The sequence below is a fragment of the Lipophrys pholis genome (genome assembly GCF_963383615.2).
Source record: "Lipophrys pholis genome assembly, chromosome: 4".
Classification (NCBI taxonomy): domain Eukaryota; kingdom Metazoa; phylum Chordata; class Actinopteri; order Blenniiformes; family Blenniidae; genus Lipophrys; species Lipophrys pholis.
The window spans coordinates 14,577,999-14,705,877 of record NC_137637.1 but is presented as its reverse complement, the minus strand read 5'-3'; the positions used below and the strand labels follow the sequence as shown (position 1 = coordinate 14,705,877).

At 43.5% G+C, this 127,879-nt stretch overlaps 11 protein-coding genes across 34 annotated transcripts in view; 6 read left to right on the top strand and 5 right to left on the bottom strand.

Annotated features, from left to right (window-relative positions):
* Window positions 1–8,088: 8,088 nt before the first annotated feature.
* Window positions 8,089–19,189, bottom strand: taf4a (TAF4A RNA polymerase II, TATA box binding protein (TBP)-associated factor; the record flags this gene model as incomplete). 2 transcript variants are annotated; one of them, XM_080460689.1, is made up of 15 exons in its annotated part: window positions 8,089–9,477; window positions 10,050–10,172; window positions 10,274–10,330; window positions 11,048–11,173; window positions 11,422–11,552; window positions 11,632–11,801; window positions 13,024–13,126; window positions 13,231–13,372; window positions 14,974–15,186; window positions 15,305–15,394; window positions 15,573–15,695; window positions 15,882–15,971; window positions 17,039–17,158; window positions 17,344–17,477; window positions 18,033–19,189. In XM_080460689.1, the coding sequence occupies 15 exons, from the start codon at window positions 18,739–18,741 to the stop codon at window positions 9,310–9,312; spliced, it is 2,499 nt and encodes an 832-aa protein (XP_080316815.1). In that variant the 3' UTR covers window positions 8,089–9,309. The 2 variants fall into 2 exon arrangements, with proteins under 2 accessions (XP_080316815.1, XP_080316816.1); XM_080460690.1 differs by having other exon boundaries at window positions 8,089–9,474; window positions 18,033–18,741.
* Window positions 19,190–20,750: 1,561 nt separating this feature from the next.
* Window positions 20,751–23,018, top strand: LOC308108154 (protein LSM14 homolog B-like). The gene is made up of 8 exons (XM_080460908.1): window positions 20,751–20,975; window positions 21,064–21,227; window positions 21,314–21,443; window positions 21,514–21,702; window positions 21,778–21,834; window positions 22,036–22,176; window positions 22,260–22,383; window positions 22,463–23,018. The coding sequence occupies exons 1-8, from the start codon at window positions 20,849–20,851 to the stop codon at window positions 22,617–22,619; spliced, it is 1,089 nt and encodes a 362-aa protein (XP_080317034.1). The 5' UTR covers window positions 20,751–20,848; the 3' UTR covers window positions 22,620–23,018.
* A 104-nt stretch (window positions 23,019–23,122) lies between these two features.
* On the bottom strand, window positions 23,123–29,810 carry cdh27 (cadherin 27; the record flags this gene model as incomplete). Its single annotated transcript, XM_080462325.1, has 12 exons — window positions 23,123–23,320; window positions 24,630–24,823; window positions 24,906–25,130; window positions 25,205–25,347; window positions 25,421–25,728; window positions 25,895–26,077; window positions 26,211–26,342; window positions 27,930–28,093; window positions 28,186–28,327; window positions 28,681–28,830; window positions 29,230–29,352; window positions 29,790–29,810. 12 exons carry the CDS (start codon window positions 29,808–29,810, stop codon window positions 23,123–23,125), a joined length of 1,983 nt encoding a protein of 660 aa, XP_080318451.1.
* Window positions 29,811–44,502: 14,692 nt separating this feature from the next.
* On the top strand, window positions 44,503–53,919 carry LOC308108897 (bone morphogenetic protein 7-like). The gene is made up of 7 exons (XM_080462196.1): window positions 44,503–45,108; window positions 49,329–49,518; window positions 51,766–51,914; window positions 52,050–52,256; window positions 52,353–52,432; window positions 52,512–52,622; window positions 52,708–53,919. Exons 1-7 carry the CDS (start codon window positions 44,709–44,711, stop codon window positions 52,855–52,857), a joined length of 1,287 nt encoding a protein of 428 aa, XP_080318322.1. The 5' UTR covers window positions 44,503–44,708; the 3' UTR covers window positions 52,858–53,919.
* Window positions 53,920–54,742: 823 nt separating this feature from the next.
* On the bottom strand, window positions 54,743–60,679 carry LOC308108122 (uncharacterized protein). 7 transcript variants are annotated; one of them, XM_080460860.1, is made up of 5 exons: window positions 60,279–60,679; window positions 58,670–58,878; window positions 58,450–58,624; window positions 57,551–57,741; window positions 54,743–56,103 (listed from the first exon to the last, which is right to left on the bottom strand). In XM_080460860.1, exons 2-5 carry the CDS (start codon window positions 58,751–58,753, stop codon window positions 55,723–55,725), a joined length of 831 nt encoding a protein of 276 aa, XP_080316986.1. In that variant the 5' UTR covers window positions 58,754–58,878; window positions 60,279–60,679; the 3' UTR covers window positions 54,743–55,722. The 7 variants fall into 7 exon arrangements, with proteins under 7 accessions (XP_080316986.1, XP_080316987.1, XP_080316985.1 ...); XM_080460861.1 differs by having other exon boundaries at window positions 60,283–60,614; XM_080460859.1 differs by having other exon boundaries at window positions 58,450–58,878; window positions 60,279–60,654.
* A 563-nt stretch (window positions 60,680–61,242) lies between these two features.
* LOC308109131 (dysbindin-A) lies at window positions 61,243–75,338 on the top strand. 2 transcript variants are annotated; one of them, XM_080462510.1, is made up of 6 exons: window positions 61,243–61,518; window positions 63,659–63,822; window positions 63,908–63,972; window positions 73,328–73,480; window positions 73,559–73,702; window positions 73,811–75,338. In XM_080462510.1, exons 3-6 carry the CDS (start codon window positions 63,930–63,932, stop codon window positions 74,092–74,094), a joined length of 624 nt encoding a protein of 207 aa, XP_080318636.1. In that variant the 5' UTR covers window positions 61,243–61,518; window positions 63,659–63,822; window positions 63,908–63,929; the 3' UTR covers window positions 74,095–75,338. The 2 variants fall into 2 exon arrangements, with proteins under 2 accessions (XP_080318636.1, XP_080318635.1); XM_080462509.1 differs by having other exon boundaries at window positions 63,659–63,972.
* A 2,135-nt stretch (window positions 75,339–77,473) lies between these two features.
* Window positions 77,474–86,875, top strand: rae1 (ribonucleic acid export 1; the record flags this gene model as incomplete). Of its 2 annotated transcripts, XM_080461245.1 has the most annotated exons (13): window positions 77,474–77,581; window positions 78,028–78,146; window positions 78,253–78,357; window positions 79,953–80,045; window positions 80,140–80,226; window positions 80,309–80,395; window positions 83,316–83,387; window positions 83,495–83,602; window positions 83,783–83,889; window positions 84,030–84,105; window positions 84,591–84,785; window positions 84,913–84,998; window positions 85,514–86,875. In XM_080461245.1, coding segments are annotated over exons 2-13 (1,107 nt in total). In that variant the 5' UTR covers window positions 77,474–77,581; window positions 78,028–78,056. The 2 variants fall into 2 exon arrangements, with proteins under 2 accessions (XP_080317371.1, XP_080317370.1); XM_080461244.1 differs by lacking the exon at window positions 85,514–86,875 and having other exon boundaries at window positions 77,497–77,581; window positions 84,913–85,002.
* A 398-nt stretch (window positions 86,876–87,273) lies between these two features.
* Window positions 87,274–97,182, top strand: LOC308108606 (RNA-binding protein 38-like). Its single transcript, XM_080461695.1, has 4 exons — window positions 87,274–87,765; window positions 90,019–90,142; window positions 90,570–90,624; window positions 94,947–97,182. Exons 1-4 carry the CDS (start codon window positions 87,553–87,555, stop codon window positions 95,281–95,283), a joined length of 729 nt encoding a protein of 242 aa, XP_080317821.1. The 5' UTR covers window positions 87,274–87,552; the 3' UTR covers window positions 95,284–97,182.
* Window positions 97,183–113,724: 16,542 nt separating this feature from the next.
* Window positions 113,725–120,692, bottom strand: tada3l (transcriptional adaptor 3-like). Of its 12 annotated transcripts, none has more exons than XM_080461609.1 (12): window positions 120,568–120,691; window positions 119,986–120,094; window positions 118,442–119,213; window positions 118,213–118,243; window positions 116,710–116,948; window positions 116,376–116,623; window positions 116,161–116,266; window positions 115,914–116,049; window positions 115,725–115,828; window positions 115,504–115,610; window positions 114,369–114,560; window positions 113,725–114,270 (listed from the first exon to the last, which is right to left on the bottom strand). In XM_080461609.1, exons 5-12 carry the CDS (start codon window positions 116,917–116,919, stop codon window positions 114,078–114,080), a joined length of 1,296 nt encoding a protein of 431 aa, XP_080317735.1. In that variant the 5' UTR covers window positions 116,920–116,948; window positions 118,213–118,243; window positions 118,442–119,213; window positions 119,986–120,094; window positions 120,568–120,691; the 3' UTR covers window positions 113,725–114,077. The 12 variants fall into 12 exon arrangements, with proteins under 12 accessions (XP_080317735.1, XP_080317741.1, XP_080317739.1 ...); XM_080461615.1 differs by adding an exon at window positions 117,994–118,127 and having other exon boundaries at window positions 118,213–119,213; window positions 120,568–120,656; XM_080461613.1 differs by having other exon boundaries at window positions 117,994–119,213; window positions 120,568–120,692.
* On the top strand, window positions 117,428–120,566 carry LOC308108560 (actin-related protein 2/3 complex subunit 4-like). The gene is made up of 6 exons (XM_080461621.1): window positions 117,428–117,886; window positions 118,499–118,617; window positions 118,936–119,047; window positions 119,139–119,234; window positions 119,744–119,914; window positions 120,014–120,566. Exons 1-6 carry the CDS (start codon window positions 117,884–117,886, stop codon window positions 120,017–120,019), a joined length of 507 nt encoding a protein of 168 aa, XP_080317747.1. The 5' UTR covers window positions 117,428–117,883; the 3' UTR covers window positions 120,020–120,566.
* Window positions 120,693–120,808: 116 nt separating the features above from the next.
* pfkfb4a (6-phosphofructo-2-kinase/fructose-2,6-biphosphatase 4a) overlaps window positions 120,809–127,879 on the bottom strand; it is a 12,979-nt gene continuing 5,908 nt past the window's right edge. For 2 of the 4 annotated variants that reach the window (XM_080461606.1, XM_080461604.1), the window contains exons 6-14: window positions 127,779–127,835; window positions 127,562–127,683; window positions 126,501–126,708; window positions 126,269–126,415; window positions 126,063–126,167; window positions 125,315–125,444; window positions 124,432–124,494; window positions 124,294–124,358; window positions 120,809–121,724 (exon numbers count right to left, since the gene is read on the bottom strand). In XM_080461606.1, the coding sequence (XP_080317732.1) occupies window positions 121,665–121,724; window positions 124,294–124,358; window positions 124,432–124,494; window positions 125,315–125,444; window positions 126,063–126,167; window positions 126,269–126,415; window positions 126,501–126,708; window positions 127,562–127,683; window positions 127,779–127,835 (957 nt within the window). In that variant the 3' untranslated portion in view covers window positions 120,809–121,664. Of the gene's footprint in view, window positions 121,725–122,322; window positions 123,067–124,293; window positions 124,359–124,431; window positions 124,495–125,314; window positions 125,445–126,062; window positions 126,168–126,268; window positions 126,416–126,500; window positions 126,709–127,561; window positions 127,684–127,778; window positions 127,836–127,879 lie in introns of those variants that run through there. The other 2 variants (XM_080461605.1, XM_080461603.1) reach the window with 1 other exon arrangement.

Below are 127,879 nucleotides of genomic sequence, written 5' to 3'. Positions count from 1 at the left end.
GCAGAATGAATTTGATGTTCCTGCTGTAAGTGGGGGAGAAAAATATCTCACTTTTAACGACCATCCATTCATGATATGGATGACTGATCAGGTGGAGACACTCAACGATCGCAAAGATGTGATTTTCCAAGCAGGCAGACTATCAAGCCTTCAAGTGTGAGCAAACCAAATTTGAAAAGAGCATATCCTACAATAATGGCCTTGCTCTTATTGCTTCAGTAATTTAGAGTGTGTCAGGCCCCGTTCACATGACAGCGGTTCAAGTGAGAACGCATCGTTTCTTACATGTGTGTTCCAGAATAGTTTGCACAAATTTCTCAACATCAATTTAGTATTTGCACTAAACTGGTACCCATGACAAGACGACAATGAGATTCTTCCACCCATCCATCCTCCACGACACTTTAACCAGCGTAGGGTGACGTGGTGTAGGAGCCACTGATGATGCAGAATCACCAAGATATATTTCCACGGCATGTTTTTGGGCTGTGGGAGGAAACCAGAGTACCTGGGAAAACTCATGCATGCACAGGGAGCACATGCAAACCTCTAGTGATGTAATGACTTGATGGCGCTTTAAAGGAGAAGTAGTTTGCTGTGAAGACATAATGTCCTGACAACCTCTGTGCCCCATTTAGCCATTTGTTTGACACCTATTCATCTTCTGTACTGCGTCATTCGGTTCATGGTCATGCAGAACTGGATTTAATTCCCGCTAATTGAGGACGAAGGCGGGGTCCAATCTGGACAGGTCGTCAGTCCATCACAGAGAGACTCATGGACAAGTTAGGGTCACCAGTTATCCTCAGACGAACGCTTCTGGACTGTGGGAGAAAATCCACACATGCAACACGTGCACCCGGGTAAAGGTTGACGGTTTTAGTTTTTGATTTAAATGTTTCTTGACATTTCATAATGGTATGTCCCCCCTCAGGATGAACTGTAAAACATCATGATGAGCTCTGAAAGTCAAATTTATTTAGCCTAATTTCTGTTTTATGTTTGGTCCTAACACATGAAACTAAAATAAAGGACAGGACACATACTGGGTGTGCTGAACATCTTCAGATGAGCGTCATTATTGTGCGGAGGCCCTGACTCGTATAGCCCTCATTTTCTCGCATTGCATATTCCTGAATCCATTTTACCCAATGAATTCACCATGTCTTCACTAACGTGAAGTGGCATTGTGTCAGGAGCAGTTATTACTGCACAGGTGAGCGGGTTTATTTCTGGGAACCTCCGCAAATAACTGAGTTGCTTGCTGGTTAATGTATCAACAATTCATGAAACTCTGAGGGGCAGAGTGGGGGCTTTTATTCAATATGCAATTATGCAACACTGCACTTGGGGGGGACAACTTCTGGGTTGCTCCAGGTGAGACTGTACTAAAGAGTTAACGTTGCTCTGTCTCCAAAATATGTGTCAAAACCAGTTGTAGACAAAACACACAAATGAGTTGCTGTATATTATGGGATGTCCAATGCTTTTGGATTGTGGATCAAGCTCAGGAGCTTGCCTTGTTTTTATTACAGTATGTGGACAAGTCATCTCACTCGTCAATGTGTCTCTAAAATGTCCGTCAGCTGTGGTGCTTTCTGTGTGGAATTGGAACGCCTTCCCTGCGTGTTAGGCTGATTGATGTCTCAAACCCTTTTACCAGAGTGTCTCTGTGCCTAAAGCCTGTGATTTCCTGATCATCTACTCAGGCTGTATCCTGCAATTTCATCAGAAAATATCCAATATAGTTAGGCAGAATGTGCATTGATGAAGTACCTCTCTTAAACCAGAGGATTTGAAACCAACACTGTAAATATTCCATCAGGCCTGATAGAGCTGATTTCATTTCACTTATTGGGACACTATAATCATCACAGTGAATGATGCATCATGGGATTGCCTTTGTGTTGTACAGTATGTTGGCTTCCTCTGTATAAGTACATGGATTTTTATGCTGCTGTCGGCGCCGCAGCAGCTCTGCAGAGACCGAGTTCTCCATGTGATTACATGCCAGAGTGCAGAGGGAAATCTGAGCTGCATCCTCGAGCAGAGCAGCTGTTCTAATCAACTGCATGTAATTCTTCACCTCAGCCACAGGTTAAGTGCCTTCCCCAGGACACCCTCTACCTCTCTAAATGGTAGAAGAGGATTCCCTCGCAGTCAAGTTGGTCTCCGGTGTCCTTTAGTGTACAATCAAGCTTCCAGTCCTATCTGCCCCGCCATTTCCCCCCGTCAGCATCGCTCGAGAAAGACCAGCGCTTAGCATGAATAATGGATGTATAGCGCCATCATTAGTATAAATAAATAATTGATCACCACACGTGTGTGACAAAATTAGTCTTGTAAATGCGATGATGATATTACAGTCCTTCACAACAGGAGGAGCGGCAGCCTATTTGGCCTTGTGCACACAGCATAAGCTGCTTCGTCGGAGTTTCATGGTTATGCTCTTATGCTTGTTTTACGTTGGTCGATCCCTCACGCCATAACCAGCATGATTTACACACGGCACATTAAACCCCTTACGCACAGTCTCTTCTCTTACCAAAATGTGTTTGAACTTGAAGCAGGCATTTCTACGATGTTCAGAGATTATTTCCGGTTCACACTTTTGCTAATAGTCTGCAGATCCTTGTATAACTAATGAACAAGCCCTCTTCTCTGCTATCGAGGATATTTCAGCAACACTATAGTGAAAGCTATAGGCTTGTTTCCACGTGCACTTTTGAAGTAATGCAATATGTGAACGTTTACCTAGACTCCAGAATAACTGGTTGGATCGGGGTGGTAAATATCAAGGTTCTCTAAACAGGTTCAATGTTAAAGATGTGAAAATTCAGATTGAAATGAATGCACAGATTCACACAAATCCACAGAAGGGATACTTGGCTTGTAGTACAAAAGTGGTGCCGTCAGCTCCTTCCTCCTGTTATTGTGAAGATTTACCAAGGATTGGATGTTTACCCACTAATGAGGGAAAGTGAATTGGGATTACATTAGCTGGGCAGTGTCACCAATGTTAAATCTTTAGCACTGTAGTGCAAGTTACTGAGATGCTTGAACACAATTACAGGTTAATTTCTCAAAAAGTAATGGGATTAGTTCAAGACTTGCTGAAAAAGTTACTTTAGATGAAAATCTCACTTTAATTTTGTCTCCTTCGATCAGGCCTGTCAAATAATGTGCACATAGCTGCAATATTGTCATGTTGCTGTGGCACATTGACAGATTTTTCAGCACTTTGTGGGTCAGTAAAATCAGCTCCAGTTACATTAATATTAGGAAGATGCTCTATGATATCAACAGGTCTTTAAAGCAACAAAATGGCTGCAACAAAAAGAGAGAAAATCAAGCTTATGTTCCCGACAGGACCTCAAGGCTTTATTGCTGTGAGATACACGATAATATACAGATCTTTCACTGTGCTGTCACTCGGACTGAATTAGTCCAGGAATAATGATTTGCTCCCTCCAGTAAAAAGGGGTTCAGTGAAATTGTAACGGCTAAAACAACAGCTTTGAATAAGAATATATTAATCAAATCATTTTGATTATTTGTTGATGTCACTAGCACTTATAATCCACTCATATACCAGGATTTACAATTTATAGTTTTTGATTTTGTTTTGACGTTTCACTGTGTTTTGCACCAGAAGGTACAATCAAAATGCTTTATGTTGAGATTGTACAAATTTTTGGTATTAATTGTTTGAGTCTGTGAAAAACAGTGGAAAACTTTAAAGTTCAAATTTAAACCTCATTATGCCACGATCTTTCCTCTCTGAACTAAAGTGTGTTCAACACCCCTGATCTACATGTTGTTCAGGACCCCTTAAGACCCACCGCTGCCTAAAGTGCCTGTTACTTAAACCGGCCACGATAAAGGAACTAGTGCCTGCTCACATAGAGTTACAGCCCAGGAGGCTTTGATTATAACCTAATAAGTAGAACAGTCACAATTAAAATACTTTACAACAACAGCTGGGTGTGGGGTGTCGCGTGTTAGTGTCACTTTGACAAAAGTGTAGCTGAAACAAACTGTCACAACACTTAATAACACAACACTCAACATCATCCCCAACACGGATCATCTGTCAAGTAAAACCAAAACGATGACTGTAATTAATTTCATAAGACTGCCCATCAGGCCTTTTTACTTCTCAACAGTAGTATCTTAAGAAAACTAAAATTAAAAACAAAAGCTATGACTTGACAGAAATCCTTTGGCCCAGGGACATCAGGACAATATGGAGATAGTCAGTCTCTGCACTAACATTTCAGTAACATGTATTTAGATGGGTTGGCCGGAACATAAAAACATGAGCGGTCATTATGTTTGTTCATTAATTCTTATTTTTAGTAGACATTGATGGATGATATGCCGCTCGCTATGTTGTCCCGTCTAATACACTTATTCATGATATTTAGGAGGCACATCTCGAGGTTATGAGTGTCTCGCAGTGTTCACATTCAGCCCAAATCATTACTTCGTCGGAGGAAGCAGCGAGCGTAGTTGTAAACTCTCACTTTGGTGTTTGCTTTTCACACAAAAACAGGAAGATCTGGCAGATTCGGTCTGGAACGGAGAGCAACACCTCGGCTCGTCTCAGTGTGGTCAAATCCACGATGCACATTAGTCTGTGTCAACCTCCGGCCCACCCCCAACCCATTCCGGTGTCTGTCCCGCTCCACATAGGAGATGACTTTGTAAGCGGAGATGTTCTGCTCCTGTGGGCCGACGCTGCCTGCTGCTTGGCCTGATTCAGCTCCATTAAGGAGGCCAACAGGCTATTAACCCCTGCGTCAATACCTCACAGGTTCAGCCGCGCTTACAAACCCATTTCAGCAGCGGTCATAAACACTGGCCTTATTATAGTATCTCTGGGCCAAAGCAGACTGCCCCGCTCGACCCCATAACAAAAGAGTCCGGAAGTCAGCATTAACCCGGGTGAGACGAGGGCACGGGCGCACGGGAGATGGTGTTGTGTCCGGACGTAAACTAATGAGCTGTTGCTGCTTGTTACATGTCAGGGGTTTGATTCCTTACAGCGGGGCTCAGATCATTCTATTTCATTTAAGAGTAAAAGTGGTTCTGGGCTGGCAAATTCGCGCATTTTAATGGATTATGAAGCGCAGTGACTGAATCACACCGTGCCACATCAGTTCATCCGAATCACATTCTGGTGTCCCTCCTAGGAGAGAGTTTTATTCATAAGCTCAAAGATTAATCAACGCTATGCAAGGAGGCGTTGAAAAGAATAAAATTGATTAACTGACTTTTCACCATTGCATTTGTCTCACAGCGTGGATGCGGGGAGGATTACGGAAGGAGCTTGAATTCTCCAGGTTGCAGTCTAATGTCAAAACACGAGATATCACAAGCCTTTTATTTATATAGCTATGGGGGTCTTGCTTTAATAAAGAATTTCATAACCTTACAATTCATGTAAGTGAAGGAAGCTGGGGGACGTTTCATCAGCCTCTAACCATCATTATAACTGAATCCCTCTGTGAGTGTAAACAAGCAGACTTTACAGGCTGGAGAGTTAGACAAGTGCAAGAGGAACACCCTGCTGAGCAGCACTATCACATCAGTCAAAACCCATCTTGGAATATGACAAAAGCCCCCACTGCCAAGTACCAACAATACTCACAGGCGCGTGCGCACACACACACACACACACCCACACACACACACACACACACACACACACACACACACACACACACACACACACACACACACACTTGTATATACCATCACTTAAGATTTATTATATCATTTCATCCTGGGGTGAGAGCAGGAACAACAAGCGCTGAATGTCTGAAATTAATAACAGCCGCTTTTGATAAATGTCAAGGAGGGAAACAGGGATGTGGCTCCTCTCCTCTTCCCTGTGGCAGGCTCCGGGTGTTTACCCAACACCCTCAGGTGCAGTGACTGGGACGTCGCTAGGCAACCGCACCAGCCCCGTTGTTGCTCTGCCTCTGGCACTCAAGTGGGAGCTTATGTAGACTTAACTCTGAAAGAGCAGCAGTGTTGAGGAGTGGAAGGGGGATTACTAGTGAAAATATTGGAGTGGGCTGAGGCACAAGGAGCGAGGCCTCACCTGAATCACCACCAACGCTAGTCGGGGTCACTATACGAGGGAATGTCAGGCCACGCTGGAGCCTCGCCCAGGTCCTCGCCTCACAGACGCCGCCGCTGACTGCTTTCCCTTCTACCACAGAAGTGGTTGACAGACTGGCCCAGCAGTCCCTCCTGTGCAAAATACTGATGCTGAAAGTAACCAGGTGATATGAAGAGGAGCCTCAAGATGCGGATTGAGCCAACATTCTCTATGAGATGATCTCATATTGGGTTAAAATGAGCTATTGCCCCCTAGTGGCTCCTATGTGTACTTTCATTTCAGAGGATCAAACTGTGGCTCATCATCGCTGATGTTGAGCTCCAAATATTATTGTTCCTCTTTGGTCTGCGCAGATAGTAAAGCTGCTCCCAATCATTACAACATCAGGCTACTGTCCCAGTGGCAGAATGGCCTAATTATTTCCAGCCTGTGCTTTTGGTGAATGTTAGCAGCTGATGTGGCAGCTGTTGCTTGTGCTCTGGGTGTGGGCTGATAATGGAGACGGACTCAAACAAGACAGCCGGACAAAGGGAGAGGACAGACTGTGAGCGTGATTCCAGATTCAGAGAGGAAGTTCTCCTGGGAGCTGTACTCAATAGATGCATGTATAAACCGGGGGGGTGGAAGTGGGGTGTGTGGGGTGGGGGGGGGGGGGGGGGGGGGGGTACACGGTGTACTACATGTAGCTTTACAGATGTTAAAGGATTAAGGAGACTTATCTGAGAACAGGTAGAATAAGATGGTATTAAAAGGCGTTCAGCTCATTCATGCACAAACTCCCGCCACCACGTGCGACACGCATCCAGATGTTTGAACGGTGCAATGCTGCCCCCTAGTGGAGGACAGGAAAGCACAAACTAAGATTTATGAGCCACTGACATGTCACAAGGCAATGGTTCCCAAATCCTGACTGCAAAACTTCTATACAACTATACAGACACTTGACAATTCACAGTGCTTCTAAGGAAATAAAATAAATACGTTAAAGCAAGGAGATTAACAATATTAATCTTAAATGGTTATTATTATGAAATGCAATTAAAAAAAAAGCGATTAGGCAGAAAAAGAGTACATTAAGTAAAAGCTTCATTAATAGAAATTTAATAAACTAAGTTCAATCTATTGTTTAATGGAAAGCTTTTCCAATTAATATTAATAATGTTTAAAGGTCGGATTGAGCGAGTGTCAGCCGGAAGTTTGTTCCACGTGAGGAGAGTAACTAAAAGCTGCTTCATCTTATGACTCTGACAACACGGAGTAAACTCTTCCTGAGGACCTCAGGGGTTTGGATGTTTCATATTCTACAAGATACATTTAGATATTCAAAGCTTTACAAGACAAGAAGTAAAATGTTGACGTGGATCCTTTGACACGCAGGCAGCCAGTGCAGATATTGAAGCTCAGGTGTAAAGTGCTCCACCCTCTTTTTGTTGGTGAGGCTGCAGCCGTCGACCAGATTATCTACCGAGACCAGTAAACACACCGCAAAATAATCCAGCCGGCCGAAAGCAAATGCATGAGCAAGTGTCTCTGAATTGTACAGGGTGTGGTGGGGCGTGGGGTCACCGTCACACCCTGCACAAGTACAAAAAACCTGAAGGAGCCTCGCCACACACTGTGAGTGAAATAGATCCTTTACTATGTTTTGTGACAATGAGTTCCTTCGTTTTCTGAGGATAAACTCTTTGGGTTTACTCTCCACTTCAGCTATTTTTCACCCCCAAAATAAAAATTCTACTGATTTTCTGTAATTCTTCTAAGGATATATCTTTCTTTTTGAAAAAGCCATTTCTTCTCTTGCTGCTTACCATGCGAGCTCATCTTTGTGTTTACTGCACTTTTAAAAATCATTTCTTATATATATATATATATAAATAGATTAAAATAAATGAGTCACTTCGAATGTAAATGACCCCCCCCCCCCCTCCAACACTCTTGCAACGTCAAGCAAAATCCGGTACTGCAAAATCAATATTTATTCAAACTTTTTATAGAGAAAACTTGATTTTCTTTTCTGGATGCGTAAATTCTCAATTCTATACAAAACAGCATGTAAAATTTTAGGTGCAACATTTACAAATATACAGGAAGAAACTCCAGTTTCTCACATCAGATACTACAAAACTGGTCGGGGCTGACCAGTAGCACACTAGTATATAAGCAGGTACAGAAGTGACTGGAGGACAGCGTCAGTTCGTCGTTAGAAGAGTAAAAATGTGGGTTAGTGGGCAACTACAAAAATAGAGCTTCAGGTAGACGCGTGTTTGGTGTAGCGATGAGCAGTCTGACCCCTGTTGAAACTTTTAGCCATCAAAACACGAAATACGTTTTCAAAAATAGCAACCAGACAAACTTTTTAAAAACAAAACAGACACGCCTGTCTTCACACACTGAAACCTACACGCCAATTTCAAACGTGTCCTGCGCACGTTAATGCACGTGGTTTTGAATTGAAGCTACATGAAACAGTTGAGGTGTTCAATAAATAACTACACGTTGATTCAATTTAGTGAATAAATATGGTCAAGAGGAAAAGAAAATCGTGTAAGATAATGGAGTTGATGAACTTAGTTATGGAAGGGTTAATTGCTCACCGATGACTTTATGGCTTATTTAGAGATAAGAAGGCAACTCAGTCGGTTACACGGTTTGAAGGTTTCACTAATTCTGCTGACGACAAATTAAAATTGATCATGATTAGTTGGTGGTCTATCAAAACAAATTATTTGCGTTGCTCTGAAGCCTAATGTGCGTACAAATATTCATGAAATAAACTGTACTATGTTACAGTGCATATCGTTTACATATTGTTTGTTCATTTGAAGAAGAAAAAAAGAAAAAGAAAAGAAAAACCTTCCTCACACAACATAAGCTCCACTTTTGCACCATCTTGTAAAAAAGAAGAACTGGGGGGGAAATCAACCGCTGCTCTAAAAGATGATAGGCGTTGTTTGAGGAGGGAGGTAGAGAAACCATCTTGAATGGCCACTAGTGGATTCCAGGTTATCACGTCTGTCTGATGAACCTTCAGATGTGCCAAGTCGCCGTAGTCATCCTCTTCTTCTTCTTCTTCCCTTACAGGAGTCTCAGGCTCTCTGTAGTGGGAGCAGTTGGTCCCTCCACACACCTCCATCTTCTCCTCCTCCTCCTCCTCCTCCTCCTCCTTCATGACATCACGCCTATTTGAGAAAGCCCTTGTAGAGGAAATGGGAGCGGCTGGTAGACCTCTCGTTTTCCAAACAGAAGAGCAGGTCCCTGAGATTGACGCGCGTGATGCGCTGCCGTGTGGGTCTAGAGCCTGATGAGCCGGGCCCGCCAGACAGAGATGGACCCGACCCCGATCCCTGCTGGAGATCAGAGAGAAATGAGAAACTGAGCTTGAGCACACTGGGAATACATATACGAGTCTCAAAGCTTCTTATTCTCTATTCATATATCATATATATCATAAGCTCAAATAAAGTCAGATTGTATTTCAGAGTAAGAATTGTGTATGTCTGACTATGTATTAAATGAATGTGTCTGTTATTTAATCCGTGACTACAGAAGTCCACTGACAGTGTGCCAGAGCTCAGCTCCCACCAAACACGAGGCCTCCTCCGAGGACGGCAGAGAAAACGGATAGGGGCCGTCTGGGACGGCTCGTCACCAAATCAACTTTGTGTGTCTGATACCTGCCTGCTACTGCTAAGCATATCCCTCCTGACTTCCAGCATGTGTACAACCACAACGTGTGTTTTCTGTCCGTGCGACTCAAGCAGGTTTTTTTCTGTGCTGAATTAGAGGAGCCTCACTTGGAATTTCTGCCAACTCATTTATGGAAACGACTGAAGAAGGATGTGCGCCACGATGTTGAGAACCATTCAGAGTTTTCTCGTTCACCCCAAAACCTTTTCCAATAAACTGATTTGAACGTTACCTCAGCTGAAGCGGAGGAAGACGGAGAGTCCAGATTCTTCCTCTTCTTCCTCGGACCGATGGCTGCCAGAGCCGTCAGGTTGGCCTCTCGCTGTCTCATCTGAGCCAACTCCTGCTGTTGCATCTGGACAAGAACACACAGGCCGACATGGAAATGAAGCGTGAGTGTTTGAATGTACAGACAAAGAGCTGTGGGCTCTGCTGCTTTTCCTCCTCCCATCGCACCTCTTTTGCCTTCTGCTTCAGACGCAGCTGCTCTGGGTCCTCTTGCCGAGCTCGAGACTGTGGAGCCAAAAGCAAAACACAATTAATTAATGCCGGCAGAAGCGAGTGCAAAACTAGAGCCTCAGATCCAGTTTCTATAAATGTCTAAAGATCACAAAAAAAAACCTTCTTATGGCTATTTGCTTGTCTTCTATATAATCCCTTGTATGTACACTAACGGAACTAAAAGATTCATCATCGAGTATTATTTGTTCAAAAGTAATGTATTCACAATAGATTCTTTGAAACTGTTTGCCCAGTTTGTCGGCTGCAGGTGCTGCAGAGCACAGTGATGTGCTCGTAACACATTTCATTCACATTTATGTTGAAGGCACCCAATATAATGATATTAAGCTGTTTGCAACTCCGACTATAAAACTGGGAGAGATTAAGTCCTAACAGTCGTGACCTTTTTATTCCTGTAAACTCTGTTGAGTCCCAGCAGTTTGTCTGGAATTGGACGGACACTGGGAGTAATTATCGATTGTGATCTACAATATGAATAACACAGCCTTTGCTTTCACAAATGAGCCACATTAACAGTAAAAAAATATATATATATAAATATCACACAGTAATTTGTTTTAACTGAGCCAACCTAACAAGTGACAACACCGTCCTCATCTAAGGGGAAAAAAAACACTGCTTAGATTATTCATACAATTAAAAGTTTCAGGTAATTTCCTCAGTCGCCAGCGGATGAAATTATTCTGACGCCTGACGGGGATGCCTCACCTTAGCTGCCTTCAGGAGGATTTCTCGCTCCTGTTCTTCCTTTCGCTGCTTCTCTAACTGGTCCAGTTGCTCAAAGAACTTCAGCTGAGCGCGAACGTCACCGCTGTGCTCGTAGATGTCATCCTCCTGCCAAAAGACAGCCGCGTTACAAAGGGGTAAAAACCCAAATATTGAGGCGAGGAAAAAAGAAAAAAGAGTCGGCAGTGGGTGGAGTGACTCTAAATGTTGTCGGATAATTCTGTCATTGCACGCTAAAATATGTGTTTTGCCGAGACAGAACATTTCTATTTTCTCTCCAAGGATCTGGCAGAGCAAAATCTAACCCTCGGGGGGGGGAGAAAAGAAAACACTGTTCACAGTGTTGATAAACAAACCTTGAAATTGAAGTTTTTCTGCTGTGCTACTTGGGAGACTTTTTCAAGGAGGTGCTGTAGTCGCTGCTGGGTGGCGTGGGAGACATAGTTCACCACTTCTGCACCCAGGTCTGTCACGCCATACTTGCTACCTGGAGCAGAAACACCATGTCAGTGCTGTAATCCACTGATAAATGAGGGAGAGTGGAAACACTCAGGTCGGCGTCTCACCGATCTCCAGCATCCTCCTCTGCAGCACGGCGCAGGACAGAAAGACCTCGTCTTTACAGGAATGTGTCACTGCTCCCACCAGCCCGGAGTTGGTGGCCAGGATATTTGCACTTTCCTCAGACAGGTTCACGCCCGCCATGGACGCCACGTCGTTGATGTCCTCGTCGTCTCTGTTCAGGAAGGCATGCGGGATTGAAAACTGGAGGCCACTTACGCATGACTAACCAGCGTTCTGAAGATACAAGGTTTAATTCCCATCAAGCGCGGTTACAAAAGGAAACAAATGCACAGATTCCCTTCCTTCTTGTGGATATTTTAGATATTATACACACATACATCAAAGCAATGCAGAGTATTCATTACAAAAACTGTCCAATTAAAGTAGCAATAAGTAAGTAGGTAACTTTATTTATAATAGCGGTTTTCACAGACAGTGGTCACAAAGTGCTTCACAAAAGTAGACGTATCTAAAAGATCATCTAAGGATACATAGAACTCATGTGGGTAAATAGGGAGGTATAAAATGCTTAGAATGCAGCAACACTGCAGGGTCAGCTTAGTCGAAAACGTTTGTTGGAACAAAAACGTTTTCAGGCGCTTTTTAAGAGCATCGACTGAGGCCAGGGAGCGCGGGTCTAAAGGAAGCGCGTTCCAAAGGTGGGCCCGGTGGCTTTAAAGGATCGGTCTCCCTGAGTTTTAAAGTGGGTAGGTGGGACCATCAGCAGGAACTGCCCAGACAGCCTCAGTCCTCGAGCTGGGCTGTAGGGCTTAATTAAGTGAGGGAGCCAGTGAAGAGATTTTAATCCAGGTGTGATGTGGGAGCTCTTGCTGCTGGTCAGCAGCCTCGCAGCACAGTTCTGGACAGACTGAAGGCGAGCCAACTCTTTCTTGTTGAGGCAGGTGAACAGGCCGTTGCAGTAGTCTCGCCACGAGGACATAAACACATGGATGATGATTTCGAGCTCCCCCTGAGACAGCATGGGCCTGAGCTGAGCTTAGCTTAGCAATGTTGCGCAGCTGAAAGAAGCAGCTTTTAACCAGCTGTCTTGAATGGTGCTCGAGTGACAAAGCTTGGTCAGAGGTCACCCCACGATTCCTCAATTTCGTTTTGGTGGAGAGGCTGACTTCCCCAAAGTGTTGCTTAAACACAAACTAAGAATTTTTAAACACAATTGAGCAAAGTAAGCACTTTTAAAAAGGAAGGGAGCAGCGATCAAACAGCAAAATACTCCACTGTTGAGTTTTCCCTGTGTCAGTTAAAATAAAAAAATAAAAAAAACACTCCACACCTGAACACAAATCTAAATTTTTTATTCCGCTATGCTGGTTTTCAATAAGCAATACTTTAGAAACTGATTTCAAGCAACAGTAGTTGAAGAGAATGCCACCCACCTGAAAGTGCCACCTGCTTCTTTCAGTTTGTTCCTCTGAGCCAGGGTCAAGCCTGCAGCGGACACTTGTTTAGATACTGAGGGCACCTCCGGCCTCAGTGGGACTAATGGAGACAAACCCCATTTTAATTCACAAAAGCTGTCGCGTAACAGCTCACCTGATCACCTACACACATGCTCTGACGGGCTGTGAGCTCCACACCCTCACCTGGCTGCAGCTCCTTCAGCTGGACCTGCTGCTGTCCCAGCATGATGCGACCCGGCGCCTGATTCCTGAGCGTCACCATGGGGGTCGTCGGTAACGTTACCTGAGATCTCAAGATTGTTCTTTGCGTCGGAGTCTGGAGAACCTGTAAAGATGAGACGTGGAACCCAGAATTTGTCATTAAGAAACTAAATACACTGTACCTGTTATTGTTCTTCGGTGCTTCATTTCCTGTAAAGACTTTATTACTGCACTAAAACAAAGTCTTGATGGGAATCCTCTCAGTTAATCGAGCTGGACGTGGAGAATTGATTAACACATGAAATGAACTACTGTATAGTTTTGATTCAAAATATGAAGCACAATTAATATGTTTGAGATGTACGATTTTCTACTCAATCTTCATGAAGCGTTTGTAAGATTTAGTTTTCAATTTTAATTTTTAAAAATCTGCATCCATGAAGTCGGCTTTCATCCAGGAACTGATGTCTGGTTTAATGATAATAATAATAATAATAATCATATTATATATATATATTTTCCAAAGACAATTTATTTGTTTTTACTTCTTCTGGTCCCGGTGTTCTTAATCTTTCTATAAAAATAAATAAATAAATAAAAACAATATAAATGTTTAGGAAGTCATAGATTTTCAAGTATGTTCAAGATAAAAAAGAAAAAATTATATTGTATTAGTAATATCTTACATTATATAATAGACTATATGTCTTGGCTGTTTTATTTTCTGTTTTATTTTAACAGTGTTATTGTAGCAGCCACATTATCATTATTATTTAAGTTTATGAACAGGGGTGGGAGTTAATAAGCTTGTCTTCTTCCCACTCCTTTTCGAGCTAGAGTGTTGATTTTATTTTTTCTTTTATTGTATTTTTTTCTGGCTTTTATGCCTGTGTTGTGTAGCTCGAAATAAATTTGGAAATGAAAAAGATCTTCCCAATGTCCTCAACAGCTCTTCTGTCCCCCCTAAAATTTGTTTTTAAATGAACAGCGTGGGAAACAAACAGAGCTCATTTTCATGCATACTAAAAATCAGATCATTATCAGAGGACTTATGGGTTAATCCAAGTGACCATGTAAACAGCATCACGTAATATGCTCATAATGGGAGTAATCTCATTATTTTATGACAAAAAATCTGACCTGAACACAGATTTGTTGTTGCTGCAACATCTAGAATTTCCCAGCTGTGGAAGGGAATATTCAATCTGATCCAATTTGTTTATTTCTTTTACATCGGTGCAGGTGTTAAAAAAAAAAGAAAAAAAAAAGGTACAAAACAGAAGTCCCAGAACATAAGCGGAGGACAGACGACGACAAACAAGCCTTGCAGTAACAAAGAGCCACGAAGGACACAGATTTCATCTGAGATGGAATGAAAGCACCCGACACAGCGAAGGATAGATAGGACGAGATGTGTTGAAATAACAGGATATATTACGTGCACACTAAGGAAATCAGATAGTTGTATTTCTGAACATCCGCTCATGACAATTTCCTGATTACTCTCTGTAACCTGACTGTTATGGTCATGTAAACCTGGCCCACTAGTCAGTGCTGTATTTCAGGTCATTTTGCTAAGTTTGTGCTGATCATACCATCACAAAACTGTTTTCACTTCTCTCCCATTCTGTGACCAATTCATTAAAGTATTCCCGACATCAGAGTTCTCAGCTCTTGTACTTTTAGGTCCAGATTTAGTCGGCATGTGAACAAACGGTTGGTTACCAGTGAGGGTGCCTGTCCCAGCTTGTTAACGCCTGGCTGGTGCTGGGGTCTGGTGATGGGCGCAGTAAGGCGAGGGGCCGGGCTGCCAAGCACCACAGTGGTGGAGGTGGGTGGGCTGGAAGAGGCTGGACCTGAGGCTGGCTGCGGGAGCTGGCTCTGCTGGATGAAAGCTGCTGAATCTGGGGTTTGCTGCCTCAAAGCTGGGAGGCTTCTCTACAAAATACAACAAGTGACAGTCGTTACATTAAGTCTTTGTACTCACAGAAGTTGGTAATTAGATGGTCTTTTCTGGGAAAAACCACAAAATTAAAACAGAGTAACTACTTCTTACCTTGAGAAAAGTCACGAGATACGGTTGGGGGGAGGAGTTCAGTTCTTTGTACAATCTGCTGGTGAATTCTTCAGCTTCCAGTTTGCCCTCCTAATAATACACATAAAAGTCTGGAGTTGAAAGCTGTAAGGTTTACCAGGATGGTTGTACAGATTCTCTCTTGGCTGAAGGAGTTTTCAGTGTTTCAGGGTAGAAGTTACAAACTTGGCATTTTTTTTACTTCCTGTCATCAACAGTGTGCCTCCTCTTTGTAACGCTCAGCGCTCACCAGCAGGTCCTTGATCAGCCCTCTCACACTGGCTGCAGTCTCAGAGGTTTGCTTCCCACTGGATGCCAGCTTAATCAGTGTAGACAGGAAGTTCTTACATTTCTTCACATTCTCCATCGTCTCCTGCCAGAAACACAAATCATCTGGTTTGCAAACATCCAAATGACTCAGATAAGACACAGTAACAAGCTGTCATTATACAGCATTTACAGCAAAGCAAATCCATTACTGGGAGTGTCAAACTCTCCACAATACAGAGCAGTGCAGATGCCAAGATCCATTTGATCACGGAGGATTATCACCACCCACTTTGCTCACTGTTACTGAGGTAACGGTGTTCCCAGCTGTTTGGCTGACTGGCCAAGAGGTCATTCCTGGTACCGTGGCCCCAACTGAGCTCTGGGGAAAAAAAACATCAAGACAACTTATTTAAGTTATGCAGCTGTTTCAAAGCTCAATCTGGTCACCCCCTCTGCTATCGTCCACCACATCACTATTAGCTGCACGTAATCCCATAGATAAGGTTTGAAATGACCAAGGAGAATCATTATTTATATATACGATATGATTGTCATAATATGTTGTTTTACTGCTGGAAATATGTGTTGCGTTCAGTTTAGTATCGTCTGTGAGCAAGCAAGCCTGATTTCCACTCAGAGTGAAACACTTCACATTCAAGGAGAGTTTAAAGACGCATTTACAGGAATGTTTGCATTTGAATCTATTTCCATCTGACAGACAACATTTAACATTTTATTGAAAGGCCACTATATTCTCATCTGTTTTGTCCTAAGCGATTATAAACTTATAAAATTCCTGTCAATTCATTCTCATAAAGCGAGCACAGGAAACACTTCTCAGAAGAACAAATATACAAATGCATGCGTTAACATTATGCAACCAGTGTGTCTCTTTCTCTTTGTGGAAACATAGACTCTAAACACTTCTGATGTATCTATCTTTTCTGTTGAATTCCATTAAAATAATATCAAGACCAAACAGTAAATGAGGCTTTTAGATATTTTGCATGGCATACGCACCACAAAGTGAAGAGAGGAGATTAGAATTCTAAACCAAAACCTTTGGAAATAACACGCTTCAGGGATGAGTAAGTAGCAGCCTATATGCTAACACAAGAAAATAAAGGAGAATAAACCTACAAATTACAACAATACTTTGCTGTCAACACACTGACACTTCACTCTAGTGAAATGTTTATAGGTTACGTCTGCTGGGAGATCGGCATTGACCTTCTTTCCTTCTCATTCACCATGTTTCACCACTACATGTCACTAAATTTCTGTCTCACTTCTGTAGTCTATGTTGTCTTCATCTCGCTCTACCTTCCTGCAGAATCTCAGACGGTGGAACTGGAACGTCTTGGTCTGAGCCTCTGTAAAAGTGTCTTGAAATGACTGTGTTGTACTCGGCGCTATATAAACATAACTGAGTTGAGTTGAACACACCTGAAGAATGGGAGGTCTGTGAAGAGTGGTAGTTGCAGTGAGGGTTGTCGGGGTTGGACAGCCCTGTCTGATGATGGTGCTGGGAGCCACTTGCCTGCTGATGATGGCGTTTCCAGAAGCCTGAGATACGGCAACAAAGCAAGTCATCTAAGGAGTGAGCAGCATGCACAGCTTTCCATGTCAAATCACAAATGTATACTCTATCATTTTGCAGACTTAGCAAGCGTGTTATTTTCAATTTCAAAATTTGAGCAAAATAGAGAACAATTATAAATAAACTTCAAAAACAAACTTTGACGACTTACCTGCCCTGGAGGTACATTAGTTGGTGCAGGGGTCCGAGGTGTGATGCCCCCCTGCGCCTGGGCCTGCATCTGGGCCAGAGCCTGCTGAGGGATCATCAGAAGCTGTCCGCTCTCACTGCGTACCAGCACCATTCCTGATATAGGTCAGAAAATATGACAAAACCTGAATATAGTGAAAAGTACTCAAATAGATTTATATGATCTGATTGGCCTTTCTGTGTGGAGCTTGCATGATCTCCCAAAAACATCCATGGTAATTGGTGACTATAAATTGCCCAGAGGTGTGAATGTGAGTGTGTGTGATTGTCTGTCTCTGTGTTTGTCCTGTGATGGACTGGAGACCTGTCCAGAGTGTACCCTCCCCTCGCTCATAGCTGGCTGGAGTTTGGGTTCAGCACAATGTTACTCTAGACAGGATTAAGCAGTATAGAGGATGGATGGATGGAACGATTAGTTTTCAAAGTAGAGTCAACTAAAAAAAAAGTGGCATTTTCACATTTCTGTACATTCAGAAAGTAAAAATCATCAATCCATCTTGTTTAATATAAACAGACACCAAACAATAATAAATAATTGGTTTAGTGGTGTTAACATTAACGTGAGTGCCAGTCAAAGTGGTTCTGAGAATCACTATGGGATTAATGAGTTACATATGACAAACCATTCTGAGAAGTTGGCCGTTAACTCACCCGGCGGGAGCTGGATGTTATGTACACCGGGCTGTCCCGGTGCAGTGTGTGTGAGCCTCGGGGCCAGCATCTGGGGAGTGAGGGACCGGACCGCACCAGAACCGGGAGCCATCGCCGCAGGAGTCCGCGGAGAGCTCACGGCAGCGGGGTTGACCACAGTCTGCGGTGTCGACTGTATTATAGTTGTTGTAGGTGGCTCTGCCTTGATGATGTGCGAGCCTGCGCTGACAGCCGCGAAGCCGGACGTCTGGCCGTTGTTCACGCCGATACCGGCATGGGTGCCAGCCACGGTGGGGCTTGCAGCATTGTTCCCGTTCAAAGTTGCAACCGACCCCGCAGTTTGCATAGGCGGCCTGACGAGCGTCACGGTGGGTCCCGTTGCCTGGTTCGCAGGCTGAGCTGAAGCCACGACACTGGTCTGAATGACAGTGTTCGGGGGGGTCAGCCCTTTAGACAGCGCCGCTGCGCTGCTGACAGCCGGGCTGCTGCTGTTAGCAGCCCCGCTTGTCACCACCGTCCCCCCGTGAGCCGGGGCAGCGCTTCCTGAACTGTGAGAGTTCATAGTTTGGCTCCCATTGAAAGCCTGCGCTGAGTGTGGACCTACTTTCCCTTGGTGATTGGGGAGAAAAGTTACACCGCCGCTGACAACAAGTGTTTTGCCGGGGTCGTGTCCCGCGGCGGAGTCCGTGCTGGCTGTCGGTGCGTCCATAGCTGAACCATGGGGGGCTCGTTATGGAGAGACCCCCTGCACTTCAACTTGTTTAACAAGAAGCACAAACAATCGTGAATGTAATGGGGCAAGGCTGAGGCACCTCTACTGCCTTTCTCTGTCAGCTCCGACGCCTGCTTTTCGTGTAAACTCGGAGAGACAAAGAGGAAAACAACATTAGTAGTTACAGCGTACCTGCTTTAGCAATCGCCTTGACCAAGTCCCAGCTGGACATTAGCTCGAGCTATCCCCTAGTCCCCGAACTATAACCATGTAATTACCGACTGCCTGGCGCCTACCCCAGTGGTTGTTGTGACACAAGAGCAATAGTTGTGACTCTACAGACCGTGCAGGATGACAATCTACCGCTTTATTCAGCCCTGTGTGTGAAAGGCGCTCATCCAGCGGACCGCAGCCAACCGCCATCTTCACACTCCTGCGAGCTTCTGACGAGTTAGGTACTTACCGACTGACGTGCGCATGCGCACAACAGCCTAACATCCGCGAGCCCCGGGTTCTGCGCGCCATGATTGGCTCCTCGGCCTCGTAAAAGGCGTTACCAATGGCTTCAGCTGTCATTCCAGGGGATGCACTAGACGGAACAACACCGTGCCGGAGACCGACGGTTTTCGTCAAACGTTACTTCGCCGCCGGTGTCCTCACACTCATACGATACATATTCCGTGTCGCATTCACACTTTGTGACTTTTGGTGGAACGATATCGTGGTTTGCGACAAGCGAACAAGCCAAATTTTAGAGTTTGTTCACGCTCGATCCGCTGTGCAAGATGGCTGCAGCGTTGTAGCCGAGGGAGAAGTTGCTGTTGTGAAGAGACGTCTGAGGACGCCCCACCCTCCCGGGGAGAGGAAATACACCGAGCTGACAGTCGTGGGACAGTGTGGCTCCGCTGGCTCGTATTCAAGAAAATGAGGACAAGCTAAATTTCTGCTGAAATAAAGATCAAAATCCACATTTCTTGAATTTGTCCACCACACGAAACCCAAAATACACTGTGGTTATACATTTGTGTCTTGCAGTGTGAATTTAAATCGAAAATTATATATTTGTTATTAACTATAAGGTGGTACGCCATATATACAAATTAAATAAGTAAATTATGAGTCCATATTTAGTTGGGTGTTTTTTTTAAATCCTTTCTAATTTAATTTCCCTCTCCCCTCTCATTTTACATCTCTCAATGCAGTGCACAAAACATCAAGAACAGCTCTCACCCTGGTCTCCACCTGTTCAACCTGTTGCCCTTCGTCAGGTGTATGAAAGTATAGACAAACAGTTTCTTTACCAGAGCCATAGCCACCATAAATCCACACATTCACTGATTAACACGTATTCTGCACATCACAAACAACTCAAACCACCTCCTGTTAAACAACTGTGAACCTATTGCCATATTGCACTATCCTTTCTTATGTTGCACAATTAGTTTATTAGTTTATTGCTCCAGTTTTGGTTGCTACAGCTTGTTAATTTTCACTGTCAGAGCGCAGCTCTCCAATTTCATTGTAAAATGACAATAAGGGCTATTCTGTTCTATGTTATGTTAGGCAACGCTGTAAAGAATTCCCCTCTGCAATTAATAAAATATTTCTATTATATTCTATTACGTGATTCTAGAGGACGCTCCAAACCCAAATTGATATTAAAATGCCAGATTTGTGATCTCAAATGGGAAAATTGTTTGACAATAACAAAGCTTGGATTTGTTTCACTTTTGCAAAAAAAAAGCTGCTAACTTCTAAACTAAAATATATGTTAAAGCTGCACAACATTCTGTCTTTTGAGGAGTAGTTTGATTACTTATTGCTTTCCCGATTGACGATTGGATTAATGACAGGAAGCCCATTCAAACCACAACCATCAGTGTCTCTGACGGCGCTCGCGGGTCAGTAAAATAAACTCCCCCACGTTTAGGCGCAGGTGAGCCAGTCAGCCACACGCACGTGCAGGAGCGCTCATCTTATAAAGTGCGTGCAGGTGTCTGCTGATTGTGCACTTTGTTTATTAGTCGGTGTTCCTGTGCCGCGGTTTAACGCGCCGTGATCTTACTGCTGCTCTTCAATCTCAAAGCTCATTTTCACCACTAAAATGAGCGCAGGAGGAGGAACTCCTTATATTGGCAGTAAAATTAGTTTGATTTCCAAGGCTCAGATCCGTTATGAGGGAATTTTGTCCTCCGTGGACACGGACAGGTCCACAGTTGCTCTAGCTAAAGGTGGGTTTTTCACTTCAAACTAATTATCTCCTGCTTTTAGTTTTGTTGAGGCTCAAACAGCTTTTTTGTTATTTGACTGTGTCACCAGTTAAGTCCCATGGAACGGAGCACAGACACACTGACAGACCGGTGCCACCCAAAGAGGAAATTTATGAGTACATCATCTTCAGGGGCAGTGACATCAGAGACATCACTGTTTCTGAACCACCAAAACCACACCATGGACTTCCTCGTGACCCTGCAATTGTTCAGGTAAATGGGTCAATGAAATCAACCAATTTCCAGTAACGCCTTTTATTTTTTTTTTTTGTTCATTCCCCTCTGTGTTGTAATTTTAGTCATCCCTTGGCAGCTCCCCTGCTGGGTGTCATCCACGCTGGAGTCCATACAGAGACATGATGCCTAACTACAACCAGCTGGCTGCAAGTTCTCTACTCAATCAGCAGTACAATGCAGCGCTGGGCCTCGGTAGGAGCGATGCCTCCAAAGTCTGTTGTCTTAATCCAGAAATGTAAGCTGCTTGTTCATGTTCCTTAAGTGTCAGGTCTGCATGCTCCAGCCAGAAGAGCTCCTATGGTTGAGCAGGCTGTACAGACTGTGCCTTTGGCCAGTGCCGCACAAAAAAAGGGAAAGGCGTCAAGCCAGCCACCGACCAAACCGCTCACCCGTCCACCGCCGCGCTCTGCTCGAAGTGGCACCCAGGTTCAGAAGAAGAACGTGCCCATCAGTAAGCAGACTGTTATTGCATTGGTTTTAATCCCACTTCTGTTCAGAAACACTTTCACACTTGTCCTGTTTGTAGGTCAGACACAATCCCAGCCAAGTGCACCAAAGGCCCCAGGCATGGAGAACCAGAAACGTAGGCAAAAATTCACAGTAATCAATCCTACTGACGGACTGCTTAGATGGCTCATTTTCTCTGACAAACATTTCAAATATGACATGCATGTGTCCATGAGGGACCAAATTATCCTAGAGTTCCCTGGATTGTTCCTAAACCAGTTTCACAGCTGTTTTTTGTTTTTTTTTGTTCATTTTAAACTTGTGTGCTTGTTTACAGGCAATCGCAGGCCCAGGAACAGGAGTCGAGGTCAACTTCTTGTGAAAAACTCCAAGGCTACTACTTTGGAGTTTGAATCCGATTTTGATTTTGAAACTGCAAATGCTCAGTTTAAGGATGATCTCACCAAGGAGGATGTTGGTATGTTCAATTTACAGACAGTCCTGCAGGTTTTACTGGAACCCAAATCAGTGTTTCATATTTGTTTTTGTATTTTGCTGCAGTTGACAAGGCAGACTCTGAAGCCAAGGAGAACCAGGCCATGCAGGAGGACGACGCCGTGGGCGAGAAGTACTACGACAAAACCAAATGCTTCTTTGACAATATCTCGACGGATCTTAAGCCCAGGTACTTGTTGTCTAACCATTTGTCTTTCATGCTTCAGTGTTGTGACATTTTGCCATTCATTTCACTTATGTGCCCTCAGGAGAACCACCTGGGCGGAGGAGAAGAAGTTAAACATAGAAACGTTTGGTGTGCCGGGCCGCTTTTTGAGAGGCAGAGGATTCAGGGGTCGTGGGCGTAAAGGCCAAAGCACTCCGGAGCAGCGACCTGCTCCAAATATCGGCAGCGGAAGAGTGTGAAAGTTTTTGGTAGAGATGTGTTGTAAATATGGCCGATTTCTATTTATTTGAAGTACCTCCCCTATTTCACTCTTTTGGAGGAAATTTTTTTTTTCCCCTTTATCCTAAATGTACTTTGAATCCTTAAGATGGGAGGGTAATTTCTTTTTAATCCAGCAGCTGGGAACTGATTCAGAAGAATTCAGTAGTAGTGCAAAGGCATGCAATGTGAATTAGTCTTTTAAACAGACCAGCTGGCATGCTTGTTTTTGTTTAGCTAAGTCAGAGTTAAATATGATTGTCCAAAGGTAACTTGGTTTTGGAAGAAAAGTCGTTAAAATATTGATGGACAGATGTTTTTTGTTTTCCCCCACTTGTAAAAATGAAGACTAACAGTTGCTATTAAATATGTGAAACCTTACTTTCTGTAGTGGAAACTGTTTGACATTGGCTCCTAAAATTCGAGCCGGGGTTGTGCAGGATCTACCTTGCTCGCAAAAAGCAAATGGTCATGAAACAGGAATTCAGTTTATGGCTGGCAGCTTGCAAATGGAAGCCAGTTGGTTAAACCTTGGTCCCAGGTCCTTGAGTGCATCTTGAAATGAGTTCTCATCAGAAATGATGTCGTCGAGCTCCAAGAGGCTGGTGCAGGATCCCTCTTCTGCATAGAGATGAGGGTCGTAGTCCAGGTGGTGTTCCGTTGCCCAGAGAGCAGACAGTCTCTGGAGTCAAAGATTAGAGTACAGTTTGAACACACCTGCAAGCCTATGCATGTACAGATGATGCTTTAGGGAGCAGAGTAGTTTTACAAGATTATACAAACCTGAATCAAGGTGGAGAGGGTTGCATCCATCGCACAGTTGGAGCTCCATTCTCGTTGAAGGGCGGCGTATCGATCTTCAAACTGTAAACAGTGAATGAGTTCTTTGTTCCCTGCATGCCTCAGAAAGCATATACCAAATGACACTTACCTTGTGGGTTTGGTCACGGCTGGCGGTTATCAAGGAATTCCAGTTAGTCTAAGATTGTATTAAACAAAGGGAGGCAATTAAATATCTGAAGGTCCTATGACATGAATCTTGAACAACTGCACTAACCTGGTTCCAATTGTTGTCATATAGGTAAGAAATATCCCCTCTGTTGTAATCCCTGATGTCTTTGTAAGAGAAATTTTGCTTTATATCCTGTTTAGAATGAGAAGAGCATCAGTCCTTTTATAATCCTGTCTAACATGTCCTAAAGGGAACTTTAACATTAGAAAGAATTTTTTTTTAATTTTTTTAAAGAATGCATAAAAACTGCTGAAAGACATTTAAAGAATTCTGCACTGACACTAATTTTGCCTTAAAAACTAATCATTCTCCTCATACACTCACATTTGAAGTGTTCTGCACTCGTAGAATTTGCCATTTAGATGAGTTGTGGGCAGTTGTATCAGGCAGAAGCAGGACATCAGGAAGCTTTAAAAGAAATGAACTAATTCATTAATTTTGCATTAAAAACCGGGAACCCATTCACGTGCAGCGTTGTTTTGAGTGGAACCTTGCAATCTTTTCCTGGTATCTCAATGTTCGATGCAATGAGGGTTTCTTCAGTGCAATCACCGGGCTTCAAATCGATGAACTCTTTTTTGCAGGAGACGCCAACTGCTAAAAGCAGTAGAACTGTAAGACAATGAAATTTACTTGTTATTGAGGTGGTAACTATATGCACCACAATATATGGCAGTATGAAAGGTACAGCATGTAGCCAAGCGCAACCTGTTTGTATGAAGTAGCGCAATCTATGAAGGAACAAGCTAACAAACTACTCTGATCTGTCTAATACTAATTTGTTCCAAAGGATGGTGCAGTTTGTCTAAGAATAGGAAGACGGGAAGCTCTTTAGCAAATACCAACTGCTGAATCTGAGAACCATTGACTCACCTCTGCCAGCTACTGTACAAAGATGGTATAACAAAGCATTCAGAATATACATTAAAAGAAAAAGATTTGATTCCTTACACAGAAACAAAAGCAGTGAAACAAACACGATGCCTATAACACCGGAGCCAGCTTCTCCCCCTGCGGTCTGCCTGTTTCGACAAGTTGGCGTCTCAGAGCAGTCGCACACAGTTACACTGAGGTTGTAGACGCCAAAGGTCCCCTGCATATCAGAAATCTTCAGGTCAACCGTGTGATAACCGGCATACACGTTGGGCTCCTTCACCAGGCCAGCTGTGTAACCTGAGAGAAACAACCACAACAAATGTATTGCAGATGAAGAGATGTTTGCTGTACTACACCTCAACATGGCACAGCTCTTTACCATATGTGGGATTCAGTTTCCATTTCCCTTTGACATTTCCCAGCAATTCAAATGTGAAAGGCCCTCCAAAGGGATTTCCATCGAGGTCAAAGGCTGTGATGTTGGTGGTCGTGGGGCTGTCAGACAGACAAACATCTACAAAGCTCACTGCTGGCTGTGGCACATTGTCATTCTGGTCAGTCACATGGATCTGCAATGTAGCTGTGCCTGTCATGGGGGGATTACCTGTTCAGGAAGAAAAACACTGTCACCAAGGGCTTAATTGATCGCTTTTCCTGAGGAGCATTGAATGTATTTACCATTATCAATGGCAAGCATTAAGACAGTGTACAGCCCATCAATAACATGAGGAGATTCTCTGTCCGGCGTCTTCACTGTAGTGATGTCCCCGGTGTGAGGATCTACAGTCACCCAGCCAGCAGGATCATGTCCCACCTTGTAGCTGTGGACAAACAGAACTCACTATAACATAGAAAATAGGAACATATACTTAACAGATTCAACATTCCACTTACAGAAACTTGCTTGCATAACTCATATCGGGGTCCACGGCTGTCACCTTCTCTACCCAGGTTCCAATGGCTGCATTCTCATCCAGCTGGGCTTCTTTGATGGTCACACTGAAGACTGGTGGATCATTGACATCCTCCACTTCAATGACGACTTTAATTGATTGAGGCTGCCCTGCAGCAGGATCTGTGCTGGTGTCCACCTTCCAGAGGCCAGAGGACGTCCTCTCTTTCACTTTACAGGAGAAATACGGAGCCTGGTTTTCCACCGAAATAGACAGTTCCCTCTGAGCCCCTTTCTCAAAGTCTAAAACCTGAAGAGTTATACAAAAAAAAAAAAAAACTTTAGGTAATTCAGTCATGGCATAGACTCTGACAGCGTTGGGTTTAGGCTCAAGTCTGAAAAACATGTTGTAATTACAAGTCACAGCCATGGTGGGTGGAACTGTTATGTAAAGCATGCAGTCAAACTGCCTTCACCTTTACTACCGTCAGCACGCCATCATTGGTATCTGGATCCGTTTCTATACTGAAGTGGTCGCTGTCATCCCCATGTATGGTGTATTTTACACTCCATGCTTCAGTCTTTGGACTGTCTCTGTCTGTCACGTGCAGCCGCAGGGGAGACGAGCCAGTCTCATCTTCCTTCACTTTGCCAGTGCCCTGTTGAAGTGGTGGTCATTTTGAAATACTAGTCATAGCAGCATTGTGATACTCATGTCGGTGCATGTAACTGAGACCTGCATGAACTGGCTGGAACCATGTAACCAGTTTGTAACCAGGCATGAAGACCTACTGTTTGACCGCTGATGATTGGAAGGTGGTTGTTGCCGTCCTCGACGTCGATGACAACAGTGGTGGAACTGGACAGACTGATAACTTCACCGTGATCTTTGGCTTCCACCAGTAAGATAATTCTTTTAGCCACCTGAAAATTAAATCATACGCGTCATACCATGAATGACAAATGGAGCATCCTACCTATTATCAGTCCTCTACATGAATAAAGAGCACAAAATTTGCTATGGCATGTTATATATAAGAAAGTCTCTTATGCATATTTCCAATGATGAAGGACTAGTGCAAAAACCAAATAACAGCTGGCAACATTTCAGGGGATTGTTAGAGGACAGACTGATTGACATGTTGAAACTTGTCATTGTACTACACTGCTCCTCTGTAGGTCTTGTGCTCTGTTTAAGCTCCAACGTTTCAAGTGAAAACGCATAATTTTTGCATATTCCTTCCAGGAAAACTTTGTTATTACATGGCAATGTTTATAAAACGATGCCCGTTTACACGGAACCAACAGAAACGCTGATGTAGTTGCCATGTTGAGCCACTAGCGGGTACTGTGCGTGTGTGTGTGCACTCACACAGGCATGCTGAGAACAGTACGCTATAAACATTAACAATAGCAAGTACACAGATATGGAAGTTGGATTGCTATTCCAGGTCACTATCAACTATAAAACGACCAAGTCGCAGGAGACTATGGACTGGGAGTCATGACAGTCTGGAAGCAAACGTTGTTATTGTCCATCAAATCGTGCATATGCAGAAGAACTGTTTACTACTGGCGTGGTGCACGTGTGCAGTAGTAGAATTCATTTAGACAACCAGTAAAGACAGCAAAATCACCAGGGATGTGAGTAAACCTGACATGAAGGATCTCAGGTATTTGCCACACATACCTCTGAAAAGTTATGATGTTTTTACTTTTTTCTTTTTTGTTCATTTGCCTCTGACATAAAAAATCCCACCTGTTTTTGGTGTTGCTGGGGACGTAATCAAAGACCTTTGTCCCTGAGGTTGATAGAGTGAGTGTAAAGCTTCGTGTAGTTTTGAGTGAGGTTGGGTTATTTAAGAGTCTCCACCCAGTATGACTTGTTACCATAAGCAGCATGCTTGTATGTATAAAGTTAACCTGTTAATGTGAATTACTACAATGCAATGCTTCACTTTAAAATCAGAAAGAGCAAGCACAAGAACAACTTCATTGATTTTTTACATTAAAAAAAATTAGGACGAAGTTATATTTTGCCTAGTTATGAATTTTTAGGTAGCTGGAAAGCAGCATAGTGCTATGCTATGACTTACATAGCATTTCTAAATAAAAGACATTATTGTTAACAGTGTTTCCGGAGAACACTTTTATCACTTGTGGTAAATTGACGCGGTCACCATGAAATGAACAGTGAATTTAAATATATGTATTGCTTATAGTCATGTTACCTGTTTTTTACTTGATAGCTAATTTTACAGTTTCCATTTGTCTCAACGCTCACAAAAACGTTGATGACCCTCAATTACTCATCTGAAGTTGGCAACAGTGGACTTGAAGTCAATCTTCCATCACAGACGCAGTTATCCTCGTTATGTTTGGTGACGTTCACGAAATGTAATATCCATAGACAAGATTTCACATGTAATCTGTCAATCCCCACAACCAGCATGCAAGAAGTACTATCTGTATTAAGTTCATGTGGAATATATCACAGACGTGTTTTCTTGCCTCATAATTCAAACATCCTTTAAATGAGATTTGTCCGGACTTATCAGTGAAGAACTGAGAGTCTGGAAGGTTTGGAGACACAGACTTGACTTCATAGTGAAAGGTAGAGTTTGGTGTTCCTCTTTGGTCTCTGTCATATGCCAGCACAGTCAAAAGATTGGAGCCTGTGAGGTGAGACCATAAAAACAGAATATGCAGTTTGTACTTGTGTACATTGTTTAAACTGTGGCTTGCAAAAATGAGATGTTTTCTCTACCTTGTGCTAAAGATTCTTTCACGTTGATTACATAGAGATTTTTCTGAAAGCGTGGTGGGTTGTCATTGATGTCCCGGATGTTGACTTCCACCCCCAATCTCGTGTCAGATGATAAATCCGACTTTCTGGCCTCAAATTTGAGCTACAAATTGACAAAAATTATCCAAAATGAATCACAATTGGAAAAGAAATAATCATAGATACATTTGTTTGATATTGTAAATGTAGTATGAGATATGGTGGATTAGATGCTGTGGAACAAACACAAATTTACTTTCATCCAGTTTCCACTCATAACTGTGTAATAGTAGCACCAATCCTCCACATGTCCTATAGGCAATCTACCTACCGACCATTACCTTCTGATACACTGACATAGGCCTCAGTCATGTGATGTGATGTAAAGATATTAGAGTCCCCAATCACTGAAAGCAATTTCACAGAGGTACAACAAAGAGACCACAAGATGTTAGAAGGTAAAATGTTCATCCAAACCTTTAGCAGAGTTTTTTCTTCATAGTCCAGGGCCTTGTGGACGTACAATGTGCCAGTCTCTCTGTGGATGGAGAGAACTCCCTTGGGCTCCTCGTTCACTCCTTCACCCGTCAGTTCAAAGAACACTTTGTACTTCCGGCTTACATTTATCTACAATGAAAGAGCCGTTCTCTCACAATGTGCTTGGGAGCCTAAAATTCTGTTATTTCACAAATTAAATTTCAAAGATATACTGTATGATGGTGCATTAACAGGGCATATTTCAAACTGATGTTCTAATCCAGGGAGATTGAAACACACATTATTCTTCATGTTTTGAATCATCGTGAGTCAAACAACTAGATATTATTGGTAACATAATAGAAAACATATCCTGTTCTAGGTATACATTCAACTTGAAATATCTTGATGTATAGTCTGCAAATCATGGTTTATACATGCAAGCCCAATAATAATAATAATAATAATAATAATAATAATAATGATTGTCCCAGTAGTGACTGTGTCTTATAAGTTCGATCACTTTGATTTACTCTTTGATTTTCTCACCGTGCCTAACTTGTAAGGAAATGGCCCAGGATGCTCTTCCTCAATCTCAAAGGAGTCAATAATCCAAGTCCTTCTGTGACGGATCAGCACCTCTGAACATGTTGCACTTGACAAACAATAAACCTGAAAAACAAACGACCTGTCAAACTTCAACTCCTGCACCTTTGCACTAAAGGTTGTTCTGTTCAAGGAAGGAATGTGTGTTTAAGGCCATATGGGAAGGGGTTTCATCATCTGTGCTCCGGGGAATTAACCTGGACGACACTCATTTTTGCAGAGTTGATGAACCCGTTCTTACAGACAATGTTTTCTACAGAAAGAGGAGTTTTATGATGTGACAGATAATCCCTGACATTTCTATTATCACGATTAATTTAAACCTCACATTAGCTTGACATTATTTACGATAACATTGTGCCACACACTTTTATAAGAATTAAAGGGAAAATCACATTAATGTGAAATTACAATCAAATATATTTTTGCAAGTTGAAAAACATGAAAGAAAAATTTTTTTTTCAAAGGTAGTAAAGTGTGCAACTATAAGTAATAATACGTACCAGGAGGAAGAAGCCCAGCATGATGCTTGTCCATGTACGTTCAGCTCACTGTGTGAGGACTGACTGTGAGACCCTGCCCCCTGCTCTCCCCACCCACTCAGCCTGCACCGCCACAATAATCACAGGGGAGAGTGCTTCTCATAAACCAACCTGGAAATGTAGCGACATGCTTCACTGCATACGTGTGAGGTTTATTTATGAGCGAACTGTACATGCAGAGGTTTGAACTTTATGAACATTGATTTACACATTTGATCCCAAATAATCCGTCTCTGTGAAAAATACAAAGCATAACACTGATTTTCAGCTCCCATGATCCCATATTTCATTAACAACTCAACACAAACAACAAATAAGATGTCCATTGTAAGACAATTTGTTCTAATTGGAAAATGTTGGCTCTTTATGGGTTTAAAGAAAGTATCACTGACCACAAACCTCGACTCCTTTTCATTCTGAGAGACTCTGCATCTCTAAAATGCTGTTTTCATTTCCATATGTGTTACTGACATGTTGTCTGTCCTGCATTGCTTGTAAAGGCTCCTTCTGCAGTTTTATTATATGCACCTTTTTGGTGTAATGTCCACAAATACTTTGATATGTTTTGCTCTCACCCTTTGGGTAAAAAGTCTATTTTCTCTATCTTCCCATGAACAATAAGAAGTGTAAATCAAGATTGTTGGTTCTATTAACATTTCATGGAAGATCCAAACAATAGCAAAATAACTGACAAGTTATTACTTCTAAACTTTCACTGTTTGGTTTTTCTGTTTGCAAACTACCTTCCTACCCGTGGGCTCACCACCTGCAGGAAGGTTCTTAAATGGTGCTATGTGATCTGGGTGACGGTGCTCAGACTGTCACCCCCGCGACCCGGAAACGGATAAGCGGAAGAAAATGAATGAATGAATGAATGAATGTTTGCAAACTTTAAACCCCGTTTATCTTAACTCTTTCATGCATGTTTTGTTTTGGATTCAGGTTGGAGCTTCTTCAAGCCTCTGATGTTGCCTTGAAGAAAGTTTTACTTTTATCTTACAATCATCTAAACCTTCTTCCATCCAATCAACCAGGAAGTGCATTATTTTTTTTTCTGAACACGTATCAACATTTGTCCCTCTTCTTTAAGGAAAGACTGGCGATAGAGAACTGAGTATTTACATTGGAAGAACAAGTTTGTTTTCAAAAACAGAGTTTAATAATAAGACATCTCATTTGCCAAATCAACCCAAGCTATAATACATTTCGTTGTTTCTATTTAGGGTATTGATTTACTGCTGTGTTAATACAGTACAAAATCCTTCACCTACCAAGTACAAGTCCAGTGTGGTTAAAAACATAGGAAGGAATTTTGTCCATTGCTACACCAGGAAAGGAGAAAAAACGGGACATCTCCATATTTACAGTTGATGGCCTCCATCACACACAGAGCTGTACAATTCATAAATCAGTGGGAAAGGTTGAAAGTACAGACAGTCTAGTTATGATATTTATCATCCCACAGTCTTCTGTTTGCCGCCGGCTGAGCTGCTTCACCAGCGAGCTGCAGGTAAAGATCTATTGAGGAGCAGATGGATCCCATGATGATGAAGATGGATTCTGACTTTTCACCTTCTCTGCCTCAGGAGCTGCGGTCCTTCTTTTTATTGTGCTGGTGTGTGTTTCTTCATCTTCTGATTCAATCACCGGGGTGTCTACAGCGTTGACGTTGACAGTCTGGCTGTCAGTGGAGGAATTTGAAGATGTGGACGACGCACGGGACTTGGCATCAAGACTCTCAAGAACATGTTGAAAGAGTCCATTACTGATTGTTTCCTCATTGTTGTTGTTGTTTCCTTGCCCTGCAAAATTGGGGGAACAAAGTAACATTTGATAATTAACTTGTGCTGTAGAGGAGGTTTTCTTTTTTCTTTCACTATTGATTACTTTTTTGTCTCTAATGTTCACACCTGAGTGTGGGGAGGTCAACACGCCTTCGTCTCCCACAGAGCTGAAGAAAACATCCAAACTTTCTTGGTCAGAAATGTCTATCAGTTCCATCTGATCCAGAAGGTCCACATTCACCTCCATTGATGAGACGCTGCCAATGGGAGCTGGAAGAAGAGAAAAGAGTGGCAGTCTATGCATCTGTCCACAAAAACTCATGTGAAATCCTTCCCACTTCTACTCACGTCTCTTGTAGTCCCTGATACAAAGATGAGCTGAGGACAGGTAGACGTCCACATCATGCTGGAAGACTTCTTCAAAGAAATGCTGCCTCTCCCTGAGCTTCAGCTGCTGTGCTGCATCCACATCTGGCAGCCTCTGGGCTCGCTCGGTCTCCGCTGCCAATCACAAAGAAGGGACAAGACTAAAGAGTGTCCAACAGACTAAGACTGTGTAAACATCATAGCTGAAGTTTGGAAATCAGAGACATCAGACTGTGAATGAAGTAATACAAGTCAGAGATCATCTGGTACTGCATCCTGAGATATTAGAGGTAAAAAAGGCAGAAGCCAGAAGAGGGAGACCTTGAGCTACAAGTGAAACATACAGAAACCTGAATTTGGTGTGTATTGTCACTCCACGTGGAAATGAAGCCAATTAAGACTCAGGTTTGAGTTTTTTTTTTTTTTTTTCTATGAGGACATAGTTTCTTCTGGTAAATTCTATATATGATTGCTATGCAAAAGAAAGCCGTCAGTTCTCTTTTTGTTTACCCACATAATCTCATTTCCCCCCTCAACAGCTTCACTGTAATAAGGCTGAGTGCAATACCAATGTGAGAAAATGGAGGGGTGATTTGTATCATAGTGTGACAGCATTAGAAGTGAAGAGAGGCAATGCTGGAAGCTGTAAATACTGTAAATACCAGAGCCTGACTGACTGTACATGAAACAGCACAGGAAATGGTCACAAGATGAGAGTCATTCAAACAGAGAAACACCAGGAAGAAAACCAATGACATAAAATTAAATATGTAAAAAGCATTCAGCCTTTTGATAATCATGATGATGATGATGATGATGATGATGATGATGATGATGATGATGAGGCCTCCAAGTCTAAACTGGGAATAATGGGATAGTCTCAGCTGAGAGCAGCAATCACAGCAGCTCTATAAATACACCAGAGAGTGATGGACAACAGAGGAAGACAATCGACTCAGGAAGTTAACAAGGAATACCAGGAAAAGAAAACAATGCTGAAAGTATCTGCTGTTGCTGGTGAGAGGAAGAGACTGTCTTTGTTACAAGCTCTTTTTATGCTCTCATATTGCACCATAAAACCTTGATCATTGCTGCTTAATCTGCTAATTCAGTGAGTCCCAAAACTGCAGAGTTGGCATAAAAGCAGCAACAGGTCATCTTCTTTGGATTGCAGCATCAGCGCAGTCGTGCCCAGGCACATGTCAGGGATGGAAGTACGACACGAGCCTGTCACTGCGTCTCGGCTCTTCCCCGTTTGACAGGCTGCCTCCAGGGTGCAGAGACTCTGCTGGAGGACGGCTTCAGAGAGGACACAAAGAAGACAGACCTCAGGGTCCTTCTGACAGCAACTACAGGTACTGTATACACTATGTGGGTATACACAGAATCACAAAATATGAAAGGAGGAAAAAACACAAGAATCTAGAAGCAATCTGAGAGAAAGATAGCACGGTGTACATATCTTTCTTGGAGGGATATGAGGCTCCTGGGGGTGGAGAGTTGACTGTCCTCCGACCGGGGCCTGTTCGGGCCTTCGCTTTTCCTGGTCCGGGGCGCGGGCGGCTGGGGCCATCTCTGCCTTGCCGGGTTGGGTGGGCCGGCTCCCGGGGGTGCGGGGGGCCTCGCCGCCGGAGTTGGGGGGGCTCTCGGCCAGCTCGGCCCGGGGGCCCTGTTCCGGCCTTTTCTCGGCTTGGCAGCTTGGGTCCTTCTCTTGTGGGCTCCTCTTGCCTGGGGGGGATTCCTCTCTGCATTCTCCGTCGGGTGCTTTCCGGGCGGGGGCGTGGCTCTCTGGGGTGGTTCGCTGGGGCCTCCCCGGGCCTGGGGGGCTGCCGTCTGCCGGGGTGGCGGTGTCCGGGCCCGATGGCCTCGGGCCCCGGGGTGTAGCTACGGGTCCCCCCACAACAGTTCCGGCCACGCCCAGTGGACAAACCACACACACACACGCACGCACGCACGCACGCACGCACGCACACACGCACGCACACAAACACACACACACTTTCACTCCTCACGAAAGGTGCTTCTGAAGTTGCTTGTTCTCTGTCATCATTTGCTCAAACTCTAAAAATCATGTTCCTCTTTTGTTGTCACCTCTTTGTTAATTCATGTTCCTGCTTCACGTTACTGTCTAGATAGAGCTGCTCAGGCTGGTTAATCTAAGAAATCATCTTAGTGTCTAGATAGAGCTGCTCAGGCTGGTTAATCTAAGAAATCATCTTACTGTCTAGATAGGGCTGCTCAGGCTGGTTAATCTAAGAAATCATCTTAGTGTCTAGATAGAGCTGCTCAGGCTGGTTAATCTAAGAAATCATCTTACTGTCTAGATAGGGCTGCTCAGGCTGGTTAATCTAAGAAATCATCTTAGTGTCTAGATAGAGCTGCTCAGGCTGGTTAATCTAAGAAATCATCTTACTGTCTAGATAGGGCTGCTCAGGCTGGTTTAATCCAATAACAGTTATAAAGTATTTGGATCAGTGTGATAACTGCAAATAATATATGTAGCACAACAAGGGTATTGTATGTTATCCCCTCCCCCCTCCCCCTCCCCCTCAACTTCTCTTCTCTCTCTTCTCTTCTCTCTCTCGTCGTGTACAGCAGCCATGCCAACTTCTGATGGAGGAGGCAACAGGAGGAGACTCCAGGTCTCTCCCTGTTGCAAGACCAAAAACTGTTCTGACTCCGAAGGCTCTCAATCACATCATATTGTTGGCCCAAGCTGCCGAACAGGACAAGAGAAAAGAAAAAAAAAAGAAGAAAAAAAAAAGTACATATCATTCTTGACGTTTTATTTTCCCACTTGCATCTATGTTCTTGAGAAGAATTTAATCTAATCAAACACTCGGGTCAATAATGCTGACGCCTTCTTCTTTAATCTTTACTTTTTTACTTTGTTTCCTGGTTTTTATCAAATATTTGAATCCTTGTTCCATCCTTTTTTCTCCCAAATCCAATGAGTTGAGAGTTGAAGTGAAGTGCTCCTTGAAATATGTTGACTCGTCGGATGTTTTTTACACATGTGTTGGTTATGTGACGTACATCCTCCAGTCTTAGACTTCTGACACCTGAGTGCCTGCTGGCTGACACATCAGCTGTGAAAGAAGCTTTTTAACTAAATATTCTGCAGTTCACTCTGGAGTGAACAATTTACTGCTCAACGTTTTCTCACAAGGAGCAGCACTTTGATGTGTAAAGTCTGCTCGTCTTCTAGGTTTCCACTTTGAACCATTTTTCTATCACCTCTTTAGAAGAGACAGGAAGCAGCCATCGCTTCACTGCAGGAGGGGATGTTAGCGATCACAATCATGCGTCGTGCGAGCATGACGTTGTTGTCAGTGTACCTGGTACAAATGTTTTTTTTCTTGACATGTTACAGAAAACACTCCTACCCCGAGGAGACTTATGCATATTGTCTAGTTTGATTATTTCCCCAGGACACTGGGTGTTTGAGCTGCTGCCCTCGGGCAGGGAGACTCAGGGTCCTGAGGTCACGCATTACCAGACTCAGGCACAGTTTTTAGAACACAGCCTGCTACTGACCCACTTCTGCTGATACTGAGCCATCATACTGCTCATTTACCCGGCTCTTTTATTCTGCACATTTTTATTTAAATATTTGTTTATACATTATACACATTTATTCTTATAGCATCTATGTTTGTACAGTCTGGCAGTGTGATGCATTTGGTGAGTTTAATGTATTGTATTGTGTGAGTGAAATGCGTATGCCTATCATTGTATGTCCTTTGTTATTTCTCTGCGGTGAATGAGGGGTGGATGAGGGGCGAATTTCATTGCGCTGCCATACTGGTTTGATTTGTACAACGACGATAAAGATTTCTAAATCTATTGAGGCCGAGTCCCATGGAGCGCTTAAGGTTGACTACAGTTGTATATCCTGGTGTTGATTTTTTTCCCCTCTCCCGATCCAGTTCTTTTTTCCGTTGAATCACCTTAATCGATATGGGTTCCCCTCGCTGCAGACGACCCCCGTGACCTCTGATTAGCACAACTACTTACATCGGAAAATCTTGAGTGTAAAGAAAAAGCTTGGCTGCTGTGTCCACCACTGATGAGGCAACCCAGTCTCGCAGCAGTTTGTCAAATGGTCATGAAATCTATTGATTTCAAAGTAATACATTTCAGTTGGACGTATCTTTCATGTCTGGGTCACATTTTGTTCCTATTAGACAGCTCATATGCTGTGAAGTCTTTGTCTTTCTTTTCTCTTGACAATCAGGTGTTGACTAATTTTACTGTTCTAGCCAATCTGCACTGATAACAAGTGATGCCAGGAACACATTAATTAGTAAAATTAGGTAATAACGCACAGTGATGCTCGTAATGCGTCAGTTAGTAACACGTTACTCTCATATGACCACTTTTTTCAGTGACGAGTAATCTAATGCGTTACTATTTCCAAACCAGGAATAAGTTTAAAGTTAATTCTCCAAGTCACTGTGTGTTACTATTGCAGTGTTCCACAGGACGAGTTTCTTGTCTGTAAAGCCACTTTATTATTGAACCGAACCGGGCGTTCCTTCCTCCAAATGGACACAGGCATTGCTACCAGTGGGGCATTTTGCTATGGGCGAAGTGGGCAACTGCTCGGGCTCAAACTCTTTTTTTTAACTAAAAAGCAGTGTAATGTGATTCAGCCAATCGTTGCAGCGCATGCATTAATCTTTGAATTTCCTGTTATTACAAGTACATTTTTCTTGGTGACCGCGTAACTTACTGATAGTGATGAAATATGAACCGCTTTTTGCAACAAAAAAAAAAAAAGAAAAGTGACTAAATCACTGAGGCCTTCACTCTAAACCACAACAGCCAACGTATCGTTTTATTATGGCATCTCATGGTGAGCGATGATTATTGCCTATTTGGTGTATGAGATCTGAATTCGGACTCCTGGTTATCTCGATGCAGTGTTTATTAATATGTCATTAGATGCATTGAACCAAATCATTTTCTTTCAGTGGAGGTTTTGTTGACTGGCAGCAGGAGTTAGTGATCTTTGTGCGTGAAGCCTAAATAAAAACTTGCTGTGTGTTTTGCTTCCTGCTGCTGTTGACGCTCCCTCAGCGACATACTTGTGTTAAAGTTTCCATTCAGTGTTTATGTGGCAGGCTTGTAAACCTTTCATCTTCATCACTTTGGCTAAATTTCTTGTGTATTGTGTCGCATAATATTGTTTTAAATAGCAAAGCTTTTACTGTGTGTGCGCGACTGTTACGTGCGCGGTGCGGTGCGCACATATTGTCGGCGTTACAGTAGAAAATAAACTAGTGATCCGTAAATTCCACAGCACCGTCACTATAAGATCAAGCTCCCCCATAGCACCACCAAAAAAAAAATCTCTGGCGCCGCCACCATCCACAGAGAAAATGTTCTGCCATATTTCCTGGGGCCGGGGAGGAGGAAGTGAAGGCTCTGGTGTTGTCTGCACGCTGTGTGTCTGTTGCTGTAAGAAGTAAGTGAGCGCTGCTTCCGGGTGTGTGTGTTTGAGTGTGTTTTAATTGGAACCATCTCACCCCGTGGTATCATCCACTTGGAAACAAACATGGCGGCCACGTAGTGGTGTGACTCGTATTCTAGTTTTATCGTCCATATCAGTAGTTTTATAATTGAGACTCACCGATGCATCATCAGTCCATATTTATAGTCACATTTATAGTGTATTGCTCTCTGCTCACGTCTGTGTGGTTTCATTACAAAATCAAGCGACAGCGCCCTCCAATAAGTTTGGAGTACTTAGTACTTAGTACTTACGCCTCACTAAGTACATCGTTGTCAGTGTGCGCTGCTGCAGTATAAAGGCACTCCTTTTTTTTTCTGCTGATCAGGTTTTCCATGAACTCAAACATAGATGTTACCCCGTACATGTCAGTCGATGTTAACTTCATTTAAATACAGTGCAATTATAAATCACACCCGCCACTGGTGTCCATGCCTTTAATCATACTTGCTTTCCTCTTGAGAGCACTCCTCCACTGCATACAAAGGCCTACCTTTGCATCACTGCTCCCTCTGGTGGAGCTCAACCATGATAACAACAAACATTACACAGAAAATAGATGGAAATGAAAATGAAGTAGTTCCAGTCTGCATGTCGTCCAGCTCCTGCTGCACATTGTCTTCGAGCCACAACCACTGCAAGGCTGTCACACAACAACTTCAAACACCTAATATTCAAATACATGTACACACTTTTCATTTGAATCTTTGACCTCCATCTTGGTTACTGCTTCTCATCTTCACTGAAATTAATTTTGTACACTTCCAAATACATTATGTCTTTACTTTTAAATTATCTCTACTTGTTGAAACATAAAATGGCTTCTATAAGTGTGGTTTCATTTTTTTTTACTTTTTTAAAGAGATCATATTGGATCATCGGAGCTGCATTCAGAATCGGCTGTGTCTGTGTAAGCTGGACTGTCTCTGCCCACACATGCCCATCTTGGGAAGAGGAGGAAGTACTTCCTCTCGTGGTGCCATGTGCCAGAGCAGAGCTGCCTGTGGGAGGGTCAAAGGGAGGGCCTACCTTGATTGGGATTGGCTGAACCCCTGATGACAATAAGGTTTGATTTCTGATTCGCTCATTGGAGCAACACACTTTCTGAAAATTAAAACAAGCCAGGGAGAGAGATGACAGACTTTCTTCACTTCTCGGGCGTCATTCCAGGTATGGTGACGCATATTACTGTTAGAAAACCATTAGAAAGTGCATTTTGCATAATATGTAAAATTTTATTTTGTATTTATTTTGTATACCTAACCTCTTTGTATACATTATATTCATGTATATATATTGTATACATCTTTATATTGGTTCAGTTATGTGCTTTTAAATAAGTATGTTTCTTCCATAACTTCATTCAACAATCAACTGGTCCTACAATTGGTCTCAATGTAGTATTTAGAAGTCCAGCCCCAGGCTCAGGAGAGGCTGAACCAGCTGCTGAAAACGGTCCTAGAGGAAACACTGGATTTTAACTCTGAGGACAATTACAGCAATAAAGTTACACTTTTAACAATATATATGATGTCTGCTGTCATTTTTCAGTGCATTGAGAAAAATAATCGAAAATCGAATCGAAACTCGAATTGTTTTTGAAAAAAAAAGTGTTTTTCTTTTCGTGGTCAAATCACCCAGCCCTATCATGACCCTTTTTTTTTTTTATCAAGAAACAGATGTTTAGACAATATTGAGCTGCACGCTGTAATGACAGGTTGTTTATACACAGAATGTCATAACATTTAGTCTTACATGCTGCAGCTGCCAAATACTGTGTTTGTAGGTAAACTGCAAAGTTTTGTAGGAAGCAAACAAGTGTCCCTCTTCGCCTTGTGAATGCAGTCTTCTTTATTTGTCTTTAGTCTTTTACATCCTGCTCCAACACACTGTATCCAAGGTTGTCTCAGTACTTCTGCGCAGTCTGCTAATGAGCCATTCATCTGAGTGTGTAGGAGCAGGCACTCCACAGATAGAATTGAATTCAATAAATGTACTGTACTTCATCCCTGCCTGACATGTTGCTTTGCTCCAAACAAGCTTTCTGCAGAGGTTGAGGAGCGCACCGTCATTAGGTTCATGTGTTTTGAAGCTTGAATACACATATAACATGCAGGTCAGCTGATGCAACACCACTGATATGCTTTAGTTTTCTGTCAGCATGTTTGATCTAGTTTTCTGTGTACTGTGTAGCCACTACGTGTTTTTATATGGCATTTTCAACCCAATAACTGGAAAAATGTCACGACCTGTACCGCTTCCTTAAAGAGAGATATCTCAGCAGCCTCTTTTGAGTCACACACCACAGTACATGTTTCATATAAACTCACGTCAGCCGGCTCAGGATGTTCATTCAGAGGCTGACCAGAATGAGTGTTGTTGTAAAGTCCACTGAATGATGAATTAAACTTATATGTGTCATCGGAAATAAATCACGAGTCTGTTGTCTACGTACCTCTCTTGCCGCCTTCAGTGTCTCCTTTATCAAAATAAAGGTATCACGGTGTTTCAGTCAGGAACTGCAGCATCACTAAGTGCAGGAGGGCAGGAATACCACCAACAGCCTAAAGATATGGCCACATTTCATCTGTGCCCAGAATCTCCCTGAACAAAGCCCAAAATAAGGACAAGAGCAAAGAATGAGATGTGGCAGGTGGTGGGAGTCGGACAAACAACTGTACTTTCCTCCGAAGCGTAAAACAAGGTTACGATTGTTGACAAATTAGTCAACATCTTTATATCCTCATCACATTAATACATAATTTAACGTTTGTCCCAGTGTTTCAATGAGAGTGGATTTGTGTTTAAAATTTTACATATGAGCAAACGCTTCTTACTTGATGCCAACAATCCCACTTTCCTCACGGTGATGGAAATTGATCCTGTGAGGGTCAAAAAAACCTCTGAGTTTGTTTTGGCTAAATGACGCGATGCGATGCGTGCAACCCTCCTATTCCTATCAAATTTGACTCACCTTTTACTCTCAGGGTCAGTTTGACCCTCATGCTTGTTTAGTTCCCAAAAATGACACAAAATTGTTGACCAAGTTTTTTAGTCAGACACTTTGTTTTTTTGTTGAATACATAAATAACCCCTTGAGTCAAAGAGGTTTTTTTTGTATTGTTTTTTATGTTTAGGATTTTTTTTTTTGCATTTATGCTGTTTTGTATGGTTTTTTGGTTTGTTTGTTGTTGAAATTAAGGGCGGGGGTGTGTGTAGGGGGGGTTTACATGTTTGAAAACTCACCGATTTGTGAAACAGAAAATCAGAATAAGTGCATAAATCAGATAGTTAGAACATGGGACAGTTCTTTATGCCCAGAGTCAAGTATCTAGTCTGCATTACTTACACAGGATGTACAGGGAACATGTGCATGCTCCTTACAGACATAGTTCTGGCGTAGCGAACATCCGAGGAGCTGCTACAGATGGTAAGTGGTGTAAATGTGCTCCGTGTGCAGTGATGCACGATACTCTCATGAGATCACATTTTTCAGTGCAGTAATCTAACGTGTTACTATTTCCAAATCAGTAATCAGATTATAGTTACTTCTCCAAGTCACTGTGCGTTACTATTGTAGGACGTTGGAAAGGAAGAAGAGTTTCTTGTCTGTAAAGCAGCTTTATTACTGAACCGAACCGGGCCGCGGCTTCATTCTCCTCCAACCACACCACACCACACACACACACACACACACACACACACACACACACACACACACACACACACACACACACACACACACACACACACACACACACACACACACACACACACACACACACACACACACACACACACACACAAAGTCTTCTTCTTCTTCTTGGTTTAACAGCAGTTTGGATCCATAAACTTTCATTACCACCATCTGCTGGTTTTTATTTATCTACATTGTTTCCCACCACTCTTGTCCCTGATGACGGTTTCCCTCACTTTCTTATCAGCAGCTTTTTCATCCCTGCTGACTGTTTCCCTTCTTCTTCTTCAGATCTAATGTGTACAGTTGAGCAGTCTCCCCTCGCTCACCGAACCGGCCCCCCTTTCTCCACTCTCAGCCTATCACAGGCCAAGTCACTCTAATGGTGTGTTCAGGTAACACTAAATAATCAGAACCTACAAACATCATCAATAAACCTTAACATTGGAACAAAAACACAACTGCAGAGATGTCACACCATTATTGTACTTTTCCTGAGTAAAAACATATATTGGCAGCAGGCCCCCCAATACAACAAAACAGGTTGTATTTTTTATGTTGAGACAGTCGAGGGCCTTGTTGGCAGCTGCCAAAAGTAACTAAAAAATAACTTGTAATGTAACTTAGTTATTTAAAAAAACAAAACAAATTATCAAGTAACCGTGGCAACACTGTCCGTGTGCTTAAAGCCTCTTGAAGTTGCAGGGTGGACAACTTCTTATCTAATCTACTGACAAATTCTCACAGCACAGATTTTATTTTCCAATCATCTGAACTCTCCGGAGGGTCATGCAGTGGTGCAGAGGTTGGCACTTTGAGCTCACAATTAACATCTTGGGTATGGTAAACCTCCTGGGCTTTTCTGTGTGGGGTTTGCATGTTTTGCCCGTGTGTGTGTGTAAATTGTCTCTATAGGTGTGAATGTGTGTGGCTGTCTGTCTCTGTGTTTGACCTGCGATGGACTAGAAACCTGCTCTCACTACCCTGAAGAGGATAAGGTGGTATAGATGGAGGAATAGACCCTCCAGAGTCTGTGTATCTAGTGTCTTGTATACATACAGCACATATTTTCCCTACAGTAACAAAACCTTAGGTAAGTAAATTGTATAAAAAAAATACTTTGGTTTTGGCCAAAAACTGCACTTATGTGTGGCAATAAAGACACTTGCATGGGATTTTTTTTAGATGTGTTTGTGTAATTATTAACAGATATAGACTTTAATCGTGAGATTTTGAAATGTTTGAACTTGGAGGATTCTTAAGTTCAAACGGATGAGTTATGCTGGGGAAAAAAACCCTCTGAGAGTTAATTTACACCTTAAATGGAAACCGATCTACTTGAATGGTGTGAATGGATTAATTTGAGTTAATGCAGTGATAGATTTGTAAAAGCATATTTCTCTTTGTACCCAGAACTAAGAGTCTGCATTAAAAGGGATGCATTTGGGCACCCACTCCACTTTTTGTTGAAATAGTGCTGTCTTAGTTTATGGTTTATGAACTGCACTGAAGAAGCAGACGTTGAGGAGAGCAGTGCAACCCAAAGGACAACCTGAGATAAATGTTTACATTGGGATACAAAGAAGTCCTATATGGACCCCCTCTACAAAAAGAAACATGTGCCAAAAAAGATTCTGGGTCTTCTGGAGCAAAATGTAGACCTTGGCTCCTGTAGGCGAAAAACACATTGAACATACGAATGTCAAATACCTGCCGTGGAAATGCAGCTAAAGGAAATATAAAGAAAGAAAATCTCAAAAAGCTTCTTTTCTGTTATCAGTTCAAAAGACAGCACCTTTTAGTGCCTTACTCACAAAATTGCATAATTTTTGAATGTATAGACCCACTGGTCTATACATTCAAAAATGATCTAGGGTCACTCGTCATCCTACAAAAAAAGAGCCATCGGAATTAGATATGACATTTTGAAAAACACTTTTTTTTCCCAAAAGCATAAAAATGGAGTCCCAAATAGCACTTAAGGATAACAAATTAACAAATAATTTACATAAAGTCTTTCATTTTTATCTGAGGTGAACGTTAAATGTATAAATTCACAGCCAGTGAACAACAATGTCAATGTCCTGTATAACCATTTTCATAATGGTAAAACTATAAAACTTAGTGAAAATGAAACCAAACTACGTCCAAGCACCAGTTTAAAAACAAATATTAAAACTACACATTTTCTCAAGGTCCAAAGAAGAAGTTGCTTAGCACTCACCTGGACTGTTGTATGCTTGTATTTAAATTTGATGTTGTTATAATTTGGATTATTATTGTCTCAAACTGTTTATATGGCTTACTTGTTATATCCCTCTTGTATTTCATTTTCTTGTTTATTATGCCATTTCTCTTGATGGTATATTGTCCGTTTTAGAATATAATTTATTTCAATTTTCTTTTTAAGCCTTTTCTTTTAATATTGAACTGAATGTTAATGTTATATTTTCTAATTTCTCAAAAGTATTTAAATTGAATTATTTGCATAATTTATTGACGTTTATTATATAGTAGCTTTTATCAATTTTAACATGAATGCGTTATAAGCCCATATAAGTCATAGTTTTATATTCCACATGGACTTGTATTCATGTCTTATAATTCTGTCTGTCTTTACTGATATGTCGGAAAGAGTTACAGAAAATCTTTCAAGAGAGATATGTGAGAATCTTTAGGTGAATGTTAATGATTCTTTTTCGTTTCACCCTCAGAATATAAATAAATGGTCCAAAGTCTCGTGACTGGAACAGATTATAAAAACCAAATTATAAAATGACACCAAAATCATATCAAAGCATCCACCAGTGTGCATTACATAGTGCCTTTTTACCCATTTTAATATGAGCGCATTAGAAGATCATTTAATCATATTTTATGATCGATGTGTAATATCTTTATATTACACATCGATCTATGCTTATTTGTATTTCTCTCTGATATTTCTGTCTGTCGTAACTCATAAACAGATTTATAAGCCGGTTTATCTCACTGTTTGCATGTTTAAAACTCTTCTTTAGTTGCTGTCCCTGCTCTCTTATCTTGACTAAATATTTGACCTCGTTGAACTAAAACCCTTATAATAGGGTAAAATAGTTTCTCTTTTCAGTGACCGATTATTTTTTTGACGTACACACACATCTCACCATTAAGTGCACCATGAGATTGGATTTACAAATAATCTACTTTCAACGTCCGATCCAACACAGGGTTTCCCAGTCCTCCCAGCGTCTGTTAAATCTACCCTGAACCACTGTAAACCACTCCTCCCCTCCCCTGACGCAGCGCCTCAATAAAACCCATTCCCACGTTGCCACCAAGAGGAGCGCATGGCTGCTTATCACACCGAGCCAGTGCGTCCGAGCAGATGGTGAGGGAATGGTACTCGGCGTTAAATCAGGTGATGATTCTGTGTGTGCGTTCACTTTGTCTGCACTTTTTGGGTGTCTTTATGAAGAATCGGCACCTCCGGTTTTCACTCTCGACTATCCAAACCCGCGCGTAAAATCAGGGCAAAAATGGTGAAATGCGCTTTGGCAACAGTGACGACCCTGCTGTCCTGGGGTTACTGCGTGTTCGCCGTGCGGGCCACCTTCTCTAACTTCTCGGTGGACACCGAGTTGCACTCCAGCAGCTTCATCCAGGGGCGGCTGCGGAGCCAGGAGCGCAGGGAGATCCAGCGGGAGATCCTCTCCATCCTGGGGCTGCCGCACCGGCCGCGGCCGCACGTGCACACCAAACACAACGCAGCCCCGATGTTCATGCTGGACCTGTACAATGCCATCTCCGCAGACACACCGCCGCATGGATATCCACTGCACAAGCCCGCTTTACCCACAAAGAGCTACCCAGTGGTGACCCCACAGGACAGCCGCTTCCTGGACGACGCAGACACGGTCATGAGCTTCGCCAACCTGGGTAAGAGAAGCCCACTTCATTCAGTAAGCCTCCAATCCTGGATCTGTAAAACCTGAGCTCTGCAAGTTTTAGATGCGTCATTGCTCCAGCACACCTGGTCAGTGATCACCTGGCTCCTGCAGAGATCAGCAGTTTCTTTCGGGTCTTTTTAAGTTGAGAAGGGCCACATTTAAAAAACAATAACAATAATAAATAAATATACAAGTCAGGGTTTACCAAGATCCAGAATTAGCTTATGGTTAGTTAGTATGAAAATAGTCTCTTAAACAAGAGCAATCAGTGATTTCTGACCTCTGCCAAGGGGAGACATGGACACAGAGAAATGACACATTCCACATCCAGACCAACTGCCGTTATTCATTTGTTTAGTTCCGTGATCACGTGATTTTATTTAGTAATTTGAAGGAAAACAAGAAAAGACAATATATTGCAAAATTAAACTTTTCTGTTGTAATAATTATTTTGATCTGGATCACCACCAACATTTAATCGGTTCTTCCTTTGATCAAAAGCCACCTGTGTACCAATTTTTATTGAGACTCGCTCATTAGTTTTTCAGATATCTTGTTAATATACGCGGATGATCTTATAACCTCCTTGGCGGAGGAAATGACAGAATACCATATTTAATGTGCCCACATCTTTCATCATGTAAATATGCATCAAATATGAAGCTACAAAATAAGTCGGTGTGGGGTTTATTGTTAAATATTATTATTTTTAATTATCTTTTTTTCTAAATTTGCATGTTACTTCTGAATGTCATGGAGCTTTGAGCAACTTTTCCATTTTAATTATCAAGCTTAAGAAACAAAGCTTCACATGTTGGTCTCCTTACAGCGATTGCACCACAACCAAGTGCATGAGTCAGTAATAGTTCATTGTGTCTGACATAGTGGCTTTTGGGTCACTTTCTTCACTAGAAATCAAGCATTGTGCATTCCAAGCTGTAAATGTTATGACAACATGCGTGTATCCGATTTCCCCTGAATCCTTTCAAAGCCCTGGGGGAGAGGGTTTAGCGCGGCTTTGGTTCGCTTGATCAGGACTTGAACAGGCATTTCTAAACCCCTGAGCAGCGAGGGAAAACCTGCCCGAGATCAACATGCATTCTGCTTCCAAGTGTGTTACTTCTGTACTAATCCTGGTCGGTGCAGGTGCTGGCTACGAATGCGCTGCACGAATCTCTCCGCACAATGGTGAAACTTTGCACAAACTCCAAAACTATGGGACCTTTAAAAACGTAATTGTGTTTTGTTATCCCTTTTGGACAATTTAGTTCAGCTCTGATATCCCTGGGGGGAAATGAGGGAGTGCGTCGTGCCTGAACCATGCAGTTATACCCAAAACCATCTACTGTGGCTGCATGGGTTACAGGTCCATGTGAGGAGAAAAAGTTTGTCCTTCTATGTCTCAAAATGGTTGTTTTCCCACTGAGCTTAAACTCAAACCTTCACATTAGAGAGGAATTTAGTCCTTTTTTTTTTTTTGCCGGCACATAAACATGTAGTTAATATAAAACATTTGGAGATTGGTTGAAAGTCACAAACATAAAATTTTATGTCCAAAGTCATGAACTTTCATCTGACAGTTTGAAAACTAATGAGCTCTGGAAAGGTCATCCCTGGAAATCACCCGCAGATTTCACATTTGAAGAGACTGGCTATAACGAAATGATTTTATTTCTTAATGACAATATATTTAAAAAACAAACAAACAAACAAACAATGGAAGTGTATTAAATCTTTTGTCTCTTGCCGGTTGTGCACTTGATTAGCCAAAGTTTAAACAGGATCCCATGCTGCGCGGGAGTAACTCTGTCTTGGTGGTCTCCTTAAAATCACTTCACAAACTGGTTAATGGTATTTCCTTTCCAGCGACCACAGCTTCCAATGTGAAGGCAACCTGCTGGAGATTTTGTACTTTTTTTTTTCTTTTCTTTTTTTAAATTCAGTTGAATCAGCAACATTTATTCAGTGAGAGAACATTAACGATGTTGGAGGGAAAGGGAACAATTTAGTTATGAGGTCACAGAAAGTCTACACGCTGTATGCTTACATTATACGTGCACACGAATGTCTTACGCTGTGATAGTGCGCTGCACATTTGCAGTTTGTGGCCTGACTCTTTGCAACGCCCCGTGTCCCCCTGACTGTTTATTGCCTCAGAGGTTGGTCTTTTTTCTTTTCTGATGAAGTACACACATGTTCTCAGCATGGGCTTCTTTGTATTGATGGCAACCCACCTGTTGGCCATGACAAAAATGTTGATGAGCAACAGTTATTAGTTTTTATCTGAAATGGCTGTGTTTGAGGAACATAATGAAAGTTTTTGTGGAAGAAGTGTACTTGTCCTGCTAAGATGATCTGATGGTAAAGGAGCATAAGCAGATCAGGCAGAATAATTTATTTTTTTACACCAGAAAATCTTATTACCCCTCTCTTTAATACATTCACGTCCAAAGTAGTCGCTTTTTTTTCACTCTGGAAACACTGGAGCTGCAGTTGCTCTTCTTTCTCTGCATAAAAAGTCATTTACCTTTCTAAAATAAACCTGTAATTTGCGGCTTTTGCTGTTTTGTAAAACCGTTTGTGTAGACTTGTCAATGGATGCAGGTATTCATGGAATTAGATGCGAGAAACATGAGAGATTTGACACTACATTAACTACATCCAGTTTCATGCTTAAACCAGGTCAAATTCCACAATAATTATTATTATTATTATTTTTTATTTTTTTAAGAACTTTGTACACAAACTGGATCAGCCTAACACCCCCCACCCCCACCCCAAGTTGATTTGAAAAAAAAACAAGCGGTCGACTACTATAAAAACTGCAATAGGTTAATGATGGGTCCGTGGCTGTGTGGCCCTGCAGGGGCAGGAGCGATCTAGAGTGTTGAAATGCCTCCCAGAGGGATGTTTGCATATCTGAGGTCTGATCTCTGCAGCTAATGGTCCCTAACATAAACACACCAAGTCCTTACAAGCAATTATTGCTTTCATAAAATCACCCCTTGTTCCCCTCCGGCATTTAATTGCGGTCAAACAAATGACTAGCAGGGTTCAGAATGCACTGCTCTTAACGATGAGTGGCCCTGTGTTGTAAAAAGTGTTTTCAGAAGACTGAGTCACTCAGTGTGTGTGTGTGTGTGTGTGTGTGTGTGTGTGTGTGTGTGTGTGTGTGTGTGTGTGTGTGTGTGTGTGTGTGTGTGTGTGTGTGTGTGTGTGTGTGTGTGTGAGCTCTGTAGTGCCATGCGAAATGCTCTGCTCGTAGCGTCTGTGTCCCATGAGGGCTGATGTCTGTGCCCAGAAACAATGGTGGCACATCAGTGGGAACACTGACGTATGTCAGGATGATCTCATGGCGAGTGCCAGCAGGCAGGAAGTGTTCAAGGCTGATAATCGCTGCTCCCTCTGCACACCTCCACCAGAGACTTCCGCGGCCCTTCTCAAGGTCAAGCACATCGACTGTAATGCTGTGAAAACACGACACTGGAAAGCCGCAGGAAGCTCTGGTGTCTGGCTGACCACCGTCTTCTGGAAATTCTGAGTTTGGGAGAGTTTGAGCGCTTGGCTCGAGACTGGGCGGAAACCTCTCGGCGTCGTTGGCTCCTGCCGGTTCTCCACTACAATTGGAGTCAAATCACTGTATGGCGCTGCATTGCAAAGTGATCAGAGAGGTGTGGCTGGGCACAGGCCTTGTTAGTAAAGGCGCACATGAATGTGTGTGGCTCTGTGTTTTATGCGAGTGTGTTTGTAAAAGCACACTGGCTGCAGCGGTTTTCCGGGCTGTGCCTTAACGGGCCTTTTCTTGTGGTCAGCACATGTGTGCAATTTAAACAGGGAGCCAAACTGAGCAATGAATGTGTTTTTTTTCTCCCCCAACTTTGGCGTGTACGGGTAGATTGACTCGAGCGATGTTTAGATCAATCACTTCACTCACGGAGGCAGGATATTTCCTATTTCTGACAGCGTCCGAGCTGTGGGCAGAGTAGCACACATCAGAGAATCACATGAATCAACAGTTTTGACAGATATTGTAACCGCAAACTGTTTTGCAGTTTAGATTGTACAAAATGGTTTTCTCTTTCCTTTCCCATGTCTGTGCACACAGTCTGGGTCTTCACCCGTACATGAAAAATAAAGAAATAAAATAAAATCAGGAAGCCTTTGAAAGCAACGTCCTCTTCTCACCCTTCCTTCCTCTTATTCCAACAGTGGAACAGGATCAGGATCTTCTGTTCCATCGCCACACCAGAGAGTTTCAATTCGACCTTTCTCGTATACCAGAAGGAGAGGCCATTACGGCAGCAGAGCTCAGGATTTACAAGGACTTCATTCAGGAGCACCATAAAAATAAAACCTTCAGAGTCAGTGTCTACCAGGTGCAGCAGGACCCTGTTAACAGGTGAGGATGTTCCCTCTTTTTGCTTCTATGTTCTTTTATTGGTAACTTTGGTCAACTGTCTTGTGTGCATAAACACAAACGGAAAGGGGCGTCGGGCAATGTCTGGACTCATAATATATATTATATTATTGTGGCTCACAAAAGGATCAACACGGTCATCAACAAATCAATATAGCTTTGATTTTATCGTTGATTCATGCAGCTTTTTGACTTTTATTGTAGCTGTATTGGTGTATTGGAGGGTTTTGTTTTTATTCCCCCACATTGCCAGACTTTTCCAACTTTGCCAGTGGCTGTGTACTTGTAGTGCAGGATAACTACGACTAGGATGGGTTAAGTGCAAAGTTTCCCCAACAGGGACAACACAGGCAACTTAACTGGATTACCTATCAAAAGAAGTTCTTGGTACATTGCGAAAGCATCAGGATTTATCCTACTGACTGTGTTGTCAACACTTTTGGGAAACGGTGAATGGATTTCATTTGTATAGCGCTTTTCAACTGCTCGAGCAGTCCGCAAAGCACTTTACATTGTTAATCACATTCACCCATTCACACACCAACTTTTCTATAAAATGATCTTGTATAATCATTTGTACAGCCTCTTCTAGGAAAATTGCCTTTAATTCCAGAGAAATATAATTAGAAAATGTATAATAATTAATCCTGACTAATAATTCCTTGTGATATTAGTTTTCTTTCTGTTAAACAGACCTACCCCAAAACATTAGCTGTAATATTGTGCGTTTTCATCTCTATGTGCCTATATGTAGCCCCACAGAGCTAAGAGGATTACAATTAAATTACATTTTCTGGTAGTCTCCTGCAAAAACCCTGGAGAATGAGATGCTTTATGGCGCCACACCACTGAGCCCAGTGAAAGTACTTTCATTTTGTCACTAAATGTGGTTATCTTGTAATCTTGGTGACATAGTACAAGTGTCTGGGTTTAACTGGCCTGAACACTTTGTGCTACTGTGTATTTTTCTGTGAAAAACCTGTCTGTCAGGCTTCCATCTCCCCACTGGTTATTCCTGCCGATGGTAGTGTCGGCACAGGCCCTGTTTACACAGACATTAGTGTCAATTACAGAAATGCAGTGGTTCTCTCCAGCAGCTCACTCTTGAGTCAGAACAGGACACTTCCCAGGAGACCTGCATTTATATCGCGCTGCTCCAACCACAAATAACACCGAAGGCACGCCGCGTCACACGTTTTCTGTTGCACAGGTGGTTATTCCTCCGTGTTTGGCTCTGTTTTGTCTCTCAGCTTTTGTGTTCCTTTCACACCATTTATTTTCCTTCTTTCAAACCACACACAAAATAAATTACTACTCAAAGTCCACACATCGCCCTCTTTATTCACAGCCTTCACCACCAACCCACACTACAATTTCTTTCACACTGGCTTTATGTAACGCACGTATTCTCGTCTCAGGGTGGAAAGGAGTCCTGCGTTGATTCAGAGTTCTTACTTGATGTTGGCTGTCGCACTATATGTCCATAAATTGTCTTGTTACAAAACCACGGATGCTGTGGCAATATGCAAAGCAAGATGCTAAAGAAAAAGGAGGAAACTTTCTGCCGAATTGCTTGTACAACACGGGTGATTTGCATATCTTAACAATCAACAAAGCTTCATTTATGATTAAAAAGGGGTTTGTATGCAGCCAGGAGGTCTGCGTCTGTTACAGTGGCCCTGATAAAGGCGTTGAGGACACCATTGTCCTTCTCAGTAACACAAAGGCAGACGAAAGGCAGATGTCTCCCTGATGTCTGACACTCGGCCTGTTAAACAAAACAATCGTCTGCGACCTCTGCCCTTAAGATGATGCATATCAGACCAGGCCGTTTCTTTTTAAAAGAATGTTAATAAGGTGCAGCTCTGATATTCTTCACAGCAGGAGCCTTGAGAGTGTCAAAGGGAATTTAGCAGGGAAATCACACTAGATTTTTTGAATGAAATCCATGTTTTAACTACAGTCAAATTCTCTGTTTGTTGATTCCCAACTTTATTGCTTTCAGTCTTCCAATGCACTTAAAAGAAATATCTGTTCAGTACATCATGTATGATTTCTCTTTTCATTTGTGTACATGATAGCATACCAGTTAGAATTTTTGGCAGAGAGGTGAGAAAGCGCCTCTCTGCCACTGGATTTATCGAAAGACTTCTCTGAAATTGGTTCTTGAACTTGCAGTGATTTCAGTCTGGAAACTCTTACATGTCCAACATCTTTCTCTCTAATCAGTGAAGTGAAGCTTCTGCTGCTGGACCAGCAGGATATTTGGTCCTCAGATGAGAGCTGGCTGGTATTTGACCTGACCACCACCAGTAACCTCTGGCTGGTAAAACCTGAACAGAACCTCGGCCTGCATCTGTTTGTGGAGGACATTCATGGTACGTAACTACGTTGAGGCCAGCCGACTGTCCCGCTACGTCCTGCTATATCCACGGAGAAGGTTATTGCAGGTTGCATTGCCAAACAGAAGATTATGACTGCACATCTATATTTTCTGTGTCCTCCCCCTTCAGGCCAGAGGCGGTCTCCCAGACTGGCCGGACTGGTGACGGGCAGCAGACACCAGGACCAGCAGCCCTTCCTGGTCGTCTTCTTCAAAGTCAACCAGGTGCGATTCCGCAGCATCCGCTCCGCTCATGGCCACAGGGGACGCCATTCTAACCGCTCCAAACCCCAGAGGACCGCCCAAGATGCAGCCAAGGCGGTGGAGGCTGCAACAGGTCACTGCACCCCCTAGAAACGTTCAGCACCAAAGAATTTAATGTTGCCCAAGACGTCTCGGTCCTTAACCCTTTGTCGTTTGCATGTTGTTACAGTTTCAGATGCACTTGGACTCTCCAAAGAGGGGTGTAAAAAGCACGAGCTGTATGTCAGTTTCAAGGACCTGGGATGGCAGGTATACTTCAGAAGTTTTAACATGCGGTACCTTCAAAAGTTGTTTCCTGACCTGTTTTCTGTGGTTTTCCTCTGATCAGGACTGGATCATCGCGCCAGAAGGCTATTCAGCCTACTACTGTGAAGGGGAGTGCGCCTTCCCTCTCAACTCGCAAATGAACGCGACCAACCATGCCATCGTACAAACCCTGGTGAGCATCTACCGGTCCCTCATCGAAGGTATCGTCACAATTTTCACAACTTTTAGGGTTTAATTGTGCTTATTGTCCTTCAAAGGTGCACTTCATCAACCCAGAGGCAGTGCCCAGACCCTGCTGTGCCCCCACGCAGCTTCATGGCATCTCGGTGCTCTACTTTGACGACAGCTCCAACGTTATCCTCAAGAAGTACCGCAACATGGTGGTCCGAGCCTGTGGCTGTCACTGACTGTTTTCAAACCGTCCTTTTAGGAGTTCAACAACTCTGGAGATCTGCTGAAGGACAAAAAGTTTTATACCCCGGAGACAAAAGACAATTGACTTGAGGGATGATGGAAGAGCAAGTTTTATTCTGATTGTCTAGTTTTTTTTGTTTTTTTTAAGAGTTCCCCTCTCTCGCCACCAAGTTATTGGTCACAGACGAAAGCTAAAGTAGTAATTTTGTTTTACTTAAAATGTGCCTTGGTGTTGACCTCAAAGACACTTAGCAGTGTGGAGTTACTCCTACAGCTCAAACTGAAATTTTATTGCAAACAACATCTTGTAAAAAGTTACGATTTCCCCCGTTTTCCCAGAGCTCAGATCATGTCCAGCAGCACGTATCTGGACCCGAACACCCGAGATGAGGATATGAATTATGACCTGTGTGATGATGTACACTTGATAACTGATTTCATAGCCCAGAAACGTTTGCGGCCACATTGAACCACCAAATGAACGTTGTGTCCCTGGTGAGTGAAACACAACTTTTAAAAAGCTGCCCTCTTCAACCAAATTCAGCATGCCACATGGACTGGCTCAGGTGCGAGACATCTGGCATCTCATGCAGAGGAGCTCGGGAAGAGGAGCAGCAGGTATTGTAACGATGAGTGGGATTCACACAGGCCACGCTGTGCAACTTCATCTCTCTGTGCACACATGAATCACTGCACATGTGGAAGTTTGGAAGTGGGGAAGATGTCTGATTCATCTTTACAACATGGGCACCTTGGTGCATGTGTGAGAGACGCTCAAAGCCGCGGGTGGGCGAAATGAGGCTGTAAATTTATTGCGTCACTTTTGAAAGCTTTTTATTTTTTCGTTTTACCTCAACAGTGGCTTAAAAAATAGCAATCATTTTCACTTGTGACGCTTCATGTTTCTGCAAGAAATAAATGGACGGAGAAGTCTTAATTTATGGCTCAGATTTTACACACACTTTTTCTTAAAATTTCTGCTTTGTTTTACAAATTAAAGGACCCGCCTGTGTTTCAACTTTTCTCTCTCTCAATAACATGTGGCGCCCAGCAGCAAGGAGGAATTGTTTGATTTATTCAACGTCACAGTGATCACTCTGACCCTTCAAATATCTAAACCTGCAATGAAAGATGTGTTGGGATCCGTTAAAGGGAAACAAAGCAGATTTGTTACTAGATGTAACTGTTGGCATTTATCTACCCTTAAAGGTAAAACCTTAGGCTTCTAAATGGAAAACATTAAGTTGAGCTATTCAATCACTGTATGGATGCTTTTGCTTCCAGCTTAAATCAGACCCGGCTTCTTCCTTTGCCCCTGACATGGAGGGTCATAACACAAAGACAGGGTTTCTAGCTATGCACAGAATCTCAGGGTATGCACAGTTTCTCATTACAGATAGTTTCAAATACAGTATTCGCTTTATACTCAAAGAGCTCTGAAAGTCATTTAAGATTTTTTTTTTTATTATATTACATTCTGGAGCTCCACTAATCATTTTGTGACCGTTTATATATTGTTTAACTTGGATTAATCCAGTTTATAGAGACTTTCATTTCATCTCCTGAAACAAGATGCATTTCTTTTGAAGGTTTGCTTCCCTTTAAATTCCACTTTCCTTCTAATTATACACCTTAAAGTTTTCAACAGCTTGAATCTTTTTTTAAATGACGCATTAAATGCTGCTGCTCCTTTGAGGAGACCATGTACCCATGATGAGCTGATATACGATATCATCACCAGCAAAGTTTGTTGAAACACCTAAACTTGTGATTAACTTCCCAATTTATTCATTGGGCACGTCTCATGGCACCCAACACTGTAATGTTATGTATAAACGTATAATGCAAGAAGAGGACAATCCACAAGCTTAACTGAAGTCACAATTGAATCCACAAGGTCTGCAGGCCCATTTTATTCCCTCTGCACACTTCGGGAGAAAATCACATCAAAGAGCCGACAAGTCACCGTACAACAGTCAACACAGGTTGAAACCACAACTGCTTTAGTCTCTCCATTCATAATACTTCAAAGGCAGCACCAATACAAAAAGCAAAGGATATCTACAACGCCGGTATGAAACAACCATGCAAATAGACATTCACCAAGAATCAGGGTTCGTAGACTGCATAGCCCACGCCGTTATACACACAGATTATATTTGTAGATATAAAATAGAGGTAGAAGCTTAAAACTAAACCCTACATACACAATTAAAAGTTGTGTTGATTGTCAGTACAACCCTCTTAAACTGAGGAAAATACGTTTACTACAACATATTAGACAGAACAGAGATGTACTTTAAACTGTATCAACAGCAACAAAAAAAGACCTGAGGGAGTTTGTTTGTTTTTTTCTTTATGTGCTTCACAAGGAACGTGGGTTGATTTAGTCAGAACAGCTAGAAATAATATGAACTTTCACATTTGAGCAAAGATTCCACCAACTGCGTCGTTTGAAACGCCAGGATTTCCCTTAGATGAACTGCCAGTGAAACAGCTCCCTGTGGCAACGTAGACTGAAGCTTAGCCTGGCTGACATGAATAAAATATGATGCATTGTAAAGATGTTGATCAGGGGAATGGAAAATGAAACCTTGAATTCTGACACAAGTAATTATCATTCAGTGATCCCTGACAGCTTTGAACAAACGCGGTTGGGCTAATGTAAGTTTCACTTCAGGAGATCCTGACAGTTAATGTTACTGGATTGTTTTTTGTTACTCCTCCCTGCTGAAATATAAATGACAGTCAAGCACAGACATATTATCGAGGAGGTAGAAATACAGCATGCTCCGGCTGATTGCTGCGGAGCATAAAAGAGACCGACTTTCCCCCTCCCCGTAAAGCAGTGACCGTGTTCACTTCATGCAATTGGTCCCTGGACTTCGGAGCTCGGGGGCTGAATAGTGTCTCCTGCGGAGAGCCTCTGGTCCCGTCTTCCTCCGCCCTGTTTGCAGCTTTGGTCCTGGAGCAATGTGTGTACACAGAGGGGTTTGAGCTGGCTGTGGCTGGAGGGCCTCACACCCTCCCTCTGGATTCTTTGGTGATGCCTTTTGCTCCCGGATGGCAGACAGTGCAATCTGTGGAGCTGAGACGGGTGTGAGGGCCAGGCAGACGTCCCCCACGCTGAGCTGACGGCACTGCAGGCCACAGAGATGGGCAGTCCTCTCAGGGCGACAGGAAGACCAGCCCCGGCCACGCACAAAGAAAGGGTACTCTACATATACATCTACCAACTCCTGCAGGGTGGGAACACACACACATGGGTTAGAATGGACACTTCCACATTCACTAGGGGGTGGTGTTGTGTCATTTTAGGGAATTGTCATCTTAAACGTTGACAGTAACAGAACAAGACATTGGTGTTTAATCATTTGAAACAATGGGGCTGTTAAACGTGTCACCTATTCTTTTACAGCTTCTGTAAGCTCTTTTTGGAAATCTCGAAAATAAATGTGATTCAATCACACATTAAATCATTGCATTTCTATCCTCAAATGTTATTCAAGGTCTTTCAAGAACAATTGTTTTTCATCCATAGCTGTAACTCTGATGCCCTTATATTAAATATAACTGGATTATGCAATAAACGTGTGATGAAGACAAGCTAAAATTGTAGAATAAGCTCCAGTCCAAAGCCATGAGTGTAACATGATATGCTGGATGTCTGACCCGGAAGTCCCAAGTTTCAGTGTTGTGCAAGCAACTGATAATTAGTACTTGATTACAGTTACCTGTGGATTATGTTCATCAAAAGTAATGAAGTTGCTTTACTATTTAATGTAGAAAAACAGTATCTTGTGTCTTATCTTAATAATGGTGTTTTATTAATGTGCACATAGCTGTATTATCGTAGTGTTGCTGTGACACTTTAACTCAGTTGTGAATAGTTTGTGGGTCAGTCATCAATTAGTTGGAGGTCACATGGTGTGCATGTTATATAAAATTAGCCATTATTGTGGTACTGCCACTACAAACACTGCAATGGACACACACCTGGGAGGTGGATCTAATATTGTGAAATCACGCATAACTGGGATTGACATTTATTCTATGATTATAAAAGTAATGACAAAGACTAAAGGTAGAAATTAAACAGCTGTGATGAACGAGCCTCATGCAGATGGTATCAATCCGCTTGTGTGTGTTATTTAGGGCAGACACATATACAATGGGGAGAAGAAAAAAAAAACCTACAGCATCTTTGTGACAGTTGCAACAGTAAAGTGTTCCTGTACCTACCATATCAGCAGTTACAGAAGATCTTGGAATGTAGTTTGATGAGATTTCATAAATATTCCCATTATCCCCTCAGCATAAAGTCTCACTGACTAAATAAGCTGCTTTATAAAAAGCTGCAACCGATGTAATGTGCAGCCAGTATTATTTTACAGGAGACGAGAGTGTGATGCCTGGGGACTATTTTCAGCTGCAAATTATTACAGACTTGGATTGCTTGTACTCTGCTGAGCTGCAAATGTCAACAAGCCTATGTCTTTAATATAATCTCATCTTTTCATTATTAACTTCAGTCGCTCTCGGTTTTCACCCCTCTGCTGCAACCATGTATTTAGCATTCTTTAAACCTATAAAAGCTCAATGACCTGAATTTGGAGAATACTATGCAACAGCTCCTTGTGAGGCATCTGCTGTGAATGACAATGCCACAGGGTGGTTTCCCTTCACCTGAGACTGCTGCTCGTGAAGTAGGATGAGGAGGCGGGAGACGGAGGAGGTGGAGGCTGATGGGGAGATGCTCTGCACAGTGCAGCAGCTCAGCCGCAGGTCTGGACAAGCCAGTGAGCCGAGCAGGAAGTCTTCTGTCTGCAGGTGCTCCACCCTTCGTAGCTGTCCGTCTCTGAGCTCAATTAGAGAACCTGCCACAAAGTGAGGGATCAGCCAGGGGAAACGGTTTAGAGAGTCTGAGGAGGAAAGGTGCTCGGCAGAATGGGCAGAGGGAGACCTTGGTGTTTCCCCCTTCATGGGGGTGCTTGAGGTGTTTAAGTCATCACAGGAGTCCCTCGTGAAACAATGTCCAGAGGCAGAATATTTGTAAGCTTTTGTTGATTTGTGCAACAAATCATGTTGTAATGTGAGATCCGCACGTGGGGCTTGAGGTAGGCTCAAATATAGAGGACTTGTTTTCTCAATTCTTGGGGAAAACTCAGTTTGCCGGTCTCCTCTTCTCACATATGGACCTTTATTTCTGCCATAGCTGAGCCGCTCCGGGTTCAAACTCCTGTCCCTCAATGTCCTTTCCCAGCTGTACCCTCCACTCACTTTAGGGAACTCCTCAGAGACCAGTGAGATGGGACCTAATTTGGAGGGGAATTGCAAATGGCCTGGATGTAGTGCGGCTGTGTTGGATGACTGCCTTTGGTGCTGATAGTGGTGAGAAAAGTCCCAGCCAGTGTGCAGAGGACTGAAGTCCCCCCACTCTGCCCACCCATGATGCTCTCTGAATGCAGAAATGACCCGAGGCTTGGACCTGCTTGATGTGTGGGTCTGCGTCCAGGGCTGATACAGGGCAGGGACCCGTCTCGGTACGGGTTGAAAGGGGCCTGTGTGTTTTGCCTTACACTCACCAAGGCCCTTGTATGGGTATGGCACCTTGAAATTTGCGGCGTCATGTTGTTGCTGCTGCTGCTGCTGCTGCTGCTGCTGCTGCTGCTGCTGCTGCTGCTGCTGCTGCTGCGGCTGCTGCGGCTGCTGCGGCTGCTGCGGCTGCTGCTGCTGCTGCTGCTGCTGCTGCTGCTGCTGCTGCTGCTGCTGCTGCTGCTGCTGCTGCTGCTGCTGCTGCTGCACAGGTGAGCTTGGTCTTTGGTCACGCTTCTTGAGTGGCAGGCTGTCCCTGACTGGGACCACAGCCAGATTTGTTGTGAAGCTCATTGGCTGTCTTTTACTTGCACCAACACTGCATGACTTCCTGCAGAAGAAGAGGTGGTGTCGTGATCACAGATTCCATTTGTATCTTGGCAAGTGTTGTAGATCCAAGGTCATCATCACAGTCTGAGCTGGAGGGAAAAAAACAAATATCAGTGCACTTTACACCCTCTCAAATAAGGTGTCAAGAAAGAGAAGTTAATTGCAATCCCCTATAGGAAGTCTTCTTTTTCAGATACTGATTCATGCCAGAATATTTATTTTCCTTTTTTCCCTTTAGAAGTGCCACGTGGTGAGATCGCTGCCTGTAAATATCCTTTTGAAATCTGAACAATAACTTCACCATCAGCTTGAAATGACAGCCTACCAGCCACCAATTGCTACATTGACGGAGTTCGGTTTGATAGACATCTCCCAACTCCCTTGTAAAAAAGTTACTATGGTAACGAAGTATTGCACAGTGCGGATGGTGGAAGGATGTATTGCGTGAGGACATGGCAAGTAAATTGATGGTAGCGGGTGTAAAGTTTGAGCTTGTTTTTTTTAAGGGTTTAACTTCCTTTTTTAATAATGGATTCAAATAAAGTTTTCTTTCTATATTTGAAATGTAGAAGTGCACCGAGTGAGTCAACAGAATCAGGTTGTTAAATGCGCAGTTTGCATCTGTTTTTATTGGGTTACGTGGCTTCTAAAAACCCACTTTCTTACTTACATCCATGTAAAGAAGTGAGTCAGTTCACTGAAGTGAGCTAAATATAACTGCCTTGTGGAACGACACACACAATACTTGCACAAAGACACTGCAGCCATAGTCTTTACGCTGTAGGAAAAGATCTGCTGGGGACTTTTACAGTCTGTCGGTGCAAAGCTCACTTCATTATGTCATCACCACAGCTGAGCATCACTGCTCAAAGGACCTCTTTCACTCTTCCTGACAGGCATGTCTCTGATAGGAGCTGTTTCTGCTATTATGTCTGACTGCGTGTGTGGGATCAGACGAAACCCTCACACTGACAATCCCATGTGAGCAGTCAGCGTTATTCCACCACCAGGCATGAATAGATTAGTATTTGTCAGCGAAATGCCTGTGGTGTGAATGTAAATGAATTCAAATGACATGGAAGTGTGGGCTGTGTACTCACAGTCACCCAGACAGGTATGATTAGATGGTGTCTCAATAAGGCCCGAGGTCCTTGCAAGCTTAATAACCCTACGAAGGGAGCACGGTCACTGCAGGTCACTAATCTATGGAAATGAGGTGTATGTACAGCAGAGTCCAGTGTGTTTGCTGCTGCCATGATAATCACAATCTGTACTGAGGATGAGATTATTTGCTTAGCGGTGACAATATTATACTTAGTGTGATAATTCTCTCTATCACACTCAAACGTTATAAGACCAAGTTTATCCCACAAAGAGTTCCTCAGTCATGCATGCAGAGCACTTATGTCATAGCTGTTTCCTCAAGTAGATCAAAAATGTATTCTTCAACGCCTAAAATAAGACAAACAGTTTTTCATTGAAGACTCACCTACATATTTCATCCTTCACCCATCTGTGTCTGTCTCTGCATCCATCTTCATAGAGAGCGTCCATCCATGTTAACAGCGTGAAGGCAGATGCTCAACACACACACACACACACACACACACACACACACACACACACACACACACACTCACTCACTCACTCACTCACTCACTCACTCACTCACTCACTCACTCACTCACTCACTCACTCACTCACTCACTCACTCACTCACTCACTCACTCACTCACACACTCACACACACACACACACTCACACACCTGTCTGGCTTGTGTCGTCCTCACAGGCTGCAGGTGAAGAAGCAAAACAGAGCAGAGGAATCCAGACAAGCTCTACAGACTGTATATCAGACATGCACTCCTCCTCTTCTCCTCTCCTCTCTTCTCCTCCTCCTCTCTCTCTCTTATCCCTCCTACTCGCTTTTTACATTTTACACTCCCACTCTGCTCAGTCCGTCAGTCAGTCCTGTTAACCTTTCTCAGACATATTTAACGTCTCTCCCTCTACCTTAGTCTTCTTTATCGCTCTCTCTCTCTCTCCCTTACAGTCTCTCACATCTGAACTTGTTCACCCTGTGTTTGCTGCTGAGTAGCACTCCTAGCCTTTCTTCCATTTGTAATCAACCTCCTCTTCCTCTCTCCATATTCCACACGCTCTCTCCCTCACTCCGTGGCTCTCAGTTGTTGGGTGTATAATTAGAAATGAGACTGCTGTGCAACTCCTCAGCTGATGGTAGGCGTATGACTGCCTGATGGCTTTGGCGTTTTGCCTGGTGTAGTGAGGGCGGGAAATCGTTACTTTAGACAAGCCTGAACTACACTCACACAAGCATTAAAGAGAAAAGAAAGAAACAACAATAACCAAAAAGCAGAGGACAGTAATCTTACAATCACACATGCAATGTGATCATCTTCCTGTTGTTCAGCTTGTCACTTCCTGCTTTCCTCACCTCGGTGGTGGGCAGACATGAATTAATGTTTCGTCCTTATTGAGCGCGGTGCCAAACCGAACGATTGACTTCCAGGTGCTTTTGACCAAACACATCCAAAGGTCATCTTTGGGTAACATCATTGGCTCGCTGCAGAAAAAACAAGGCTGTTCACATGGAGGAAACATCTTCTGTGGTTCAGCTCACAAGAATGAGGACACGGTTTCTGACGCTCATCTGCCTGAACAACTCAGCAACCCGGCTCTCAGCGATCGATTTTGCAGGGCCTCAGCAGGTGAACCCCCAGTCATGGGAAAGCCTACGCATCATTTAGTTTGTGGTGAAGAGGATTTCTCACTTTGAGTCATATCATGCTTCCTCTGCCCACTCTCTTTTTTTGTGCGTCTCTCTGTTTTGCGCGTCTCTCTGTTTTGCCTCTCTCATTCGTGATCAACAGCCATAACACTGTGAACACCCGTCTAATATTGTGTAAGTCCTGAGGCCTGGACTCCAATCGTCCTCCAAAGGCTGCTTGTGATTTTGGGCAGCAAAAGGTTAGCGGCAGCTCTCCACCAGTCTGCTACCGCCCCACATTCTCCAGTGTTCGATCACTTTGAACCTGTCTCTCTTTCATTCCTCATCTAGTGTCGTTCAGCCTATGAGAACAATGAGTTGCTCTTTGGACGTTTTCTTCACTAAAATTGCTGAAAGACGTGTTTTCTTCTGTCTTGGTTTTATGTCAGTGTCTCCCAGTCTGCCCTCAGTCGCCAATTGGTGCAAAATGCCACAGCCCATTAAAAAAAAAAAAATACATCCAGACGTCAGCACATCACTCCAGTCCTCTTCTCCCTTCACTGGCTCCCAGTTTCTTTTGGGATTCATTTTAAGATTTTACTCTTTTACATACTTTTAAAAGCACTCACCGGCCTTGCCCCTCCTTATTTAGCAGAACTCGTGACTGTCGCACTGAAAGGTGGCTAATGTCCATAAATCAGCTGCTACTAGGGAAGTCACTAGAGTCAGGTATAAACATTGTGGAGAGCGGGATTTCTCAGTTGCTGCCCCCGGACTCTGGAACAAACTGCCCCCCAACATACTCACCTTAACCGACTTTGGCCTTTTTAAATCTGGGATCAAAACCTATTTATTCAGACTGGCTTTTGATACACGGTAATATGGTGACATTTTAGCTTATGTTATCTTATTTTGCCTTATTTTATTTTAAGTCGATTTGATTTTACTCTTGTTGATATAATGTATGTTTTTACTCTTGTTCTCTTTTAACTATTTTCTTTCTCATTTTACTGTCCGTTTTTACTGGAAAGCACTTTGGTCCACTTCAGTGTTGTAAAGGGCTTTGTAAATAAATGTTGAGTGATTGATCAACTATGAAGGCAAAATGTAAACTCGCTGATTAATAAAAATCCCCCTACCATCTTACTGGATGGTATTCACGTCACCCGTCACTGGTCTTAATGTTGTGGCTGATCAGTATGCACACTTGCATGCTCACAACAGTTTTAAAGTGTAGCACTGCAGCCTTTGCCACAACTAAAACATTTAGACAAAACCACCTCCACCGCTGACATTTACAAAGACTGTGTTTGAATTGTTAGAAATCGCAGTCACTCCCACCACTTCCCAACTGCCACATTACAGCTTGTATTTGCAGTTTCACTTGGCAGCTTGGCACAAACACCAAGAGTGAGGTTCAGTCGTGAAAGTTTCCATGCTGATGTACCTTCAGAAAATAAGCTTGTCATTGTTGTCTCTTACGTGGGTTATTCTTTTAATTTTAATTCATAAATACATTTTTAAAAAATCATTTTAAGTTTTTGGAAACACGTTCATCATACACATTTTAAAAAATCCTAGTTTTTGTGTGGTGATCAACAAGTCGGTTACTTTGTGTTAAGGGCTTTTTACGCATATTCTCACATTGACTCACACCTGCGTTTTTCCTCGCATGCATCTGAAACAAGACACAGTTCAAAGGCCTCTCTCGGATGCTGATGCTGAGTTTAGGAAAAGGCTGTGATGTAATGCTGCTTTGTGAGACTCTGGAAAGCAAATATTGTGCAATCACGTGCTGCTTAGAGAACCTGGAGCTGACAGCTGCTGTCCACTAGATGGTGTGCAGGACACATAAACGATCAGGTACTGCTCTGGCTCGTCTCCGAACTGAACCGTGAGAAGATTCCCCCACACCTTTTCAAGTTTCAAATCCCTAATAGGTGGAAATAATATTAATTTGTGATACAAAAAGTCATTTTTGAGTGAAGGGGTGGGGGGGTCTGGGTGGGGTTGGGGGGGGGGGGGTATAACAGATGCATGTGCCTGTCTCTCCTTGGTATTTTCCACCCCGTTACATAAAGTCTTACCATCTCTCTCTCTCTCTCTCTCTCTCTCTCTCTCTCTCTCTCTCTCTCCCCCAGCTCCGCCCTCCTCCTGTCACTGGTCAGCTGGTCCACTCCACAGAGCCACAATCTTGTTCTTGTCCCTGTCCAAGTGTCTTGGATTCCACCGAGGGAAGAGGGGAAGTGAGGGAGGAGAGCAGCAGGGCGTCAGTGCACATCCGTTTCTCCGGGAGTGAGAGGAGGTGGGAGATGCTCATCGGGTTCTCTGCTGGACTCTCCCACGGTTGAACGTCCACCACTGACACTGACACATCCTCTGTCCTATAGCCTCTGACAACTTTCCAGCAACATGAACTCCTCATCAGCAAACCTCCACAGCAAACGCCAGTCCTGTAAGTGCCTCTTTGTTTTTAACTTCATGTTTGCTCGGTTTAGACAGTTGTTACCATCAGATATTGAGGAAGATGTGAGCGAGAACAAGATAATGATGAGAGGGACACACACATTTGTGGGAAGCTTGTTGCCCCACTTTCTGTCCCTGTGTGGTGTGGAGATGTAGCTGATGAAGCCCTAACCTTTCACACCACTTGCCCATGTATTTATCTGCCTACATCACATTGTAACTTGACAGAAATCATACATTTTAATGTCAACTTTTGAAGTCCAAACAGTGATGAAGTCGTGGAGAAAAAGCCCAAAACGTGCACTTTTCTGAAAATGTCTTAGACTCTTGTTCTTTCAGTTCACAACTTTATCACTGTACAATGTAAATATATGTGTCTGGGTGTTTGTAATGTGGAAGTAGCTGGTGTGACGATGAGTTAAAGCTGCTGTTGTGTTGACGTTGCCTGAAGAGGCTGGTCTGAGTGCTGTGCCAGCCAAAACTCAGACAGGAATGTTGAATCATCACCCTGAGTAATGTTCACTAATACCAAATGAATGGGTCACTCTCTTTGCTCGGGAATAGGGATGCATTCCCACACAAAGGCACACACACCCACACACTCTCTTACACACACATGTTAGACATGCCGAGGCAGCCTTGGATTGGGGCCACCGCACAGCTCAAGACAAAGATCTGTTACTTCTAATGGGATTGAGCTCGCAGATCTCATCAGAGCGGACTCGCTGCAATGGGGTCTGCGACATGTTTCACGGACAGCAACCCAGATAGGACCTGGAATCAAATTAGTCCCAGCGAGATCAGTGATTTCACGAGGCTAAAAAGGATCAGGGCTGGGACTCCAGAGAAGATGTGTCCCATCTGTTGCTCTGTGCCGCCCTGCATGGTGTGCTCTGTCACTTTTTGATTGTTGTGGGAATGTGCCAGAGCGAGCTGGTGTGCAGTGGGGTGCAGTGCAGGGCTGGCCAGCTGTTGAGTGTAGAGAGACAGCATCAATCCACAGCGTTGTCTTAGCTTGATCCCTGTGGGTATGACCCACATATGACTGAGGAAGTATAAATGCTGCTTAACGCGCAAATTGGAGCAGTGAAAATGTGATAGTTCATCACATGCTAAATGATTTACACGGTATCTGAGTATGCTTCTCTGAGCTGGAGTGACAACAAACTCACCAAAGTTTTAGTCCTGCTTAAGGTGTTTTTCCATAAATCTCTTCTGATAATAGGGACAGTAAATCAAGTATAAATCGTGGTATTTTATGTCATTCACACTCAGCGATGCAACAATCCAACAATCAATATCAATTGGAGTCATTCACACACACAGTCATGCATACATCAGATCATTTTGTAATAACTTATAATTTCATACCATTGAATGGCAATCAGCATGTTTGTCATGAACACAAACTCAGATTAAAAGTTTTAACAGAGTTGTGTAGTGTATTGTCCCTCAGATTCCCACCCTCAAGCATAAAGAGACAAGCTAAATTGACTTGCATGTGATTACACTCAATGATAAGCTCCCTGTCTGGATGGTTGGTTGTAGTTTCCATCAGATCAGGGATCGGCACGGTATCCCCAGAGATATGCTCACCAGCTCTCCTCATTAGTAAATCCATCGACTCGCCCCTCAGCTCAATCCTTGTAGAGATCAAGCAAATACCATCCGCGCTCACAGCACTGCAGGGACAAAAACAACTGCGGCTCATTGCTTGAGTTCCCCTTTTGAAAGGAGTAAAACATGAACACAAATGTATCTGGTTGGTCAGTTAAAAACTACAAATACAGAATTCAATAGTTTGGCAGTAATCTAGCGATACTAGTTTGAATAAGTTAACTTGAGCTAGAGATACTTTAAATACAGAGAAAATGGTGAGTAGTTGTTAGAGTTTTACTCATCAGGCAGACAAATCTGATGCAGTAATTAGTTGTTATAATTACAATAACACAAATATAATAACAATAAACTAATACAGATTAAGTACACGCACAGACTCTTTTTCATTTTGAACAATTTCTTCACTTTTCTGTTTAATTCTAAGACTTTATATATATATATATATATATATATATATATATATATTTTTTTTTTTTTTTTTTTTATTTTTTTTTTTTATTTTTTAAAACATCTGTTGTCTTTGACCGGTGCTGATCGGTCTTCCCACAAAATAACATGACAGGGTCTATTTTTTTGTCTCAGCTCAATCATACAGGGTGAGTTTAGGAACATCATAGTCTTGTCTTCACCAACAACAATTCAACAGTTTACATGTTCTACATGTGCATGCATGTGTATGTGGTCGTCTGTAATCTCTGACTTATCCAGGATGTTCCTTTCTTTTCTCCGCAGTCAGTTCGAATCGGTTCCTGCTACCCAAATTTGGATAAAGAGTTATTATAGGAAGGATGATACTACAGGCACAATTTTACATCCTTGCTCCAGTAGAAGCAGCTTTGCACGATTACTCCAAATATATGGGACTAATAACAATGCTTCATCGCTGTTACAGTGGACTGATACTGCCTGAATCTGGTCATTCAGTCTTGCTAAATAAACACAGAGATGTCAGACCCTGTGTTTCCTTTGCTTTCAACCGCCATCACAAATATAAGTCCAAAATTTGTTTAAAGAAGGAGCAGAAAGCAGTTTGGATGTTGAGATGAGGTCTGTCAGCATGTGAACCTTTTAATAAGAACGGGACATTTTTGTCTCGCTCATGCAGACAAAACAACTCACAATATAATTTAACATATTTGAGTGTAATTTCTCAATTTATTCATGAGTTCTTGCTAAAACATAATGAGGGATTTTGTCAAACATCAGTATGTTGGCAGTAATTTCCCATGAAACAGGAAAAGACCGATTCATGTCACCCACTTGAATGTAAAGCAATGCTTGATTTACTGAACCAATCCACAGAGATTTGTCCATTATTGACAGGCTCAAACTTATATTCACCAGTGCATGAAAAAAACAGCTACGCTAGTGCTTTGTCATCTGTTGATGCCTATTGTGTTGATCAAAACACGACAGCCGGCTGTTGGGGTTTCACGGAGGGCAGTGGGACAGGACACTGACCTACAAACAGTGCTTTTGTTATTCTGAGGGAAATTCAGTCAAGAGGAAAGGAAGGAGAGAGTTAATACTGATGCCGTTGTTGAGGGCCTGAGCTAGACAGTGCTATGTCCCAGCGGGGAAAAAATACACACATACTGTACATGCCATGAAATATAGTTCAAACAGAGGGCCAAACACACATCAACAGCTGTCATGAATAATTCAACGACCTTGCAACAGGAGCCCAGTAAATGTCAGCCACGGGAGCTGGACATAAAACACAGAGCGGACCCAAAAATAACAGTAAGAAAAACAAAGTGCATGGTGTCCAGAGACATAACTCTTTGTTTTACCAGCACGAGCGCATATCAGTTTCACCCCAGTTCAAAGCTATTTCTCTCATTTTGAATGATTTACAGAAAGATGCTTTCAAATCGAAGCAAATAAAACTAGAGGAGGTACCTAGAGTAAGATGCTCTCCGTGTGATGTGGTGAATGTTAGTTATAAACTACAACTCCTGGTGGCGTCTTTGCTCCCAGTCTTACAGAGCCATAAAGCGTCTCCCACCACAGCCAGTCTGTAGATACACAATCCCTCATGACCACTGAGACACTATTTTTTACCGCAGCTCCACTGATCCACTAATGACCAGCTGCAGACTGTTAACAGCCTGCTGTCACTGTTAAGGTCAACATTGTGCTAAAAGCTACAGAAGAGACTCTGAGTAAAAATAACACCTCAAGAGCCCATTCAGATTTATACCAGATTATAACAGAATAGTTTACTTTGTTAGTGTGCTGTAATGTTTGCAGTAGCCTGATTGAATAAAGTCTAGTCATAAGGGGTCAGACACAAAATAATGCAGTTGATAACCACCAATTTAAGTCACCATTGAACTTAACCTATGGAACTAAGGTTGAATACTCACACACGGAAAGAGAAAATATGCAAATAGCAAAGAAAAGAAACCCTAGTCTGGATTCAAACCTTGGTCTTGCTAATCAATGTATCACTGGGCTTCCTCTGCAAAGGTCCATTCTTCCTTAGTCCAAGTGGTGTTACAAAGAAGCCTCGATATCCTTGCGGCTTCTATAGCTGCTCCTTTAAAGGTGCTTTCACAGTGGCCATATTTCACTTGATCTAGTTGAATTTTTGATCTTATAATGTGCAGCTATGCCAGTGTGAAAGCAAAACTGAATTCTGGGTCACACTAGTGCAGCCACCGCAATCAAATTCTGGTGCACCCTGAATGAGGTATGAAAGCAAATACAGTAGACTATGGGGTGAATATGAGCACAACACACAAGAACAATGATGTGTGTGCTGCGTTCGATAAATGCCTCATGGAAGCAGGCTTGAATTCCTCCGTAGAACAGTGTCCCATACAGTCAAACTAAATTTTGATCGGCAACCATGTGACCAGGATGCCGCCTGTAACGTTATACTCATGGTTTGGTCTGGAGTCGGCGTGAAAGCAGCCGACTCACTGACAATTTACAATCTGCACTCACTGGTGTGAAGGCAGCCCAAGTCTCCTCCAAATGAGCTCATCACTCTCCTATGAGGGGTGAAGCCCACCACCCTGTGGAAAAAGGCTCATGCTGGCCACTTGATCCCATTCTCTCGCTCACGAGGAGAGCTTTTCCAGTGCATGCTGCAGGCAATCATGGGATGAAGCCAAAAAGCAGAGTTACCACCATTCAGCTGCCACACATGATGTCCTCCTGATCTCGGCCATCACACCATGAAAACATTAAACCTTAGTGGAGAGAATGCACAACACCTTGAGTCTGATGTAATAGAGTACGTGGATGTACATCACCAGGAGCAAGCTGCTTCAAAGGGGTCTGTCAACACTAATCCTCAGTATGAAGCACAAACCAATGTGTACCCTGACTCCTGGAGAGCTTATTCAACTCTCTATTTATGTTTTTGGTTGATACAGAGTTGTTGGTGGTTTTTTTTGGCTCAGTATAGACTTTTACACATCAAACAAGCAAGAATCAGGATGTGAGGATTTTTTTTTCTTGGCAGTGTACAATTCAAAATAAATGATGGGATAGCTGAGGCAGTTTAATCTCCCACCACAATCATTTAAACAGGGACGACTTCATCCCTTTGTATAAGAAAACCACTTCCCAGAAAAGAGCCGAGGCAGAACGAAACCGAGAGTATGGCAACCAGCTCTATAATCAAAGCAGGGGAGGAAACCATGGTTCCCACTGGGATTCTGTTTAACTACTGCAAACTGAGGAGTTCCATCCCATGACAACCAGAAAACAACTGGATCATCTGGCAAAGCTGTTTTCTTCGCGCTGTGCTTCTCTGACCTTCTCTCTCTGTCGCAGGGGAGCTGCCTGTGAGCTCACATATTCACTTAGCACAGTGATGGGCTAATGGCAGCCTGTGGGCGACACTGAGCTCTCCTATCCCTTCGTTTAGCCCCCAGATCAATGTGATGCTTCTTATATCGGTGTAGTTGGAGCTTCTGAACTGACATTTCAAAGGCCTGTCCTTGAGAAACAGGATTAAGAAAAGAGCGACATGACTTACAGATGCCAAAGCTATGGAGCAAAGTAGTACAACTGAATACAGTAGAGCACAGAGTTGACCATTAAGTGGAGATATAGCATTGTATGTGTTCAAAGCTGAACATTGTTCTTTTGCTAAATGTCACTACGAAACAGTTTTATAGGGAATATAACAACACAGAGGTTACCCACATTATTCATTTAACAGTTTGAGCCGTGATTTTTGTGTCCATTTAAAATTAAATTCAGTATAATTTTATCCCTACGTTTAATCTCTAATGATTTCCTGTCTTTGGCATCATGTCCAAGAAGGGCAGGCCAGTCCCCTTCCCTTACAACATCCCTGCTTTTGTCTGCTTCTGAATGGGCTCTTTCTTCCATTTCAGACTGAGCGGAGGATCTGGGTTTGTCTTTCTGTGGGGTGGTGGTGATGGTGGTGGTGGTGGTGGTCCGGGGGGGTGGGGGTGGGGGTGTTGGCAGACATGCACAGCCTGCTCTGTGTGTCTCTATCTTTCTGTCTGTTCCAGTCATTATGCATGTCCAGCTGATCTATGACCTTTTCTTTCTCAAGTCCTAGGGCATGAACAGGAAGGAGGGCAAGGGACACGACGAAGATAGAGTGGGACATAAAAGAGGAGGAAGGGAAAATGTGGTGGTAGAGGAAAGGGAATTAAAAGTGGTAGAGAAGAAAACATATTTACCTGCAGGTTGTTTTGGCCTCCATCCTCTCACCTCCCCCTCCCTCCCCGGGAGCAGGTCCCTCAGGTTTTGCGGTACGAAACTGAAGACTTTGTTTTGTTGGGAGTCCGTAGCGGGCCGGGCCCGTGACCTCATCAGTGGTGGACACAGCAGCCAAGTTTTTTCTTACACTGCAGATTTTCCCATGTGAGTAGTTGTGCTAATCAGAGGTCACGGGGGTCGTCTGCGGCTAGGGGAACCCATATTGATTAAGGCGATTCAATGGAATAAAGAACTGGATAGCGAGGGGAAAGAAATCAATGCGAGGATATACATCTGGAGCTAACCTTTAGCTCTCCATGGGCCTCGGCCTCAAAGTAGAAGCAATCAATGCGGTAATCAATCATTATTTACCTGAGCGGGAAAACGCTCAAGGATATAATAATGCACAAGGCAATTTGTCTGTGGGAACCATCATTATCTTTGAGCACAAGCAGTCAAGGAATAATAGTTTGTTCTACGTATAAAAGAATGCTGATAGCCATTCGCAGCTTGTGTTTTGTCTCACATAATGTCCTCTGAACAAGTGGCTCTGTTCATCACAACGCACACATCAAACCAGCAGCTCCTGCCTGTGACTGGCAACTTGCCCCGTCAGCACTGCTCCCTCGTGCTTCCTTGAGGCTCTGAAGACGACAGTGTTTGTGACTGTGTAACAGTACGATGAGAAAAGAGACCATCCCTTCCCCTGCAAAACACCACCACCCAGCCTCAGGCATCCACACTGAGGCAGAAATGCTGGGATGACGGTAAAAAAATGCAAACTAGAGAATATTCAAAAGTCTCCTCGGGGTAGGAGTGTTTTCTGTAATAAAAAGAACACTTGTACCAGGTACACTGACAACACCGTCATGCTCGCACGATGCATGTTTGTGATCGCTAACATCCCCTCCTGCAGTGAAGCGATGGCTGCTTCCTGTCTCTTCTAAAGAGGTGATAGAAAAATGGTTCAAAGTGGAAACCTAGAAGACGAGCAGACTTTACACATCAAAGTGCTGCTCCTTGTGAGAAAACGTTGAGCAGTAAATTGTTCACTCCAGAGTGAACTGCAGAATATTTAGTTAAAAAGCTTCTTTCACAGCTGATGTGTCAGCCAGCAGGAACTCAGGTGTCAGAAGTCTAAGACTGGAGGATGTACGTCACATAACCAACACATGTGTAAAAAACATCCGACGAGTCAACATATTTCAAGGAGCACTTCACTTCAACTCTCAACTCATTGGATTTGGGAGAAAAAGGATGGAACAAGGATTCAAATATTTGATAAAAACCAGGAAACAAAGTAAAAAAGTAAAGATTAAAGAAGAAGGCGTCAGCATTATTGACCCGAGTGTTTGATTAGATTAAATTCTTCTCAAGAGACTCCAGAACATAGATGCAAGTGGGAAAATAAAACGACAAGAAAGATATGTACACGGTGATATTTTTCTCCCAGATTGCTTCTAGATTCTTGTGTTTTTTCCTCCTTTCATATTTTGTGATTCTGAGTATACCCACATAGTGTATACAGTACCTGTAGTTGCTGTCAGAAGGACCCTGAGGTCTGTCTTCTTTGTGTCCTCTCTGAAGCCGTCCTCCAGCAGAGTCTCTGCACCCTGGAGGCAGCCTGTCAAACGGGGAAGAGCCGAGACGCAGTGACAGGCTCGTGTCGTACTTCCATCCCTGACATGTGCCTGGGCACGACTGCGCTGATGCTGCAATCCAAAGAAGATGACCTGTTGCTGCTTTTATGCCAACTCTGCAGTTTTGGGACTCACTGAATTAGCAGATTAAGCAGCAATGATCAAGGTTTTATGGTGCAATATGAGAGCATAAAAAGAGCTTGTAACAAAGACAGTTTCTTCCTCTCACCAGCAACAGCAGATACTTTCAGCATTGTTTTCTTTTCCTGGTATTCCTTGTTAACTTCCTGAGTCGATTGTCTTCCTCTGTTGTCCATCACTCTCTGGTGTATTTATAGAGCTGCTGTGATTGCTGCTCTCAGCTGAGACTATCCCATTATTCCCAGTTTAGACTTGGAGGCCTCATCCAATTAGCTCAATCCCTGCCTGTAGGTTGTAAAGCGTTTGAAAATCCAGACGCAGTTTTAATACCTGTGTATCACAGACTCCTAGTAGGTGGAAGTTCAGTGCAGTATTCATGTCAATGATATGCATGTCTACTGGAATATATACTGTATATATTCCAGTAGACACGCATATCACATTATTATTGATGTTGTTGTCATTATTCATTATAACACTAACAACAACAACAATAATAATAACAATAATAATCATAATCATAATAATAATAATAATAATGATCATCATCATCATAATGATGATGATGGTGTTAATGATTGATACACATCGAAAAGCTGAATGCTTTCTCCTCCTCATCACTGTATTTATATATTTGGTTTTCTTCCTGGTGTTTCTCTGTTTGAATGACTCTCATCTTGTGACCATTTCCTGTGCTGTTTCATGTACAGTCAGTCAGGCTCTGGTATTTACAGTATTTACAGCTTCCAGCATTGCCTCTCTTCACTTCTAATGCTGTCACACTATGATACAAATCACCCCTCCATTTTCTCACATTGGTATTGCACTCAGCCTTATTACAGTGAAGCTGTTGAGGGGGGAAATGAGATTATGTGGGTAAACAAAAAGAGAACTGACGGCTTTCTTTTGCATAGCAATCATATATAGAATTTACCAGAAGAAACTATGTCCTCATAGAAAAAAAACAAAAAAAACTCAAACCTGAGTCTTAATTGGCTTCATTTCCACGTGGAGTGACAATACACACCAAATTCAGGTTTCTGTATGTTTCACTTGTAGCTCAAGGTCTCCCTCTTCTGGCTTCTGCCTTGTTTACCTCTAATTTCTCAGGATGCAGTACCAGATGATCTCTGACTTGTAATGCTTCATTCACAGTCTGATGTCTCTGATTTCCAAACTTCAGCTATGATGTTTACACAGTCTTAGTCTGTTGGACACTCTTTAGTCTTGTCCCTTCTTTGTGATTGGCAGCGGAGACCGAGCGAGCCCAGAGGCTGCCAGATGTGGATGCAGCACAGCAGCTGAAGCTCAGGGAGAGGCAGCATTTCTTTGAAGAAGTCTTCCAGCATGATGTGGACGTCTACCTGTCCTCAGCTCATCTTTGTATCAGGGACTACAAGAGACGTGAGTAGAAGTGGGAAGGATTTCACATGAGTTTTTGTGGACAGATGCATAGACTGCCACTCTTTTTTCTTCTTCCAGCTCCCATTGGCAGCGTCTCATCTATGGAGGTGAATGTGGACCTTCTGGATCAGATGGAACTGATAGACATTTCTGACCAAGAAAGTTTGGATGTTTTCTTCAGCTCTGTGGGAGACGAAGGCGTGTTGACCTCCCCACACTCAGGTGTGAACATTAGAGACAAAAAAGTAATGAAAAGTGAAAGAAAAAAGAAAACCTCCTCTACAGCACAAGTTAATCATCAAATGTTACTTTGTTCCCCCAATTTTGCAGGGCAAGGAAACAACAACAACAATGAGGAAACAATCAGTAATGGACTCTTTCAACATGTTCTTGAGAGTCTTGATGCCAAGTCCCGTGCGTCGTCCACATCTTCAAATTCCTCCACTGACAGCCAGACTGTCAACGTCAACGCTGTAGACACCCCGGTGATTGAATCAGAAGATGAAGAAACACACACCAGCACAATAAAAAGAAGGACCGCAGCTCCTGAGGCAGAGAAGGTGAAAAGTCAGAATCCATCTTCATCATCATGGGATCCATCTGCTCCTCAATAGATCTTTACCTGCAGCTCGCTGGTGAAGCAGCTCAGCCGGCGGCAAACAGAAGACTGTGGGATGATAAATATCATAACTAGACTGTCTGTACTTTCAACCTTTCCCACTGATTTATGAATTGTACAGCTCTGTGTGTGATGGAGGCCATCAACTGTAAATATGGAGATGTCCCGTTTTTTCTCCTTTCCTGGTGTAGCAATGGACAAAATTCCTTCCTATGTTTTTAACCACACTGGACTTGTACTTGGTAGGTGAAGGATTTTGTACTGTATTAACACAGCAGTAAATCAATACCCTAAATAGAAACAACAAAATGTATTATAGCTTGGGTTGATTTGGCAAATGAGATGTCTTATTATTAAACTCTGTTTTTGAAAACAAACTTGTTCTTCCAATGTAAATACTCAGTTCTCTATCGCCAGTCTTTCCTTAAAGAAGAGTGACAAATGTTGATACGTGTTCAGAAAAAATAATGATGCACTTCCTGGTTGATTGGATGGAAGAAGGTTTAGATGATTGTAAGATAAACGTAAAACTTTCTTCAAGGCAACATCAGAGGCTTGAAGAAGCTCCAACCTGAATCCAAAACAAAACATGCATGAAAGAGTTAAGATAAACGGGGTTTAAAGTTTGCAAACAGAAAAACCAAACAGTGAAAGTTTAGAAGTAATAACTTGTCAGTTATTTTGCTATTGTTTGGATCTTGCATGAAATGTTAATAGAACCAACAATCTTGATTTACACTTCTTATTGTTCATGGGAAGATAGAGAAAATAGACTTTTTATCCAAAGGGTGAGAGCAAAACATATCAAAGTATTTGTGGACATTACACCAAAAAGGTGCATATAATAAAACTGCAGAAGGAGCCTTTACAAGCAATGCAGGACAGACAACAGGTCAGTAACGCATATGGAAATGAAAACAGCATTTTAGAGATGCAGAGTCTCTCAGAATGAAAAGGAGTCGAGGTTTGTGGTCAGTGATACTTTCTTTAAACCCATAAAGAGCCAACATTTTCCAATTAGAACAAATTGTCTTACAATGGACATCTTATTTGTTGTTTGTGTTGAGTTGTTAATGAAATATGGGATCATGGGAGCTGAAAATCAGTGTTATGCTTTGTATTTTTCACAGAGACGGATTATTTGGGATCAAATGTGTAAATCAATGTTCATAAAGTTCAAACCTCTGCATGTACAGTTCGCTCATAAATAAACCTCACACGTATGCAGTGAAGCATGTCGCTACATTTCCAGGTTGGTTTATGAGAAGCACTCTCCCCTGTGATTATTGTGGCGGTGCAGGCTGAGTGGGTGGGGAGAGCAGGGGGCAGGGTCTCACAGTCAGTCCTCACACAGTGAGCAGAACATACATGGACAAGCATCATGCTGGGCTTCTTCCTCCTGGTACGTATTATTACTTATAGTTGCACACTTTACTACCTTTGAAAAAAAAAAATTCTTTCATGTTTTTCAACTTGCAAAAATATATTTGATTGTAATTTCACATTAATGTGATTTTCCCTTTAATTCTTATAAAAGTGTGTGGCACAATGTTATCGTAAATAATGTCAAGCTAATGTGAGGTTTAAATTAATCGTGATAATAGAAATGTCAGGGATTATCTGTCACATCATAAAACTCCTCTTTCTGTAGAAAACATTGTCTGTAAGAACGGGTTCATCAACTCTGCAAAAATGAGTCTCGTCCAGGTTAATTCCCCGGAGCAAGGATGATGAAACCCCTTCCCATATGGCCTTAAACACACATTCCTTCCTTGAACAGAACAACCTTTAGTGCAAAGGTGCAGGAGTTGAAGTTTGACGGGTCGTTTGTTTTTCAGGTTTATTGTTTGTCAAGTGCAACATGTTCAGAGGTGCTGATCCGTCACAGAAGGACTTGGATTATTGACTCCTTTGAGATTGAGGAAGAGCATCCTGGGCCATTTCCTTACAAGTTAGGCACGGTGAGAAAATCAAAGAGTAAATCAAAGTGATCGAACTTATAAGACACAGTTACTACTGGGACAATCAAGTGTTTATTTCACTGAATTGTATTGCGGATTTTTACTGAAAGTTCATCAGCAAGGGAAATTAGAAGGGTCGTGGGGATGCCTTATAAACATCATTTATTCCTTTCCATTTTTGAATTCTTCTTGTTCTTGTTCTTGTTCTTGTTCTTGTTCTTGTTCTTGTTCTTGTTCTTGTTCTTGTTCTTATTATTATTATTATTGTTATTATCATTATCATTATCATTATCATTATCATTATCATTATCATTATCATTATCATTATCATCATCATTATCATTATTATTATTATTATTATTGTTATTGTTATTATTAATAATAATGATAAGAAGAAGAAGAAGAATATGTTCAATGTTAAACTCATTCCTACGCCCTTGGTAAAGCTCATACTCTCAACCACATAACACTGTAATAATAAGTAGGTTTACAGAATAACAGTGCAATGCTGGCAACTTTAGCTGCCAGCTCTTTACTTGAAATTTAAAGGGAAATTTCTTGAAGTATAGATAAGAACTGATACTAGAACTTTTTAGAAATTGCTTAACACTGTCTGTATTTCTTTAATAGTTGGCATACAGTTTAGGGGCAGATGCTGAGAATTTCCATTATAAAGCTCCACCAACACCACAAGTGATACTTGATTTAGTTTGCTGGAAATGAATCGCTTTATTGGAAAATGTTGGATAGTGTCTTGTAGTCTCAGGATCACACATGGGGCACCAACACTAATGCCCTTGTGAAAAAAGCACAATCGAGATTGTACATTTTAAGATCACTGATGAGGGTCAACCTGTCCCAGGAACTGCTGCTGCCCTTCTACAGATGCTCTGTGGAGAGCATCCTCACTTACAACATCCTGTTGTGGTACAGAAGCAGCTCACAGGCTAACAAGAAGGCACTGGAAAGAGTCAGGAAATCAGCTCAGAGCATCATGGGAGCACAGTTGCCGACTCTGTCGGACATCTACACCAGATGTCTGCACAGAGCCAGAAGCATCATCTCTGACAGTTCCGATTGCAATAAGTCCTCAACAACTTTAAACACCATGAGTAAGGATATGTGGTCACTATCTGTGTATCCTCAGTGTTTCCTTTTTTTATTTGCTCATATATATTTATAGTTTTTATCTACGTATTTATAGATTTTATCTTTTGTTGCACTGCGCACTACAAAATAATCTCTTTAAATTTCGTTGTACCTGTAAATTGACAATACAACTATCTATTCTATTCTATTCTATTCTATTCTATTCTATTCTATTCTATTCTATTCTATTCTATTCGCGAGCTGCCCCCGAGTGTTCACTCGGCAAACTGCACTTCCCTCAGCCATGCCCTCAGCTGCAGTTTTTTGCGTCATCAGCCCGCGACACACGCACTTCGCGCGTCAGGCGCCGCACTTGCTCGTTTTCGGCTCATCAGCGTTCGGCGCGCCAAACAGCCTTCAAAAGACGTTTTGGTGTGTATATTCGTGAGTCTCAGATGCTGAGGGTGCTCTGTTCAACGGCGGCGCTGGTTATCGCAGCTCATTTGTTGATTCCTTCTTGTGTTGACAAGCGTGTTAGCTCGAAGAAGCTAGCGGTGGTGCATGGTGTAGTTAGCATTGACGTTAGCTTCAAGGCTAAGCGCCCTAACGCTTCTAAATGCTCACTTGTATAACAATTCGTTTTGTCCATAAGTAAGTTGACACGTTTCAAAACTCTTATTATACGTAATTTTACATTTTAGTGTTATTTATCTACCATCACCTATGAAGAGTGTCGAACCCGCCGCTTCCAGTTTGATATTTTCCGCCGGTGTTGTCCAGCATTTACTTTTAATCACAAGGATGTAATAGGACACGATCGGTGAGTGGTTGCGATCAGCTGCTGTGTGAGAGACATTATACCTTCTGCTGCCTCCCAGGTGGACATCAAGAATACATTGAATGCATCATGAGTTTGTTTGGAACAAACTCTGGGTTCGGAGCAGGAGGCACTGGAGTGTTTGGAAGCACGACGACAGACAGCCATAATCCCATGAAGGTAAATGCCCCGCACAGTTTATTATGTGCTTCTCTCGAATTTCTTGTTTGGCTCACTTCCACTGTAACATCACTCATTGTTAATGTTTTGTTTGTGCTTGTGTCAGGATGTTGAAGTGACCTCGCCTCCAGATGACAGCATCAGTTGTTTGGCTTTTAGTCCTCCCACCATGCCGGGGAACTTCCTTATCGGAGGCTCCTGGGCCAATGATGTGAGTAACAGTTTACTAGTGTGCCACAGTAATGTAGCAGGTAAGCACAGTTGCCCCACTGCAGCCTCTCAAATTGAGCCGGGGTCTCTCTCAGTGAAGATTGCATGTTGTCTCTGTGCTTAACTGTGTACTTGGACGTCTTCTACTGGACGTGAACTTAGGGTGTGATTTTTGCTGGTCCGATTCCCATAGCCAAGGGGTGAATACAGTACTGTGGGTCCCTGAGCAATGCCCACAGACTCGCATGTTCCCCGGGCAGAGGCAAGAGAAGCAGACTTAGGATTGGGAGTTTGCAGACTCCATTTGCAGGTTACCACTGGGTGCCAATGAGCAGGATTCTGGACCCCATCATCTCCTGGGGCGCTCTAATGTGCAGCCTTAAAATAGAATGGCAAAAAAGGAGAGAGAATTACCCCCAAGGGCATTAATAAAGTGTGATTAGTTTTATTGGTTTAGTGTCCTTTCAAATGAGAGCCACATGATCTTTTTTTCTTTGCACAAAATAAGAAATAAAACCTGACTGCAGGAGAGGAAAGAAGCCCAATGGGCTGATATGAAATCCTCTCCATGAATAAACATTACTGTAATGACAATAAAAAAGGATTTTTGTTGTATTATGTCTATTTAATTAAATCTCAGGATATGATTTGCTATTACACAGGCTGTTGTGCAACACTGCACCTGGTTGTCCTTTATCTGGGTTAACCTCTAAGTTTACTAAACTACAGAGGAGAATTTCTACAGAGATAATTTGGTGAACTTTACAACGTATTATTTTAAATATTTAATTAATCTGTTGGTATTTTGATGTGTGATTCAGTATTTGGCCCGGTTTACACAACAACAAATACGAGTCTATTCGCAAAACTTTTCAGTTTACATGACACCAGTGTGCGGATCCACTGTATCTGCCAAGTTTTTATACCGGCTCCTAAGGTGGAACAATTCTTTCACGGCCGCAATTCCCTCCTGCAGAGACTGCTCGACACGACAGAGTGCTGTTACTGCACATGCACATCGCTCTCCCCCCTCCCATTGAAAATAGTTTCTTCTGCTCATGCGCCTGTAAACAAACATGGCGGGCCCGTAGTGGTATGACTCCTGGTCCGTATTCAATATTTATAGTCCATATTGGTAGTTTTATAGTTGAGACTTACTCCTGAGAGCATCCGGTTCGTCATCAGTTCATACAGATGTCGGGTACTCTCAATTTTGTTCACGTTTATAGTGTATTGTTCTCTGCACACATCTGTGTGGTTTCATTACAAAAACAAGCAACAGCGCCCTTCCGTGGTCCGGCATACTAACTACATCATTGTCAGTGCCTCCTCTGCTGCAGTGTAACTGCACCCCCCCCCCCCCCCCCCCCCTTTTTTTTTTTTTTTTTTTTTTTGCTGATGAGGCATTGTCACGTGAAACGTCCGTGTAAACAGGGCCTTTGATTCAAGCTTAATGAAAACCACAAGGCCTCATAAACCATATTTCTGGCAGAGCAGTTCCATCCATGTAGAGAAATAAATCTTCACTTGTGATCGGGATACTGAGTTTATGATACGTTTTTAAATTGACCACTGTGTTTTGTGGTTGAACCGTAGGTACGTTGCTGGGAAGTACAGGATAATGGACAGACAGTCCCCAAAGCCCAACAGATGCACACAGGTCCAGTGTTGGATGCTTGCTGGAGTGATGTAAGTCTCGTCTAACTAAGTAACTTGAACTCTGCAGCGGAGTACATCTGTTTTATGTTTGAATAATGTACGCACTGCTGTATACTTTAAACAGGATGGTAGCAAAGTATTCACGGCTTCCTGTGACAAGACGGCAAAGATGTGGGACCTTAACAGCAATCAAGCCATGCAGATCGCACAGGTTTGAACTGAAGCGTCCAGATCAACAGTTGGCCCTGAGTGAAGCAGAATGAACTTATACCTCTCATTATCTCGCTTCACAGCATGATGGCCCAATTAAAGCGATCCATTGGATAAAGGCTCCAAACTACAGCTGTATCATGACTGGCAGCTGGGACAAAACATTGAAGGTAACACTTTTACGTTGTTAAAAAGACTTGCTTTGCCCTACACATTTTTTCAAGTCAACACGCTGCACAATGGAATGGAAACCCAATAAGATTTTCATCTGCTACGTTGTCATGAATGTAGTTATTTAATTCTTTATTGCAAAGAATGAAAGGTAAACTGTAAAAATATGGACTGTATCTGGGGAAATGGCATATCAGAAGGCTTTATGTGCACCAAGTCATGGCAGCAACTTTCCAACATTACATGACTGTGGGGAACAATTTGTATTGTGCTCACCTGTTTTTAATTTAGTTTTGTAAATCATGGAATCCTCGCACTGCAAGATATCCACAGTACAAGCTGATGTTCAGCATTGTGATAATATGATTCATGATAGATACAGTCTTTGAATTGGATGAAGTTTATTTTATTTCATTGATTTGCTCTTGCTGTTAATTTACACCACCTCTGTGAGCGGAGCTGCAGTGCAGGACGTGAGGAGATGGTGGTGATGGCGGGGAATGAATATGCTGCAGTTTGGTGCTTTGGGATCTACAGCAGCTTTTATTTGTTTTTGTGTGCGTTTTATTTACTTTTCCGTGCACTCGGTGCTCAATTAAAGTACGGGCGAACCGAACTCCTTGAAATCGTAGCTCGAAACCAGCATTTCATCCCGGAAAGGACAAACAGCTATGTGATGACGATCACGGAGACTTGGCTGGACGGCGCCGTCCCAGATGCAGCCATCAAGCAAGCAGAGCACTCTGTTCACTGGGCAGAGCGAATTGCCGCTTCTCTTTGAGACCAAAGGTGTGCGGAGTGTGTGTTTACAGCCACAACTGGTGTAAAGCCACAGACATTATTGGGTCAAACTGCTTCCCGGATTTGGAGTACTTGGCTGGGAAATGTGGGTCCGTTTCACCTGCCACTGAAGCTTTCCGCTATTCTGATCACTGTTGTTTACATACCACCGCATGCTAATGCTAGCATACCCCTGGAGGAGCTACACAGCTTCATCAACACCCAGCTGACAGCCCACCCAAAGGCAGCAGTGATTTGAACGGGAGATTTCAATAACTAGGATCTCAAGATGGTAATGCCCAAATTTTATAAGAACAAACATTTCCCTGCCAGAGGAAATAATACACTGAATGAAATGTTCACCAACATCCCTCTCTGACTCTCTGGAGGAAAACACCGCAGCTGTCCTGGCCTATATCCACTTCTGTTCTCAGACAGTGTTGACCACCCAACCATCAAGATATTCCGGAATCACAAGCCGAGGAGTAATAGTCATGTTCAGATGCTGCTCAAGGCTCCAGCCTGCAGTCATGTGCTGAGCAGCTCACGGTTCACCGACACCTTCAACCTCTCGTTGCAACAAGCTGCTGTCCTCACCTGCCTTAAATCCACCACCATCATTGCAAAGAAAACACCTGTGACCTGCCTCAATGACTGACGTCCTGTGGCGCTGACCCCAGTCGTCATGAAAGGCTTTGAGAGGCTCATCCTGTCCCACATCCAGAGTCCAGAGACACCATCCCTGCAGAGCTGGATAGAACAGATGTACCGAGGATGCTGTCCCTATTGCTCTCCATTCAGCCCTGACCCACACATACGCCTGAATGCCCATCATAGACTTCAGCTCAGCCTTCAACACCATAATCCCTCATAACCTTGTTCACAAACTCCAGGATCTGGGACTTACACCTCACTCTGCACGTGGATTATGGACTTTCTTACCGGCAGGCCGCAGACTGTCAGGAAAGGACGACACACTTCAACATCCATCATCCTGAACTCTGGCATGCCACAGGGCCGTGTGCTCAGCCCAACCTTTTTCACCCTCTTCTCTAAGAACTGGCCCCCATCCACCCCTCTAACACTGAAGTGAATTTTGCTGATGTAATACCAAGGAGGTCATTGTGGACTTCAGGAGGTCCAGGAGAATCATCATCACCACTTCATGTAATTGTAGAGATGGTGGATGTTCTGGAGAACATTAAATTCCTGGGACTCCACATCACCAAGGACTTCTCTTAACACCTCCCACCTGCTGAAGAAGGCACGTCACAGTCTCTTCTTCCTCAGGAAAGTGAAGTGGCTGGTCTCTCCCCCCAGCTCATGGTGACATGGGCACCACTGTCTGGTACACCAGCTCAGAAGATCATCAGAGCTGAGCTTCCTCACCTGGACGCTGTATCTGCTGGACACCTGCAAAAGAGAGCCACCAGAATCTGCACTGACAGACCTCATCCCGGATACCACCTGTTTGCCCCGCTCCCATCAGGGAAGCCGTTCCACAATATGAAAACTTGGACCAACAGTTTAAGGAACAGCTTTTCCCCTGGAGCTGTGGCCTCCATCACCCCTCCTCCTCCCTGTCTCCCCTCTCCTCTCCTCTCTCACGAGCATAAGCTCCAGACTGTGCCAAACACTAATGCACCATAAATTTTATTCAGCCAGAGATGGTGCAATTGTTTTATTTATCTCAGATTTGTTTTTGTCCTATTTTTATACTCGACTTGATGTTATTCCTATTTATCTGCTGATCCAAGAAGTCTGATTACCGACAAGGTTTTGATGTTTTTATGGCAATGACAATAAAGTTTTCTGATTTCTCTGACATAGTGTGTGGGCAGTAGGGCTCCATCTGTTTGGATAAAATATGTTGAGACATGCTCAGTAAAAGAACACACAATTTATCTCAGATCAGTCAAGTCTTTTGCTCCATACGTATTTTATATAAACTGTACATGTTGATGTCACGTGATGATACATTTTAAATATATTGTGCATCCCGATAAGAAGCTATGCATTTATGCTCCTAAATCTCTCTGCTTTGCTTGTTTAGCGCGTCAACAGCGCAGCGTTTCTTTTATTTTCTTAAACCCAGTCGGGGGTTTACAGGGTGAAAACATTTTCTGTCTTTGCTTTCAGTTTTGGGACACCCGCTCGCCCAATCCCATGATGTCCCTGCAGATGCCAGAGAGATGCTACTGTGCAGATGTTGTAAGTCATTTCTGACACAATTATGGGCTTATGAATGCGTGTTGCCTGTAAAAACCTGATAGCACATTGATTGTATGGTTTGTTTTTCCTCTCTGGATTACATGTAGGTCTACCCCATGGCAGTGGTGGCGACAGCAGAGAGAGGCCTGATTGTGTACCAGCTAGAGAATCAGCCCTCTGAGTTTCGCAGAATAGACTCTCCTCTCAAACATCAGGTAAACTTTGATACTCCGTGAACAGCTTCGTCGTTTCCTGCTTTTAGCTGTTGTTTATACAAAGACTCCTTGTGAAGTCAAACCAGATACATTTTCTTTGACTCCATTCCAAATGTAAAACACTTTGTTTTGTTTGGACTACCTGTTGAATCAGTGATTTGTCCTGCCCTTGTCTTTCAGCACCGCTGTGTTGCCATATTCAAGGACAAACAGAATAAGCCCACAGGATTTGCACTGGGAAGCATTGAGGGCCGAGTGGCAATTCATTACATCAATCCTCCTAATCCGTGAGTAGCTAAACTTCTCAGATACTGTCAAGTACTCGTACACCAGATTGTAATTTTTCTTTCGTAGTTTTGAAGTGTTGCTTTCACTGCCTCAAACCGACGCTGAAAACGACTTCAATGTGTTTCCTCATTGTTTACAGAGCCAAAGATAACTTCACCTTCAAATGCCACCGGTCAAATGGAACCAATACAGCCACTCCACAGGACATCTATGCTGTACGTTGTTCTTCTGAAACATTGCTGATAGCTTCTTATTTTTTTTTTCAAAAAGAGGTTGTATAGCACTCATTGGGGAAATTTCCTCATGTGATGTTTAAACTAAAGACAAATGGCATCAGATCAAGAGTAGCCTATGCTGACCGTAGACATTTTATTATAGAAACAATCGAGGCACAACTTCTATTATGAATATAATATTTTTCCACATGGTTATCCAAGTAAACTTTGTGTGATGGATTACAGTTGTCCCCCTTCTGATATGACGCAGCATGTCAGCAATCCCATAACTTTAGTAGTGTTTTATATACTGTATATGTATAGACACACACACTTCAGTGCCTGACAATAATGACTATTTTTTTCAGTGATTACTCTATTTTTATTTTTTAATTGGATCTGTACTATGTAGGCGTATCTCTCTATGTATACTAACAATGAGTGTAGTAACAATTGGTGTTGGTCTACCAACTGTGTTCCACCAGGTGAATGCCATTTCCTTCCACCCCGTCCATGGCACACTGGCCACTGTCGGCTCAGACGGACGCTTCAGCTTCTGGGACAAAGATGCCCGCACAAAGTTGAAGACCTCGGAGCAGCTGGACCAGCCCATCACAGCTTGCTGTTTCAATCACAACGGCAACATCTTTGCATATGCTTCCAGTTACGACTGGTCGAAGGTAGGCTGGGAAACATAGCTGAACTCGATCTGCATTGTTTTTGTTTTTCTAAATGAAGCAGCACCTTTGGTATGGGATCCAATTTATAGTTTGAATTTGATACTAACTGACACTTTACGATCCTCAGGGCCATGAGTACTACAACCCCCAGAAAAAGAACTACATCTTCTTGAGGAATGCTGCCGAGGAGCTGAAGCCTCGGAACAAGAAATGGTGAGAAAAGGGCAGCTACTGTCTGAGGACCTGGAGACCGTGGTCACTGGACGGTGCTGCCCCCATTTCCTCAGTGACCCTGTGACTCTGACACAGTTGTCGTGGTCAGATCTCTCACCATGTACTGCTCCAAGTAGTTTGTACTGACCTCAGTGAAGTTATGTTGAAGGCCTGTGTGTTTTCTGCTGTGAAAGTGTTTACAAGCTTAATTTGCACCTATGCAATCAGAACCAACTTACAGTATGCAGGGTGTAACTTCTTAATTGTTGCAGTGTGTCCCTTGGCAAAAATAGTATTTAAAGATTATTTATTCAAATATGGGCAATAACAAATCAGGAATAGTACAGACAGGCAAGCAATAACCTGCACAGATCATCATTTGTTGATGTTGCTTTTTGTGTTCTGAATGAGGTTTTTTTTGCTAATTAATCTTTGCAAAAGGATCTCCTTGTTTATCATAAATAAACAACACCTCAGACAAACATTTGTGACTGACTGCTCCCTCCTGTCTCCAGATTCATCGTGCCAAGTCGCATCTCTTGTGTGGAAAATGCAGAAGACCTGCTGCTTTAGTGTGTGTATACGCTCAAGACAGACTCCTTCCTTTCGGCAGACACCTGGACCAATGCCGTGGTGCTGTGTATTGTGCATGGACCAATCAGAGGGGCCTTCCCAAACTGGCGTTGATGACAGCTGCATGACAATTGGTCTGAGAGGTCATCGTAGAAAGGGAGGGTTTTATTTGTTAATCATCCTATTTTTGAAAGTGTTCCGTTCCTTATTTTTTTGTTTATTTTTTACAGAATTCCGAAGATTTTTCATTCCCTGTTGAGTTACTGTTCCTCATGGTTTAGCTTCATCAATGAATCGGGTGTAAACAAATAAATCTGCATTATATTAGCTTTGAAGATGTTTATTCCAACTCGAAGGGGAAACATAAAGTAAATGAAAACCCAAATGTTTGCTGTCTAAATGTTAGTCGGGGAGATTAAAACAAACTGTATTGTGCATGCAAGTACGTCTCTTGAAGTTCACAACAATTTCGTATTCCACCCATTCATCTGGAATCTCTACACTGGATCCACCATGACATCATAAACAGTTTTACAGTGACTCCCCCAGTCTATTTGTCTTAATCCAAGGTAACCAGCAGGTGGAGCATGTTGCTCTGATCTGAGAGGTGAATCCAGCTGTTCCTCAAGAGTAGGCCAGGGAGCTAAAACAGGACAAATGAGATCAAAGCAGGACAGTGGGTCTCGAGGACACACAGCTGGGAATTAGGGGGATTTATCAAGAGGATATGAATGAGGGAGTGTGGGCAGCTACAAAGCCCACGTGTGAGAAGTGAACCAGTTCATAACCAAGTAGGTGTGAATTAAATGCCTTTTTATTGAGGTCATTAGAGTATCACCTCACTGTCAGCCTGACCCTTGGTACTTCACAGTCTTACTCCAAGACACTGGGTGGGAGGCCGAGCTGCTGCCTCACTTTTATCATTGCATGACATCAGTATCAGTTTTGTAATCTGCAGGCTCATCAACTATTGGTCACTTGCCAGTGAACAAGCTGAATGAAAATCTCCAGATGCACCTCTCTAGTGGCTTTCCTTTATTCATACATACCAGGAGTAGTTGGAAATAAAAAAAAAAAATTGCTGAATAACCATGACTGAACATAAAAAATGTTTACACTTTTTGCATTTCCTGCCAAGCAATCCCGACTGATGTATGAAGAGGTTTCTATAATTGGCTTGTTCTTTGGTGAAGCATTCTTCCTTTAGTTTCAACATGAGAACATTTGAACATGTTTTAGTATTTTGAGTGACCTTTGGGGGTCACCAGTGGACAATACAATACAATACAAAAGTTCCAAATTATATAGAAGATCCTGTGTGTTTTTGTATTTATGTCAGTTTTTTCCTTTTTGTCCTAGCAGTACTGTTAAGTAAAACCTAAGGCCTACTTGACCCCCCCCCCCTTTACTCTTTTGCAGTGTCATGGTTACAAAGTGACGATATCATAAAATACGCGCACCGAGCCGTTACTCATTACATTGAGGAAAAGTTGATTTAGGCCAGAAGTCCAGACAGTCGCTTCCTCATTGCATCTCCACAAGGCACCATGTGGCTGCGGCTCTTTTTCTTTTTCTTTGTGTTGTAAAAGACAAAAGCAGGTGCAGCACGGGGCCCGGCGTGGGTGGACCAATGGGAGGGGCCGCCGCTCCGAGTACCGCCGCTGATTGGTCAATAGTTGTGTCGGGGCGGAGCCTCCCCGCTGGTCTATAAATTTTGCCGGCACAGTTGCTCCGCGCGATACAAGGAGCAACCAGTGTGGACCCGAATAGAGCGAGTGCACGCTGCGTGACTCGTACATGTCATCAGGGCTGCTACAACTTTTCACCAAGTATTTAACAGCGAGCGGAAAAACTACAATAAAGTGCACTGAGCGCGTGAGTTGGGGTTGCGCGGATGCTGGGACGTTGTTCGGCGTTTAGTTGAGTGTTGTCCGTCGTGTCTCTGCGCTCTTCCTCCCCCCCCCCCCCTCCGGCTGAGCCAATGCTTCTGCATCAGTTCATGAACGGAGCCCTGGAAGTCATGCATCCCACCACGCTGCAGAAAGACACCACCTTCACCAAGATCTTCGTCGGGGGGCTGCCGTACCACACGAACGACGCGTCTCTGAGAAAGTACTTCGAGGCCTTCGGGGACATTGACGAGGCTGTGGTGATAACGGACAGACAGACCGGCAAGTCTCGAGGATATGGCTTTGTGAGTATCAAGTCTCACTCCTTTCAGTGGAGACAACACATACTTGCTGTAATGTTTCTTCTCACAATCCATCAGCCTCTGCTTCTTCGTATAGTGTGTGTGTGTGTGTGTGTGTGTGTGTGTGTGTGTGTGTGTGTGTGTGTGTGTGTGTGTGTGTGTGTGTGTGTGTGTGTGTGTGTGTGTGTGTGTGTGTGTGTGTGTGTGTGTGTGTGTGTGTGTGTGTGTGTGTGTGTGTGTGTGTGTGTGTGTGTGTGTGTGTGTGTGTGTGTGTGTGTGTGTGTGTGTGTGTGTGTGTGTGTGTGTGTGTGTGAATGATTGTACAGGTTATACTATAAACTGAGCAATCATGTGAAATGAGTCCGTCCACTGAGCCTTGAATAGTTGCACAGTACCTCAGGGTTGTTTTAATGTTTCTCCTCTTCTGCTGAGCTTGCTGTTATTTTAGCCTAATGAGGATGAGGGATCACACAAGTTGATGGGTGACTTAAGACGATTATATTTCAACATATGTCTGAGGTCCCCCCCCCCCCCCCCCCCCTAAACTACCACCCCTTCCCCCACAACACACACACACTCATGAACAACCCCAGATTAGTGTGTGTGAGAAAGGGTCTGCTGCTCGTGCTTGCTTTATATGGTTATTTTGGAGGAGTGGAGTGGTTGACCTTGTACACCCTGCCCTCCATTGTCAGTGACTGGAGCACATGATTTACATCACAGCTTGGCGGCTGAGAGAAATTCCAACATCAACAAAATGTCTATCCCATTATATGAATACATGTTAGATTTTCGTCATTTCCATTGTGTGTGTGTGTCCACAGCCAGCCAAGAAAACTTGACACAGAAAAACCTGCTCAAGGTTGTGTATGATTGGTGACCTGCTTCTGGACCTCAGCTCACGGAGAGTGGAGTCATGGAAAACTGCGTTTTACTGGGATTGTGTTTACCTCCAGCTCTTTATTTCTGGCTAATGAAGTGTATCGCAGACCTGGGATTTGTCTTTGGACTATATTATTAACAGGTGACTTATTGTTCAGCCTGATAGACAGATGCTCAGAACACAAAGCACAGGAGCAACACAAGAAATGCAAATATTTACCAGATCCCCTGGAAAGACTCATCAGCAGCCCTAATGTATCGGACCAAAGAAGGAATGGAAAACGGTTATGCGTGCATGTTTAGCGCTACTGCCTGAATTGTAAGACAATTGCTCTCTGTGCTTACACATCAGCGCTCTAAATCGAAGGAAAACTATCCTGTGACCTGAGCCGGTATCGAACAACTGTATACAGGGGCTGGTGTTTCAGGTTGAACAGGATCAGGGAGATGTGGGTACTGCCCAGGACGAGACGCGCACACACACACACACACACACACACACACAGACAGTGAACGATCAGCATATTTTACATGGCTCTTTGTGTGTGTGTGTGTGTGTGTGTGTGTGTGTGTGTGTGTGTGGCATGAGGGGACCTGCTTATTCAGTTTTCCAAATGTTCCAGTCTGAGAGGTAGAGGGAGGCGCAGCTGAGCACACCTTTTTTTTTTTCTTCTTCTCTAAACACACTTCAGAGGTGGATTAGCAGAGAACCCCCCCCCCCCGACAGCACGGCTCTTCAGTGTAAACACGGCCTCGTTCCCTTCCTGTGTGTTCACAACACAGGCCATGGAGTGGGCTTTGTTCCGGATCCTTCCACGATGAAGAGGCATGCTGCCTTTTATAAAAAAAAAAAAATTTTTTTTTTTTTTTTTTTTAAAAAGTCCTCTTAAACAATGCAAGCCATGGCCTACATTCACTGCCCAGTCCACACGCAGAGGTGATTCGGAGTTGGCACAACACAGCAATCAAAACAGAAGGGCTCGTCTAATGCCAGGAGGGAGAGAGGAGGGGTGGACTAATACCAATCTCCTTATTTTGTCCCTAATTGGATAAGCTCCTTGTTGCATTTCTCAGATCCATATTTCAGCAGCTCTGCCCATCCGAGTGGCAGTCAAGTGGCTGGCTACTGCTGCTGTGGGCAGTTTTCAAAGCTTATTTTTGTGCTTTGTTTGTAGTTTCTCTTCTTCTGCAGAGATCTTGGATCATAACAGAGGAAAGCCCATGGCGGGGGGGGGGGGGCTTTTATGTTAAGACCACAAATCTGAGGCCTGCATTGTTTCAAATGTTTGTCGCTTTGTTTTGCTTTTTTTTTTCTCTGTGAAACGTGGAAATCATGAGTCTGTCGGATGATGACATATCTGATTGTGTCGGCAGGTGACAATGACTGACCGGGGAGCAGCAGAGAGGGCCTGCAAGGATCCAAACCCCATCATCGACGGCAGGAAGGCCAACGTTAACCTGGCCTACCTGGGTGCCAAGCCTCGCAGCATGCAGACAGGTAAGACGGGATTTTATAAAGGTCATTTGTAAAATCATTGAAGTGGTGAGAGAGGGAGAGACGTTTTGAAGCCCTTATAACTACAATGTACAGATGAGGAGCGGCAGATTTCTGACTTGTTTGTTTTGCCGCTCGGACCGAAACCACATTTCTTAGAAGCTTGTGGTTGAGCTGTCGCGTTCCCCCTGAGGGTTAAAGACCCGTTTTGCCGCCGGTTAGCCAGGGACGTGCCGCGGTGAATAGCGTTCAGTTTCCTCATTGCAGGCATGTTTCTGCCGTTTCTTACAGCACGTACGCAATAGTTGTTCCATGGTAACTCTGCAAACAGGCCGAGCCTCTGTCTCTCCGTGCCCTCTGTGCATTGTTCTCCGATCCTCCTCTGTAAATGCAGATGTGTGTGTCTGACAACCAGCCTCCTCTCTTCCAGGCATATCCATCGGAGTGCAGCCCATTCACCCAGCTCTCATCCAGAGGCAGTATGGGTAAGTGAGCGGGAGTGGGCGCTTGTTGTGTTCTCTGTGCATCACCAGCAGGCTGCTCTTCTTTTGACAAACTCGTCGGGGGCAGGGGGGGGCCTCTGGAAAGTACATGTCAGTTTCTGTGTCCACATGCAACTCTGCGAGTCCTCCATTAGCATATTTGAGTTTTTCAGGGCCGGGAGATGGTTCACATCTCTGTGATAATAGAAGCGCGTTCCAGAGGTGAATGTGTGACTCACTTGTTAGCTTCTGTCAGGAGCCCCTTGACTTGTGTACCTGCGCGAGGGAGCTCTGTTACAGAGAAGGCTTTTGGCTTTTGAGAAGGCTTTTCTGTTGTAGAAACATCCCGGGTAGCTTCCAGGAGCCATGGTCTGCCGAGCAGCTAATGAGCATTTCACTGCAGTAATGACTCTCCTCCCCCCTGCAGCGCTCGCATATCAGGCTTCGAGGTACAGCTCGGCACCGTTCAGATCAGATCGCACACACAAGACCTCCGATCTGTCTGGAGGAATGAAAGTCCAGATTTCAGGGATCGTTTTTTTGACACACGCCGCATTTACATATAAAATGGCTCTTTAAACAGTGGTGTTGAACTAGACAGTCATTCATTGAATCGTCGTTAAACATTGACAGTTTTGATGTTCTGTTAACAATTACTTAGGTTGAATCATTTATTAGCCAAACATGCCAAACAGTGGATGTATAGGTTTTTAGTTATCTGTGAAAAGATACCGCTTTCGTGTTTTGGTAGGATATCTTGAGTTTTTGTACTTATAATGAAATTAGAACTTGGAGATGAACGTACTGTCTAGTGGCAGCCTCTGTTCAATAAAACCTGAGTACATGAGATCAGTGGAAATCCCAACACTGTCCACAGGGACCCAACAAAATGGAAAACTTTTTTTTTTTTTTAAGGCGGTGAACCCAAAAGGCACATTTTCTCAAAATGTCCTCATCAGCCTGTGTGAGATCTCAGGGTCTTAATTCTCAATCTGTCCTGCCGAGACATTTCCATTCATGTCTCAGGACCTCAGGAGGACGGAGGAAAGTCCTCCTGCTACCCCCGTTGGCAGGGCTGGTGTAGCATAAACCCCCGAGGGGTTTACCATGTGGTGCACGCCACAGCTTTAAGTCGTACGTCTGACAGGTGCTGGTTCATATTACAGCCCTGTGCGCCTCCTTCATCCCCCGTGACCACCACTGCTACCCCCAAGAGACGTGGCAAGAGGCACTGGCGGCACCTGTCCTCCTGTCTCCAAGTTTCCTCTGAGTAGCGGGTGACAGACACAGGCCTCCCTAAGATGCAGAGTGTACGAGTGGCTTTTCTTTTGACCCCCCCCCCCCCAAACAACATATGGTGAGAGGAGGACAGGGTCTGGAGTTGTGTGTGTGTGTGTGTGTGTGTGGTTTTGAATGGGGCTTGGAGGAATTATCAGTGTGGTTACAGATTCATCTTTTCTCATGCATCACCTCTTCCTCCACCTCATCTACGACTCAATTCTTCCCCATAACGCACACATGAATACTTCTTGATTTGTTTGGGGGTTTTTTTGTTTCCGCGATCGGAGCGGGAGCCAAAGAAGAAGAGAAAAAAAAAATCAGCGGTGCCTCAACTGGTGTGTCGGATGGAGACACTGAAAACTGACACCTCTGTGAGAGTGAGGGGGAGGCTGGGTGTTAGAGGGGGGTGACGGAGAAGAGTGGGAGTGAGGGGTGTTCTCAGCCTAATGCTTAATGAGGCAGTGTGCTTGGATACTCGCCTCTACAGGTGTCAAACAAAACTGCTTTTTTTTTTTCTTCTTCTTCACCCTCCAACTTCCTAAATAATCCATTCTCTTAAACAAAGAGGGAACAGAGAAATATGAAATCCCTCTAATTAGTCTTTTGAGGCAGTTCCCCCTTCAGCCAGTCTTGTCCCCTTTGTTTTCACACTCGGCGTTGCAGTGAGCCGCGCACCGAAGGTCGTCGTGTAGAAATATTTGACTGCTCGGTGTGATATCGCCCAGGCTTTTTGCACCGGCTCATTAGCCGCTCTTCATCAACAGCCGGTTATTTGTCGCTTTTCCAGAAATGGAATTGTGTTGCGGTGAGCTCGCCTCTGTCGCACTTCAGCTTGTTATTTGCAGAGTGGCACCGAGTCAAACACACGTTGACTGGCTGTCAGCATAAAACCAGCTGACCTATGATCTTCCAGCTGTCATCCACATCCATCCCTCCCCCTCTGCCACTGTCCCCCACGTCCACTTGGCATCTTTTGTGGCCCGAGGACTCGATTCTGTCCCGAACTTGTTCTCACCCCACCCCCTTCCTTTTGAGATAAAAGCAAAATATTACATCTGACATCTTCATTCAGCTCTACGTTCTCCATTCTGTGTGCGCCCTCGCACACCGACCAAACACCACAGACATTCAAAGCTCTACATTAGACATGTCCGGTCTCTCCTCTTTATTCCACTTTACCTACACAAGGTCACTTGCCTGTGGCGACACGCTGTCGAGGCTTCGTAGAAAGCAGACTCATTATGCATGACGCGACTGAAAGCACATATGCCCCAAAGCATTAATGTATGGTCATCTTTGTGTGTGTGTGTGTGTGTGTGTGTGTGAGAGAGAGAGAGAGAGAGAGAGTGAATGCCTCTTTGTCAGTAGCTTAATAGCACTGTGAGGGCAAAGTGTGGATTGTGCTACAGTCATGCGTGGGGGTTGCCCTCATTTACTTATGCTTAATAGTTCCAGACCGATGTTGTCTTGCTTGGTGTTCCGAGCGCTCACTGTTTCCTTCTTCACTTCCCAGATGTCCATCTCATTCTGCTTTTGGAACTTATCTGACGCACAACTGTTGTAAATCACATATGATTAGCTAACTTGTACAATTCCTTTCAGATTTGACTCAGACTGCTCTTAAACACTGACTCTGTATACAGTAGGACCTGCTGACAATAATAATCGCCCTCCTCATTCGTCCATTCATGGTCGCTTTCTGCTGCCAGCTGACCAGAGGATCGGAAGAGTCCCACAGTAGAGTCCCGGGGACAGCATATCTGCCCTCCCTCCTGCAGCCAGCCTCTCTCCAAGGTGCCAGTGATGGCTTGAGAGTGCAGTGCAGTGTGCTGTGGTGGACTGGAGTGCTTTTTTTTGTTTTTTAATCTTTTGTGTGATATGAACTCGAGAGGTTTTTGCTGATTGTGGTGTGACTCTTTTCCCTATTATGGCATGGTTTGGGGTTTGCAGTGGTAACTGGTGTGTGTTTTTGTGTGTGTGGGGGGAGGGGCAGAGGTAATGCAAAAAGGGTATGTGAGTGTGATGACATCCCTGTCCATGCATGCTTTCATCTTTTTCTGTGTTAACTTCATAGCTACCTCTTATTACTGATCTTCCTTTCATAGACTGAGTCTATAAAAGAATGAGAACGGGGGCAAAGTTCTCTATATGTGAAAGTTTATTTTAGTTTATTTTTTTAAACAAGGGCGTGTATCCTAGGTAAAAGCTCGCACGAAATCAGGTTTACAACGCCTTCATACGAAATATAAAATCTTTTGCCTGCTACTGCGTCAGCCCTCCCCCCCCGAGAGAACAAACCAGAGAGATAAACTTGAAGTCCTGAATAAAAATAGACTCATCTAAAACCTGCTCGCCTCCCCTCGCCTCTGGGAAAACGTGGCAAAGCAGAGACTGGCTGTGTGGTCCCCAGACCCCACCGCTCTAATCAGCTATATCCGAGAGTCGCCCATGAGGCCCGCGGAGGCGAGCACCCCGGCCCTGATGAGCTCCCCTGTCGCCTCCCCGGCCAGCCGGCATCATCACCTGTGACACTTTACAAACCAGGGGAGAAGTAGACGCCTGAAACTTCTGCACTTGCGACACACACTTCCTTTTTTTTCTTTTTCTCCTCTTTGTCATTGTGTGTGTGAGTTGAGTGTTCAGCGAGTGAAGAGCAGCAGCTGTTAAAACACTCCGCTGATGCCTGAGCTTGAAAACCTGCCAGTAACGGCTGACTCGTCATTCACCCCCTCGCCACTCCTCCCCTCTCGTCTACCACAGGAGGCCCTACCTAACAGGTTTTGCAGGTTTGACTAACTGACACAGGCAGAGCGTTGAGTCACCTTCGCTTCATAATCTCCTCTGCTTACTCTCATTATATATTATAACCGGTAATATCCGTGTGAGAACTCAAAGTACCCTACAGAGAGTTCATATACCCTACGTGCTCGTCCTCTGGGAGCTGCTTAAACCTTAGAATCGGGTCTTGAGGTGTTTCTGCTCTGGTGCGGTGACCCTTCACTCTAACTCTAACCCCCCCCCCTCTGGTCTGTGTTTCTCTCCAGGTTGGCCCAACCGTACATTTACCCACAAGCCTTCGTGCAGCCCAGCCTGGTGCTGCCCACTCAGGTCTCCTCTTCCGTCAGCAGCAGCCCCTACCTGGACTACAGCGCGGCCTACAGCCAGTACGCCCAGGCCGCTTTTGAGCAGCAGTACCCGTACGCTGCCTCTCCGGCCAGCTTCCTGAGCTACAACTACACCACCAGCCCCACTGCTGGACCGGCCGCCACCACCACGGCCCCGCCTACAGTGCACCCCACGCTCCCCTCCGCTGCCGGCCCGGCCCCGGCCTTCCTGCACTACGCGCCGCAGCAGCACATCCAGCCGGATCGCATGCAGTGAGTCGGGAGCAGAGTGAGGAGAGTGGAGGAAGAGGAGGTGGTAGGGGAGCAGTGGTCGCAGACCTTCGGACAGTGAAACACCCCACAAGGTGACCCCCCCCCCCCCCCCCCCCCTGCTGTTGTCAGCGACGGCTTTCAGGAAAAAGATGGGATGGGACTATTGCACTATACGATCGGGATGAGCTGCTGGTTGAAGGGTCATTGGGGCGGGAGGAATGTCAGAGTTCATGTTGGGAAGCAAAGCAGCAAAAAGTCTCCAAGGGCTTCCAGGAGCTGACACTTTTTTTTTTTTTTAATTATTATTATTTTTATCATCCTTTATAATTATTATATTAATGTTCTTGTCAGTGTTTGTTTGTATACTATTATTATCAATGTTGGCATGTTTTTTTGGCTCAGTCAGTGGAAGCTCAACACGTCTGTGGTACATGTAGATGTTTTAGGAGCCGTCTGGGATACGCAACACCTCCGTCCTCCTAATTCAAGTGTGTGACATTAAAGTCGCTGCTGCTTTAAGACACTGGAGGCAAGTTGTAAAAGGAGGGGGAGGGGGGGGTGTTAAAGGTTGAAGATGGGGTGGCGATTGGGGAAACGTCAACGTCGAGCCGGCTTTTCCAGAATATCTGGTGCGCTCCAGAGCGCCTCCATGAACAAACCCTCGGCAGCCGGCTCCGCTCAGGAGGACGACTAGACTCCCCCTCAAGGACACAATTGGGAGTTTTCACTATGAGACTGTAGCAGTTCCACTGTTTTGAGATGATGATGATGATGATGTCAGGACTAGACATTTTTTTTTATTATTTCTGATTCAAGAGGCCTTAAAGAGAAACTCCCTGTTTGTTTTCTTTTCTTTCTTTTTTTTAAATCACCTGATTTTTCAAGTGCTCCCCCCTCTCCCACACCACAGAGAGCCGTTTGTATGTAACTGAAGTTTTCAACAGTCACGTTACTCTGATTTACTTTGGGTCTCGACGATTTCAGATGGATGTAGATAATCACAAGCAGTATGTGGGCGTTCTAGGTCCAGGAGCATTGTTTATCAATGTTTTAAAGGTAGCTGACACTGAGCTCAAACACCAGTGTTTGTTTTTGTTTTCTTTTTGTCTCTGAGATTGTCAAACTGCTCTCAAAAGGACATTCATGTACAGCATTTTAAAATGTTTCCTGTCGGCAAGTACATTTACAATAAATATTTATATGTAGGTATTTATAAGAGGTACTAAGTTAAAAAAAAAAAAAACTTTTTTTTATTATTATTCTAGTTGTGGCACTGATGTCATTTAACTTGCAGATCCACGAGTCTCGTCTTTACTAGTTTCTCACCACGTCAGCGGATTTGCCCACATGCAACTACAGTACACGCTCCTCTGTAGACCCTGGACTGGTTTCATTGGAAACTCTTTAGAATTTTTCTTTGTTTTTTTTTGTTTTTTTTTCCCTAAAGAATGTCTTTTACAGTCCCTTCGAAGAAGCCATACCAAAAAAATTAAAATAAAGAATTTGTACTTAAATACTTCTCAAGTTTTTCTTTCAAAATGAAGCATCCGGACTTAAAAAAAAAAACCACCTTTGTGATCTAAACTGGAGCGCGGCTCCTGCCTTGGCGAGGCTCTGGGGTGACGGGGTTCAGTTATGTGTGTGTACTTGTTATCAAGAGTGTGTGTGCTGTCAGATCCTCTGCTAAGTGCTGGGGGGTGGGGGGGGGCCTGCAAGAGGCCCTGACTTTTATCAAGCCATAACACCACCACCTGCCAGGGGAGCTGGGTGTTCCCTCGGCCAGCACCCGAGCTTTCTTTCCCTGTGTTTAAAATATAAAAGTGTGTGTATATACACACACACACACACGTTTGTCAGAAAGTGGTTCCAGGGCTTGATAACCAGACTAGTTTCTTTTTTCTGTTTTTGCCAGACAAGCTGGGTGAGCTCCCTCTCCCTGCAGCGTTTATACATGGGGTTGTTTTTTTTGCATGCGTCAGCTTATTCACAAGATGTGTCACTTCTGAACCCCCTCTCGAGCTCAGGGAACAAAACCAAGGCAAGTGTGTAAGAAACCAAAACACATCCATTATCGGTTTGTCCTCACCAGGCCTGTAATTTATCCACCCAGTAATGATTTACAATACGGCCTCAAGTTCAATGGATGCCTATGTGCTGTTTTTGTTTGGATTAAAATCCATTCAGACCATATTTTAATGTGGAAGTATCTGCAAACATTGCCCTCTTACTCATTGTTCTGGAGAATTTCTGATCGTTTGTACTTTCCCGGAGCACTGCTCCAAGGTTTCCCACCTGAAAAAAGAGAATCAACAGAATAGATGAATAGTTTAGCACATTACATGAATTTTGATCTTTCTGTGCAGCCACGTGTTAAAAGTAAACAAACTGTTTAGAGCAAATCAAATTGAAATCTTTGTGATATAGACCGTTTTTGTGTGAAGCTGCATTTTATAAATTTTTTTTTAAACCACTCGCTGCGACAGCAAATATGTGAAAATGTGGAATGCTGACAGAAGCCATGCAGAGTGCTGGGACACGCTTCAGAAGAAGCCAGCAGAGGTTTTATTGCTGAATCATGTCACAGATTTTTTAAACACTGGTGTTGAGCAGAACTGATGTCGTCTCTGCTGTTGTGTTTACTGCTTTGTTGCTGTCGCGACGCGACTGTGGCTGCCCCCTCTTCCCTGACACTGTTTATCTTTCACTATCACCCACTCCTGCCCCCCCCCTTCTCGTCTGTTTGTGATCTCACTTCACACTTTGTTTACTCGACTTTTCTGCATGTCATGTGACCCCCCCCCCCCCCCCCCCCCCCCACCCCTCCCCGAACTCCTGTTCCTCCTCACATACGGCTCATTCCCTCCACTCGCCTCTTATCTTTCTGTCCTCCTCATGATGAATCACACGGCAGAAACAGAGCCGGGTGTCAGCTTGATGAACGAGGTCGTACAGGCCCGGCAGACACATGCTGAGTCACCGTAAGGCCCCTCTCGGTCTCGGGGCCCCGTCCCTCTTTCACGGGCGCATACAAACTGGGTTTGGTCAATTCTCGCTCGACTCACAACTCTGACGTCAAGTGATTCCTCAGAAGTGTCATAAAAACAAGCTCACCTTATCAGGCCCGAGGTTAATTGCAATCTTCCAAAGCTGCGTCTTGTTTTTCGCCGTCTGATGACATATCGGGCATGTTTGCAGCACCCTGAGTCATCATCATTATATAAAAAGCAGTCTAGATAAGTAACTCTGAGAAAAGTGTTCCTTAGATATTCCTTAAAGTTGAAACCGAAAACATCTGCCCCTGATATTAGGTCATGTATTATGTTACATAGTTTGTATAATTTGAATAAAATTTTTTTTTGCATATTGTAAAAAAAAAAAAAAAAAAGAGAGAGAGACCTGCATGATTAAGCTGAAGAAATATTCAAACTGGTTGTCATCATTCAGATAAGCGCACTAAACAACCAAATCTTTATCTGAATTATCTTTATTTTGTTACATTTTTTCTTTCTCCTAAAAGCCCAAATAGTACAAATGCACTCAATCATCTGTCTTCTGTACCACTTTATCCTCCTCAGAGCAGCAGGGAGCTCATGTGGATTTGTCACCAGTCCATCACAGGACAAGTGCAAGAATGTGGACACTCGCACACTGAAATTTACACCTTTGGGCAGTTTAGAATGAACAGTTATGCTCAATAGCATGCTTTTTAATATTTGGCACCATGAATAGAGAAAACCCGTTCATGTTCAGGTCACCTCAGTGTCCGGTACAGTCACCACAAGTTTGCTCAACTGAAATGTTTGCAGTGATACAGTCGCAGGAAGGTGTTAAAATGTAAAAAATGTGTTTCACTGTAAGCATAACCCAAGGCCAGTAGTTCCTAACTGATTTTTCCCGGAGCGCCCCAGGAAGCCTCGACAGAACTACCTCTCTATAAGAAGGCACCAGAGTAGGAGTATCAGTTCTAAAGAATGTCTTATTAGAGTTTTTAATGTGCACGTGTGGAACTCCTGTCCTCAGAGCAGACAACGTATCAGGGTTCCAGTGGTTCTCTTGGTCTTGCAAATGGGAATGTGTAAAAGGAAATAATCCCATTAGGTGCATGTTGAATTAAACTCAAAATTGTCATCAGTAATTTCAGTCCAACAGTCAACTGCGTTTTCACAAATATGAAATAAAATTGATCTCTACTGACGTGTCAATTGAAAATACAGGTCCAAATGCTGCTTGAGTTTTGATGGCTTCAACCTTTCATACGCCAACGCCTCATCACACAAAACACGCTGATGTTCTTGTCTTCCTTTAAACTTAATATATTAAAATACGTTACTCATATTCTGCATTGTGTTTGTCGCGAATCGCCATGTGAGCATGGCAAGTCGCAAATGTAAACAAATTTACTTTCCTCAACCTATAATCTGCCTATTGTTAAGGAGAGTAAATACATGGTTACGCTGATCTTTATCAAATGTTAGTTTTGACATAGATTTTACTTTCTTAATTATTTCAGAGCAAAAGTAATAGCGATCCCATTTAATGTAGTGCAAAGCTACATTCAGCTACACCTCTATCAGCTCTCTGCTGTTGCCTTGTGCAGAAATGAGATGTTTTGCCATGCAGGACTTTGACGCTTTCCTCCCCCTTATCCACCCAGGTGATCCCATCTAAGACTGTCACCTTCAAATCCTGGCTCATTAGGAGGCCCCAGTATCACTAAACCAGAGGATGAGCTGTGAGTGGAGAATAATAGTCCATGCAACCTTTCCCATTTGAATTTTCTTTAAAACTCCAACCAAGCATCTCACACCTGACTGGCCTTAACGCTGGAGCCTCCCACAAGGCCCAGAAGTGAGCCTGTCTGAACCCGTGGGAGCGTCGGTCCTGAAGCATTCCATAGGCTTCAGCTCCGAACTATATTTACCCTGCCTCTTGTAAAAAGCTACTGGACTCCAGAAAACCCATCACATGCTCTTTGTGGTGTGGTTTCTCTTGCACCGACACCTCATTCAGATAAGATGGATGTGTCTGGAGATAATTCAGTTGAAATCACACGCAGAGGCTATCTGCCAGTAGGCTGCTAAGGGTAAAGAGTATATTCTTAGAACCACCATCGTGCATGATAATACCTCTACTGGGTACTGTGGAAGAAAAGTAACGAATTGAACTACTTGGGAGAGCAACTCTTGCATCACTTTTAAATGTACTACTTTAATTCGGTGTTATTCGATGAGTCAGATTCACTCATTGAGTACAGCTAAATTTACATCACTTAGAAGAGGAAGCTTCTCTATGATCTTGATCTTGGTGGCTTAAAAAAAAAAAAGAGAGCGAGGAAATAGTCACAAGGATTCTTGATTGTCATGCCAGTGCACAGTTACATGTCATGGTACAAAATTCTGCACTCGAGGCCCGGTCAACACCGAAGCATAAATTAATAATAAAATAGAGAATAATTTAAAATGGGACAGAGAAGAAAATCAAATAGGCACAATAAGAATAATAAATACAGTGTTTACACTGGTAAACAGATAAATAAACAAATAAATAGGCAACATGATGATAGGAGGTACTTTTATTTGAACTGTTACGTGCAGGACTTGGTTCAGGAATAACGAGGCACTCCTCTTGTAAACAAGAGTTTTGTGAAGTAGGAAGTGAAAGACTTAAACTAATGCTAAAGCTAACAGTGGGCAGGACATAGAGATATAGCAGCTTTGGGAATTTATACATGTTTTATAATACAACAAAGTCATGGCCCAATTAAAAAAATGGAAGTACCGAACTAATTTCATATTCATGACTGGCCACAGCGAAAAGTTCATGTTTACAACACAGGGGTTACTCATAAGGCAGATTTATGTTGAAGTTGGGGTGACACCTGGTCTACTTGCTGGTTTCTGTATATACTTGCTGTATTGCTTGTGTATTACACCGAGATCTGTGGGGACAAATGGGCTCAACTGTAAGTAGTGAACAGATGAGCTCAGAACAATAGCAGCTGACAGAACAAGGAATTTCCACACAGTCGTGTTCCTTGCACATCTCTGCTGTGATTAGGTGTCAAAAGTCTGTGACGCCACCAAAGCACACAGGATGACACAGTAGAAGGTATTGCAGGGGTTTCACTTCAGTTGCGTAGGAGGAGGAAGACTCGAGTGAAGCTTAAAAGTTTCAACAATCAGGAAATACAACAAGGAAATAAGGATAAGGGTTGTTCAGCTCGCTGAAACTCTGCCAAAACTCTATAACAAGCCAATCATTCAGTTGATCGCAGAGAAATCCATCCAGTTCAGCCTGTAAGACTTGAAACAATATACTTCAGTCGTCGACATAAACACGGCCATTTGTCCCACTTAAAATTCCTTCACCACACGGCTGATTAAAGACACCTCGAGTTGAACTATTATGTCACAAGAATTTAAAGTGAACTATGTATGTAAGTGTATACTGGCTGCAAACAGTACTGTGGCTCAAAGCTAAATACCAAAACACACTTTTATCAAATGAAGCAGAGAGGAGTGTGGAGTTGTGTTCATACTGTATTTTATTCACCTTAATAGATGATGGTGTGGGGCGTAAGCAGCATGTCAGGTGTTCGAAGTTAGTGAAGATTACTGCAAAGCGTACGGCGGCTCATGGAGTCTGGGCTTGATTAGGACTGGGATATTTGTGGATCTGAGTTTTCAGGGCTCTCACAGAAAGAGGTGCTTATCCGACGGCAGGCCTGTATTACATCAGCTGCTGCTGGACTACCCTACATGTCGTTCTCACACCTCCGGCTCCTTCTGCCATTTCCACTGTGGCTGGTGGTCATGAGATGTGCCAGAGGAGATAGCCTCGTGTGGGACTGACACTTCTTGAAGTTTCTCAGTGTCTATGGAAATACGGTTGGACTAATTAACAGAGTGGAAATTAACTGATAAGGTGGATCTCAACGAGGCGGGCAGCCATCGTTTGTTCAAGGTTCAAGGTTCAAGGTTACTTTTATTAGTACCCTTGGGTAGACTTGTTTTGCAGATTTTTGTGATGTATTTGGCACGTCAAAACAAAAAAAAGAGACACAATGAACCAGACAAGCAGATAAATGGTCCAGTGAGACAAGACAGACAAGACAAGTGCTGAATCTTCCGCTATTCACCAATACATAATTAAGATAAGATCAAGAATAGATTAAGTGAAACCAAAATAAAACCTTACAGGGATAAAAAGCAGTCACTAACACAAACCAGGATAAGAACATTCAATGAGGAGTCACAATAATAAATAAAGCTAAAAATGGATGAATAGAATAAGTTCTATAAAGTGCATTTTCTTATTCAGTTTAGTGATGGCAACAGTAATGAAGCTGTTCATAAAAACGCTTTGTCCTGCACTGCTTCTTGCCTTCTGGAAGTAGCGCTATGCGGCATGATTCTACTGTTTCTTACTCTGGCAGAACCAATGATACGTCTATCAGAGGTGCTCTGACACTTTGCCCTCAACAACAATAACAGCCCCGTCTTCCACCACCACATCGCAATATGACCAGTGGTGCTGAGGCACCGCAGATGTTTCATCCTCCCTTCAGTTTCACACCAAACCACACAAGTCTGGCAGCATTGGCATGCCCACACAGAAATGCCCCCCCGCACCCCCGCTGCTGAACATGCAGCGAGCTTTGTAAAGAGAGGCTGTTTGTACAGTGTCATTCTGCATGTGAGCAACTAATGTAGCATGGGTAACACCCTGCATGGGGTGAGACAGCAAGAAGACAGGAGACGAGGTGAGCAGGCCAGGAGCACAGGAGCCAGGTCCAAACCCATCGTACTGACAGCCAGACAGCACAAATTGACCTTTACCAGCCATCTTCCTGACACTTGTTTGCTGTTTGAGTGTGTGTGTGTGTGTGTTGGCAATATGTTCAGCTCAGAGGTGACAGTGGCGGTAGCGGTGAGGGTTTGTTGATTCCGTGCCATTTTTCCTTATCTTGAGCCAACATGCTTGTACTGACGAGCAAGCGCCCCCACCTTGACCTCAAACGCAGCTAGCCACTGCCGGAGGGCAGAAAAGTGGAGAAAGGAAGAGGGTTGAGGTTAACTACAACTGAAGAGAGAGAGAGAGAGAGAGAGAGAGAGAGAGAGAGAAGCCCTCTGCATGAAATCTACTGACAGCTGCGTTTCCTGTCTGTGGGGCTTTCATGGCCACGCACGGACACACACACACACACACACACACACACACACACACACACACACACACACACACACACACACACACACACACACACACACACACACACACACACAGATCAATCAATCCACTTCAGTTTTGTTTTGATATGTTTATACACATAGGAACTATGTGGATGGGCACAAAGTCAACCTATTTGGTGAAGAGAGATGCCGTCAGACAGAGCTGAGACTTTTAAGAGATGATCTTATGTAACAAGGCCTAATATTCAGTGTGTGAGTCTGTGTGAGTGTCATCCCGTTTGTGCTCTCCTCTCACACAACCACAACCTAAACCATGGTGTGTGTGTGTGTGTGTGTGTGTGTGTGTGTGTGTGTGTGTGTGTGTGTGTGTGTGTGTGTGTGTGTGTGTGTGTGTGTGTGTGTGTGTGTGTGTGTGTGTGTGTGTGTGTGTGTGTGTGTGCGTGTGTGCCTTCAGTAAGTGCCTTACTGTGTGGCCAAACACCACAGGGGTCCATCAGCAACAGGTGTAAAAGACCATGTTAAAAGACACAGCGGATCTCTTTCTTGCACGTTTGACTTCTGAACCTTTGCTGTCACCGCTGGTAAACGAGCACAGCTGTGAAAATGACACAGGGAGACCAGCAGAAATGTCCTATCTGTGTCGAAGAGTCCCAATAAATGCGATCTGTCTCTGTTTTAGCCTGTGGAGACGCGTCTGTCTGCTGTCTGTGTTCATCAGCACACAACCTAGATAATACTTAGGTAGTTATTTAATCAAATGTAGTGGGCAGAAAACAGCTGCTGATGTCACACACACATACACACACACACACACACACACACACACACACACACACACACACACACACACACACACACACACACACACACACACACACACACACACACACACACACACACACACACACACACACACAGGACAGGCTGTTACAGGACAACTGCACTTGAGACAGATAGCAACAGTGTGTAGGCTGTGGGAGTAAATCATGTTAGTCACTTACATTGCTGACACAGCTGTTAAATGTATTAACTTTGTCATGAGGGGAAGGTTTTAACTGCAGCCTGCTGGTTAAGAAGTTGTCGGGCCTCTTAAACAACAGGGAACATTTATGTGCTCAAATTGTTCCCTTAAATTCAGATCAACATGTATGATGGATCAGGGTTCTGAATGGAAATGTTTTTTTTCCATTCTTTAGATTAGTTTGCAAGAAGTTAGATCAATAACACCCATATTTCTTCCACTCGTTGGTTAGCGCAATTGGAATCAGGTCACTGATATCATTTGTTTAATCCTCCTAAAAAGGTGGTCTGTTCCACCAAAAACAGATTTTCCTCAAGCAGTCAGGCTCCCCAGGAGTGAGATCCAAAAAGAGTCATGTTTCGGAAGGAGGCAGAGGTTCTGTGGATATAAAATTAAACATCTAATCCACCCAGAGATATTTTTGGCGAGAAGTTCATCCCTTTATTGTTTGTTTTTTTTTTAAATCCCCCAAACATGAACTCTCAGGCCAGGATCATCCCTCCCTTATTTCTCACATAAATTCTTTTTGGAGGTTTCCCTCAAACTTCTCCTATTTTAGTATGTTCTGTCCGACATGATTTGCCCTCTTGTGTAAAGAAAACGCTCACTAAGCTCCTCTCTCGCTCTCTCTCTCTCTCTCTCTCTCTCTCTCTCTCTCTCTCTCTCTCTCTCTCTCTCTCTCGCTCCTCTCATAAAACATTGTGGCTCTGTGTGTTTGTGTGCACGGGTGTGTGTCTCTATGCACCGTCAGTTATGTTCCTGGTCCTGGAGGGAGTGATCAGTGCTCTGTACACTGAAGGAGGATACTCTGCCTGGATCTACCAGCAGCTCTTTATAAGGACAAAAGAAAAAAGGCTCTGCTATCTCTATATTTAGATGGACTTTATTGGGCCTCTTGTCTTCGGTTTTTCTATCCCCTCCTCCTGTGCTGCTGGCTGTAAAAAATCTCTCACCAAAGCCATGTGGGAGGCTGGCCCTCCTCTCCATCGCAACAAGGGGAGAGTGAGCCCCCGATAATGATCTGGGTGATAATAACAGAGCTGAGGAAACAACAGAGAGATGGTGAGAGGACGGAGGGAGGACAACAGAGAAGTGGTGGGTGGCGAGAGACATATTTTTCATGGTGTCTCCTCAACTCCCCAGCAGCTATTCTCACCACTGATGATGGTGAAGTCTTCATCCGCTGAATTGGAGGAAGTATTTGGGAATGGGAATGTTTTTATCAAGCCACTCAGAGAGGAGGCCGGTGCCCCCCTGAGTCCCGCGACCACAGGAGTGGGTGGCTTCATGTGTGTCCTGGTCCTTGAGGGTGAGGGTGAGGTAATATACACATATCCATGTCTACACTCTTAGAATCCCCCCTCAACATGCCTCTGCTATCAGGTCTTATCTCTGAAGTAAATAATTATTTAGCGAGAGCTTTGACCGCTACCGTCGAAATTTACTTTAATGAAAACAAGGCATCCTCTATATGAGGATGACCTCTCTTCTCCTGTATTAATGATCAAAGTATGATCAAATATAAATAACACTTGTCCCACCAATCCTTAAACCCGAGGCAATTAAAATTAAACTCTCTTGTGAAGCATTTTTGAGATGCAGATGTAGGCTTTTACAATTTTGAAGACGAGACTTATAAAACAAAAACAACCTGAACATCCCTTGGAGGTCTTTGCTGTGATTGCAATCAGTCTGACTTACTTTTAGTCCTCAGCCCTGAGCTCAACAGATGACTGAGCTTTGCTGATTGTTAGTTTTGCTTGAAGCATCAATGTACAACATAATCATAAACAATGCCAGCCTCACACTCTTATGAAACAAGACAAATAGTTATTTTTGTTAGAGATGCATTGGGTATGATTTGGTCCAATAGTACTTTGAGATCAATGTTAATGTCAACATGCTACCGGCAGTGTAAAGATACCGTCTCAGTGTTGAAACCCTTAAGTTCTACTCATGCAGCTACTTCCTGTGGGCATGCCAGTGGCACTGAATGATGATTGGTTAGAATGGGAGTAAGAACATCAGAGCAAGCCACTTACAGACAGGTGGTCATGCCTTAAGCAAATTAAGCCTGTTTAACTTACTGGTACATGCAAAGGACATTTGCATATAAAAACAAGGTAGCGAACGTAATGGAAGAAGATTACAGATCACAGGATGACCTGAAGTCTGTCACCAATGACACCCCACCAAGGGAAGCAGTTGACATAGACAGATAACCACCTATTCATTTTCTATTCCTTCCCTATCTGGATTGGGGTCGCAGAGGGGAAGGAAGCTTATTCCAGCCAAATCATTCAGGAATCAGTTGCCAATTTGTGTTAAAGCAAACACATAGAAAGACAGCCACAACCACAACACACATTTTATAATTTTTGAAAAAGATTGGGTTATAGAGAAAATCTATGCAAGAGCAGAAAGAGTAAAACCTAAAATCAGTTGGCTCGCAGGTTATTGTGGGGCATTAGTGCAAACTGCTGCAACACGCTTTCCCCATATTCCCCCTAGATTAAGAACAACCAACATCCAGTGCCAAAGAGAACACACAAACTCAGATAGAGAAGTCCCATCCAACCACCAGTTTAAAACCTAGATTAATCTCTCTTTGAAAAAGCTGTGCTATCCACAGCACCTACATACATTTTGTGTCAGTGCGTCGATTTAATGGCAACATGTCGTCCAGCTATTTGTGCATCAAATCTCATGTGACTCACATTCTTTACACTCACAAACATCTCACACGCAAAAAATGGAGAAGTGAGAAGATTTCCAAAGTCACAAGGAGCAATAATTCATGCCAGTGACTGCAGTAGTAACTGAAGTATGTCAATGTGGACTGAAGGGCGGAGAAACTCATACAGTATAGCTTCATATGGGGAGTGAGAGGAGTAAATATAAGAAAACAGAACCCTGACTAACAAAAAGCCCATGACGCCTTCAGGAATCAGGATCTGAATGTTAAACCTCTGGGTGTTTATATTTGTTCTGGAGAACTACTGTCTTTGGAGTAACACCTATAATCAAAGCTTGAGCTGGCCCTCAGTCCCTAACTTCTTTTATGCCCCTAAATAATATGTAATGCCTCCACTGCTTAGAAACAAGTCTTGTCTTGTCAGGATTGGTGCCTCTAAAACGGTAAGCGCCTGTGGTTGATTGGGCTTCTTTTCAACAGAATGGCTCAAAGGAACAACAACAAGCTAGAAAAACTAGTCCTAATCCAATCCTCACCAATGACCTAAACCAAAACAGGTGGAGCTGACCGGTGACAGAAAAGACTGATTTCCATATGTGCAGCCCATTTCCCCAGTCACACAAAACAATCATCAACTGCCATGCAAATGGGAAGCAAATGAGATTCAAAGCAGACCAAGTTAAGGGAGGGGTCAAAAATGTGATTACACCAGACTGTTTCATGTTCTGCATGAGGTATTTGAGACTGTCACACCATCAATCAGTGGAATTGTTTGTGTTTCTGACTTTGGTCTTGAAAGTCTATCCAGTTTTGCCACAACGGCAACAGCAGCCCAATGGGGAAGGACAAATCATGACATCAGAATAGTGGAAGTAGCCCTGAAGACAATAGTTCTCTGTGTGTGATAAGGGCCGAGGCGTGGCCTGGCCGGACAGAGGCGCTTCTCAGCGGGCCAGGCAGCTGTCTCAACCTCTGTCTCTAAACTCTGTCACACACACAATTTCGATTCAGCATGAAAGCTGACATTGCATCGAGACAAAGGATCAACAGATTTATGTTAAAGCCCCTTTACCCCTGTGTTTCTGAACGTGTGTGTGTGTGTGTGTGTGTGTGTGTGTGTGTGTGTGTGTGTGTGTGTGTGTGTGTGTGTGTGTGTGTGTGTGTGTGTGTGTGTGTGTGTGTGTCTCAGGAACGCTGGGACGGAGGTGGAGTAGGAGGAGAGCCCCGGAGAAAGAAACTTAGTTCATCCACAGAGGCCAAACAAAGAGCCAATGGACAGAGTGCCCCCCCCCTACCCACTGACCCGAGACGATAGTAGCATAGATAAGTGTGCATGTGTGTAAACACACAACACACAGCACACTGTCTACCCACATGACAGCACTGTATTTACAATCTTTCTCTCGGAGGAGTAGCGACTCGATATCTCCTGCTGGTGGTTATTAAGCCAGCCCCCCAGTGAAAAGCCCTCTTCGTCAAATAGCCGTAAACGTTTACAGGCCCTGACAGGGAGGAGTGAAGAAGCTCACCATGTGGCTGAATTTCGCATGAGGAAAGTAGGAGAGAGGGTTACATGGCAGGCTGGAGTTGGAGCCTCAGGGACAAACCACCTGGGTTGTGAAAAGAAGTCTGGTTATCCTTGAATGATAATAAAAACCCAATATGTGCAAACAGCAGTCGAGCATCATTGAGTGTGCATGAGCAGTGGATAAACACAAAACCCACCTGCCCTTCAGTTTAGGTCTCATGACAACAAATACAACAAAAGCCCTGGGTGGTGATACGCCCAGCCTCGAGGGGCCGCCACAGCTACCTATTCAGCCTCTCATTCACCTGCGAGGAGGACTCAAAAGGTCTCCATGTTATTAAAAGCTTTCATACACAGGCTGACGACATTATGAATTTACATAGAGGAGCAGCCTAAGCTGAGGAGCTTTGACATGATGGTTGGGCTTTTGTTGGAACCTGTAGGCTGCATGTTGAACAAGAACTATCTTCATTTTTCATCCTTTTTTCTCTCACTGTATTATCAGATAGATTCTTTTAAAAGTAAGCAAGGAGAGAGGGGGTTTATTGTAAGACAGTTTAATATGCTGGCGAATAGCTGCTGAACTCATACAAGTGAGGGAAAAATAATGCAACACCAATTGCATCTCAAGAGGCTGCAACACAAAAAAACAGATTGGAGCTGTTTAATATATAAACAAGCAGTGGAATAAAAATGTCTTGGGACTCTAGAGACACAGGTACGATCTCACCTGCAGCCGTAATGTTTTTTTTAAAGCACCACACTAATCTTTAAAGGAGCGACAACACAATTGGCCCTCTTGACTCACGGTGATAAAGGATTCCCAGTTTGAGTCCGGGCCTTTCTGTGCAGGGTTTCAATGTGTGTGGGTTTTTTTTACAAAAACATCTATTTGAGGTTGATTGGTGGATGGTCGGATCGGAGCGGCGGTTAACGCACTCGCCTCATAATGAGAGGGTTCAGAGGTTTTAAATCAGGGCCAAGCCTCTTTGTGTGGAGTTTGCATATTCAACGTATGTGTGGATTTTCACCAGGTACTTTTCCACCCGCAGTTCAAAAAGGGATTGATCAGAGAGCATTATTTGACCAAAGGGGTGGATGTGAGTGGCCATGTTGTCTGTATAACTGGACATAATCCCAGCTAACAAAAGTTGAGGTCAGACTGCACCCGGTACCGGTCAGCAGGAAAAACTAAAAACATTCAGGATGAGGACATACGGCTGCAGGTCTGGATACATCTCAGGTTGAGATGTGGGGTCATAAGTATTTTGATGTAAACAATATTACTCAAGCAAGAGTGCTGTTCAGCTGAGTATCAGCACAGTCCATTGTGAAGGAGAACTACAAATGTGCTGACCTCTAGAACAAAAACGGGACGACAACAGAAATAAAAACGGTAATTAACTACTTTAATCATTTGTTTTGTCTCCGCCGCTAAACCACAAAGAGATGGTGGGCCAACGAGAAGTTTCTTCTCCACAGCACTTCTTTGTGACCACATTTGTAACTTTGCTCGATTCCGTTGAATCTCGTAAATCGTTCTACATTCCTGTTCCATGTCAAACAAGAGAAATACAACATGTGTGTCTTCAGTTATATGGTCGTGAATCAGTTATCTGTTGTTGGTGTGATTATCAACACACCAGAGTGATGCGAGTGAGTGCACCAGTGCTGTTAACATAAATAATAGATGGAGATCACTGTTTTGTAATTCTAGATAGCTGCTATGCACATGATATCCAGGTTAGAGTTGCCGGGCCAGTAGCCAATCCGAGCTAGGGTTTGGTACATAAACATGCAGAGGGAAAACATGCAAAGTTCACAGAGAAAGAATCAAACCCAGGTTTTCTCCCTGTGAGGTAAGAGTGCCCATCACTGCATCAATTTGTTCAACTGTTTTACTTTTATTTAATTTGCTTGGATTGACTTTGACTCCTGGTGTTACAGTCAGGAGGAAAAAGGGAAGAACATGAAACAGGTCATGCCTGATGCGTCCTCTCATTTCTGATTTGATATGAAAGATGAATTCAGACTGAGCGGCGGCGCAGCAGAAGTGTGGCAGCTGTTGCTGTGACCATGTGATGGAGTCCCTTTTGAAATCCCTCTGGATGACTGAGCTGGTCTGTCAGCCAGTCTATAGGATGAACTGAGTGAACCTCACACACAGCTGCACACTGAGGGTCTCACTAGTCCTCTGTTTTATTGTGGGATCAAGATCAGTGAGAACCTCTTCAAGTAAAGACCGGATGCCCTGGTTATAATACCAATCTAAGGCCCAGTGCCGCCAGCCTGGACGCTCATAGACAGTGACTGCCATCTAGTGGTGTCTAAGTATAGAAGCGTGTTCTCCACAGCTGTAGAAAAAAAACGTATACATTGAAAATTAATTTAAAAGACTGAATTAGTTGAACATCAACAAGTTTAAAAACAACATTTTAAGTGAATGAGAGAACCTTAAATACTTCCCGCTGATAATTAATGTGTACATGTTTCCTGTATTTGAATGTAACACCGCTTTAGAAGTTTGTTGCAGTTGTCTGCTGCTTGTTTCAACCCTTCCTTTGTAAAAATGGAAATTACCTTTAAAATTGTGCCAATGTTTCATTCATGGCTCCTTAAACATCCACCTTATCCTCCCCTGTGCTGCTGGTTGTGAGGATTGAATCAGATTCCTGTTAGAGGACTCAAAACAATGTTTTCTGAATCTGGGAACATATTTCTACATTAAATTCTGCTGGAATCTTTAGATTTCATGATTTTGTTGACAGACCGAGTGCTTTCAGTCGCTGCAGCATGATGGTGCCCCCACCGTGCTTTACAGAAGTTAGGTTTTCAAGTTTACCTATAAATGAACTGATGCATTCTTGGATATCTCTACATTGGTTTTTTTTATCATAGAACATTATCCCAGAAATACTTACCCTGTTTTTTAAACATTAGCCTTCCCTCTTCTTGTTTTCCTTAATTAGTATTTTACTTGTTTGATGCACGTCTTGCCTTTGTGTTACTTATTACCAGCAAAGTTTAACAGGTATGCTGTTGGACTGCGACAGGAAATGATTTGCAGACACAACTAACCACACACAGATTGCACTTCACACTCAGTTGTATCATATTTTCAAGGAGGATCTGGTCTTTAACATATTTTCCGTCTGTTACACTGTGTTGATGTCAGATATGGTACAAGTACTGAAAAGAATTGAGTTAATCATTTATAATCTAATTCTATTTGGTCTTCCAGCTATTCAGTGATCCATGCGGTTGATTCGTTCCTCGTTTCATGCTTGACCTTCTTCGCACAATCTACGAAGCTGGTGGGGGTGTTGAAGGCATTGCTCAGAGAACCAGGGTGGTCACCCCTCAGCAGGATTCAAATCAGCAAACTTGTTGGTGAGAGGTTTGATTTTCAAACCCGTGCTGCACCTCTGGCCTCACAAGTGAAGTCTCCTGGGAGAAATAATTCAAAAGAAGTGGGCTTTCACAGATGAGATGGCTTCTTTCAAAAGTTTTGTCATACACCCGGGGGTGTGAAACACATTTCAGCTTAGGAATTTCAGTTTAGGAGCCACGTACAACCTAATTTCATCTTGAAGGGGCCAGACCAGTAAATAGTGCCATGGTAATCTTTACATTTAAACTAGAAAGTTTTTCTTTGTTGTGGCAAAGTGTCGGTGATGAAAATCTCTATATTTTCACAAAATTAAACGATTACTCCCCAAAATTACTACAACCTCAACAAAAAGCAAATTTTAATGATATCTCCAGGTGCGAAATACAGAGAAATGTCAAATAAATTTGTCCTGCAGCTGGTACATGTTTTTTTTTTGCATGTTTTTACAAAGTCACTCACTCTCACACTGCGTTCACCCAGGCAGTTTGCGGTTCAGTGTCTTGCCCAAGGACACTTCGGCATGTAGGCAGGCAGAGATGGGAATTGAACATTCCAATTGAGAGACGACCGCTCTACCAACCGAGCCAGGACACCCCATAATGTGTAATATGTGTATAAAATCACAGGTGCTGCTCCCTTGTGGATGAATAAGTGAGCAAAGGGACACATAGAATAGATAATACATGTAATATAAAAGTACTCTTAACATACATGTAAGAATAAAAGTTTTAAAAGGTAAATAATTGAACTTGCACACTTTCTAAAATCATCATGAGTATGATCACAGTGAGCAGAGTGAAACCACTAATGTCCAGGTCAGTTGTTATGAAGGATCCAATGGCTCAAAGATAAAAAGTGTCTAAAAGACTGGATGTGCCAGAAAGCATCCGTTCAAACAGGTGATGAGCTTGGGTGTGAGGGGTCTTTGAGGATGGCAGTCGTCCTTCTCAGGAATCTGGAGCTGGCAACCTCCTCCACCCTCTGCAGGGCTGTACTGCCAGCAGCCGAGCTCCCAGCGTACCAGGCTGTGATGCAGTGCGCGAGTACGCGCTCAATGGTGGATCAGTTGAAGGTCGCCAGCAGATCCAGTTTGATCTTCCTGATGACCCTCAGGAAGTGTAACCTCTGCTGGGGCGCCACCATCCCTGCCTCAGCGTTTGCAGACCGGGGAAGCTCCTCTGAGATGTGGACTAACCTGAAGGAGGGCCCGTGGTCCACTCAGGTCCTGTAGACGTCTACAGTGACCTCCTTTGTTTTTGCAGTGTTCAGCAGCAGGTTGTTGGTTGAAGACCACGTGGACACGGAGAATACTAAAAACTGTTAAATCTCTGAGTGAATTCAACAAAATTCAAACCCAGCATGATTTGCACTTATATACAAACATTTGAAGACTCCCTGGAAAAGGACATTTTCAGTCCTAAAGATGACGAAGTGAAGGAGTCACTGTTTCTGCTTCAATCATAAAAACATTTTGCTTTTAAAATATATTCAGGGGTTGGACTGTCACTGTTGAAGCATAAACAAGTAGAAATATTCTTTACTACTTTAATGTTACTTCCTGTTGAAGGTAAAGTATGAATGACCCGTCTGCCCAGAAAACACCATTATAGATTTTGTTAGGTGTTTTATGCCATTTCATCGTTTCACACAAATACAGAAACAGTCCTAAAGTGGTACTGATTTATTCAAACTGTCATAACATCACTATACAAATCAAATACAAAACAACATAAAAATTGGACCAACAGAGGAAAAAACATCAACAAAACGTGTAGAAAGTCTCATAATGACGGTTAGTAATCGAATGATGCTGAACGACACAAGAACTACTACACACTTCTCAACTCCGATCACACAGACCTGAAGAAAACGTTTACATCGCGTCATGATGGTTGTTGTTTCTCTAACAGCTGTTAGGTTTTGTGTTAATTTGTGGAGGAAAGACGCCCCCGCCAGTATTTCCCCGAGCCTCTACCCATCCAGTAACTTCAGGATGCTCTCTCTCTCTTTTAGTGATTTCCAAGCCTGGTCCTTCTCTTTCTTAGTCGGAGTGCGTTTCTTTTGCCTGGCCGCCATGATCCGTCGAAATCCCTCCATCACCTCATTGTCCGACACCCTGACCCTCTGACGTAGTTCCTGCTTGCGCATTTCTTCTTTGGCCAACCTGTGAGGTGGAAGCAAACACAAACAGTGATGTAATCACCTTCAGGGTCTTCAGCGGCTATCGGGACTTCAGTATTGTCGTTGCGTGTCCCTCCTCACCGGAGCAGCTCTTGCTTCCGGGATTTGTTATGAGCACTGAGGGCTTTGAGCTCGGCTTGTCTCTTCTGCAGCTCGGCGAGAACTTCGTCCTCAGAGTCTCCTCCTTGTCCGGGTCGCTCCTCAGAATCCAGCAGGCCCTGGGCCACCAGCTCCTCTTTGATCCGTGCCTCCAAGGAGCGTGTGTGAGGAACACTGGAGAGAAGAGCCGGGAAAGACGTGTTATGACGTAGGGGAGAATGGAAGGTATCGGTGGAACAACAACAAGAATAAACCAAAGACACAACAGAGGTTGATACAAAGCGTGGCGTGTCAGTGTATCTGAAGGTGCAGCAGAGACAAAGTGGGTGAAGCAGCCTCTCTCCTCCACATGTTAATGATTTGAAAACGTCCTGTCGAATTCGTTTACCAGTTCAGGTGACATGTCAACGGCTGTCAGTATCCTTGTTGTCGCAGGATGTAAACATGTCAACATGAGTGTCCAAGTGGAGGTTAAGCAACCTGAGTATCTTTCCAGTGTCTCATCTAGAACCAGGAAGCACTAGAAAGAAGAGACCGGAGGAGCGACGGAGAAATCCACACTGGAGGAATCGGCTCCAGTTTGTGCAGACCGGCTGGATCGTGTACTTTGAATGCTTACTGGGAATATGATCCCCTTACATATAACAGAGTTTTATGCACATGTGGATGCTGAACAAGTTTTTTTTTAAAGTTCTATTTCCCATCCGTGGTTGTGAGCCGAAACACTGCCGTACAAACTTTATTCTGACAACTGTTTAGGTTAGTTTTACTTGTTTGACCACAACAGGCTCATTTTGATGCTATGGAGGAACGATGGCTTGTTTTTAGACAGCGAGGCGCGCTACAGATGTATAGAATAGGTTTGTATAGAAATGTTACTGCATCCTTTTAATTAAAGAACAAATTTTGAACAAATACAATTTTACACACACAAACAACACAAGTCATGTTTGGTGCACATTAAACTGTTACAAATGACAGTGACTTGAGACTTGAGATTGAGGGAATGTACGTTATCTTGTGTTTGTCACTGGGAATTCTACAGTTTGAAAACAGATACTACTGTAGTTCAGTCCATTTTCTTACAAAATTGGATTTGTTGTTGTGAAATCTTTACCTGAATGCTTTTCCTTGGCTTCGAGGAGAAGTCCCGGCACCATCGTTGGCATCTTTCCCTGAAATGTCCGGAATGGGAGAATCCTCCATGGGGGATATAATATTCTCCTGTAAAGGAAAAACAAACCATCAATATAGTCTGATATCATGCCAGATGCCGGATCTCACTTTTTTTGGGGGGGGGGGTGCATTTTCAAAGGTCAGGGTAATGCTGAGTGTCACCTCTACAAGGGCCTGCAGCAGGCGCTGTGTGAGAGGGCCAAACGGACATCCATCTTCAGGAGAATCATGTTGAGATTCAGATTTCTTCAGCAGCGAGTCCACATCTAGAACATAAATAAAAAATTAAAAAAAACATTAAACAGCAGCAATGACATTATTAATGTTTTTAGGTGCATGCTGTGGTCTGACCTTTTGCGTCCAGTTCAGAGAGCGGCCCTCCCATGAGATTCTTCTTCTTGTCGTTGGCCCGTGCGCCCTCCCTCTGCTCCTCCAGCAGATCCTCCTGAGCCCATCGCTGAGAGTAGTGTTTCCCAAGTGCAGGAATCTACAGTTCACGCAATCACAATCGGAGCTCGACGCGTTATTCACACTAAATGAATGAATGACGGGAAAGTTTTGGATTGTTGCTTTCGAATGAAACTTCTTATTGTCGTACCTTGAAATACTCAGCTTCATCCTCTGGGGCCTTAAGAAGCTCTTCAAGCAGTCGAATCTCTTCATTTGTAATATCAGCGCAATATGGCTCGACTGATGCCCAGAATCTAAAACAGTGGAAACACAATGGGTTTTAAAGAAGGTGAGAAAACAAAACATACCAGCAACAGCCTCAATGTGAGTGGACTGTTTAGTGTTACAGCTCTTGTTGCTGACCTGTTGGGAGCATCATTTTTGGGTGTGCGAGGAATGTCTTGTGGGTCGTCTGTAAATTCATATTCTTGAACTTTTGGCTGTAGATTCTTGGATTTGGGTCTGCCAGGACCCGGACCTGGGCCGTGACCCCCTTTGCCGTCCAGTTTCTGCTTTTTTGGCTTGTGTCGAGATGAGGCAGCAGGGTCGGGGTCTTTTCCCAGCTTTAGGAAGCGCTTGTCTCCCTTCTTGTCCTGCCAGTCTGTCAGGATCTGGGAAACGGAACAGAGGAATGGAAGCGTTATTATTTAATGAATTTGAAGAAGGTTGAAGCCCGGCTGGATGGAGGAGTATCTACCTGTCTCTGCTCCTCCAGGGCGCGGAGGCGGCGGCTGGCGGAGGAGAGGAGAGTCTCCAGCTCCAGCTGCAGAGTGTCGAGCTCCTCGATTCCGATGCCATCGTCCTCCGAGCGGCCGAGCACCGCGGTGTAGCGGGGGCACACTTTCACATGTTCCACGGGCTTGAAGTCGTAGTATTTGAGTGGCGGGCAGTCCTTCAGCTCGCTCATGACGCTATGCCAGGCGGTGTCTGTTTAACCTGAGAGCACAAAACCCAAGCGCGTTGGTAACGACGCAGTAACACATGCAGAGTCCAGTTCAACCGGACCGAACCATTCTGGACTGTGCGGCAAACAAGAGCACACGGGGCCCAAAACACACACACGAAAAATGTAGAAATTTCGTATGAACACCAAATATGCACGCTAAATCCGCACACGCTCGTTTCATAAAATCATAACACTCTAAAGTTATTTGAGCTAAGCGGTACACCCACAGTGTGTGGATTTCAATCTTTGAATGTTGTGCTGCTGCCTGCGACGATAATTACCGTCACTGAATGGTCTCCATGATGGGAAAAACCACTGGGGCAAAAGGGACAAACGGAATATACTTGGACCAAAGAAATGCCTATTTTAAAGGAAATACCAGTCACGAAGGTGAAGTTAAACAAAACTTTGGTAGAAAGTGAATTGGGTGCTTTAAGTCTGAGTAAACTGAGAAGCAAACGCGATGAACTGCAAATACACGGAAGTCAAATCAACATTGGTATCATCGGACCAAACCATTTGATATAATGGGGTGTTATATTAAAATGTTTTACCAAACGTCTAACTCAAAAGTGTAAGTATATCACATTTTGGTTATGTAATTCTGTGTTTTCTTTAGGTCAACGAAAAAAGCTACTAAGTGTCAAAATACCTTCTGCCTCAATAGCCGTCGCGTAAATAATTCCCCCATTCGACATAAAAATGGACGCACCATAAGGATGTGCTCGGTTTTCTGTGAAGCGTATGCCACCAGGGCGGAGCTAGGAACACAAACCACCACTTGTACTGCGTGAAAAGACAGACGCTTCCTGGAATGAAGACTTTGAAGAAAACAAACGCACACTAGCTTTACTTGACTATGTAGGATTTACGGAAGAGTCGTCCCAGGCGTGGCTGAGGAACTTCCGTCTTTTACAGCAGAAAAATGGTAAGTCTCTGCGTTAGATCGACCTTTCTGTTTAACTTTATTGTTTTGCGGGTAGATAAACTGTTGGTACATTGTATATGAGAACGCCTAGCTAACCCTGTGCGCACCAGAGACGTTGTTTTCTCCGCGGCTGCAGTAGAAGAGAGGACGGGCATCCTTCATTCGGTTTGCACAAACCGGAGAGATTGAGCTGAGCTGTCTGCTTCTCTCGGTTTCCCCTCTCGTCACTTTAACCGGCAGCCTCCTCAGAGTTAGAGGGTAGTCAAAAGAATATTTAACGTTAATGCAGCGAAGACAGGATTTGAATGAGTTGTGGTCGCATTCACCTGAAACCATCCAGTAATGCTGTCGAATCAGCTGTCAGCAAAAAAAAAAAAAAAAAAGGCTACATGTTACTTTGACGATCATCTGTTTCCGCCCAAAATGACACTCATCAGATTTAATTCAAGATATGGACCGTCTGACTGCAAGCATGTACAGTAGTTGCATTCCTGCAGATCCAAGTTGACCTCGGCAGGTTGACCCTTAATAGACGTGTAGTCTGATCTGAATAACCTCTTGCACGAAGATCTTCTCTCCAGAGCAACTGATCTGATTCACTCCCTCCTCCAGACAGCGACTCTGCGCCCCTACTTGAACGCTGTGAGGGCCACCTTGCAGGCGGCCCTCTGTCTGGAGAACTTCTCCTCTCAGGTGGTGGAGCGTCACAACAAGCCGGAGGTGGAGGTCAGGTACGTTCAGGGACACTGCAGTCCTCTCCTGCGTCTCTGCCTTCCTGTTTCTCCCGCCCCCCCAGGTACGTTTTGCAGAACACCTGCTTGCCTTCAGGCAGGCCTGGACCTGCACAAACATGCAGAGGAATATGCAGAAAGGGGAGGAAAAATCACAACAAGCAGGGGCACGGCTCTGAAATGGTTCAGCGGGGGGGCTTGCTGCTGCCTGTCTGCAGTGGAGAGACTGAACTTCCCGGGGAACTCTGCTGAAGGGTCCCGTGCAATAACATACATCTTTTTCAAACTGGAAAACATTTGTGTTTGGTGTGTCTCCAGGAGCAGCAAGGAATTGCTACTTCAGCCTGTGGTGATCAGCCGCAATGACAAGGAGAAGGTTCTCATCGAGGGATCCATCAACTCTGTCAGAGTCAGCATCGCTGTCAAGCAGGTCAGCGAACCCATCACGATTCGGACTTTGTTGTTCGTGGCTTTTCCTGTTTCTCTGCAACCTACTGAAGAGTGCCGTGATTTGTCTGCAGGCTGACGAGATCGAGAAGATCCTTTGCCACAAGTTCATGCGCTTCATGATGATGAGAGCAGAGAACTTCTTCATCCTGAGGAGGAAACCGGTCGAGGTCAGAGAGCAGTGACAATCTATATTTATTGACAACAGAAGACAGGAAGAATTGAAATAAAATGAGGAACCATGTAAACATTTTCAAGTTTACATTATGCTCGGGTCGCTAGTCTCACACTTGGTGGCGTCCGAGTCAAACTCAAAACACATATAGGAGGAAGGATATTCTACAGAGTTATTGATGTTGTTGGAATTTCTGTATTCCTAAATGCAATAAAGAAAAATCAAAGGTGTGCAGGTTGATTTAATCAACAAGAAATGCAGACATAAGGTTTGTTCAGTTTTGTTTAATCTCAGTATTTATCCTTGTGGTTGTTGTGCTCAATCACAACCCGCCAGTGAAGATTATTACTGCTGTGGCCCTCACAGTATCAACATGATCCATTCCTAACTGACGTCATAAGGGCTTTAGAGAGCGTAGACGACAGTGTATATTTCCTTTCTATTGATAGATGTGCGATGTCAGATGTGCTGGGTGTTCACGCTCATTCGTTTCTTCCTCCTCAGGGTTACGATATTAGTTTCTTGATTACCAACTTTCACACGGAGCAGATGTACAAACACAAGCTGGTTGACTTTGTCATCCACTTCATGGAGGAAATCGACAAAGAGATCAGCGAGATGAAGCTGTCAGTTAACGCCAGAGCTCGTATCGTTGCTGAAGAATTCCTCAAGAACGTAAGCAGTCTGAATATTGTTTGTAGTGTGGGGGGGGGGGGTCAGTTAACATATCAAAGTTATGTTATTACTGAAGATTTGATTCTCTCTTCTCCACAGTTCTGATGACAGTGTTCGGTCCTCAGTCCAGCACATGCCTGGAAACGCTCTCAACGGCCCAATCAGCACAAGAGTTGCGATCTAAAAGGAGTAAACAGCCAATCAGCGAGGAGAAGAAAGCAGCGTGACCAATCTGGCAATGACACCCTTTGCACCCGTCTCGAGTATTTCCCCCTGTACTCATGAATATCAATGACTGTATATAATGAAATATTTACCAGTTTCATTTTCAACCACGTAGATCAAATCCCCAAACCGAGGCGGGTCCTTAAAGTATTAATCCAGTTGATAGCCACGAGTACAGGGTTGCGCTGACGACGCGACGTTGCAAATGAAACAACCAGGTTTTTATATATTTTTTTTTTTTCTTCGTGTGTACGTGAGTCTGTATGTTCCGTCACTTGTTTCCGATGCGTCTCCAAATGTTCTGCATTCAGAACATTTGAGGAAGTAGTCTGCGTGGCATTAAATCATATGGAGCAGAGACACCCCCCCACAACCTGTACGACTCGTGTTTAAAAAAAAAAAAAAGGAAATAAAACAATTGTTTATACCTGTGGTGTTCGGAAGGTCCTTCGCCGATGCATCTATAAATGGTTCAGCTGTTTCTGAGGAAGTTGTTTTCACTCGCCACCTCTCACCTTAAGCAGCGTTTATCTTGTAACCACACGTCAGAGAGGAAGTGTTCGAGTGGAAACCGTTTGTTCACAGTGACAGCTCTGACAAACGTATGACTAAATTCCTACAATCCACGAGTTATAAAACTGAAATCATAAACCAGAAAGTGAAAGATTTGAGTTTGGAAAAATATGTTGTTTTTTTAAATTGGAGAACAGGGACAAACATTCAACCCACAAACAAGTTTTTTCTTTTGCATTTCCAGTGCTCCGAAGCAACCAGGAAAATTACAGATGTGATTTAATTAGTTTGCATTTAAAATCATTGAGTGCAATTTAATAAATTGAAGTACAATGAAATGCTTATACCTGATTTTAATAATTATATTAGTCATTTATTATTAAAGTGTCTCACAATAATATGTTTAATAAGGAAAGAAAAGGCTAAAATGACCACAAATTAAATGTAAAAATGTTTTGACACTTTCTGCTTTAACTGTAGAAATAACAGTAAAGAATTTCAATATTTAATTTGAGATGCATCAATACAAAACACCTGTTTCTACTGAAAAACAAGTCAGTGTACAATATTAATTCTCATCTGTAGAAAACCTAAGTGTCAGTTTGTTCAGGATAGTAAAAGGTTCCCTGCAGTTAAGATGCGTCGGCTTTGCTTTCCGAGAAAGTTCAAAACCTACAAAGTGCACACCATCACTTCTGGTACGCGCGTCACAATAAGGAAAAAAATCTTCATTACGGTGACTGTGTTGTTTTCACAATACAAACCGACTGAAATTACATTGAATGCAACGCATCAGTTCATTCATAAATAATCTGCAGCCTTCAGATCTCGCCGGGCGGCAATTGAGCTTCTTCAAACTCCCTTTTGAAGAGAGATAGTGGGAGAGGAAGGAGGCACATCTCCTAGGGTGGGGGGGGGGGGGGGGGGGGGGTATTAGATAAAAGAAGGTGCGATCACAGGAGTCTGTATGGAGGAAGGGGAGGACAAGTCTTCATCAGCACCAGCGGAGGGATCAGAGGTGAGCCGGGACGGTCTGCAGGGCGTCTGAGGTCGTACGGTGGACGTTCACATTCTGGTGAGAGGAAGGCAGACGTCAGACATCTGGTGCACACGTGCAAAGCTCTCGTTCACCAGAGTGACCGTTCGCACTCCGTCCACCCTCACGGTGCTTCTGCACTGTTTCCCTCCTCCACCTGTGTGGCTTCGTGTTGATCTGGGGGGAATCGGATTTGTTGACTCATGGCCGTCGAATATCATGAACTTTAAGTGTGTCGTCAACTGCTCACAAAGGTTTCCGGTCTTTTTAGAAATCCTATTTTTATTTCCAACAATATTATTTTCACTTCTTAACGTTACAACAGGCGTGAGCTTTGTGCTGCCCCCCCCCCCCCCGATTCCTGGCAGAAAAAGTGCAACATGGCACACTGAGCGTTTTGTTCAGGCTCATGAAAGGCCGCCGTTTGTTCTTCATCCCGGGCGGGAGTGTGTGCATGTGAATGAAGGAGAGGAGGGGGGGGGACTTTCTCTCTCCGGTTTGCACGGCTGAGTGAGACAGGAAGTGAACGTTTGATGTGAAGATAGTCAAGATACGAAGGAAACAGGCCAAGTTCAGAAGAACCATGGTCATGAAGCAGCTGCCAAGTTTTCTAAAATGAAGCACAAAAACGGTGTGGGGAGGATAAATTAAACGTTGGTTTGGAGTTTATTCAGACAGAAAACAGGAATACTTTTGACTGTGATCAGAAATATGAATAAACTATTTTATCGTCACAAGACCAAACACTTTTTTTTCATTTTCAGACATCCAAAGAAAACAATCTTGATTTTTATGTGCAAAATAGTCAAAAAAACAAAACAAACAAACATAAAAAAATGCACAACTTTGTTCTGTTGTGCCGCAGTACTAAAATTAGAATCTCAGATTTCTACCGGCACAAATAGAAAGAGGTGAAACTCCGACTAGCATTGTTAAATCACTTCAACAAACAGCATCAGTAAGAAAATAAACTACATGTAATCAATTTGTCTTCAGAAAAGACTTTCATTTCTTCACAGTGGGGAGTCCAGGATCAGTTAAAAAGAAAAAACAAAAACCATCTGATTTTTATTCATTCTCCGAAAATGGGAGAACATCCACGACACACGATCCGTGACAGGATTAATAATTGAAAATTAGAAACTGGATTCCAGTCAATTACCACCACCATCATCATCATGTCATCAGAGGAGAGAAAAAAACAAGCAAAGTGTAGATTTAATCAGATTGTGGAGGGAACATTGTGCGTCTGAAGGTTCAGGGTGTGGAACAGAGGGTACAAAAAAAAAAAAAGGGGGGGGGGGGGGGGTGTAGTGCCTCATTGGTGAGCTGGCACAGTTAGCAAAGCCTCCTCTGACATCCGCGACACTTCTACGTTCTGTTCGATGGAAAAACAAAGAGGGAGGAGGATTCACAACATGATGTCACATGGTCAACGGCACACGGCTGAGTTTCTTTCTGTAACACTGTTCAAGTTTATTATAGATCTTAAAGGAAAACTACATCAGCCCGTTTCCTCTGGAGGTATTACTGCTTCACGTGATCTGAACGTGTCACATTAATCAATTCATCATTATACTTGTCTCCAACCTCTTTAGAGGATCTGATGATCTACAAGATGAAAAAAACGCTGATGAGGCTTCAGGAATGATCTTTTATCTATCCCCGACTGAGAAGAGAATCAAATGCTCATTTTCAGGGCCACACACACACACACACACACACACACACACACACACACACACACACACACACACACACACACACACACACACACACACACACACACACACACACACACACACACACACACACACACACACACACACACACACACACACACACACACACACACACACACACACACACACACACACACACACACACACACACACACACACACACACACACACACACACACACACACACACACACACACACACACACACACACACACACACACACACACACACACACACACACACACACACACACCTTAAATGTTTTAATATCTTGTATAGAGTCATTTCCCAAAGGTGGGAGAATAGCTTATTTTCGCCACGCTCCGCGTCAAACAGAGTGGTCATTTCATTTTGAATGCACTTCCTGATTTCTTACATCTTTTCCTGCAAGTTAAGACGTTTTCAATTTGAAATGTCTGAGAAGTCAGAGATGTTTACCGTTCTGCCTCTGCTCCAAAATCCTTCTCTTCCGTTTTAAAAAAAACAGTTCCGATAAAATATTAAACACTTTAACTTAAATCAAGTCATGCTGGGAAAAGAAAACCGGCCTGCCCCCCCCCAGGTTCCCCCTGCAGTCGGTTCTGTTTGATCAAACGTAGCAGCTACTTCCTGGTTGTGAGAACGAGAACATGGGACCATGAATAGCAATAAGAGTATTAGTCACCGTTTAAACCTCTAATCCAAACATAGTGAGGCTGAAAAACCTGCTCTGGAGCGTTTCTGAAAAACCAACCCACAGGAGGAAAAATAGACATCTGTGTTGTTTTCTTTGGGAGCAAACTTACCTTGTGTGTCTGTTTGATGTGTGTTACTGTGTGTGTGTGTGTGCGTGTGTGTGTGTGTGTGTGTGTTGTGATGCCCACCTCGGGCCGCTCTCGGTGTGTGTTGACCGCGTCCACGTTCAGGCTGATGGACTCCACTTTGCATCCTGAGCAGACACGAGGTTTGTTAGGTTCAGTTTGACTGGTTGGAAACACTCACACAGAGCGAAGCGGTCCTACCGTAGGCCACCGGCGTGAGCTTCAGCACCGTGTGCAGCGGGCACTTCAGGTACGGCAGCTCCTCTGTGGAGACACACGTTCACATTATTAAAGACGGGGACACCTAAACCTGCTCAGCATGCGAGTCAGCTCGCATCTGGAGCGACTGTCAAACCCAGCAAACCTCTGGCCATTATATTAGAACTTTGTTTTTATATCCTCAGGTTTTTAAAACAAAAAGAATTGACTCAATCAGACAGGAGTGAAGCGCCACTCTGAGCGCGACGGAACTTTGTCACAATCATTTCACTCATTAAAGTAAAAGAGTCCCAACTAACCAACAGTCACCATGTTATTACTCACACTTTAAGCATTAGAAAAACTAATAGTGGGTCAAAGATTAATAGGGGGAATAAAGCTAAGTGATAAAAATAAAAGATGACGTATCACCAGACCGCCCCCTGCTGGTTGGCTGCAGTATGACTCATAAATGTCATTTCTGCGTTGTCATGAAGGACAGAAGTTTAATGAAAAGTCAAAGAACACATTCCCAGACAGTTTTTACCATTGGAAGTAATTGTTCATGATAATTGTTTTTTTTTTTAATTGATATTTTGTTGTTAACTGCTTATTTTGAAGTGATAAATGACATTAAAAACAAGGATCATCAGCGACACTCAAGTGTTGAAAAAGACAACTGAGTCAGAGTTCAAGTAGCCACCAGGGGGCGATGGAGCTATTTGGCTTCACTTGATGTTGTTCATGTTTCTTTCATGGTGGTGTGATGTGAAACATATACTAAATTGTTGTAAAAGAGCCAACGATGATACGACTCCGACGTGAACAAAGCTCAGCTCTGATCGACAGAAGATGTTGAAGCAGCTGGAGGCTGAACGCCACTGACCTGCTGTCTTGTCCAGGAAGTAGGCCAACAGGCAGCGCATGACGGCCTGGTGACAGATGACCAGCACGTTCTCCTGTCTCTCCAGCTCCATGATGACGGGCTCCAGCCGCTGCACCAGGTCCTCATAGGACTGCGTGTGACAACGTATTCAAAGGCCAGCATGAGACCAACATGGCAGCCATTAGAAAAAGCTCACCTGCAGATCAGAGGTCTGGCGCCATCGTTACCCGACATCCTGCTGAGTAATTGCTCTCATCTAAACAGAGGCCGATGTTTGCGCTCCGTGGAACGATCCATGCAAATCGTCTCGACAAACAGAACTGAGGACATCACCTCAGAGCGTTACACAAGCGGCCAGATAATGATCATATCCATCTTCCTACGTGAGACTAATGGAAAGGTAATGAGATGGACTAAAGGTGAGAGCAGGCCTGCAGTAAACCACCACAACACACACACATGCACACGTTCACTGTCTGATGTGAAGTCTTTGTTGACTGTGAGCTGGCGTCTGGCCAGAAAGTGCTGGTCCAGGCTGAGGCTCATTAGCAGAGAGTTGGTGGCCGACAGCCATGTGGACACAGTCTGATAATGTGTCTGCGGTGATGAGCAACAACAGAGGAGACCCACAGAGGAGACCCACAGAGGAGACCCACAGAGGAGACCCACAGAGGAGACCCACTTCAAACAGAGCTTCCCTGTTCCTGAAGGGGCTGCTTCACCATCACATTTAAACCCAGATACTGACCTCTCCTTTTGGGTAGCGGTAGCGGTATTTGTCCTGGTCCCTTAAGGCAAACTCCAGGGGGTAGTGGTCCTGGATCTCCTCGTACATCATCTCTTCACACACACCCTGAAAATGCACCACACACACACATACACAGGGACGGTTTAAACCTAAAAACGGCGCCGATACGATCCTGCTACACGCCGGCCAGAGAGAGCCTCACTCACAGCATCGATCTCGTTCAGGACCTTCCACTGTTCGTACGGCACGCTGAGCGCCTCGGCCGTCTGGATGGTTCTCTTCATCTGGCTGGTCCACACCTTCAGGTCGCTGATGCTCTGCGCCTCGATGAAGTGGCTCAGCTTCTTGGCAAACTGCGCAGAGGACTAAAAGGCTCAGGGAAAAGGGAAGGGTCTCCGCCGTGACGGTGCAGCCTCAGTGTGGCGAAGCATGTCGCACCTCTTTGCCCCTGGGCGTGAGGCCCGAGTCTCCTCCTATCCTGCCTTTCACGTTGAGCTCACTCTCTCCGTGGCGACACAGGTAGATGGAGCGCGGCGTGATGTGGATGTTCATGAGGTAGTAGACGATCCGGCTCTGGATGTGGTCCAGCACCCTGTTGACCAAGTACCGCTGACCCACGTCCATGATTTTGATGAAGGAGAGATCCCTGAGAGGGGACGGCACGCACAATAAGCCCACGTGTTCACCATCATTCACCAGAAATTAAGTATCGGCAGCGTCGGACATCAAACTTCAGCGTGAGGGAGGGGTGTATGTAGAGCGGAGGTTTCATCACAACATGCTGCGCTATGTATAGGAGCCGCATCATAACCCAACATTTCCCTGACTCCAGAAGTTATCCAGAACATGTTAAGAGTTTAGGGTCTTGACTTGCTGTATCGGCTCTCGCAAAACTAAAACGCTAAATAGAAACTTACTAAAAGTGCCACCTGAACTCATACAGCGGATTAGGCTTCATAAACATGAATTACTAACATTAACACACCTGGTTCCCTTCAGTCTCTTTATTGACTCCAGGGTTTGGTGAACATAACTCTAATTTATTGTAATCATGTCATCAGCCTTAGCAACAGACATCTTGCAGAAGACGGAGTGAACAGCAATAGTGTGTTGACAATAATGCTGATTCATCAATCCAACATTACAGATTAACTGGTGGCAGCAAGCCAGAACCATTAAAAATAAATAAATAAATAAATGAAGATCCAGTAAGAACGACTAAAAACAACAAATCAGCAGCTGCAGTGCTTCTGGTAGTGGAACCGCAGACGCACGTGATCAGGTCCCAGTCTGGGTCCAGCTGGATCTAAGAAGCTTGTGAAGGAGGTGAAAAGTGAACGCAGAAGCCTCGTCTCTGCTGGGTGTCGTCACAACGGCTCGTCGGTTTGAGTTTCCTCAGAGGTGATTATTACTTATTAACGTTTGTATTCTTGCGACTCTCCTCGGCTGCTTTCTGCGTCCTCAATCCAACAAACCCTCCACAGCAGCGGCGCCCTCACCTGTCCAGGACTTCATCCAGCGTCTCGTAGGAGTTTTCATAACACTTGATCCTCTCCATGAAATCTTGCACCGCCTCCTCCGAGTCGCAGTTGGTGTAGTCGGGGCTGCCCAGCTTCACTTGCTGGGGAGGAAGAGGAAGAGGAAGAGGAAGGGTGAGAGTCAGACAGACCGAAGCTCATTTTCTGTGAACTAATGAGACGCCAAGCAGCCACTCACCACGATGTTCTCCTGTATGACGTCCGGGTCCTCACACACTGACTCCACAAAGAAGGCCTGAGGGCAGACGGAGGGAAGGTCACTACAGCGTGTCGTTCTCA

What these genes read in the sequence shown, in the direction of transcription:
- LOC308108154 (XM_080460908.1), top strand. Translation starts at nt 20,849, where the DNA reads ATGAGCGCAGGAGGAGGAACTCCTTATATTGGCAGTAAAATTAGTTTG. An exon ending in AGGCATGGAGAACCAGAAAC is followed by an intron (nt 21,835 to 22,035) that starts GTAGGCAAAAAT and finishes GCTTGTTTACAG; the next exon opens with GCAATCGCAGGCCCAGGAAC. An exon ending in TCTCACCAAGGAGGATGTTG is followed by an intron (nt 22,177 to 22,259) that starts GTATGTTCAATT and finishes ATTTTGCTGCAG; the next exon opens with TTGACAAGGCAGACTCTGAA.
- LOC308108897 (XM_080462196.1), top strand. Translation starts at nt 44,709, where the DNA reads ATGGTGAAATGCGCTTTGGCAACAGTGACGACCCTGCTGTCCTGGGGT. An exon ending in CAGCAGGACCCTGTTAACAG is followed by an intron (nt 49,519 to 51,765) that starts GTGAGGATGTTC and finishes CTCTCTAATCAG; the next exon opens with TGAAGTGAAGCTTCTGCTGC. An exon ending in GTTTGTGGAGGACATTCATG is followed by an intron (nt 51,915 to 52,049) that starts GTACGTAACTAC and finishes CTCCCCCTTCAG; the next exon opens with GCCAGAGGCGGTCTCCCAGA.
- LOC308108122 (XM_080460855.1), bottom strand. Translation starts at nt 60,343, where the DNA reads ATGGACGCTCTCTATGAAGATGGATGCAGAGACAGACACAGATGGGTG. An exon ending in GTGAAGGATGAAATATGTAG is followed by an intron (nt 58,791 to 60,278) that starts GTGAGTCTTCAA and finishes CTTCTTCTGCAG; the next exon opens with GAAGTCATGCAGTGTTGGTG. An exon ending in TTCACGAGCAGCAGTCTCAG is followed by an intron (nt 56,104 to 57,550) that starts GTGAAGGGAAAC and finishes CCCACCCTGCAG; the next exon opens with GAGTTGGTAGATGTATATGT.
- LOC308109131 (XM_080462510.1), top strand. Translation starts at nt 63,930, where the DNA reads ATGAACTCCTCATCAGCAAACCTCCACAGCAAACGCCAGTCCT. An exon ending in TATCAGGGACTACAAGAGAC is followed by an intron (nt 73,481 to 73,558) that starts GTGAGTAGAAGT and finishes TTCTTCTTCCAG; the next exon opens with CTCCCATTGGCAGCGTCTCA. An exon ending in GTTGACCTCCCCACACTCAG is followed by an intron (nt 73,703 to 73,810) that starts GTGTGAACATTA and finishes CCAATTTTGCAG; the next exon opens with GGCAAGGAAACAACAACAAC.
- LOC308108606 (XM_080461695.1), top strand. Translation starts at nt 87,553, where the DNA reads ATGCTTCTGCATCAGTTCATGAACGGAGCCCTGGAAGTCATGCATCCC. An exon ending in AGTCTCGAGGATATGGCTTT is followed by an intron (nt 87,766 to 90,018) that starts GTGAGTATCAAG and finishes TTGTGTCGGCAG; the next exon opens with GTGACAATGACTGACCGGGG. An exon ending in CTCATCCAGAGGCAGTATGG is followed by an intron (nt 90,625 to 94,946) that starts GTAAGTGAGCGG and finishes GTTTCTCTCCAG; the next exon opens with GTTGGCCCAACCGTACATTT.
- tada3l (XM_080461613.1), bottom strand. Translation starts at nt 116,919, where the DNA reads ATGAGCGAGCTGAAGGACTGCCCGCCACTCAAATACTACGACTTCAAG. An exon ending in AAAAATGATGCTCCCAACAG is followed by an intron (nt 116,267 to 116,375) that starts GTCAGCAACAAG and finishes CCACTGTTTTAG; the next exon opens with ATTCTGGGCATCAGTCGAGC. An exon ending in TGCTGCAGGCCCTTGTAGAG is followed by an intron (nt 115,611 to 115,724) that starts GTGACACTCAGC and finishes TTTCCTTTACAG; the next exon opens with GAGAATATTATATCCCCCAT.
- LOC308108560 (XM_080461621.1), top strand. An exon ending in AAGCCGGAGGTGGAGGTCAG is followed by an intron (nt 118,618 to 118,935) that starts GTACGTTCAGGG and finishes GTGTGTCTCCAG; the next exon opens with GAGCAGCAAGGAATTGCTAC. An exon ending in TCAGCATCGCTGTCAAGCAG is followed by an intron (nt 119,048 to 119,138) that starts GTCAGCGAACCC and finishes ATTTGTCTGCAG; the next exon opens with GCTGACGAGATCGAGAAGAT.